This window comes from Pimephales promelas, chromosome 19, assembly GCF_988280905.1.
Source record: "Pimephales promelas chromosome 19, fPimPro1.hap1.1, whole genome shotgun sequence".
NCBI classification, from domain to species: Eukaryota; Metazoa; Chordata; class Actinopteri; order Cypriniformes; family Leuciscidae; genus Pimephales; species Pimephales promelas.
Window position 1 is genome coordinate 25,146,347 of NC_142787.1, and position 133,104 is coordinate 25,279,450.

Here is a 133,104-nt window from a genome sequence, read left to right on the forward strand (position 1 = left end):
CTATCTTTTCGATTTTTTTTCACTTATTATATAAAAATTTTGAGAGGATATGCAACCTGTACAAATTCATTATTTTAATAGCTTTGGCTTTTTATGTATTTTCTATTGCTGTCAAATCAATTAATCGCATCTAACATAAAAGTTTTGTTTGTATAATATATATATATATATATATATATATATATATATATATATATATATATATGCTGTAAAAAGTTCCTGCCTTAAGTTTTTAAGTACAATCAACATGGATGTATTGATTTGATAGCACTAATATATATATATATATATATATATATATATATATATGTATGTGTAAATAAGCACACATATATATTATTCGTTTATAAACTTTATGTTAGATGCGATTAACTGATTTGACAGCACTAGTATTTTCATTTTTAGCAAACATGATAAACCTAAAAGATCTCAATGACCCACTCATTGTTTTTCTAGTTGGTGTAAATGTCTAGTCAATCCAAACCCAGCATGGCCTTACACTTCCATAACCTTCCCACTATATATTTAAAACAAAAACTGATGATGAACAGACACATGGAAAGACATTTTGTGAGTGATGAGTGCTCTGCTCTCAAGACATAGATCAGTTCTCTGGTACTTGAAGCTTTCATTGTGTGCTTCAACAGCTCTAATTTTACAATAAATAAATCAAAATAAATGGGTAGTATGTAATTTACATGTTAAGTATACGCCTCTTGTTAAAAAACATGTAATTTTTGTTATATAATAGCAAAGGTGCCCGTGTGTGTATGTATGTGCCAAGTGGAGTTATATCCCTTGAAATATTAGTAGGTTGTGATGCGGTCTGAAATATTTACTTAAATGTGAAAATAAATATGATCTAAATCTCAATTAAAACTTAAAAGTAACATTAAAAAAATGTGAAGTATAGCATTATTTGGAAGCTAAAGTGTCTTTGCAAATGTATCTACATTGAATGCAGCACTGAGAAATTGTGCAAAAAGAAATAATAATAAGTCAAGTAAAACATTGGATGTGTATCTAGACAAGCATTATGAAAAAAACAAGCATATGAGGAAAAAAATGAGCTCTGCATGCATTAAGCAAAAGAAAAAGATATGAAATACTATTGAAAGGTGCTTAGAAATGCTTGAATAAAGTTTTCCAGGTTGAGTGGAGACACTGGATTATGTATTAACTTTTGCATATATCATTTTGTAAATTGTTTGGTTTTGTTTGTTTTAAGATTATTTGAGACTGTGACTTTTTTCGTTTGATCTATATGAAATAATCCAAATCAACTCAAACGCTGTTCCGGATGTGGTAAACATTTATCAATAACTAGCATGCCAGATTGCTAATATTGTCTTAAACATGCAGTGAGCCTGATGTGCTAAATGCTGTAATCCTGTAAAACACTGCTTTGGAAGCCAATAAGGTTTATAATTATTGACAAAGTTATATATTTTTAAATTTGGTTACTATACTGTATGGTTGTTCTTGTGCAATTTTTTTTTTTTTTTGTAACAATAAACAAATGTACAACAGGTGAACATTTGTCATATGGGATTTATTTTTAAAGCTGCAGTCCATAGCTTATTTGGGGGTTAAAAGCAAGTAAAAATGATCCAAAAAGAAACATATTTGAGAAAATACATAACGAGCCAGTGTTCAAAACAATCTGCTTGCCTTATTTCAATTCAAAGCCTTAGGCTTGTAAAAATGTTTTAATAGAGTGCCGAAGTGATGACGTCACTTTGTAGGACAACTCGGAAGCTGGAGGCGCATGGGTTCCCTCGATCGAAAAGCTATGCATTTTCCCCATAGACTTTTGGAAAATCGCAAAAAATAAGATCTGTGTTTAACAAAGAGCTGTAACCCTTACATGTTTTGTCTATCAAGATAATCTTTACAAGTTAATCCACAATTTATACATTTTGAAGCCTATATAAAGTTTAAAAAACCACAAGCAGATTATAACTGTGTTCTATGTCATAGATCAAAACGTGAACATATTTAGAGGCTTTGTTCACCACAGACCTTATTTCAGGCAATTTAGCAAAAACCCGTTCAAAAATCCCATAGACTTTAGAGCGAGGGAACTGGTGGTGCTAACTCACTTCCGCGTTTTGGCCTACAGAGTGACGTCGTAACTTCGGCATTCAACGATTTTGTTAGATTTAATCTGCATGATTTACTGTGCAATGTCAGAACCAGAACAAAAGGGTATGTTTCTTACTAGTTCAGATTACATTTTCCGGTGAAAATTCGTAAATTGGTCATACTTCCAAAAACTAAAAGTGTGTGACTGACAGCCTCATACAGGTAGAACTTTGTGTTCATCCGCTGTGTTCATCCGCTGTGTCGTGTCAAGGAGTTGTAGTACACTCACGTAAAGTTGACAATTCCTCGAATGACTGCAATTGTAGATTTTGAACAAAGATAACTGCTGCTTTAAATTAAAAACTGCGGGCTGCAGCTTTAAATTAAAAACATTTCAGGAGCAAGACTAGACAGCTACGTCATCGTGCTACAGGCTGCAGCGAGGGGTGTCTCAGACTGGACATCCCAAAAAAAACAAAACTTTACAGTTCGCATCCTTTACGGCAGGGGGAGACAGACACCACTAATACGGTTTAAAATAAATAATAATACTAATAATACAGCACAGGGTATGGGTAAACTTATGTTTTCATAACGACATGGATGAGTGAAAATATTTGCGCTGTTGAATTTCCATTCTCTTTTAATGTCGTCTAAACTCGCAATGAACAAACCAATGGCTGTTTCGCGAAAGTGCCAATGTTTCTAGTAACCATAGAAACTAAGTGTGCTGCAGTGATTTACTTTTACCGCCGAAAATAAATGTAACTATATTCATTTGAATGCGGATCAACAAACTTGCTGATGATATCGTCAAGAAAACGTGAGAATCCTAAGGTAACGTTCGGTCGCTCAAACTTTAGGAATTGCTTTCTGATTGATTGTTATTGATGCTAACGTTAAGTAACGTTACATTCAAAGTTGAGTGGCTGCTGAGAACTTGTTTAACCAACCCGCTTCTCTTTACAACATTTTAGTTTGATTATTTATTCTCTTTTTGTGATGTGATTCAGTCGGAGTCAGATCCTAAATAGGTCTGTTTTGAAGTGTAAAGGCTCAAAAGGGAAGTCAATCATCAACTGGTTGGTTTCATGTGAACAAATCAAAACCGATGAGATGTGTATCGACTTTGTAGATCAGCAAGATTCTGCATTTACCATTTGTGGGAAAAAAAAAAACCTGTAAGTTAAGCATGATGATGATGATCACAAAAAAAAAAAAGTCAGGATGTAAACCTTAGCCACAGTCACTAGAGTTCATTTATTTAAGCTGTCTTCAAAATATTTTAGATGATCTGCTTTTATCACTATCAATAAAATAATTTCAAATTATGTAATTAATACTTTTTTAAAATAAATAAATAAATATGATGATAAAGATATACTGTGTATAACATGTATTTTGGATTGATAATATAAATAAATACATTAACGCAGGAATTAAAATGAACAGAATAATGCTTTGAAAAAATATGAATGATTATTAATTCTTAAGTAAATAAGTATAAGAAAATTATAAATATTAATGATAAATACAGTAAATATGAATTAAAATAGGCTATACATTTCTGCATTATACCACAGTTTGCATAAATAAGAGGAATTCTATGGAGCTAATTATCTGAGAGAAAAAGTTATCACACTGATAGCAACAAAAAAGCATTTCATGAGAGAAAATTTTTTGAGAAAAAGTGTTTTTTTCATAGAACAAAAAATAAATTTGAATTTTTTTCAAAGTATTTTGAGAGAGATTTTTTTTTTCTCTGAAATAATTTTAAAAATTTCAAATTTATATTTTTTATGCTCTATGAGAAAAACACTTTCTCAAAACTTTTTTAGTCTCAAATATTATTTTTTTTTGCTATTGGTATGATAACTTTTTCTCTCAAATATTTTTTTTCTCTCATGAAATGCTTTTTTTTTGCTATCAGTGTGATAACTTTTTCTCTCAAACATTTTTTTTTCTCTCTCCGATCATTTATTTTCGCACATCTAATAAAGACACAATCCTAGCTCCATAAATTCCATTTTTAATAAAGTCACAGACTCAATAGAGCTTATTTATTTAATTGTGTACAAAATATTTATTGTTAAGATGAAATGTTTGGGCTTACCACTATTAACAAATTGATGGAGATTATCATTATTTATTGACAATTTCGAGTCATGTTTCAGTTTGACCCTCTCAGTTCTTACAGCAGTGGGAGACGTCAGGGGAGACATTTAATTAAAAACAATATGATGATGATGATGCGCTTGCTGTGATATCATAGACTGTGATATGCCTGCCCCATGCTTCCTAGTTCTGGCTCTATTCTTTTTTCTTTTTTTAAAATTAAAAATCAAAATTAATTTAAAAAATATCTAATTGTTGTGGGTTTTAAACGAAAGAGAGAAACGTATAGAGGCAGAAGCAGGAAGCATGAGGCAGGCAGGAAGGATGTGGTCTAATGGGCCTGTACACAATGAAGCTGAAGTAAAACTGCTTAACTTTACAATGTTCAGATTTCACATCATGATTTTTACATATGTGCTGTGATGTTGGTTTAAAAAAGGAGGGACTACAGACTTTGATATCCATACTAGAGCTGTGTTTTATTTTCAACAAGTTTTAAGTGGACTTAAAATGAGTAATTTTATTTATAAAAGCTACAATATTGTATAGTCCACTGTCCCAGACCAGACTTTACAGCACATAAGCTGAAGACAGTGCAGCCAACGTAAACTCAAGCGTCGCCATAACGACAGTGGAGCAGCTGCTGCGGACGCATGCGCAGTACTTCTCCTCCCCATCCGCGTCCACCTCGTATCCTGTTTCAGGTCTAGCGAACTAAACGGGGTGGCACATATGGCCATTGCCTTGGTTGAGTTTTTTTCTATAGTTCCTTTGTTTACCTCAGTACCTCCGATATGCGGTCTAAACGTTTTCTCTGAGTAAGGACGTTACCATTTCCCCCTCGCTCTCACCTTGATGAGAAGTCAGAAGAATGATCGCATCCTTGTCTAAAGGAAATCTGCTTGACGTGCTGCAGGAGGGTCCTAATGAGGTACTGATACTACCGAACTCATTAACCCTCATGCCCGTTTACACGTGCATTGTTTTCAATTGCTGATTTGAGTTCTGATAAGTCGAAGCTCAATGAAAAGTTAAAACACAGTAACGTTAGCTATTGCAACTTAAAAGGCATTTTACATGTGAAACTCCGAAGAGTGGGACGGCATTGTTTGCGCCTTCTATGAGATATTACTGTGGAACAACAGATAGCTGCTTTTTGCATGTAGTATTTGATGCTTATGAGACTTTATCGTATAAATTAGTTTTACTGTCAGTGTTTATTGGTTAACAGCTGTTATAATAGCCTTGTGTCATGTGTACACTGCGCATAAGTTGTATATGTAGCCTACAATGGATTTATAGACCGTTTAAATCACCCAAAACATACATAATATGTATAGATATTTATGTATTATTTATAAATGCATTTTCATGGGAATTGGAGTCAAAAAAAATAATGATTTGTAATGTTTTACATATGAAATTATGAATATTGAAACTTGAAATGATCAATAAAAACAACAAATGGCATGTTGGCATGCATACAACAGTTTTACACAACAAAGTGATAGTTTCATTAGTGTTTTAGCAGTAAAATGCTAGTAACAGTCCATAAGATGTTTAAATGGACAGAAGGATAGTCTTGACAGCTGTTAAATAATGTGAGACACAATCCCATTAATCTTTCATTTATAGGGACCGTTCAGTGTCTCACAATTTTAAATATATGTATCAATTATGTGATATACAAAGACACTACAATTGCAGAAATAATGCTTTGAAAGTAATGCTTTAAATAGGAAATCTTGTATATTGAAAAATAAAATGAAATTATAAGTAAAAATCATTAACAGTCCATAAGACTTCCAGACTGAGTGAAGGATAATCTTGACATCTGTTAAACAATGGGAGACACAATCCTATTAATATTGCATTTATAAAGACTGTTTAATGCCACAGTGGTACAGTATATATAAAATGCATTTATACTTGAATTACAATTGTATTAATAATGCTTTGAAAGTCATTTTTTTTAAATTATGAACATTGAACAGGAAAGGGTGAATAACAATAAATTAAAACAGTAAATTATGTATTATGACTTAAACACATTTTGCACAATAAAAGATTACTATATCATCATTCTCTTATAAATGATGTTACGTGTGCGAGGAGGTGTTAAGCTTATTATTCAATTTCCAACTACTATCATCAGACTTTCCCTACTGATGTTACCTAAGACTGAGTGCTTCTACATCTGTCTGCCCTGCGGCTGTAACCATTAAACCATCAAGCACTGTTCTCAAACCATCATTGATTTTTTTGTAATGAATCCCAGCTGTCAGTTCCACCTAGAATATAAGGTGAGAATACAGCGCAGCAGCAGGTTCCAGTGATGGAGATATATCCATCTGTGGTGTCGCTGTGGGAACAGACAGCTCATTTGTACAGCTGGCTGCACAAGACTATACCTTCCAGTTTTACAGCACAGTCAGCATCTTACACTCACTGGATCTGTGCTAAATGCTCTCTGTGTTAGTTCCTGAGAAGCCTGTCACTCTGGGCCTCTGTTAGATTGAAGTTGGACAGATATGCTTCAGACAGAGCTTGCATTGTGTTAGTCAGCCCACCATGTGGCAAATCAATAAACACTAACTGTGCATGAAGGGTGCCTGTGAAAAACATGCAAAGCTCATTTTGTTGTGCATGTGTTTTCTTGACTGTGCACGTGTCACGAGTCATCAACTACTAGATGTTGGTTGGGAGGTTGAGGCCCTAGGAAAAGTTTCCCCACAGTTTTAGAATAATAGCAGACGTGTATTTTGTTAGGCAGTGACATTTGGCATCATGGATGTCCGATTTCGGTCATACACAAAAGTTTGGGGTCATAAGGTTTTTGTTTAATTTTAAAGAACACCTTAGGAACCACCCAGAATACCCTAGCAACCGCATAGCAACACCATAGCAACCACCCAGAATACCCTAAAGAACTACCTAGCAACCACCCAGAATACCGTAGCAACCACCCAGAACACCCTAGCAACCGTGTGGTGAGATTTGCCACTGCAAGCACCACTTCACATTTTCTTCTGGAAATGTACATTCTAGTTTTAAATAGAAGTCTCTTATTCTCACCAAGACTGCATTTATTTGATTGATAAGACAGTAAAAACAGTAGTAATAAATAGTATTACAATTTAAAGTAGTAGTATTTTTTTTTTCATATTCGTCATTCGTTGGCTCTGAATTAAAAAACAGAAAATCGAACCCGAGCCAAAAAATTTTCTGATTCGAGAATTTTTTTTGTTATTATGATTATCAATGAATAATAAAAACAGCTGTGCTTTTTTTGTGTGGATTCTTTGATGAATAGAAAGTTCAAAAACAGGATTGATTTGAAATATGTTTTTGTAGCATTATAATCTCTTTACTGTCACATTTGATCAATTTAATGCATCCTTGCTGAATAACAAAAAAAAATAGCCTAATCTAAAAAAAAACCAACACAATCTTATCTTTTCCATTTTCTTCTTCATTTACTCTGCAAATTGTTTTCTTTTTTCGTTTTAACACAGAAAGAGACATTATGAAGACATTTCAATAGACCTCTTTCAATAGAAGCTCTCAAGTGAGGAAAACAGCTCAATTGTGGGGGATATTATCAGTGAATAGCATGCAAATTTTGCTGTTTCTCCTACAAAGCCATTGTATGGCTTTATAAAACTTAAAATATAAGTCATATGGATGACTTTTATGATATCTTTATGGTTTGTTTGTGTCATTAAGTTATTGTTTGGCTTATTTTAGCTCGCATAAGAAACTGCTTTTTCCACCTGCTGTATTTTCCTGCAGCCAGCCACCCCACATTATTCTGCACTGTACAAAAAAAATCATATTCTGTTCAGTACGCAGCACATTTTCCAGAGGGTAGACCTGCGGCAAACCTCACTGCAGTCTTTACGCGTTCCTACATGTATTTGCTGAAGAGGAAGCGTGAGCGTGGGGAGTTAAGCTCTCCTTTTGTGACCAGGCAGAGAAAGTGCAAGTCAGACTAATCCATGCCGTTGAACCCGGGTGATGCTGACCGGTCCGGGGTGAATAGGGAGGGACTTGGCCTGTCACAGTTGGCGCTTCTTGAGCACTGAGGCGTACATTTCTTTTGACAACGGGTATCCTAGTGGGTATCAACATCCTGTGCAACCTCTCCACCAGAATCGTCGGCACTATGAATAAATGTCTTTCTGGGATGCAGTTTAACAGCATATCATTAATAGTCATTAATAGAACAATATTACATCAAAGTGGTGGCTTTTATTGGGGGGTGGCATAAGACTATAGACTATAAAGTTTGCATTCACATGTATGACATGTTTGTCTTTTTAGCAGCAACTGGCTGCCTATGTGTCTTGGGTTAATGCACAGCTGAGGAAGAAGCCCGGACTGAAACCTGTGAGTGATTTACGACAGGATCTCAGAGATGGTGTGGTCCTAGCACACCTCATTGAGATAGTGGGTAAGTGGGTAATAATTCCACAGTTATTGCAACAACACTCTAATTTAATGCACAACTTGGTATTGAGATGTGTTTTATTTATTTGGCAAGCCGGTGAGCTGCTGGATGGCATTCATTATGTGCCACTGGACGATCAGGAGAAGAAGCAGAATGTGGAGAAGGTTCTGCAGTTTGTGTCATCCAAACGGATCAGGATGCCACAGACATCTGCCAGGGGTGAGTTACAGAGCAGGCTCTTAATCACACTTAAGCCGATAGACCTACTTATTTCTTTCTCTCTGTCCTCAAAGACATTGTGGAGGGGAACCTGAAATCCGCCATGAGGCTCATCCTCGCTCTGGCTGCACATTTTAAACCCTCCGCATCAGCCAGTCACAGAGCTGGAGCTAGTGTAGGCAGGAGTTCCACTGGCTCCTCGGCCAATCACAGACCTCATTCCACCATGGCCATGGCCCAGAATGCAGCAGCAGCACTGGCAGCAGCCAGGCAGGATGCCGCACGCCCTGGCCGCTCCGTCTTCCATCTGAGACAAGAATGGAGGTACATATTATCCCTTTTCTCTCCTTATCCTTCTTCAAAAGAGCTTTGTAAACTTGTATTCATTCAAGTAGAATTGCTGTCGTAGAGCAACTGTTCTTTATAGTATTAAGCGGAAGTTTGGACATGCTCTCCTTTTCATTTTAAGAAGATTAATTTGCTTTACTTAAAACAATAGTTCACCCAAAATAACATTCTGTCATCATTTACTCACCCTCGTATTGTCAACTTTATGATATTGACGTCATTTTGCACAGAAAACCTTGATGTACACGAGAGTCGGTGAAATGTTATCAGCGAAAATTTCTTACATTTTGGATTTTTGCAGCATTTTTGAAGCTTGAAAGCTTCAGTCCTCATTGTAAATGCATGGAAAAGACCAATTGGGACTGTTTAAAATGTCTACTTTTGCGTTTCTAAGAAGAAATGAAGTCATATCAATGGTAAATGATGATAAAAAGAACTTCATTTTAGAGTGAACTGTTTCTTTAACAAATGAACAGATGCCCTCTTGCTGATGTCTGAGGGTATTGCCGCTCAGTTCAGAGGCAGCATATGGAAAATAAGATTTGCAGTTTCATCCTCAACTTATGCTTTGCTGTCAACTCTAGCAACGGTCTCTAATATGCTTTGTTGAAGCTTTGAAACTGGTTTACATTCTGGCCTGACACATGCCAGAATTATGAAAAATATTTGAGAGAGTGTTGTCAATCCGTTTAGCTTACAAATAAAAAAAATCATCCATCATTGAAACAGCATTTTACAGTTTTTAATCTCTCTTTTTTGTTGTTGTTGTTGCTCTTAGTCGTGGCTGCTGTAGTGAAGAGGACAGTGAGAACCCTTGCTGGAGCGTCCGAGCATTGGTCCAGCAATATGAGTCACAGAAGGGGTCATTTGAAGAGGAGACAGAAGCTAGATCCACTGGGTAAATTCTGAATATTGATGGTTAATTAAAGGGCACCTATTATGCCCCTTTTTACAAGATGTAATATTGGTCTCAGGTGTCCCCAGAATGTATTTGTGAAGTTTCAGCTCAAAATACCCCACAGTTAATTTATTATAACCATTTGAAAATGTCATTTTGGGGCCTGCTTAAAAATGAGCTGTTTCAGGGGGTATTCCACCTTAAATGCAAATGAGCTGCATATCCCCGCCCTGCCTTTGGATGAGGGCGTAACTTGATACCTATGGCAGGCAGTCGGTACTGAGAGAGTGAAGAGACGCGCCGTTTTGAATGTCATTCAGCCGTACGTTTGAATCGGAATATATAAATAGCATGAAGAGACTCCGGCAGAATAAACATATGAGAATGGACCAGTACGTCTCGGTATGGTTATTTGCTACTTTTATGTACTTTAGAGTTGTAATAGCGTCCCATTTGAAATGATGGATGTCCAACACACACACACACACAGACACTAGCGCAAGTTTTTGAAACTACATACACATTCTGTGATAAAGTTTGCTACGTACGAGCGAAATTACATTTATGCAGGGACCTGTGGCATCATGTTTAGCTTGTCATACGGGTGCTTCTGTGGCAAATGTGAGAAGATGGCTAACTTACAGAACACCAACATATGCAGTTTTTAATACAATATCTTTAAAAATATATATATTTATAAACGTGTGGTTACACACTATACAAACAAGGTTTTAAATTATATACACAGACATCCTACGACGGCAATAACTTTAGACGCATTTGTTGTTGAATTGGCTGACATTGACTGAAAAGACTATTTGCTCAAAAATCATAAAATACACTTACTGTTACTGGAGGTGACGGTGGATCGCAAACAGTAGACAAGAATCCACACTTGAGGATTAACTTTTAAGCCACAACAACAGGATTAACCCACGAGTCCACGACAGAACATTAATTTACGTTTCCAAGAGACATTACCGGCTGTCGTCGTTGAAACAATGAAGGATGGTGTGTACAGATCACCGAGGGCGGGGTCTAGGCCACAGCCACACTGTCAATCAACCCCCTGTCTCCCGTTCTACGTCACAAAGACCTGGATCTCAGAACAGCTCGTTCTGAGGCAGTGCAGATGATTTATTGAGATTGTAAAAAAACTACTGGATGGATTTTTATCATTCTAGGGTGGTTTTGCTCACACACTGCCAACACACATTTATGTTCAAACACCATGTAAAAGTGAATTTTCCATAATAGGTGCCCTTTAAAATGCACCCAGTCTGTATATTACTTTTCACTTCCGGTGCCTTCAGATCACTTGGACGTGACTGTGATTACAAGAGGTACAAACTAGGGATGGGACGATAACCGGTTTCACGATAAACCGTGATAAAATGTACTGACGGTTAGTATTATCGTTTAAAATTTAATTATCATTAAAACCGTGTTTGATTATCGCGATTTTAATAACTCACTGAATCCTGTCGGCCAGTCTGACGCAGGCGCGCAGCACGCAATATTTTTTTAAATTACCATTCGAGAAGGAATGGTGGAAGGCAGTGACCGTGCTCAGGAGATTTTTCAGCCTTTTAAGAGGACCAAATCTGAGGTGTGGTCATATTTTGGGTTTTACAAAAAACTATTAAAAATAACTTTTGGAAATAACAATCACAGTCCTGGACAGTGAGTGAGCTTACACATTAAGATAATATCAGATTTTCTCCAGTCATTGTTAAAAAACAAGCTAACAATCCTTGCTAACTAGCGTTAGTGAAGCGGCTAGACGGATCTTTCTGCCTCCACCTAAGCTCCGCCCACAAAAAAACGTCACCATGTTTACCAACTGTAAAAGGGTCTGTAGAATCTTGCTTAAAAAGTAATAGAGAGGCTTGTTTTATTTGTTGTTTTTTGATTTTCAATTATAAAACTTGTTTTCAGTGTGAGCATCAGTTCTTTTTGAGCACTTTCATAAATTTTTAAGAAAACCGTGATAATATTGATAATCACGATTATTTTGGACATGAAATTTTCATACCGTCCCATCCCTAGTACAAACGATATAAATACTGTTCGTTTTCTCACACAAACCGCTCGTTTCGTGTCTTAGGCCATCAATGTGTACTTACATTTACGAGTCATTAAATCATGGTTAACTTGGACTTCTCTGTGCATGCTCTTTGAGGTGGTGACCATAGACCTCCAATATATGACTGACAGACAAGAACAGTTTGACCTAAAAATATCAAAATTGAAAATATTGTGGAAACAAAGACACCTAAATCTTGGATGCCCTTGAGGTAAGCTTAAACATATCAAAAATTAATTTCAAAGTGAACTATCGCTTTAACTAATAGTTTGAACATATAGAATGGATAAAAAAAAATATAAAAGTTAAAAAAGTAAATAAGTCTAATGCTGGAAATGGGTATTGGAGCATTTACATATTAGATTTATATATTTAAGTTCCATTCAAAGCATTTAATCAAAATCTATATTTGAACCAAAAATATGCGGATAAATAGAAAATAAGATGCTGATGTAGGTAGAGTATACGCTTGTAAATTGAGAATACATTCAGCTGAGAATCATTTGCTTCAGTGTTATCAGTTTTCAACATATCTCTTAGTTACCAAATGCACAAAAACATGTTATCACAACCCCTTCTCTTTATTCTCTCTTCTTTTATGAGAGGAGAACACATAGACTGGCTGGAGGAGGCTGTCACAAGGATTTTCTCACTGCTTGTTTTGTAAAGCCTGAGATGTTGCTGCCCGCTGGCTTTCTCTAAGGCATCATCGTGATTTGCCCCTGAAAACCATAAAATGTGTGACTGTTCTTTTATGTGGGTCTTTTAGCTGAAGGAGCTGATTCAGAACCTGATTATCCAAAAGAACATCATTTGTACGCTTAGTCGTTATGCATTTTGGGGCATCTTTAAAGGGGTCATGAATCGAGAAATCAAATTTTCCTTGAACTTTTGACATATAAGAGGTCATTGTATTATAAAATATATTCTCTTGTTTACATCGTGTTTGCAATGTTAGTTTTGATTAAGGCATTCGTGGAAGTGGAGAAATCGAGTTGCAATGATTAGATCACTGCATTCATCTGTGATCGGCTACATGCTCATCACTGCAACCTGTCATGTGACGGGAGTAAATCTAAATATAATGCTATGATCAACACTTTTCACAAATTAGTTAATCTCAGCAGCTGTAATAGTAAAAACGTAGCAAAAGTCTGAGAGAGTTCAACACGTAATAAGTGTTCTATAATATGCAAAGATGTTAGCCAATCACATCTGTGGGCACTTACACAGACAAGCCACTTTAAACAGAGCGTTCAAATCAGATGGCTAAAATCAAGGTCGAAAATTGGCCTTTTATTTCTAAATTAAGTGATTTTTTTTTATGTAAAATTTATACTAAGTGAACCTTAGAAAACATTATAAAATAATAATAAAAATGCAGTTCATGACCCCTTAAATGAATTCACATAACATGGGTGTTATGTAAGACACTATTCTAGGATGTTGTCTAGGTCAGTGACTTGTGCTGAAGTTAAACCTTGACAGATCTGAATTGCTCACTGCCCTGTAGGCTAGTTGATGGTTAGTTATTATAAGGGCCATTCATGCATAAACTTAAATGCTTTTATAAACTTAATTGCCCCATATATATGGGCGTTTACTGTAGCTATTCAATCAGCTTATTCCCTCTTTATTATGGCATTGGTATTTTTGATACTTATGAAATCCATTTGTACAGAACAGTATTTTCAACTTTGAGTCATGTGAGTGACAGGTTGGGATTTTACCATGTCCCAATCCCATTCTGTTCAGTATACTCTGTACTAAATAGTACTGTGAAAATGTTTTGAGTGTGACAGACGGATACATCAGCAAGGCTGATAAATTAGCCAAGATTTGGCCAACTGTGTCTGCTCTCTTTTGAATCAGTTACTATACCAGCAGCCCAGTCAATGGATAATACACTATTTGCTTTCAAATTCTGTGTGAAGTTTAAGTAAAACATTGCATAAAAATGTTTATGTGCAAATGGTATTAGCTGATATGGGCAAAGACGTAATGCAGGCCTGTACTGTAACTCAGTTTCAGGGTGTTACCAATTGTCTTATAACCTAGGCCATCTTTGTGGAGAGAGACATTCTAATTCTCAAATTCTTAGAGAGTTCTTTGCCATGAGGATTGCACTCAAAGCACAAATTTTAACTGCTCTTATACAAAAATTTGTATAGTCCTGTCAAGCAGACAAAAACATGAACATGATGAATAGGACATGTGGCTTTGCATGGTTAAACTACATACAGCTATTATCACTTAGGGTGTACTCACTTTGGTATGTTGAGTTTTTTTCAGAGGACTATACAAGTAGCATTGACTACTCTAAATCTATTCAAGTTTCATCTCTATAGTATTGTCCCTTGATATACTGTATATAAAGCCTGATATATATATATATATATATATATATATATATATATATATATATAATATATATATAAAGAGTTCAGATGCAAAAGCCTCTAAGTGCCATTTGAAATTTTCTCCGAGAATGATCATTTTTATCGAGCTTGTATATTTAAGTTCAGTGATTTTACTTAAATTGCAATGATAATTACCTATTAATTGTTATTTAAGTGAAATTACTGAACTTAAATATACAAGTTTGATAAAAAGCATCATTAAAGAAGAAAATTTCAAATGGCATTTAGAGGCTTTTGCATCTGAACTCTTCATATGTATGTATACATATATGTATGTGTGTGTATATATATATATATATATATATATATACATACAGTACATATATATACATACAGTACATACAGTACATATATATACATACAGTACATACAGTATATATATATATATATATATACAGTATATATGTATATACACACCTGCTGAATGTCATGTTAAATTAGAAAAACTGTCCAGAGCAGATCTGTGCCCATCTACATTACCCAGACAGTCCATGTACCAGCTGCCCTCCATCAAAATACTGATTTTAACAGACGGGGAGAGAGGCAGGGCAGAGAAAAAGAAGACAAAATAGAGGGAGGGCTGGAGGGGGAGGGTAAACAGAGGAAGGCCGGACCGAGTCTGACATCTTCGCACAGAAAAAGAGGAGCTAGTGAGGAAGGCAGCACAAGAACTAGACAGGGACGTGCAGATCTCAGCGATGGAGAGCTTTACTTAGTGAAAAGGTTGAACTGAGAAGAGGAATAATTAGCCCGACTCACAGCCGGAGAGAGAAGGAGAGGAGGGGGCAGGATGCAGCTGCCTTGGTGACAGAGCAGTGTCGCTCTCTCCTGTCACTGCAGACGGATTGAAAACAAGATTTCCATATGGACAACAAGTGCATCTGAAGAGGCTTTGAACTTGCGGATTGGATCTGCTGTCAGTTCCAAGCGTGGTGATAAAGAGGAGCTAGTTAGCAAACGAGTGGTAACGCTGTAGACAGGACATCCAAAAGAAGTTGTCTGTAAGAATGATGGTGATTCCTAAACTTTTTGATGCTCTATTGATAATTAAACGTAGTGCAGAAGGCTAGAAACTCTAGTGCCAAAATGGGAGCCAAGCAATTCAAATGGTAAGACTCTGGACGTTTTAAATGGAAAGTTTTACCTAAAAATATCAATTCTGTCATTTACTCAACACTGATGTTGTTTCAAAACAGTATGACTTTTTCAACTGTGGAACATGATGACATTTTGAGAATTGGCAGTGGTGTCAGTGTCAAACTTTCTTTTCCACAGCAGAATACAGTCATAAAGGTTTGGAACAACATATTGTGAGTACATGATGATCATTTTTATTTTTGTGTCAGCTATTCCTCACTTGCAAGTGTTTTTAGCACTAGTATAGTTTAGTTTGATTCACATAGATTTTACTCACCAATTCACTTTTTCTGATGCGGTCATAAAACCTTTTAATGCTTCTCACATTGACGGCTATCATAAGCAAAAAAAAGTCATTTATTTGAAGGAGAGTTGGCAGACTGAGGTGACATACTGTACGCTACATAAAACATTGTCGATGTAATAACATTGAGAAGGGTTTTATGCAAATTCTTGACAAACACAATGATTCGCAGATACATACAGTGGCTTGCCAACCTTCAGCGGTTTAGTGGTCGTCAGTGAATGGACTTTAGGGTTGGGTATCGTTTGAATTTGAACGATTCTGATTCCGATTCCGATTCCTTGTTTCAATTCCAGTTCCTAACGATTCTCGATTCCGATTCTTTTAAGAGGCAGGGTCAAAAAAGTTTAGCTAACCTTGCTAACCAACGGCCTTTTGCTAACCAACGGCCTTTCTGAAGGAAATACTCCTTCTGTAAAAATTTGCCAAGATTTCGTTATTTTTAGAAAAGTGAAGCCACACTTTGGATCGCAGACGTAAGGTACTCATGTTCGACTCGCATGCCAACACTTCCGGTAGACGCTTCTTCGTTGGTGTTGTTCAGCGGTTTCTTCTTCCGCTCAGCGGACTGTGAATATCGAAACTAGGAATCGAAATTTTTACTTTTGAACGATTCCGGGAAAAACGAAAAGTTAGTCTCGGTTCCAATCGATACACGATTCTCGATACCCAACCCTAATGGACTTGCATTTTATTATCATGTGTGGTTGTGAATGACACTGAATGTCACTGCTTTAGAGTGTCTGACCCAGTTTACCTTTCTACTAAAGATCACACACAAGATTTTGGATCAATTCTCTATGTCAGTGCCACCTGTGCTGTGCTTTAAGATCCAGTTTTGTGCCTGTGTCATCTGTCATATGCATACAACACAATATGAACCAAATCCGACAATTTGTATTTGACAGGAAATATTGGAAGAAAATCTCTATCTTGTTTTGTTCTAAAGCAGTTTGTTTTCCTGACAACATTGCAAAAAATGCCGGATATGTCTGCTCAGATTTCTATTTCAGAAGTGAAATAATTCCCGAACTCTCACCCTGGCAGCAGAGAATTTCCGTTATGTTGACGTTGGCCTTTTTTCTTGTTCCCTGGAACGTAAGCATACTTTAATGAACTTCCTGCAATTCTTCCAAATGACTTCTAATGAGCTCTCATGAGAATCGTCTCATGACCGACTAATCTCGTGTGAGAAGCAGGACATGTTTATTGGCATTGTTGGTCATTTTTGCGCTTTGATATGCGAGATGAGATCTAGTAGTATTTATCAGAGTAGAAGATGTTTGGGGAGGATCACAGCGAGCTCTGTTAGAAAGATTACTGTGAAGCAAGGGGCAGGCTTCACCATGAAGCAACAGTTCTGTATGTTCTCATTGCATTCAATCTGCGGTTATATAAAACCCAGTCAGTGAATGCGGCAGTAGCTTATGAAAAATGGAGCACATTTTGTTTGTTTCTTTTTGTTTTCCATTTCAAATAGGATGGTGAGAACACTTTGCATAGAAAGAATCTCAGCGCAGGCTTGTGTTTCATCCAGAGAAAACAGCTATAGCGGATCTTTATTTATAACTAGAAGATCGCTTTGCCTTTGTGGGTTCGCTTTGATTCCTCTCCAGTGGAATCAGTCAGTCATTCCCTAGCTGTCGTTTTCCATCCATCTTTGCTATGAATAAAGGATGTTTCAGCTACAGCAATTGCTGATGTTGTACACTTCAAGGCCATTAGAAATGCTTGGTTGTGCAATGCTGAATGTGTTATATTTCATGTCCTCTGTGCTGCCTGTTAAACCATACGCTGAATCTAAGTTTTTTGACATCATTGTCTTGTTAGTGGTGCTTGCTAAGCATCATTTTTACTATTACTCATACATTTGAACCAGGATTTAGCCTGAATATTAAATGTGTAAACTGATCTGCTCTGTTAGGGAGTAATACTTGTGATAAATTTGAAGTAAGTGACAATAGATTTGCGAGATATAGATAATTAGTACCGTATTTTTAAAGTTATCTGCGTTGCCCTGTGCTAAATGTGTAATTCTCGTGCTCATTTCAGCTGTTTTTACATCTAGATTACTAACTAAAGATTAATCTTTAAAAACACTAATGACTTTAGTCGATAAGACTTTAGTGTAAGTAAGATTTGTTCATGTTAATGTTACTAACCAAGGCTTTATTTATTTGATACTGTAAAAGCAGTAATATTGCGAAATATCGTAATTATCGGAGATTTCTGTTTTTATATATTTAAAAATGTAGTTTATTCCTGTGATGGCAAAGCATTTTTAGCATCCACATAGCATTGACTAGATTCATTGTCACATGATCCTTCATAAATAATTCTAATATGCTGATTTAGTTCTTAAGGAATATTTCTTGTTACACTTTTGCCGCGTCATATTTTTGTGGAAACCGTGATGCATTTTTTGTGGGATTCTTTGAGTAGAAAGTTGGAAAGAACTGGTTTGAAAGAAGAAAAATACTTAAAATAATTGCATATATATATATATATATATATATATATATATATATTATTTAATTATATAATTGTGTGATATAAAAATGTATTTTAAATTTTTAATTTAGTAACCAAACTCCATCGCACACCTGCAGGTGATAGGTGCGTCAGATAATAAGACCAGCTAGTCATTCAAGCAGATAAGGAACTCCCGCACACTATCATTACTTGCACTTTTTAATCAAGTTTATTCACACACAACGTTTCGGTCACACGACCTTCGTCAGGAGTATATACTCCTGACGAAGGTCGTGTGACCGAAACGTTGTGTGTGAATAAACTTGATTAAAAAGTGCAAGTAATGATAGTGTGCGGGAGTTCCTTATCTGCTTAAATTTTTAATTTAAAAAGTTTTACTGTCGCTTTTGATAATTTGATTAATAAAATCGCAGTTTTGATCCTTGCTTAATAAAAATATTTTTTTTCAGTGAAAAAAAAAATACTGGAAAAAAATATATACTGACCACAAACTTTTAAACAATAGTATACAATGGAAGGACTCGAGTCAAATCTTAGGATCGAATGTTGTAATAACTTGGGGATTATTTTTACACAGGTTGATTTCCAACCCTGTAAGTTAGATTTCGGTAGAACACCCCCACAACATCCACAAATGTACAAATTCAGTGGAGAATTCTTTACTACTTTTGATTGTGATAAACTTTCTTTCACAGACCTGGCAACCCTGTACTTAGAAAACCCTAGCAACCACACAGCAATGCACTAAAAAGCACACAATACATCTTAACATCTACCTAACAACGCCCTGGCAACCACCCTAGAATTGCTCTCGCTTTTTTTTTTTCAGAAAATGTATTAAAATATACATTTTCCTCTTTAATAAGCCCTCTACTCCATTATTTAACTTTGTTTTATGTTGGAATAACTGTTTCATATCAATGCGCACATTGTTTTTTGAGTCTTGAGTTTAGAGAACAGAGATTCAAAGATCAGGAAAAACCCCTTAAAAAATACTTAGGGATTTTTCCAGTCTAGTTTGGATCACATGAGTTTCAGTTAACTCTGTGTCCATCTATTAGTTTTATTAGTTTTTTTCTTGTGGCAAACACAGCACAAAAGGAGAATAAAATTGTGGAGAAACTGAACTGAATAAGTTAGTGTCTTTAGTGTCTGTGTGGGTCACAATCAGAAGGGGGGTCTGGATTTGGTTTTGAAAGAAAACGGTCCCCTCCTTCCCCCTCCCCACAACGTGAGAAAAATAAAACAAAGAGAGTAATGTGGAGTGCGACGGGCTGTCTCTTTCAGGGTCTCTGCGGTCTGTAGCCTGGATCAGGACAATGAGAGCCAGCACAACATACACACTAAACAAAAAAAAACAAAACAACAAGCGCTCTGTTTCTTTCGAGAAGAAGCATTGTTGCTTTGTTAAGACAACAAAACGGATCACCCTTGGTCCTTTGTCTTTATCCATCACACATAAGTAAAATAATATGCAGAGCTTAAAAATGTTTGGAGATTTCCATGCATGATATGGCTGTTTTTTATCCACACATTGAATTTTGTCTTGGGGATCCCCAGGCTTTATTCTGTCTGAAAATAAACATGAATTCTCCAAAGGTCACCCAAGCGGGATCCATTTGCTCTGTGTGTTGGTCTGTGTGAAATGTCAGTTACGTTTCACTGCAAATGAAATGAACCAATGACTTGGATGGGATTTATTCCCTGACGTAAGTCTAGTATTGACTATGACGGCATAGTCTTCACACTCTGTCTAATGTGAAGGTCATTTGTGTCAATGGGTGTTGGACTCTTCTTTTATTTTTGTGACTGCTTAGAGGGGAATTGATGTAGAGAGAATTCAACTTGGCATGCATGAAGACAGCAGACAGAGAAAGAGTGAGGTTGTTGGCTTGGCACTAAACATAAATTGGTATAAATTGGAGGTATAAATTGGTGTTCTTTAGCCCGTTGATTTTTGTTCATGGTATTAAGCCACAATCAAATGTTTTGCAATAGAATAAATGTGAATGAAATCTAAGTTGTTGTTTTTACCTTATTGGAATCGAAATTAGGAATCAATAAGCGGAATCGGAATTGTTCAAATTTAAACGATACCCAACCCTAATTATATAGCATCATAGTTCTGTCGTGACAACTCTCAGAGTGTTTTGCATGGTAATGGATATTATGGATATTAAATTACCCATTGCAGATCTATGCAGGTGGAGCTGGGGAAAGTGGTGGGTTTCTAAAAGTGCTTGCGAAGTATTGTGTTTATTAAGGTTAAACCACTCAATTCATATGGATTTTTTTTATAACAATGTCTTTGAGCTGATAAAGAAGCGCTCTATAGCATAATTCAAACTGAAGGTGTTATAATTTTAAAGCATGCCAGACATTGGCTCATAAGCCTGTGGCTTTGAAATGTATTAACGGTGCATTATTGATAGGGCATCAGATCAAACAGAAGTTCAGATGCTGACAGACTTGGCTGTTCATATATGCAAGGGGTCTCCATGGCAACTGACTTTAAAAAGGCACTTTCTTCCTTTGCTTCAGGACTGTTTATTTGTATCTGCCTTTCTGAGACACCAGATGCAGCACCTGATAAACATAAATTACAAGTCTTTGCGATATTGTAACTCACTCTTGGAACAACTCAATGGTGATTCTGCAATTAGTGGAATTGTATTTAGAAACGAATGTCTTAGACAAAATCTGACTTTGACTGTAAAGTTATTAGCCCCACGTGAGAAACTGCATTTTTTTTGTTTATTTCCACAGCCTCAGTTCACAGAGCCCCACCCACAGTCCCAAAGAATCCATCAGCCTATCAGATGTGAAGGCAGGGCTGTTAGACACCTTGTCCAGGGAGAAAACTATTAAATCAGGTATTGATATATTTCAATCAATCATATGGACATTTATGGTCTCGTGCATGTATAACAGTCTATCCCTGTTTACCATTAGAGGACACGGTGAAATTGGCCCTGTGTGACCAGGCCATTGTCTCGGGGCATGATGGTCAAGCTGGTGACTGCACCTGGGAGGACAAACTGTGTGAGCAACAGGAACAGCTGGAGAAGGAGATGAAGGAGGCACGGAAAATGGTCTCCAGCCTACAGGTGACAATAACATATATTATCACCTAATTTAGTTAATTTTGTAATGCTTTTATAGAGCTTGCAGTTTATAACAGGTGTTTTTTTTAGGCTCTCCTTCTGCACGGTTCATTACCTGAGGATGAGCAGGAGGTGACGCTTAGTCTGGGTGAGGGAGTTGAAAATGCAGAGCAGCAACTGGTACGTATCTTTTATTTCTGTCACAATTGTGTTTTACCCCAAATTGGCCTCTTTCTCTTCCATATCGCGCATATCCCTCCCTCTTGATAATATGTGACTTCCTATGCCTCTCCCTCCCCCCATCTCTCTCATTCTCTCCTGCTCTTTCTCTAAGCTCTGTCAGGGCAGATCATATTACTCTCACGGTGAACTTTGCTTTGTTTGTGGGAGAGACGCAGGTATCCGTTTCTCTCCTACGATGTCTGTTTCTCTCTTCCAGTTCTTGAACTGTTTTCTATAAGGTTGTCGTGTGAACCAGTTCCTTCTGTGTTTAGTGTAATATGTAGTAATATATGTGGTTTTGTTCTGAAGCTGCAAAATCCCTCTGTTGTTGTGCTACAGGTTGTAATACGAAGTCGTCTAGACCAGAGCATGGAGGAGAGTCAAGATCTAAAGGTGGGCATTATTCATATTATTATATCATACACACACACACAATCTCACTCACTTTCTTTAATAACTGAATTAGTCTGCTATCAATGGCTCTAGTCTCCGTCACTAGCTCTAAAATGACGATTTGTAATTGGCAACGGATGTTTGAGATAAGAGGCATAAGAAACTAGTCCTACATACAAGAGCATTTTAAGGACAAAAACTTGACAAACGTCTTGACATACAACATCTGTATTTATATATAAATACAGACTTTAAGACTTTTGTCAGGTTTTTGTCCTTACATTACAAAATGTCATTTTAGAGATAGTAACGGAGACTTGAGCCATTGATAGCAGACTAATGCAATTATTAACATTATATATATATAGTTTGTTTGTTAATTTATTTGTTTATTTATTTATTTAGTAATTATAATAATCATAATAGCTTTTATTAATATTATGAAATAATTATTTCTTTTTAGTTGATTTATTTAGTTGATATTTTTCCCCCCTGAATCGTTATGCTGGAAACTGTTTTAGCATATTTTGAATATGATTTCAATTTCTTTGATTACTGTACTGTATGTAGTACAGATCATTTCATAATCACTGTGCTATTTTTTGTTTTGGTCTTCAGTTAGTTATTGATGGGCTGATCTTGTCCATTCCTGATATTTTTAAAACTAGTCTATGATGTGAGTTTTTTTTTTTATACATGCAGAGGGAGCTATTGAGGTTCAAACAGGAGGCTCGCAACCTGCAAGGAGTGAAAGTGAGTCTTACTCATCTCCAAACCTATTAATATAAATAATACCCTCAAGGTCATGATACCGGGGGCAACTTTTTGAGCAATATTGCTGACAACCAGTTGAGACACAGGGCTCACGACTGATCTTAAGTATCCAGATTGAAATTTGTTGCCCATTCTCAATGGGAAAGTGCACAAGCAACATCGCTCTGCAACATTGGCCAAAAAGTTGCCACCGGTATCAACGCCTTCACACTTAAAAGCATAAAGCAGAGCAAGTTAGATATGTTGAGATTGATTAACCCTGTCCCGCGTCATCATTCAGGATGCTCTTCAGCAGCGTATGGCTGGGCAGGAGTCCTTAGTCCTGCAGCTCAAACAGGAACTCCTGCGCACCAGTATGGCCAAAGATGAGCTGGCAGGACAAAATGTGAGTGCATCTGTCTTTATGCTATGGATATTAGATTATTTTCAGTTATACATAATCTGAGACCGGTTGTCATGCGTCTATCTTGTCAGGCTGAGCTACAGAGGAAGCTAGAGGAGAGGAGCAGACTTCTCAGCGAATATAAGGCATTTACTTTTTAATTTGTTTGTGATATGAAACATATAATCATGTTTATTACAAAAATGCACCATAATGTATGGTCTATATATTCAAATTCTACTAATTCCACTGTTTGATTTTATATAAATTATACTGTTTTCTATTTTTATTTGTGATATATAGTGTAAATTCATCTGTTTCATTTTGGCATCTTAATTTAGATCTTCTGTTTTTATCTGGTAATTAAAGATATTATCAAAAACTGTAACTTTTGCTTTTTTTCACCCCTCAATCTTGTTGCTCCTTTTGATTAGTAACTTTTAGTGTAAGCTAACTACTTTTTCAAAAGAGTAGACTGACTGTACATTATGAGTAGCTTGTAGTTTTCTTCATATCGAAAGATGCTACTTCTATAAAAGATGCTGAATTAAACCACATATGTAATGTATTTAAACGCATTGTCTTTGTGCTGCACAGAAAGAACTGGGCCAAAAAGATCGACTTCTGCAGCAGCAACAGCAGAAGCTGGACGAGGCACTGCGCAAGCTGACAGACAGCAGCAGCCAGCAGGTATGACATCAGACACAGAGTCTGCAGACTGTGAAGGAGAACTGCATGATGGGATAGTGTTATAATTTAACATCATAAATCTTTGTCTCTCACAGCAAATCAGGGCTTGACAAAAAGGACAGTGCATTACCAGTGTGAGAAAGGTTCGGGCTAGTCAATTCAGTTTGCACATGCATAGAGCTTCTGTTAAGCAAACAAACACAAAAAGAGTGAGGGGGTGTAATGGAGAACATGTTCTTACAGTAGTTCTAAAAACACCTTGAGACAAGTTTTTTTTTTTTAAAACATGTGACTTTAAAGGTGCGAGACACAATGCAACAGCGCAAAGTTGTTGTTCCTGTGTGAATAAAGTCCTCCTTACAGATGGTATGAGGACCAGGTAATTTGTTTATGACTTTATGCATGTATGTCAAGTAAAATGTACAGCTATTATTGCAAATTAATGTTTAATTAAAAAAAAAAAATCAATATACAAGTTTTGCTTCAAACTAGCTGTTTTTTCTACATTTGTCTCAATCATAAAGTAATATTAATGTCAAATATATTATAATTCAAAACATATAATGTAATGAACATAAGTCTAGTGTGATTTTATTTGTTAGTGTTGGTTAAATGTACAGTAAATTATTTACTTAACTTAATTGTTTGTTACTAAAAAAGTACTATGAATGTTACATGCACAAGATAATGATTTTGAAACTTAAAAATATGCAGCTGAAAAAATGTAAAGTTTTCTTTCTTGCAAAGTGAAAATGTCACCAGGGCAAGTAACAGCCTAAACAGGCCAGCATTTAAAAAAAAAATCCTTATTGTTGAGCCATACTGATTAATTATGATTAATAACCCTTGTTATGTAGCTGAAGACTCCTGCACTTGTTTTTGTGGATTATGTGTGTCTCTGTTTCTCAGGCTTGCCTGCAGAGGGAGCTGGAGCACAAGGAGAGTATTCTCAAAGAGTTAATGAGCCACGAGACAGAGGTAACACACACTTATACAGACTGTTTTCCCCACAGCTGTTTGTTTTCACACATTGCAGAGTATGTTTAGTGCTTCCATTTAATCATTAAAGTTTCAAGTAAAGGCTTGTCTTATGTTTCAGCTTCCTGGCTCGCAAAACAACGGCTACTCACACCCACCACCGGTCACAACATCAAAACCACACCATGGGGTAAATAAGACTAAAGCCTTTTCTCAGTGATATTATATTATATCTATAGAGATCCATGTAACTGTGTCTCTTGTAGGCCGAGGAGCTGCAGTTAGTAAGAGATGCTCTGCGGAGTCTGAGGAACAGCTTTGGAGGTCACGACCCTCAGCATCACACTCTGGACACGCTTGAGCAAGGTGTGGCCAGCCTGATGGATCGCCTCTGTGACCTGGAAACACGGCACAAACAGGAGAGGAGGGTACGAGGAATGTTCACTCAATCTCACACAACGGGTTTTTCACCCGATCCTACATTGCCTCAGAATTCTTTCTTCTCAAATCAATCTGTTCCTTTGTAGAACCGAGGCAAATCTCCAGGACATAAAGCATCTCACTCAGATGGAGACTCCTGGACTCCTACTTCAAGTAAGAATAGATCCAAATCCCAAAACAGGGAATAACAGGACTAAGAGGAACCATGTGAATTTGACCGTTTAGTCACTGGCTTATAAACAGCCAATAAGCCATTTTTCATGAGTCCTTATATATCAAAAGTCAGTGATTACAGATTAGACATTCGAATTAATACTGTTACTTACATGTTGTGGCATTACTGTCGGGTCCATATCTTTCTGTAAAAGCCTGTGTTGAAGTGTGACGGGTTTAGCATAAGAATCCACCATGAAATGTACAGAACAAATATTCAAAAATAAACTGCCACATTAATATTAGGATCCCTTGAAAGGTCATTTTATTTTTAGTCCAATGATCCTGTTGTAGCAATTATTATATAACGTGAGTGAGCGGGACTAAAGAAGCAATGATGCAGAAGAAAATGCTGATTTGACAGTGGAGGCGGCCTTGATCAACTGATCTCTATTATGTAATTAAAAAATGGGAAGTACAAAACGAGTTGCTTTTCCAGCTTGGCAATTAAACTTTGTTTTTATACCAACATGGACATTTGGAGTAATGAAACTTACAGTATGTTTTTATAGCACAATGACCTCATATATGACAAAAAATCTGAGATGGTACGCACTGCAGAACACAAAATCCAGGGGGAGGAGTTAGATCCAGATCCAACTCCTCCCAAACCCCACCCCTAATCCTACTCCTCTCCACCCCATGATCCCTATCCCCACCCCTAATTCCGACCCATCTCCACCCCTGATCCCTAATCCGACCCATCTCCACCCCTGATCCCTAACCCCACCCCTAATCATACCCATCTCCACCCCCTGATCTCTAACCCCACCCCTAATCATACCCATCTCCACCCCCTGATCTCTAACCCCACCCTTAACCATACCCATTTCCACCCCATGATCCCTAACCCCACCCTTAATCATACCCATCTCCACCCCCTGATCCCTAACCCCACCCCTAATCCTACTCCTCTCCACCCCATGATCCCTATCCCCACCCCTAATTCCGACCCATCTCCACCCCTGATCCCTAATCCGACCCATCTCCACCCCTGATCCCTAACCCCACCCCTAATCATACCCATCTCCACCCCCTGATCTCTAACCCCACCCCTAATCATACCCATCTCCACCCCCTGATCTCTAACCCCACCCTTAACCATACCCATTTCCACCCCATGATCCCTAACCCCACCCTTAATCATACCCATTTCCACCCCCTGATCCCTAACCCCACCCCTAATCCTACTCATCTCCACCTCCTGATCCCTAACCCCACCCCTAATCATACCCATCTCCACCCCCGATCCCTAACCCCACCCCTATTCATACCCATTTCCACCCCATGATCCCTAACCCCACCCCTAATCCTACTCATCTCCACCCCCTGATCTCTAACCCCACCCCTAATCATCCCCATCCCCACCCCCTGATCTCTAACCCCACCCTTAATCATACCCATCTCCACCCCCTGATCTCTAACCCCACCCTTAACCATACCCATTTCCACCCCATGATCCCTAACCCCACCCTTAATCATACCCATTTCCACCCCCTGATCCCTAACCCCACCCCTAATCCTACTCATCTCCACCTCCTGATCCCTAACCCCACCCCTAATCATACCCATCTCCACCCCCGATCCCTAACCCCACCCCTATTCATACCCATTTCCACCCCATGATCCCTAACCCCACCCCTAATCCTACTCATCTCCACCCCCTGATCTCTAACCCCACCCCTAATCATACCCATCCCCACCCCCTGATCTCTAACCCCACCCTTAATCATACCCATTTCCACCCCCTGATCCCTAACCCCACCCCTAATCATACCCATTTTCACCCCTTGATCCCTAACCCCACCCCTAATCCTACTCATCTCCACCCCCTGATCCCTAACCCCACCCCTAATCCTACCCATCTCCAACCCCCTGATCTGGATCCAACTCCACACCCTGGATCTCATGTACAGCAATGAGGTGCTACTGAAAAATCTGGGGAAATTATTATTAGTATTTTTTTTTTCGATTCATGACCTCTTATTTGTACTTTGTACTACATTGCTGCATATTTAAAACACTACTAAACTGAAGAATCTCCTCTGTTCACTTCCAGAAATTGCTCATTCTCACAGCAGCCCTGCACTAAACTCATCAGCGTGCACCAAAGTCCTGTACTTTACTGACCGCTCACTCACGCCATTCATGATCAACATCGCCAAGAGGTCAGTCAGACTCTTTGTTACACATATATTTGGCTTGAGTGGATCTTTAGTCTTAAATCCCTATAATGCTATTTAGGTATGTGCTATGAAACTTTCCTTTGTCTTATGTCGGCAGGCTGGGGGAGGTCACCTTGCGAGACTTCAAGGATGCCGTAGATCGAGAAGGCAATTATCGGTACCATTTTAAAGCACTGGATCCAGAGTTTGGCACTGTGAAGGAAGAGGTAATGCCACATAATCAATCAACAGAATATATCAATCAACAAATATTCACAAAATAGTTTGTTTAGGTGTTTTTAACGCTGTTGAAAGCGTTTCTGCATTTCTCAGAAATCGCTTACTGCGCCTTTAAATGATCTATATCTATAGTTCCCGTTTCACTTAAAAATATATTAATATGTTTTGACTGCACAGTCAAAAAGGCTGAGAACCGCTGATTTAAATGAAATTAAAAAAATGTAACTAAAATGTTATATTGTGTAAAGAGGAAGTAATGGAGATTATTGGCTTCTCTCAGGTTTTCCAGGATGATGCAGTGGTGCCTGGCTGGGAAGGGAAGATCGTGGCCTGGGTAGAAGAGGATCATGGGCAAATAGGGTACTGTGTGCACCTACACAGCTGCCATGCGCATCTGTTTCTCACCATTTTAAGCTCATTCTTTCTTTCTTTCCTCCACAGGACTTAACATGAGTCTGCAAGAATCTGTCAAAGGAAATAGACATCAGTGCCAAAAATGAAATAACATTGATTTGTAACTTAAGTGTACAGAGAATGGAGTTCTCTTCAGTGCCCTAAGAAAGTCCCATGCACCCACTTTTTACTCAATCCTGCATGAGCTGAACAGCAGAATGAATCTGAAAGGACATGGAGGAACATCTGAAGGATCACCAGATGGAGAAAGTCCCATTATACCGGTAGTAACACATGCATATAACTTTACAGAGGATGGGAGAAAAGCATTTTTGATCTGTTTTAAAGGTCTTGCCATAGAACAGACACCCATTCCAGCATGAGCCTTTTGTTTGTTACTGTAATGACACACTGGATTTCTCAATTGACCTATTTTAAAGAAGGTTCTGCCAGAGTACTTTTTTGTTAATTTCGTTTAACCAAAATTGAAATAATTTTGCTGTGGAAAGAGACAAGTAGGGAATCTTTACTGTCAAGAGCACTTGAATGAAAGTGTTGTGAAAGAATAGCAGTAAAATGATGTGTGAGTATAGAGTGGAAAAGAGTTTAAAGCCTGTAGTTGCCTCACTATGAGATTGTTTTTGTTTTGTTATCTTAGAGAAAGAGTTTCCCTAAAACATACGTTGGACACATTCCAAGGACCAAAGCATTTTGCTTGTTTAATATATGATCTTACGATATCATTTAGTATGTCGTTTCAAAAAGCCGTCTGTTAGTAACATTCACACAGGCGATGAAGGCTTTTTTGTATGAATGTCTTTTGAGAGTATGAATTGAAGATTTGACTGTATGGTTGACTATTTTGACACCATATATAAATGTAGTACATATAATTTGCAAGAAAGTGCTTTCTGATTATTGCAGGCCTTCAAATGTAATTTTAGAAACTACGAGATGTGCTGTTCAACTGCACTGATTTGAGTTTACAGGAAAGTGCCTGAAATCTGCTACGAGAGAGAGGTGACAGGGTTTGCCTTTTGTATTTTTGTTCTGTTTTATATTTATGTAAATATGTTTATATCTGAGAGACAGAGCTAGGCATAGTGCCTTTACACTGTATAAATGATGTCCGATAAATACTGAATAATATTTTAAAGATATGAAAATGTCTCCTTTGTTTCCAAAAAAGGATATAAATCAGAGAAGCCTGTTGCTAATAAGAACCGTGTTGTTCACTCACAATGGATGGTAATACAAAATACAAGCAGCGGTATGGTTTACTGAAATTCTGCTTTCACCCTCTCGATTACTGCTGTTTGCATTTCTGGTTGATTAAGATTGTTATTTGGTTTGCAAATAAACCGTTTGAAGCAGTATACACGATGTATGTGTTTTTTTTTTTATTAAATTAACATTATTGTTAAAGGAGTAGTTCAAAAAAACTTTTGCTGTTAATTTACTCACCCCCATGTCATCCACAATGTCCTTGTCTTAATTTCTTCTGTCGAAAAGAAATTCAGGTTTTTGATGAAAACATTCTAGAATTTTCTCCATATAATGGACTTCAATGGGAACCAAACGGTTCAAGGTCCAAATGAGAGTAGTTTCAGTGCAGCTTCAAAGGGCTTTAAATGACACCAGATGATGATTAAGGGTCTTATCTAGCGAAACGATCGCTCATTTAAAAAATAAATAAAAAAGTTTTTACTTGCTCTGTTCTGTGATGCGCGTTCGTGACTCTCCTGTTCAAACTCGTTCATCAAAATTAACAAATCTTTTTTCGAGTCATGACTCGAAGAGTCCTATATAAGACCCTTATTCATCGTCTGGAATCGTTTAACGCCCTTTTTCAAGCTGTACTGAAACTCTCATTTGGACCTTGAACCGTTTGGTTACCAGTAAAGTGCATTATATGGAGAAAATCCTGGAATGTTTTCATCAAAAACCTTAATTTATTTTCGACTGAAGAAAGAAAGGCATGGACATCTTGGATGACATGGGGGTGAGTAAATTATCATTTTACTGAATATAAAATAACCACAAAGCAACTGTTTCTGAGGTAGGCCTACAGTAGACCAATATACCCATGACGTACGGTAAACAAAAACTTATATTCTTCCATCCCATTATCTCTTCGCGTAGATTATAAGTAGATTTATCAAATGTATAACAGATTAAAATAGAATGGAATGTGTAAAATATTAATTATTTGAAATGCTAGCGCGAGCTGTTTGATCAATAAGTGTCCCACCGCCCCGGGTCGTTAGATGGCGTTGATTCACTTAATCAGCAACACTCACTGCAAGCCAAACATCTCACGAAGTAAACATTCACGTGTTGTTACGTTGGTCACACACGACCTAATCTACGAAATAGAGTGAATATGAGGGAGAAAAATAAAAAAGAGAAGATAAAGGTAACCGATGACCCTGTAAAGAATTTTGAGAAATGGAAAAAGAAGTACGATAAGACGAAAACCAGAGTCAAACGAGCTCAACAGACCAATAGGAAGAAACGCGACTGGGAGGTGGAGAGAGAAAACATACAGAGACTGGTGAAGAAATACTCGGAGGTAAGATATATGAATCTGCTGATATTATGAAGCATTTCTGGCGTCTATTGCTTGTTTCTAGGGGTTGTCACGTGTTTATTTACACGTTGTGACATCTGGCTTGACATATAGGTCAGGCACCGTGTAAACAGTTGACACTTAAGAGGAATGTTAACAAGCTCAAATCTTACTAGTCATGCTTAAGTGTTGCTGATAGTTGTATCTAGTCAGGCAGCCTTTCAGCTCAGGTCTTCACATAAACATCACATCAAATTCACATTTTCAGTGGTCACTGGTTCTTGAGTTCTGGGACAGAACAGGCCACGTACATAACTGATAGAAATGTTTATATATCAAGAATTTGGATTGATTGGATTAAGCATGTTAACTTAAGTGTTCAGATGTGTTTTAGTGGTCTGCATCTTACATCAGTTTGATATTTTCTGAGGTCCTAATACACCCAATCCATTTTGACCATTCCACCAATGCCACTTGATTTTCTTGTGAAGGTTTTGACATGAGTAACTGTTTTCCTAGATCAACTCCAAAGAGGCTGTTAAGTTCTCTGATTTTCCACTCTCAAAAAAGACTCTGAAAGGTGAGCAATCTTGTTTATTTGCATGATTATATGTTCACTTATGTCGTCTTGACCTTAATAATAATAATGATCTTGATCATGTCATTAGGTCTTCTTGTGGCTCAGTACAGGCAGCCCACTGAGATTCAGAGGCAGACCATTGGCTTTGCTTTGCGAGGTAAAGATGTTCTTGGTGCTGCAAAGACCGGCTCTGGAAAGACTTTGGCCTTCCTCATCCCGGTAAGCAATAATACACCTCTGAGGTTTGTTGTAGTTTTAACTTGGTAACATTATTCGGTAGCTCTTTACTTTAGAGTCATGTTCCCCATGTACATGCTATGTACTTATTATAGTAATTACAAAAATCGATTATTAACTTGGTACTAACCCTGAACCTGTGCATAAACCTAACCTTAACCCATAAAGTACCTTATGTTACCCAGTATTTTCTTAGGTAAGTAGTAGTACACGTACTGTTGAATAGCGCAACCCAGTATTCTTTCTAAGAAATTAGATAGGTGTGTTAATATGGACACGATTGTAAATGTTAAAAATATATATAAAAAAGGTATTTAAAAAAGTATAAAATATAAAAAAAGGTAGGTTTCTTAAGCAGCAAATCTGCATTTAAGAATGATTTTTGAAGGATCATGTGAAACTAAAGACTGGAGTAGTGATGCTGAAAATTCAACTTTGTACCACAGGAATAAATTACATTTTAAAATATATTGCGGTTGTAATCATTTTTTGGCAGTATTAGTGTATTTGTACTGAATTTTTCATCCAATAATGTGGACTTGGTTGGGTATAAGAGAGTTCTTTCATAAACATAAAAAAAAAACATAATTATTCCAAACCTTTGACTGGTAGTGTAATATTTATTATCTAATATTAAACATATATTTATAATCAACATTTTAGAGAACCATGAGGATGAGTAAAAGACTTTTAATTCTGCAGTGTTACTCAGAATTCAAACCTAATTCGAAAGCCTCTATAACACTGTCTCCACAGGTTTTGGAGTGCTTGTATCGTGAACAGTGGACAGCGGATGACGGCCTCGGCGCTCTCATCATCTCTCCCACCCGAGAGCTGGCCTATCAGACCTTTGAGGTGTTGAGGAAGATCGGCAAGAACCATGAATTTTCTGCCGGCCTTATAATTGGTGGAAAGGTGTGCCTCGCTAGTTTTTTAGTGTTTTGCGTGCCTCTTGCATGTCTTTTTTTTTTATTGTGTAATAATTGATTATTATTTGTCAATGACTGCAGGACCTGAAAGGTGAATCAGAGAAGATCCATCGCACAAATATAATTATCTGCACCCCAGGACGTCTGCTGCAGCACATGGACGAGACGTCCACCTTTCATGCTTCAAATCTACTCATGCTTGGTAAGATGATGTTTAGAAAGTGCTGTGAATACACTTCTGTTCAAATATTCGGTGTTGATAATATTTGAAAGGCTTATACTCAGCAACTGCATTTATTTAAAAAATGCTCACGTGATTGTGCTTCAGAAATCATTCTAATAGGCTGATTTTGTGCTCTAGAAACATTTCATGTTAATGTTGAAAACAGTTTGGAACTATTTTTGTGGAAACTGCATTTTTCCATGATCTTTGACTAAAACATAGTTCACAAGAACAGCGTTATTTGAAATAGAAATTTTATATATCAATGTAAAAGTCTTTGCTGTCACTTCCAATCAATTCCTTGCATCCTGACCCCAAACGTTTCAACTGTGGTGTATATGTGTGCAGGTGTCATTTTCATCCCATTATTTTCAATAACATGACATGCTTCCTCTTCCACGGCAGTGCTCGATGAAGCCGACAGGATTCTAGACATGGGTTTCGCTGACACACTCAATGCCATTGTTGAAAACCTCCCGAAAACACGACAGACCCTTCTCTTCTCTGCCACTCAGACCAGGTCTGTCAAAGATCTGGCCAGACTGAGCCTGAAGGACCCAGAGTATGTGTCGGTCCATGAGCAGGCCAAGTTCAGGTAAGATCGTGATTTTTATGGTATTTTGTGTTGTCAGTTGGGTCAGTCAGCTTGCTCTTAAAGGAGTAGTTCACTTTTAAAAAACCTTTGCTGATAATTTACTCACCCCCATGTCATCCAAGATATCCATGTCATCCATGTCAGGTTTTTGATGAAAACATTCCAGGATTTTTCTCCATACAATGCACTTTAATGGGAACCAAACGGTTCAAGGTCCAAAAGACAGTTTCAGTGCAAACTGCAAACTGTTCAAAGTGAACGAATCTTTTTTCGAGTCATTTGGTTCATTCAACGAACGGAATGAACGAATTGACTCAGAAAAAGATTTGTTCATTTTGATGAATGAGTTCGAACAGGAGAGTCACGAACGTGCATCACAGAAAAGAGCAAGGCGAGCGTTTGAGCTTATAAAACTTAAACTTTGTTGTTGTTTTCTTTTTAAAATGAGCTATTGTTTTCGCTTGATAAGACCCTTAGACCCCGTTTACACCTGGTATTAAAATGCGATCTGTATCCAGATAAGTTATCCGGATAATAAAAAAACGCATGTTAATGCAAGGTGTAAACGCGTTGTGATCGGATCGTGATCGGATCTGCCTGACCACATCTGGAGGTAGTCTGGCTCGCATTGTGTCCGGATCTTTACTAGGTGTAAACGCAATCTGGTTGTTGAAACCACATATGTATATTTTACTCCTCCCAAAAATGCTAAAAAATAAACGAGTGAGAGCGTGTTATATAGGCTATGTCATGTTATAGCCTAGTCAGATGCGACACGCATCACCGCAGCTGAGCGTCTATTCAACGTGCAAACATCGCAAATAAAAGTGAAAGTAAGTCACAGACGCAGTTAACACATCTTCAAGTAAAGAAACGAAATTATCTTACCAGGCCTGTTGCCACTCTCTCTTATTGATGTCTCGGATTTGGAAATTAGCTGATGATCAATAAAATGCCGCTCAGATCTGTTGCTTTTGGTGGCGTGCAATCCAATAAATCTGCATATAACGCAGGAGGTGAAGATCGGATTTATATCCGTTTTGCAAAAACACATTTATGTGGCCAGGTGTAAATGGAATCAGTACTTATTATCCGGATAACTTATCTGGATACAGATCGCATTTTAATACCAGGTGTAAACGGGGTTTTATTCATCGTCTGAAATCGTTTAAAGCCCTTTGAACAGTTTGCATTGAAACTGTGTTTTGGACCTTGAACCATTTGGTTCCCATTAAAGTGCATTATATGGAGAAAAATCCTGGAATGTTTTCATCAAAAACTTTAATTTCTTTTCGACTGAAGAAAGAAAGACATGGACATCTTGGATGACATGGGTGTGAGTAAATTATCAGTAAAAGTTTTTTTAAAAGTGAACTACTCCTTTAATGTCGGTGGCTTTTTGACATCATGGGCATGCAGATCTTTTACACTAATCTTCTCTGCAGTACTCCTGCAACTCTGGAACAGAACTATGTGGTGTGTGAGCTGCACCAGAAAATCAACATGCTCTTCTCATTTTTGAGGAGTCACCTTCAGAAGAAGATCATAGTCTTCTTTGCCTGTTGCAAAGAGGTAAGTGCTCAAACTATTTCTGCTCTTTAGTACATCATTGTGTATGTTCTCAGAAAATACATAGTACATTTGTTTTAATATTGTATTTTGTATTTTTGTGTAAATTTAATACAATTTAATTCAATGAACATGAAACATCTCCCATGGCCTGCTCAGTCACCAGATCTAAATAGTCACTTTGGGGTATTTTAGAGGAGTTTTCCCCATCTATAGTGAACTAACTGCTGTCCTGGAAGAGGAATGGTTCAAAATCCCTCTGACCACTGTGAAGGACTTTTATCTGTTTTTCCCAAGACGAATTGATACTGTATTGGCCGCAAAAAGAGTCCCTACACTATACTAATAAAATATTGTGGTGTAAATCCAGGTGTTCTAGTTTCCTTGTCCAGCCCCTGTTTAATTATTGTGTGTGCTTTTATAACTTATATTCCTTTTGTTAATAACAAATCTATTTCCAGGATGGTCATTATGAATACTAGTAGTGTAATTCGTTTATGTAATGTAATTATTTATCTTTGTTAGTATTTCCTTTGAGATGTATTGTTTTTTTTCTCCTCATGTTCAGGTTCAGTATCTGTACCGGGTCTTCTGCCGGTTACGTCCTGGTATCTCCGTACTTGCTTTGCATGGGAAACAGCAGCAGATGAAGAGGGTGGAGGTTTACAATGACTTTGTCCGCAAGACCTCTGCTGTCCTTTTTGCCACAGACATCGCTGCCAGAGGACTTGGTAATGGACATTTGTTCTGTGGACATCTGTGCATATTGGTTTAAATGACTGAAACTAGTGCTCTGTTTAAAATTGTATGAATTAATCATATTAATCCGCACGCCCTACAAAGAATTCTGTTTGATTGACAGTCATATTTGAACATTTTTGTTTTTTGGTCTTAGACTTCCCTGCTGTGAACTGGGTGCTGCAGTTTGACTGTCCTGAAGATGCGAACACATACATTCACAGAGTTGGCAGAGCTGCCAGGTAACCCTGATACACTGTATTATAAACTTTTTTTATTCTGTACTTGCTTACATTTTGAAACCTTATTGTAAAAATCTTAACAGGAATCTTTATTTGCACTAGAGTGTTTTTTAGCTGTAACACTAGATGGCAGATTTGATCCGTTCCTCATCTCTTCCATATTCTCGATCCATACGGAAACAGTGTTGAAATTTGAATTCTGCTCTTCAGTTGTTTTAAATGACATTTTTTATGACAGCAATGACTTCTATGTGCTCTTATGTGCACACTTCTATGTGCTGTTATTCCTTGATGCTCTTAAACACACACTGACACACTAGAATATATAACTAGTTTTCTGACACTTGCACTGATATCTTGTTACATAAATTAATATTCAAGCACTGTACAGATTCGTCATTTGACACTACCCATTAGAGATTTTATAATGAGAGATTTTTTTTTTTTTTAATATATTCGAGCGGCTGGCGGGCGGTCAATAAAGGTTCATCTGTATCGCAGAATTGGTGTTGTTTCTGATTTCCATTTCGACAATTACAAATGTGAACATGCACTGTTGTGCGGTGGAATTTCATCGTATTTCGGAATGAATAGAGTCTTCATTTCTTTAATATTGAGGCTCAATAGTTTATTATTTGATTGTTAGGCCTGTTTATGGTTTAAAATGAACAGCACTGTGCCTGAAAAATCTATTTAGATTTCGAAATCGAATGGATTCAACATTTAGATTCAACATATAGATTTAGATTTAACATTTAGATTTAGCATTTAACATTTAAAATTTAGATTTAACTATTTAATATCACAAAGTATTATTTAGATTTAACTATTTAATATCACATAAGTTGACAAATATTGTTGTAAATGTGCTAAAAAGTGACACTTTTTTTTTTAAACATTGTTTGAAGCGTGACAATGTTGCTGTTATTTTTAGCGTGAGCCGCTTTACAAACGGCGCCCCATACAATGGCAGCATGTTAAAATTATGTGACAAAATGCGTTTTCTATCAGGCTACAATGAAAATATTGTACAGTAGCCTATCAAATAAGGTCAGGTTTGCCGAAATGCGTTTAATTTAGGATATTTATTTATTTTTGTCCTTGTGTGCCGATCAGAGACGGAGTTCACTGCTGATATTCTGAGTGCTTTCTAGTCTAGCGGCTGTCATAAGCAGTGCCTTGTATCGCCCAATCAGTGGATAGCTGGTGGGTGCGGTTTTAAAAATAGATAAAAAAATGTTGGTGTGGACGGATGATGAGTTTTTGTGATGCGATTGCGGATGAAATAATCCATCCGTTATTCTCTACTTCCCATGATGGATTAATGCCATCTCAACTATTGAGTTTCATTTTTGGACTCTGGCTTGACTTGTTAGTTTCACCTTGAGGGCTCTACAGTCTAACTACAGAAACATGTGAAGTTTCTGAACGCTGAGAGCGAGACAGCACACATCTGCCGTCGTCTAAAGCTGTCTATTTTCTTTGTGCTATACTTGTCTTTTCTGTGTGGAATCGATATCCTCAGTAACTCCCCTTCATAGATCACCACCCTCAGCAGAAAGCTTTAACACGAGCTCTCATAGAGCTGAGTGTTTAAAAAAAGACACCTTTGTGTGAGAGGCCCGTGTTGAAGCAGACCACCCAGTGGGACCTTAAAGGGATAGTGCACCTAAAAATAAAAAATCGTACATCATTTACTCAAACCTGAATGCTAATATTTGTTTTCTGTGTCAAAGAAAAGAGGACATGTTTTGAGTGCAGTTATTCCTTTTAACTCTCTATTTCTCTGTAGGTATAAGGAGGAAGGTGAGGCGCTTCTGGTCCTGTTGCCCTCGGAGGAAAAAGGCATGATTGCACAGCTTCAAGAGAAGAAAGTTCCCATTAACAAAATCCAGTGAGTGCAGCTCTTCGTTTCCTGTGTGATTGCACTGTGAAAATAAGATGGATGCTAGGTGGGATAGGATGCTGTAGATGTAATAGGATGCTGGTTCATCAGCATTATGCAGAGATTGAATGTGTGTGTGTGTTATTTTTAAATACATTGTATATGTGTGTTATATACAATATATGTGATCTATGTATATGATGTTTTTTTACAAACCATTTTATTTTTAATAAACTGTTATTGATTAATAAGCCTTTTATGTATATATATATATATATATATATATATATACTGTATATATATATATATACACTTGCCTTGACCACAGATTGTAATACCAGTTGTAATACCATTGACATGATCATTTTGTTTTAATTTGTTCTCAGAGTGAACCCAGAGAAGTTGGTGTCAGTTCAGCAGAAGTTGGAAGCCTTCCTGGCGCAGGAGATGGACCAGAAGGAGCGGGCGCAGAGGGTAAGGTCAAAGAGGAGACCTGACTTCCTGTGCAGTCTGTCACACCTTGTCCTGAACACTGAAGGTTGATGTTATACTGTAGAGCAGAGCCGTGCTTTTAGGATAATCTGATTGTCTGCCTCACGCTCGGGACTGAGCTTTGTGAGGCTTATTATAGAGAGAGATGAGCAGCGTGAAATGTAATCGGGCACATTGCTGCCATGAAACGCCTGCTTGTGCACTCTCACTAATGTGTTTATCAGGGATAAGTTTTCCGATTTTATCCTCTGTAATACCTCTTGTATTTTTTCCCCTCCTCTCAAATACAGTGTTTTGTGTCCTACCTCCGCTCAGTCTATCTGATGAAGAACAAAGATGTCTTTGATGTTTTCCAGCTCAAACTCCCAGAATATGCCATGTGAGTTGATGCTGTGAAGTAATGCCCTGTACCAGCTGTCTTCTGTGTAAATGTGTTTGCATGTGTGTCCACTTTGAACAAACGCATGAGTACTTCAAAATGATGTGTCATTGTTATGTAATTAAATCCTCCTAAAAGAAGTGGCTATACACTTAGTGTCTATATTCTCGGCTATCTTTCCTCATGTTTTCCTGCCCACAAAGACAGTGAAGGTTAACTTAATAATATTGCAAAATAATTTTTCACAATATAAGTGGTATTATTGTATTTTTGATCAAATAAATGTAGCCTTGGTGGGTATAAATCTTTCAAAAACTAACTAAAAACTCTCTATTTATTAAAAGTGGTAATATATATATATATATATATATATATATTCAGTAGTCATGTTTATAATCATATTTGAATAGTTACTTTCTTTTAAAGCAGCATGTAACTTTTTTATTTATTATTTTTTTAATATTCAGCTTTTATTTATATATATATATATTATATATATATATATAAATTAATTAATTTTATTTGCCAAAATTGTCTTGGTTTAAAAAAAAGTGTAAAAAAAAATGTTTGCTTCTCATAAAAGAACTAAAAGAAAAGAGGCATTTGTTTGTTCAATTTCATATTTGTGTGATCTCATCACTGTCAGGTCATTGGGTTTGGCGGTGGCACCACGGGTCCGGTTCCTCAGTAAGACCCAGCAGCAAAAGAGCGGAGCTGCGCAGGATGACAGCGGTGCTGCAGGACACGAATCTGAAGATGAGCTGCAGGGCTTCAAAGCCAAACTCGAAGGACAACAAGCTGAGTCCCAGTCCTCAGAGTCTGAGGAGGAGGAGGAGGAGGAGGAAGAAGAAGAAAAGGAGGAGACATTAAAGCCTGCTCTGCTATGTGGGTTTAACGAAGAGGACGACGACGATCTGGACCTGCTGACTGTCAAACGTAAAGACGTGTTCAATATCAATGAAGAAAGCCAAGCCGATGAGGTAAACAACACACATCTGGTGTCATTACAGTTATTTTACTTTGTGCTCACCGGCAGCAGTAAAAGGTCCCATTTCAAAATGAATGTCATGACTGTATGCTTTATTTTATACACCTGTTAGTAATTGTGATGGGAATAGCTAAAACGATTACTCAGAAGGAAACGTCCACATACTTTTGGCCATGTAATAGAGTAATAGTCACATAATTCCATGCTGAAAAATCGAAATATACATTATTATATCTTAACAGGATGTTCCTGTATGCATCATACCAAATCACAAACCTGCATATTCCTTGATACTAAAAGAGGAAAATAATTGAGATGCAGCTTATCCATTGCACTGTGATTCAGAAGGGCTTCTATTCAAGTTCTGTGCACTTTGCTTTCAAAGCTTGTTGTTTCAGTAGGCCTGCAGATATCAGGACATGCTAAATTATGTAACACTTCTCTCAATATGCCTTTGAGACACAGCATGACTCCTGTGCAGACCTGGCAAGTTTATGAGAGACGCGAACCTGTGAGTCATGTCGTAATTACCTGATATGTCTTTAGGCTTCACAATCAAATACTGCAGTACAGTATATTTCACAGAACTGTTTTTACTTTATTTTTATTTAAGGAAGTGCAGTCTAGTTGAGCATTACAGACTTAAACATCTTACATTAAAAAACGTACTAACCCCAAAAGTATGACAAAAAAATTACACACACACAATAGATTGTATCATGCCCTAAAAATATTCAAATAAACACTGCATAATATTTAATAATAAAATAAATTCAAATATTGATGTAAAACAATATTTACAGTTCTAAAGACAATTTATATCAATTCAGTTAACTTCACAATAATCAAATGTCTTTGAATGATCATCTTTTGGTAGCTTTTTTCAATTGTCAATATTATATTGATTAGTCAGAATCATGTAAATGATTTGATTATAATTTTTATAGATGTACTATTCTATAGTCGTTTTTCAAAATGATGTGATCAGGCTAAAGGCTGTTATAGTTTGTGCAGGAAGTGCAGATGAGCAAGTACCTTTTTTGAGTTTTCAGAGGAGTTAAGTGGAAAGTGGTTTTCTTCAAGATCTGAACCTTTTCACATCTCATCAGCACTCAACTTTAATGACTGCAAAGGAGAAAGCAATAGTGTGGAGTGGTGTTGGGTGTCAATGCCCTGGTTGAATGAAGGGATCGAATGAGCTGATTCCGGAGCTTGTTTGTGAATTCTCGTTTTCAGTAGGTTTAATCTTGGCTCCAGACAGCTTTTATGATTACATATGGTTATGTAAAACATGTTCTTCTTTCTTTAGGACTCAGATGCTAATTCCAGGAATGACAAACAAAAGGAGTCCAAATTCAAAGATGCAAAGAAAATACATAAAAGAAACTTAAAGGTCAACACTAAGAAGATCTTCACTGAGGACGGAAAGGTTTGTATGATCAGAACTCATATGTGAGGAATAGTCAAGAAACGCAGTATAAATGAACTGAGATATGTGTGCAGGTGGTGCAGCAGTGGCCTCCGCTGCAAAGGACCATGGTACCAGATGAAGAGGAGGACGAAGAGATATCTGGCATTAACGTGGAAGCAGCCAAAGAGCGACTCCGCAGAGAGGACCAGGAGTTTGACAAGATCGAGTACCGCCGTAAAATCCAGGAGAAACACAGGGTGAGATCAACTTTAGCATCATATTTTCCATCCTCCCGGTTCAGGCTGAGTCCATGTGGCTTCTCCTTTAATAAAATGATTCAGAGAGGCCTTTGATTCATTGTGTTCAGCTCCAGGTGTTCAGATTAAAGTAATATTGAAGGAGCTGAGGGCAACGGGCAATCGAAAAGACACTCTGGCCCTGTGGCTGGTGCTCTCGCAGGTTCAGGCAGATCGAAAATAACTGAGATATCTGTGCAGGCAGAGTGGCTTCAAGCTCCAGGCATTAGTGCTCGAGATTGGGCCTCTGACTTATTACTGTACTTCTGAGTATGGGACAAGCTTTTAAAGGATTTCTCTCTGGCAAAATTACACTATTTGCACCACTTCAGTGGAGGGTGTTTTCTTGTTAAGAGGCAAGTTTGGTGAAGCACATTCCTGGTTTATGTCTGATGCAGTTTTCAGTTTATTCTTTTTTTTTTTTTTTTTTTTTTGGGAATCGATCGCTGGGGCTGGGAAAGCACAAAAATAATGGTATCTATTTCTGTAACTGGACACAGATGAGGATTGGCCTTTCTCCATTCCAGTTAAAGCCCAAAGTTGGTTTTCTTAAAATAAAAATGAAATAAAAACAAATAATTAATTAAATCATAAACATTTAAATTGTTAAATATTTTAAAATAAAATCAATAATTATAAACTTTTAAATGTTACATATTTTGAAATCAAAATTCAATGTTTCCTAAAAGATTACATATTTATTAATTTTGTGGAAGTAAAAATATGTTTTTTTTTTTGTTTTTTTTTACTAAAAATATTTCATTTGTTTACCTGCATGTAATTTAACCATCAACCTAAATCATAGAACTGCGCATATGCAAATGTGTTGTTAAATTACCCAGATATGAATTTAAAATCTCTGGGGGTACAAGTAAATATTTTGGCTCTATTTTATGCTAAAGAGCTTTGAGTGACAGAAGTTCCTTCAATCTCTGCCAGATTGCACTAGGCTATCTGGCTCTGTTTAATCAAAATAATTATCCATTGAAAAAAAACAAAACAAATATTAAAGTCAGTGTGAAATGGGGATAAGCCTGAAGCTGAATACTGTGTTCAGAAAGGAAATAATGCATTCTACGGAGCCCCTAAAGGTACTGGTGATGGAAAGGATATAGAAGAAAAATATATTTCAGTGCTTCGCGTTTTCTCACAATTATATTATAATTACATTGTTGGCTAATTTATTTGCAGGCATCAGGGAGCCGCTATCAATATGCGGGTATTGAAATCACTTTTGAATGCATTCTTGCTATTTGCTTTCTCGCGTATTTTAGCTCTTTTTCCGCTGTCTTCTCGTTTTTGTATTTTCCCGTAAATATCCCGTATTGTGTGAGACGTAAAAGATCAGACAGATTTGGCTTGAAGTCATTCATCCTCGGATGTGTTATAAAAAAAAAAACTGTACACTGCCTTTACAACACTGTACCTGTACAAATCCCTTATTTTGGGGATGGTTTCCGGGAAATCTCCCTTATTTTCAATGTTGACAGCTATGCGCGTACTTTGTATAGGGAGCGGCAGGACTGACTAAACATTTTACAAGGTAAGATATTTGTCAATTACACCCAGGATCTGTTACATGCACCAAATCCTCCCTCCTCACTATCTTCACGTGATAAGTTAAATCTGATGTATTGTAATGTAACCGACTACAGCAACCCTAACAATGTCCCTTTAGAGGCTCCGTATAATGGTTTATTCATTTCTCATGCCTGAATTTGGATAAAGGCTTCGAGCACATCCCTAGCGTGAAATAAGATGTAATGCCTTTTTTTGCCTAGTCATTTCAATGAATAAAACATTGTTTTGCACAGTCTCTGATGCAACAATGTTCCACAGTAGCCAAACAGCTATTTAGCCAGTGTTATAATATCTGGTTAGGTTGTATTGCCAACATTTTTATGTCTTTCACTTCTCAGCTAAGCAAGAACTAAAAAATAAAAACATGTTGGTGCCAGTCTCTCCTGCCAATTTCTCCTACCAGTGCTGTCAAGTGAAGACTGGCATGCAGTAAAAAATCCTCTTTTATTATATTTTTCTCTGAAAGATACGAGGCAGAACGCAGAAGACTGTGAAAGTTTCTGTGAAAAGCTTAACCATTCTAATTTATTTAGTTAGGACTTTGAGAGGCTTTGGACTTTATTTAGACTTTGAGAGGCAGCTACCCAGTAATCCATCAGTAACATGTACATGCTCATTAATCAGACACACTGGGTTCGCTGGTGCATTTTTATATATATTTATATACAGTGTATATATATATATATATATATATATATATATATATATATATATATATATTCATGGAGTCAAGCAGAATAGCATTTGTAACTGAGACCTGTTAGATTCAGAGACTAACGCCTAGACTTTTTCCTGTTCTTTTAAAACCGCTGATGGGTTTTGCTACATATGTGACGTGCCAGTGGTCGTGTGTCCACCAACGCGTTTATCCTCGTGCCTGGCATATGTTTTCAATGGGTGCGCCTCGTTTTTTTTAAACGCCATGAGCATAACGAGGCACTGAGCGTTTTTTTTTCATGCTGTAGCGCCGATTGTCTGGTGCTTTTTACTGGTTGCCTAGATTTGAAAAATGTTCAACTTTGGGTAAAACGCAGCACTCATCACTGACACTTTTTACCCAACCGTCCAATCACAGTGGAGGAGGGGTGGGACTAATACCACAACGACCAACTGTCACAACATTCTTTCTGTACAACAACGTCAACCAGCAGAGCTAAACAAACAAAATGGATGAAAAATAAATTTTTAGTATGAAATCAGTTACAAGTAAACTGTACTGCGGATATTCTGGATCATGGCAACGAAACGTCTCAACAGAAAAAACACTGCTCCGCCAAAACGCTCTCAAGCGCCCACAGCTAGGGGTTTTCAGCAGAGCGTCTAGCGTTTTCAGCTGGCTAAAAACGCTTTGATGGACTTTAAGAGTAGGCTTAGTCCTGGACCTCCTAAGATATTTTTGTTATGAAAAAGTTCCACAATGTCCTTGTGGATCTGTGGGTGGGTGGATGGTAACCAATTTTAACGAAACTTGGTAGATTCCTTGGGTCATGCCGAGAACAATGATACCAATTATAGCGTATTTGCTCGAACAGACCATTGGCCTGATTTTCGCCAAAATTGGCTCAGATCATCTTCAAACCATGTTTATAAAAAGTTATCAAAAGCTTTTCGATTGACCACTCCGTTCTCGAGTAACACATCAACAAATTTGTGGTGGTATTTGTTCTTTGGCGGTAACAATTTGGCATATTGAGTCCAAACTTTTCATATTGGTCACCTAACACTGACCACACCATAATAATTTGATAATTGATCAAGTGTTAAGCAATTTAATCATATTACAGTGATTGTGATTTTTTTTTTTCAGCCATTTTGATTAAAATAATCTAAAAACATCTTTAGCTGCTTATTGCTTATGTCACATTGTTCCTTTTTGTGCTTGGCCCCGATAATAGCTGCTTGCAGCTATATTATTATTATTGTTATTATTATATATGTATTTGATCAGTTAAATTGTATTATTAATAAAATATACCATAGTAAAAATAAGAGAAAATACCAAAGGCTGACTGGTTGGAAAATTAACTTGAGTACATAGGTAAATCCTAGTAATTAATTATTAATTAAAACAATATTTATTCTTATTAAATTACCTCATGTTACCACAAAAACGTACCCTGGAATATGTAAAAAAAATTATAATATCTGCCTAAACCAGTAGTGAAATTATTTGACATGTTTTAATTACAGTGATCTAACTAATGATATAGGTCTTTAAAAGTATTAGTTTTAATATTTTATACAAAACATTTAGACATATTTAATGGCAAACTACCACTGTATCTGACTTTAATGCTGTGGCTTTGATATTTGTTCAATGATGTATCCAAGTGAACCTATTGATGCTTTTCCACATTTTGCATCATTTGACATTTCGAAAGCCAATGAAATGCACTTGACATTGGTTTTATCACACTCTCAATTTTCTGATTTCCATTCAACCCTCAACCTCTTAATATTTCCCGTCTCCCAGACATCTGCGAGTCATTAGTAATGTGTATAGTTGTGTCTGGCAATTCAGTCACCCTTCATATCAGAAAATGACTCCAGACAAACATCAAGTCCTCTTCAATCTCTCTCCAAAAGAAATGCAGAGCACTAAAGTTAAATTGAGTCGTATGTAATAATCTCCACCTCTGGCTGTTTGACATGTTTATGATATTGTGCCAAGACCAAATCTGAGTATAGTGCAGCTTTTTATTAAGTCTGTTTCTTTTATCTCTCATTTTGAACAGGAGAAAAGACTGAAGGAGAAAGCAGCTCGGAGGGAAGCGAACAAACAGCAAAAAGAGGTACGTCAACCGGATCCCTGAGTCATCTCGGAAAGCTGTAACATCCAGTTAGATATAAATGATGAGTGCTGGTTGTGTACGTGAATTAAGGTTTTAAAGCAATGTTGATGATTTCAAAGGCTCATAAAGTTGTTTCTGATTCGAAATGAGTAATTCCTGTCACAGGGAGTTAGAGGGGTGAGATGCCCCTCAGTCTCTGGCCTTTGCCTCCCGCATAATTCATAGGCTGGCAGCTGTCATGTGTCCCGTCTCTCTCTGCCTGTCCTCGCTAGGGGATTGAGCTCTGCGTATCCATATGGAAATGCAGCTGCTGCTCTTCTCTCGTTTGTCATCTGATCAATGCAGCGGACTGTCCAAGAACTCAAGACTATTCATCAACTCCCTAACAATGAATCTCAGCGCTCTCTTAGCATTCATTCATTCCTTCGACCTAACAGCCTGACTGGTGGTCGATCTGTCCATCGTTATGAGTAGTCCAGATTTATTTAGAGCTATTGAATCCCCCTTTAGACAGCATATGCTGTTACAGATAGCAGTGCTGCTTCATTTCCTGTCAGTTTGAGGAAATAGATGGATTTTTCAAAGTCTTGTTGTTCAATCGGTGACAGTCATCAGAGATATTCATTAATATCACACCATCTGTTTACTGAAAACTTCTCTTCAAAATGCTCAGTTTTACCTTTCCAATTTTTTTTTTTTTTTAAATCATGGAAATGTATGTATTGAATATATTATTTATTTTATAGATTCACAGTATGTTGGATATTAAAATGTTTCTGACAGCATCTATCTAACCAGCATCCCAGAAATCCCTCTTTGTATTAAATAATAAATATTAAATACATTTTAAATAATGTTTTTATAATTCAGAATTATATTTTTGTAACATTAATGTAATGCCTGAATTTTTAAATAGCCTACCATTCAAAGGTTTGGGGTCTATGAGATTTTTTTTTTTAATGTCTTTTAAAAAATTTTGCTCACCAAGGCTGCATTTATTTGATTTAAGAAATACTCTAAAAGGGGTGGTTCAGGATTTTGGACATTAGACAAGTTAGCCTGGGTGTTATTTATCAGTGGAGACAGTTTTGAAAAAATGTCATCAAGTCTTTCCAGTTGCACACAGTGCTATTAATGTTGGAGACCCAGCTTTAAAAAAAAAAAGTTATTAGCTGGCATGCAAGGAGCCTAGCTAATAAGGATTTATTGCTATAAGTTATTGTTAGTAGAATACAGCTGGTTTTTCATGTTTCATGTTTGGTTTCTTTTTTGCCGCCTCAAGTTTGTGTCAGGTCTCTCGCGTGAGAATCTCGTGTCATGTTCAATTAGCCGACAATTAATTTAATTTACATTTATTCATTTAGCTTTTTATCCAAAGTGACTTAGTGGTCAGAGGTCGCATGCCACTGGAGCAACTAGGGGTTAAGTGTCTTTTTCAGGGACACATTGGTGTCTCACAGTGGATTCGAACCTGGGTCTCTCACGCCAAAGGCATGTGTCTTATCCACTGCGCCATCACCACCCCGAATTTAATCGAGTAATTTCAGGCCGATAATTAATTAACCGGTTACATCCCTAGCTCAGAGACCTGTGTTTCTCGCAGATCTCATTCTTTAGTATTCGTATTTTATTTTTATAGTATTTTATAGTATTTTTTTTTTTTATATATAGTATATTTTATTTTTATAGTATTTTAGTTTTATAGTATTTTATTTTTTTTATTTTTTGACCCCAGACATTGAATGTTAGTATACTAAATATGGGATGTTTTAATATTCCCTTTCTTTTTGTCTGCTCTAATTTTGTTTGAAGTTCTTGCTTTATACCAACAGCCGTTTTTCGGCTGTTCTCATACTCTGGCGTTATTCAGTGCACATAGACTCGTCTGTACAAACCGCAGGTCTGTCAGCAGAATTCAAATGGGTCTTACAAAGCATGATTAGATTACAGCACAGGCAGAAACACTGCTGAATGCGGAGTATCCTGTGCCTGAACAGACCCCTTATCAGGTCCAAGCACAAATATACACAGTCCCCTGTAACCAACACTTTTAACAGCAAAAGGCTGGTCTACATTGTAGATTATTCAGTCAAAGTGCCACCCAACTTGGACAGAAAGACATTGTCTGATGTGTGAAGTGACCAACACAGTTCAATTTGTATGCTTCATTTTACAAAACAACATTGACGCAGAAAATTAATTTATCAATATAGGTATCTATCAAATACTGTTTAGATGTGCATAGTACTGTATTTATTTTAATGTACACACTGTGGGTGTAGATTTATGGGGGTTTTGTGAAAGAAAGAAGGAAGAAATTGCTGTCTGGCCACAGCTATTCATTTTTCTTACCTATACTAAAAAAGAAAAGATCAGAACACAGGGTCAGACAAACCGTACCAGGTTTAAGAAGTTTGCCTGAGGGCACAAGAAGTCAGTCTGAAGGTGGAGCAGGCATGTGGGAAAATAAACCTGGTTGTTGCTGGCACAGGGTCAGATTTGTTAGGTTCTTGAACATTTTAAAGAACAGAGACTGAGCTGGTATTGATTCCTTCACCACTACCACTTAAAAAAATGGACACTATTTGGTTCTAAATGATCAAAGAGTGGACATATTTAGGGAGAGGTGTCGCTTGTAGAGGATGAGCCAATGGCCACAAGAAGGTCTAGAATACCTGCAGAGATCTATCCATTAGCATTAGCCTTTATCTCAAAAGCAGTTGCTCAGCTGACTCGAATACACTCAGAAAATATGTGGAAAAATTCGACCTTTAGCAGTACAACAGCTTGTCACTGGGACAATACCTTTAAATTAAAGGGACAACTTTGTAACTTATCTCTATCATAGTAGTCTATTCTATTCATATGTAACTATCATAGTAGTCTATTCTCTAAGGTACTAATATGCAGCTTTTAGGGGTAGATAAATTGTCCCTTTAATGTAATGCTCCAGTGAGATACTGTTGTACCTCTAAAAGTAAAAAAAAATTCCCACTTTTTTATTTATTTATTTATTTAATTAATTTTTTTGGACTGATGTGCTGTTTTATAAGGGGTTTTATGATGATTTGGCTATCCATCAGGGCGCATCAGTATTCACGCTAAGGCCAAATTCACATATAGCGCCTAAAACCATGTAGAAAATGCTGGGCGCGCCACGTTGTCCTTTTTCCAAAGCGCTAGGGCTGTTGCGCTCCGGTTGGTTCTTGTCATGTGACCAACTGTGCGCTTATGGTGCGCTTGCAGCATTCTGAAAAGTTGAGGTTATTATCTCGATGTGACGCGTTAGCGCTTGAAAAAAAACGAGCGGGTCGCTTCCATTATGAGCACGCATATCGCACGCCTACATTTGAAATAACCAACTTGAGCGCGCAAAAGACGCGAAATGTGAACAGGCCCTAAGAATGCAATATGGCATTGGCAACATGCATTTATGACTACAAATGGGATCACAAAACATTTTTGACCCTGATCAAACCTATATTAAGCACTGACTTTTAAAATGAAATCACAAGGGTAATCAGGCTAAATCCCAAAGTGTGAATGGGAAAGAAAATATTAATTGCTGAAGATATCATATAATCTTTACTTATTGGTATATTACAAGTATAAATCTGAAAAAACAGTATTCCCTCTGTTATACAGGAGAAAAACAAAGCAGCTGCTGCTGCTGCACCTGATGACGATGACGAGGATGAGGATGATGAGGTGGTAGCGTACCTGTCAGGTGCTGATGAAGAATTTGATCCCAGCACCCTTCCTGACCCAGACAAAGTGTGTGAATCGGCGTCCTCCTCCAAGGAAGATGGGTAAGAACGAAGCTTTTGCGAACAACATGAATGACTTTCATCATTTTCAAAGGCCGTGCTGCATTTTAAAGCTCTGAAATTCATCTCAATGAAAGCCGATTGAGTTTTTTGTGAAAAGCTTGGAGCTCTAAAAAGGCACAGGACACGGCCTAACTGATATTGATCCTCTAAAATATGAAGTTTCTAATTGTGTACAGGTTCAAATTGAATCCCTATATTTGAGAGTGGAACCAAGTATCATATTTTCCCATCATCATTGCATTGCGAAGGGTACGCAGTGCTTTGTGTTAGTGGAAAAACCATTACACTGGTAAATCAAGCCAATTAGTCTGACACCACATCACGAGGCCGTAATTATTCCGAAATGAGGAATTGATTCTTCTGATACTTAATTACCGGCTCGGCTTTCTCAGCTCTCTCTGCTTGTATCGAGTTTGTAGCGTTCGATTAGGCTCAGGCATGCTGATCTGGTGTTCTTTTTGTACTGGGGTCCGCTGCAGAATTGCCTCTCAGAGGACGAATCCCTCTGCAGGGGAAAATGAATCACGATGATTCATTTTCGGCCATGGCAGCATTAAGCACTAATCCTTTAGTTGTCTCTAGATAATCTATAAAATGCATAATTACATCCAGTTTTAAGTGAGAGGTAGGACGATTCATTATGCTTTTCTTTTGGCACTCTCACCCTTTTGTTTCGAACACTCGCTTTTTGTCTCTCTTGTAAAGCCTGATCACGTCTGTTCTCCTTTGGCGTTGATCTTTCCAACTGTCGGCCTGCACCTCTGTCTCTGTTTTTCTGTCATTCATGTACGCACATTAGGACGCTCGACGACACACACAAACACTCTTGGTGTAGCGGTGCAGGTGATACGGCATAGACAGGAGCAGTGGTTCTGATTAATGACTTGGTGCGGGGTGTTTACTGCATGGCTACACTTACCGAATGCAAGTGAGGCTCCAGCGCTGTAAATCTGATAAATCTCTCTCTTCCTCTTCCTTTGGCTCACTCAACCACTTTCTCTTCAGTCAAATCGAAGGCTGTTGTTCAAGACTGGAGCCAAAGGCATCACAGACCCTGTTGCGGTTCCTGTCTTTCCTGCTTTGCTGTCTTGACAGATACCCCCTTCCATAAATCTAATGGGATCTTATTGGCCCTGCCTCACCTCTGCCCCTGCCAGTGCTTTGCATCCAGAATAGCAAGATGCTGTTCAAGTCTTTGGGAATATTTCTTAAAGGGGGAGTGCAGTGATAATGGATGCTGAGTTATAATCAAATATATGATTGGTCAGTTTATGAAGGAGCGTGTGAAAAGCATCAATGTTTGCGAATGAATCAGTTGATCTGGTCTTTCATTTACGAGGCTCTTCTCAGTTGTTCATTCTCAAGTTTAACTGACTTACTCATTGATCCTGTCACAGCAGTTAACGGATCACAGGAGAGGGGATTCAACAACTAGGGCTGCACGAATAATCAAAATTAAACTAATATACAGTGTTCCTAAACTGACAGTTCACTCAAAATAAAAAAAAATCCGTCATACTGTCATAATTTACAGGGCTCAGCATTTCACTCAACTGATTTTATATATATATATATATATATATATATATATATATATATATATATATATATATATATATTAAAAGGCAGCAGAGTTCAATTAATAAAATGTAATACATAATTCCTCAACATCCTACTATATATATATATATATATATATATATAGTAATAGGTCATGTTAAATCACCTATATATATATATATATATATATATATATATATATATAGGTGATTTAACATGATTTTTAAAATTTCTTTATATTATATTATAGTATTTTATTCCACTGTACATGTAAAAATGTTTATAACATTAACCTTTTTTTTATAAAACCAAATCACATGTCTCATCCAATCATATTTCAGAGCCGTCAGTTTTTGGTTGAAAGGTATTTGCAAATAAAAATAGGTGAGTTAAGAACTGTAAAATGTATTTAGGAATACGTGTAAATAAGAAAAGTAGTTTTTTTTTTTTTTTAGAATAATATTAAATGGCATAGCAAAAGTTTTAACTATAATTTAAGAGGTTGTAAAGGTAACATGTAGTTTCTCGACACTAGTTGCACTCCTTTCGCATGTCAACCCTCCACCAACTCAAACATCGCAGGTGCAGAACCAAACATATATTTTTATTCAAAAAAAAAAATGTGTGCATTTTTCTAGATTAATGGGGAGACACTGCTGTCACATCTTACCCCCCTCTCCCCTGTATATAGCTAGTCTTTCCCTTCTATTAACCCTTGTTTTATCTTTGTCTATGCAGCGATTCATCAGACCATGGTGGCAGGAAGAGAAGTTTCAGCAGCGACAGCAGTGAGGATGATGATGATGTTGAAGTACAGCAGACACAGGTGGGCAGAAAGAAGCCCAGGAAGGAGTCCACAGCAGCTCCTCTGGACACTGGACTGTCGCTGGCCGAAGACGAGGAGCTTGTGTTACATTTATTGGGCAGTCGCAGCTAGTTCCTATGGATAAAAGGTTCCTATACCCATCTTCCCCTTCAGAGTTTCTTATTCATTGTAATTGTATGTTGAATATTAAGAATGCCCCTTTACTAATAAAAATGTTCCTGAATGTGATGGAAACTTTAAGATTCAGTGCTGCACCTATCTTTGTGATTCATTGTGTGAGTGTGCAGGTTATAATTTCCTTTCCTGCCTCTTCTCTTCTTTACACCTTCTCCTCCTCAAGACAGGAATTGAATTCTCATGTGGCGTCTCGCCAGACAGCCTCGAATTACCTAAAAACTCCTGTTTTGCAGTGAAGCAAAAAAAAAAATCCAAAAATGCCAATCCTGATAGAGAACCACTGTATCCCAGGTGCCATCTATAACCTTACCTATTACTGTTAAACTGCTCTCATTATTTCTGGTTTGAATATTGCCTTCCTGTCACATTGAACTGTCACTTAATGTGTGATTTACTCAAATTCATGATTTATGCTGGAAATGGAGGATTTTCTTAGAAAATTTTGATTTTGTGGCTCTTGTCCCTGATTCAACACAAATCTATCTTTCTGCATTTAGCTGGCTCATGTTGAGAGGAAGATTGGATTGGGTTTATACTATACAAAAAGCCACCATTTTGCACCAGCATAACGTTGCATTGTGCCATGGTAACCTTATTCACCCTGTTTTTAGATCTGTTAATGGCTTCTCAGAATCCTCTGGAGATATAATTATTCGCCCACTCTGATTTGGCAGCCAGTTTTCCACAATCACTGTTATATAGCCGCTTTCTAACATAGTCCAGAGTCACTCCTGCTATACAGTACCACAGTGAATATACTTCAGTTGTAGTTTAAGGACATATTTCTATAAAATAGTGTTCCAAACTTTCAGAAGGCTCTGGTCAAGTTCACTTAATTTCGGATAGTTCCCCCCCAAAATGTTGTCATTGCTTTTTCACCCTCAAGTTGTTCCAAACCTGTATGAGACTGTTTGGTTACTGTAAAATTGTGTTCAACTGAAGAAAGAAACTCATAAAGGTTTTGACTTGAGTATGAGTAAATTATGACAATTTTCATTTTTTGGGTGAACAGTTCTTGTCTCACTTATTATTAGCACAATGAAAAAGATTATTTGCAGGATAGAAAATAATAGGATAGAAATAAAAATCTAAAGTTAATCATTGCTCAGTGAGGGATTGAGTTTGCTTACATGGCATTGTCGACTTTTTATAATATTTACCTTTTTTTAAACGTATTGTAAAATACTAATACTAATGTCAAAAATAATATATATATATATATATATATATATATATATAAATTTATTATGTAATAATATATTGTAGTAAACAATAATTTTAAGAAATAATGTATTCCTGCACATGCTTCTTATAAAGAATTAGAGATGCTTAAAGGAGTAGTTCACTTTTTAAAAAAAAAAAAAACTTTTGCTGATAATTTACTCACCCCCATGTCATCCAAGATGTCCATGTCTTTCTTTCTTCAATCGAAAAGAAATTAAGGTTTTTGATGAAAACATTCCAGGATTTTTCTCCATATAATTCACTTTACTGGGCACCAAATGGTTCAAGGTCCAAAAGACAGTTTCAGTGCAAACTGCAAACTGTTCAAATAGCTTTAAACGATTCCAGACGATGAATAAGGGTCTTATCAAGCGAAACAATCAGTCATTTAATAAATAAATAACAAAGTTTAAGTTTTATAAGCACAAATGGTCGCCTTGCTCTGTACTGCGATGCCCGTTCGTGACTCTCCTGTTCGAACTCGTTCATCAAAATGAACGAATCTTTTCCCGAGTCAATTCATTCATTTCGTTCGTTGAATGAACCAGATAACACAAAAAAACGTGCATCGCAGTACAGAGCAAGGCGAGCATTTGAGCTTATAAAACTTAAACTTTGTTATTTGTTTTTTAAATGAGCTATCGTTTCGCTTGACAAGACCCTTATTCATCGTCTGGAATCTTTTAAAGCCCTTTGAACAGTTTGCACTGAAACTGTCTTTTGGCCATCCTGGAATGTTTTAATCAAAAACCTTAATTTCTTTTTGACTGAAGAAAGAAAGACATGGACATCTTGGATGACATGGGGGGGGGGAGTAAATGATCAGCAACAGTTTTTTTAAAAAGTGAACTACTCCTTTAAGATTCTAGAGGGCATTTAATTGGAAAGAAAATCTGAGAAGCTGTAGTGCAGAATAATTCGAAATTAATAATCCGTGCTGGTGGTGAAGGCATATATCTTCCAAATGTGAATTTGGTCACTGTTTTGTCAAACTTGTGCTATCCAATCACATTAAAGTGTACTACATGATAGGAGTGACACTTTTTTAATGTTTTGACTCTCTCTGTGTAGTTCAGAGATGACTTGTTTGTTTCTCATTTTTTGATTCTTATCACTTATCACCTTTCCCGAACGACTGCAGACAGGCAGTACTCGTAGTGTTTGTGGTGGATGTGACAGGCGTGCAGCTTGATGTATTATATTTGTGTATGACTGGGTTGCATAGATTCTTTTTGTGTTCTGGGTTTGTGGGTGTAGTCATCCATCACAGACGTGAGTTTATTAGGCGCCTTCATCCTGCCTGGAAAGCTATTTCCCTCGGTGCTATTTCTCCCCTCTAATGACTGTTTCAGCACTGAGGAGTGTGTAGCACTTCAGACATTTCTCTGTAGCAGTCTGCACCCAGAGCTTCATGCACATGTTAATAATGATATAAATTCCAGATACTAGATTGTTCTTAAATTTAATACTAAATTGTTTCATCATTTATACTCTTTGCAAGTGGCACAAAAGCTTTGTGAGAGAACCGGGATGAAGTTTAAATTATTTTCACTGAAATCTTTCGCCATTTACTTTCATTGAATAAAAAAAGACAAGCTAGGACATTGTGCTATAAAATTTCTTTCATCGTGTTCCACGGAAGAAAGGAAGTCATGGAGGTTTGGAACATTGGATTTTGGATGAACTGTTCTTTTCAGGCTAATGGAAGCAGATTTGAGAAATATTTTGTACTTTTGTAGATTTAGACGAAGCTGCGAAGTGGTTCCAAGCTAGTTGATGTCTGTTGCTTATGTTCAAGTAAGAATGGATCGACTGCAGTGCCTTTTGGGAGAGGATGGGATGTACCTTAGTGTCATTAGTGACAGAAAAGCCCAGATTTATCACAACTGGTGCCTCTGATCTGGTGGATGATTTGAGAGCGCCCTCCGTATGCTGTAGTTTGTAACATTGTATAACATTATGATGCACAACCTTAATTAATGAGATGCCCAAGGTGCTATTTACCTCGTCTACTCCCTGGATCATAGCTTTTTATTTCCCTGTGGTGCCAACATTGTTGTGAATTATGAAGATTATGTGATTTGAATTGTAATTTTTTTGTTGCTGGGGTGAATGGGTTCACATCTTACTGTATTCTGATTGGGTCAGTGCTTGTGGTTGAATCGCTTATTTGGGATAATCCAAGGCTCGAGTATCAGAATAGAGTTTTCAGACAAAAATCATGGTTTAATAATTATTATTTTAAATATGTAATGGTATGCCGCCAATGCCAGATTTGAATGAACTCAAGGACAAGTGTCTCTTTTTTTCTATTGTCTTTATGCAGTCTGTGTTGGGGACTTAAAAAGTCAACCTTGATTAATACCCTTTTAGCCTACCATGATTTTTGGCCAAAAAAAAAATATTATTTAAGTCTTATTTAAGTCTTAAATAATATTTTTTGGCCCAAAATCATGGTACCTATACCATGATTTTGGGCCAACCCTATAGGGGCCATATTTTAACGATCTGAAACGCAAGTATTAAACGTGAAGCGCAAGTAACTTTGCGTACGGGTCTTGGGCGCTGGTGCTATTTTACCGGCGGGATAAATGACTCCTGCGCCCGACGCAAGTTCATAGTGTGGTTTGGGCGTAATGTGAAATAAACCAATCAGAGCGTCATCCAACATATACCCATTAAGAGCAGGTGCGCATGATGCATGGCGGATTGTTATTATCATGGCGGATTTACCAGGCGCGCGCAAGGAGCTTTCACTGCCGAGGAGACCGACGTTCTTGTCAGGGCAGTGAAAGGCAGAAAAGTGACGTTGTATGGGGGTGGGAGAAACCCAGAAACCCAACTTTTCAGCGTCGGTTAAACAGGTGTGGGAGGGGGAAAAAAATACATTTTTTTTACATCTTCGTTACCACAATGATTTCCCTCATGTGTTCATATTTTTCCTTGTTATAGCTAATGTAGGCTTTCAGCACCGGACAGCACCATCTCTCTAGTTTAGTTGTATCTGGGGATTTGTTATAGTTGGCTGTTGTCTCATTTAAATTCAAGTCCATGCGATCCCTCTCTGTGTTTACTGGAGCACTTCATTGATTCACTAGCCGTTGGTGCTCCAAATGTTCCTTCTCATGGGGTTTATTTGGCCGAGTGAGCAGTCCTCGTGCGTCATTAGAAATAAATGGCGAGAAATAGGGGACCACGAACTGGATGAGATACGAGACCTTGGGCTGCCAATTACGCGTCTTAATTAAACAAAAATGACAAATTTAAGTCATTTTACCACAACTGACAGACACGTAAGTAGCCTAACTATGATAGTTTTTCATCGTGAATGGAAGATGGGCTACTTTTTTCTTCTTTTTTTCTTCTTTTTTTTTTTTTTTTAGCCGTGGCACGAAACAGGTTCTCATTCAAAAGCCTGATTGGAGCAGCGCGCGCAGGCAGTCTGACGGAAGCCTTTTCTGAGGTAAGAGCTCACGACAAACGATATTAGTAGTTTTAAATATTTGATCTCTAGGCTATCTTTCTCTCACAAATGCTGGTTTATGTTATTGGTAACCACTTAACTTTGAAACGTGCCTGCAAAAAAACAAAACAAAAAAAAAACACGGCATAGCTGAACTAGGATGTTCAAAAACGTCGACACGGATGTACGACACTTTTGCAACGTTGTGATTTATTTAACTGTTTCGTTATAAAAATACATTTGTTGTAATACGTACATACCATAAAACGTAAACCTGTCCACGAAAGGTTTTTACAACGTTGAAGGCTCGCAGAATGCGTAATGAATACCGGTTACGTCAGAGAGCTGTGGGATGTCGTCTTTCCAAACCAACACCTTTTCCCTCACCAGTTCAGTGAACGCGACTGGGCTCTTATATCAGGTACGGATAAGACATTTAATTAACATTCTTTATCCTCCAATAGCAATTATTGTTGTCTAGGAAGTCAGTAAATAAAATTTAAGATCATTATTTACTGTACGTTTATCGTCTTTAGGTTTTGAAACATATTTTTCTCCTTTTAAGGATTGAGATGGAATAATTGAAATAAATCTGGATATTTAAAAGCAGTTCTCGTGGAGTTGTAAACCTGAATTCACGGATTGTGAATAATGAAGGCATCTGAGATTATGTGGGGCGCTTTTAATGGGGCATCCGAGATTAACGGGACGGGCGCGGAGAAAGTTCAGCACGTGCTCCAGCCTTTTTCGTCCACCGTTGCTCTTCTGGTGCTGGGGTTGGTCATTATAGGGATTATATTAATCTCACTGACCACCTACCACTTTCACAAAAGCAAGATGAAGAAGAGGAAGATGCTAAGGGCACAGGAGGAATTTGAGCGGGATAACTGTGGCTCCTCTGTCCCGCTCAGGGTAAAGCCCTCACTGAGCCGCTGCATGATCGCTCGCCCCGCTCCACCGCAAAATCCACTGACAAACACCGACGCGAAACAGCGCGAGATTGTCGTGTTTGAAGAAGTTGCTGGATCCTCATTACGGGCCGAATGAAAACTGTGCCGTTTGTGAATATAAGATGTGCAGAAAGCCTATCTTTGTTCACGCTGGGAAATATGATTGGGCTTTCTTACGATCTCCTTATGGACTTTACAAAGCCTGTCCTAATAATGACTATCCTTTAGTTTAATAACAGCTGAGCCTAATGTGCTATAAATGGAATTGATTTGGATGGGTCTTGAAGTGAGATTATCTGTAGATGCTGTCCAAGGTGCTGACTTTAATCCATTTAACCCCTCAATTTATTTGAATGCTTTAAAACAAAAAGGTTTAGTGTTTTACACACATCTGTCAGCTATAAATGAAAGAGCGGAATGTGTTGATTCAATGTGAACATTTCTTACATGGCTGGTGGTGTAAATTGTCACTTGACAAGCATTCATTGGCTATTGTTACTCTTTATTTGAAAGAAGAAGAGTTGATTCCTGTAACTACAGCTCAGAGGTTTAAGTAACAGTTATAGCAAAGGCTGACCATTACACTCCAGAATCTGTTACAGCACGCTGCAGAATCTTCATTTTATCCTTTAATTCCAGTTTTCCCCTCTGTGATGATGTCATAATACAGATATAATCCCAAGTTCAGTACATCATAGTTAAAGGGCCTATTATTAATGTATCATTTAGATTGCTCTGTTGAAGATTACATATGTGCCCCGGTGGGAAACCCAGTGTCCCATGTTGAATAATTAACTTTTTTGAATCACATCATAAAAGTGTAAATGACAATATTGTTACATGAATGAAACAGCATTAAGTAATATCTCATTTTTACCTTTCTCTTTTTTTAAAACTGCCTGAGAACATATAATATATGGATTTTTATTGTTTGTAGGCTAATGTTTTCTCACCGGCTACAATTGTGACCAAAGTTGGAATCAAATGGGTTAATCCTGATTAATAAGGAGGGGACTGATCTAATACTATGAAATTAATTATTATTTGACTTCTTTGTAACTGAAGATGAAACTATATTGCAGAGAGGAACTTGGCCAACTTTGTTAATCCTTTGCACTTGATTTTGCCATAATCAAGCATTTAACAGAACCATGTTCATCATGCCAATATCAAAGCACATTGATCTAAAAGATCATCATTAAGAAGTTGCTTTCAGATTTATACTTCTAATTTGTTATTAAAGGTACTCTACAGTTGTGATGATGTTCTTGTACAAATAAAATTTATTTGCCTACACATCATGCAGACAAATTGAGCATTTTTGCCACATTTATTTTTATTTAAAAAAATAACTCTTTGAATGAACATAAAACAAATATGGAAAGGTTTTCCACATGATTAACTTGCTTTATTTCAGCATTATACAATTCTGTTATTCCAATTTAATGTACTTACGTTGGGTCAACTTAATGCATTAAGGTTAATTTAACTTATTTATGGTTGGGCACAGCTTCATATTGTCAGTGAATTTTAAAAGGCTCCCTGATATGATTCAGCTATTCAAATTCATAATATTCATTCATCTATACAAAAACCTTATTTTAGTGTCACATTAAAACATTTCTAGACTATAACTAAGTATTACATATAGCTCTGGTTAGCATCTTTATAAGATTCACATGCTGCTTCATCAACCAAAGTTTTGCTGAAAAGTATTGCTGAATCTGTTTTCAGCCTAACCAAATGCTCCACTCTTCTCGACAATTTAATTTAAATCGTACTAATAATTGCTTAATTGTACATTAAACACAAATACGCACTATAAAGTCTTCCCCTTTTCTCATTTTCTCAAAAACACATAAAATAACACTTAATTTAGACATTTATTCTCTCTTAATTCAGCCATATGCAAAGCATGCTGGGAACTAACAAACACGGCCCAGGTTTAGTTAATGCAACACAAATCATTCATGTAATCCAACACAAACGGATTAAATAATCTTAAATTTGACATATTTAAGTAGGTTGAACACAATCAAATTAAGTTTGGACAAAATGTATAGCAATTGTGTTGCTTAAGCTCATTTTAATTAAGCAATTTCGACAAGCAGCAGAAATCATTTTTTTTTTTAGTGTATGTTTTCTGTATTTCTGGAGTCATGTGATCACTTAGAAGACCACATGCAACTCATGAAAGCTTTTGTTTTTCCTCTGGCAAAGTTTCAGCATAATCCATTCCAAACTACAGACCATCATTTGTGTCTTGTTATTGGAAAGCATGACAAAGCAGACCATTTCCAGACATAAATGTGTTATTTTCTTACTAGCCTGTGTATTGTCTTTAAATAAGACCAACACTGCATCTCTGAATCTGATTATGTGTTTATAAAGGTATAAATCTCTACAACTAATCCAACATTTCATCAGTAATCTCAGAATTGCATTATCCATCTTATCATGTGAAACTATTATTAAAAAATAGTTTAATTTGAGAGGCTTGATTAAAAATGGCAGATTAAAAACCTGGAATCAGCTGGATGGTGTATCAGGTTCGGGATGAGCTCTAGATGTCAGGCCTATAGATGCAGCGGACACTAGCATATTCATTTTGTTCATGTTAGAAAGAGCTGACTGCTATTGTAACTCTTTATTTGAAAGAAAAATAAATAGTTGATTCTCGTAACTAAGATAGAGCTCAGAGGTTAGTTACAGTATAGCAAGGCTGACCCATCATTACTCTCTAGAATCTGTTACAGCTTGCTGCATACCTGTCAGCAACTTTGCAGAAACTTCATTTTATCCTTTGGGGGGGAAAAAAACAGTATTTCACCTGCCTCTCACTGTCACAGCCATTTTGATTTATGACAGGCTCCTCTTGCTGACTTGTCAGCTCAGTAACATGAATTCACTGTTTTTCTCCCATGTGTGGATGAATAAGACTACACCATTTTAAAATGCAGTAACGATGCTCTCTATGAATGTACACAAACAAGGACATTAAATTGATTAAAAGTGACAGTAAAGACATTTGCAAAGGAAATGCTGTTCTTTCAAGTGTTCAATTCATCAAAGAATCCTCAAAACTGTAAAAAATATTTTCAAGATTTGTTATCACAACATATTTTCTTTTGTCAAATCAACTTTATAATAATTTATTTAGTTGATTTAACTAAAATTAAATTTAAACTAAATCATTCTCCTTCACTGTATTAACTCACTTTTTCCAGTTCAATCAACTTAAAATTTTAAGGCAACCCAGGTTACTTACTTTAAACCATCAATATTTTTTTACAATGCAGGTTCCACAAAAAATATTAAGCTGCACAACTGTTTTTAACATTGACGGTAATAAAAAAAAGACTATGCGCTAGGCAAGTCTGAACCGAAAGAATGATGCAAATTTAAAATTTTGCTGAAAAGCAGCTCTAAAAACGACAATAGTGTCGTTATTCAGCTGAAGTTAGTTCAGTGTTGATTCAGTTCAGTTCAATAACTGAAAAGTTAATCAATTACGAAACTAATTTAGCTACAAGGCAACGATGTCATGATTCAGCGCAGTCCGATTCAGTTTAATAACTGCCGATGTCGCAAAATTCCTCAATATTCAGTTTAAGTTTGTTCTCATCCAATAGTGTCAGTGTAGTCAAATCAATAAAATAAAGTGCCTTCCTCAAATATAAAATGACGTTCCAGATGTCAATCATGTGCACAGATGCAGGGTTTTTGTTTCTCTCAACCTCACATACCAAGGCTGCTAATTTACTCAAACATGTTGGAGAGAATTCAGTGCCTGCAGGGGGGACGCTTGGCTGTCTGTCTGCCGGGACATGTGACTTTCACTTTCTGGGCGGCCCTTCAAAGAGCTGGGTATTTAAAGCACAAAGTTGGAACTAGGCGTCCTGACTGAGCACCTCGGCAAAGGCCTGGACCCCAGCTCTGAGTGCAGATATGACAGATTCAAGCTTTCGTATCAGTGGGGGAGCCGTCAGATTTGGAGCCACCTATGGAGGCAACCGTCTGTTCTCTGGAGCTAGGAGTGGTGGTGGTGGAGGTGTTAGCATGGCTTTGTCCCGTTCGCTCGGCTTGTCGAGGGGGGGTGGAGCAGGAGCTGGAGCTGGAGCCGGTTTTGGCCTGGGAGGAGGTCTGGGTGTAGGTTTTGGGGCTGGTGCAGGAGCAGGACTGGGCGCTCTCGCTTTCGGCGGCGGATTCGGCTTGGGTGCCGGAGGAGCGAGAGCAGCGGGGATGAGGGCAGGTGTGGCTCCTCTGAGAGCCCGTCTGGGAGGCAGAGTCTTCAAAATCGGAGGCTATGGTTTCAACCCGTCCTTCATCAGCTCTACCACTACGGTGGACGCAGGTGCCGGTCCGGTGCTCAGCATCGATCCCTCGCTCCCGTCGTTGGACACAGTGCAGATCACACGCATGAAAGAGAAGGGCGAGCTGCAGGCCCTCAATGACAAATTTGCATCTTTCATTGATAAGGTGAGTGAAAGTTTCAGGTGGGTTTATTTACAAGCATTTTTACAAATTGGATTCATTTCAGATGAGTAAAAAGAAAAGATTGATTGAACACGTCACTGCTTTTACAGGTTTTAATGACTATGACTTTGTCGTTTCACAGGCCCGGTCTCTGGAGCAGCACAACGCGGTACTAAAAGCTAAGATTTCTATGTTTACTAACCCGGAGCAGGGAGGACCCGCGAGCAGTTCCATCCTTCTGACCTCTGCCATCGGCACATATAAATCCCAGATTGACAGCCTCACTGTTACTAAGGAGGCCATCATTGCTGAGATTGAGCACTATAAAGGCATTATTGAGGATGTTCAAGCCAGGTGAATATCTCACTGCAGCAAAAGAAATGTACATTCATGTATAAAAATATACAACACGTTCTCATCCTAGGGCGTCATATAGTGACACTTTTGACATTTCGTCTAAATCCAACGCATATGGCACCCTTTAGCGTCAATCTAACATGCACAGAGCTTTGTTCGGTTATGGTAGGTTTAGGGTTAGACCACTAGGAGGCGCCTTCTGGCCTATATATATATATATCTGCTTCTCATATTGAGGTTGCCATGTGCATTGGATGTAGACGAAATGTCAAAAGCGTCAATTTATGACGCCTTGGGATGAGAACTATTGTTCAAATTTTACGATTTTTTTCTGATTTATTTTTAATATTTTTATTCAGCAACAATGCATTAAAAATGTATCGAGAGTGACAGTAAAGACATTTATAATCTTGTTAAAAAAAGTTGAAACTTTCTATCAAACAAAACTCAATCGGAAGAATATCAACCACTTTTTTCAGCATTGATAATAATAATAAATATTTCTTGAGCATAAAATTCAGCTTTATCGTCACAGGAATAAATTACATTTAAAAAATGTATTCAAATAGAAAACTATCAATTTATAGTTTATAGTTTTTTTTATCAAATAAATGCTGCCTTGGTGAGCTTGGTGACTTTCAAAAGCATCTTTTAAAAAAAATACAGACCCCAAACTTTTATATTGTGTTAAAGAAACAACTGATTTCCCCAACATTAAAACTAATTTTTTTTACACTTTTTTACATTATATTATAGTGGACATTTGTAGGCTAATTATATTCTGCTTAACTGCTATTCATGTACTTCTGCCTTCTTATTGGCACTTCGTGGTCTGATTTTAATCTAATTGTACCATAATGAGTAAGGCATTTAAAGTGTCTCAAATTAGTCTGTGTATCTTTGACCTGTGATTGTCGCAGCATTTGGAGTAAAAAAAAGGCTAATATACCTGCACTCATCCTTTACTCAGGTATGATGAGGAAACCTCTCAAACCAAAACTCTGGAACTCGATTGGACTGCGTTGAAAGAGGTATGAAACATACATCATTATACATCAGATTTACAGATGAACGAGTCTCACAAATTCTCCTCCATCAGGAAGTGGATAATCTGTACCTTTCCATCTTTGAGTTGCAAACCATCATCGGTGGTTTGGAGGATCAGATCGCTCTGTCCAAGCAGGTGTATGACGCTGTGAGTGTGCAGGATACCTTCATGTATTTCAACATACCTCAGCACTATTAAAATACAGTGAGTTATGAATTTCCCCAATGACCTAAGCTTGTTTATATGTCTGTCTGATTGTGTGTTAGAAAGTGAAAGAGGTGAGAAACATTGTGACAGGTGGAATGAAGTCAGCAGTGTCCATCTCGGTGGATAACGCAGCCCAGGCCCAGGATCTGACCTCAGCGCTGACTGAAGTCAAAGCTCACTATGAAGCCCTGGCTCAACGCAGCAAGCAGGACGCCCTCCTATCAGTGCAAGACAGTGTATGAAACCTTTGCTCTGTTATAAGCAAGCTATTGAAATATTAAAGGGTATAGTTCAGTCATTATTTACTCCCCCTTGTGGTGTTCCAAAACTGTATGAATTTCTTTCTTCTAGAAGAAGATATTTTGAACCATGTCAGTCACCAAACAGTTGATGGACCCCATTGATTTCATAGTATTTAAGTCAATGGGGTCCGTCAACCGTCTGGTTACCCATATTCTTCAAATATGTTCTATTGTGTTCAGCAGAATTAAAGAAAACTCACACAGGATTGGAGCAACATGAGGCTGACAGAACTATCATTTTTGGGTGAACTATCCCTGTAAATAACCAGATTGTATAGGCCTATAACATTAGTAAACATTAAATATTTTATAATATATACTTTTATATTGTGGTTCTAATAAGTGAATATTTAATATCTAAATCTATGTAAATATTAAAGATAATTAATCTTGACAATGTACTCATTTTTTAATTAACTAATGCATTATTAACATATTGACTCTTATAGTAATTTGATGCTTAATATTAATGTACATTATACGAACCTTTGGTGGTGATGATGTAAGACTCTGATGCATCCTTACATAGGGTGACCACCTGGTTATTGCTCTGATGCAGGACAGTAGATGCTATTTTGATGGTAAATTTTAATATTAGCCTATATTTCTTATTGCGATATTGTCATTTAATCTCCCAATTTCAGTGGTCACCCTATCCTTACATGACTGACTTCATAGCCTTACTTCATTCATGTACAACAAACTGCCTCCCCCAAGTGGCGAGTCCTTGTATTGCAGGTGAAATGCCATAACCACATGTTTTGGGCCAGACTGAGATCAACTTACAGCCTCTTTTCGTTTGTTCGTCTATATAGCTCACCATGATGTCTTCATCCTCTCAGCCAAGTTCTCAGACACTCACCACAGCCAAAGAGGAGCTGCGAGTTTACAAACTACAGATTGACTCTGTGCAGAGGGAGATCGACAGGCTCAAAACTCTGGTGTGTGTTTAAGTGCGTCACGACAAAGATGTCCGATTGTCCCTTTTTTTGGCATTCTTGTGAATAACTGCTGCCCTCTCCAATGACAGAACTTACAGTTGGAGTCTCAGGCGGACGAGGCAGAGTGTCACTCCAACTCCCACACGGAGACGTACCAGGATCAAGTTCAAATCCTCAGATCTCAGCTTGATGACCTCAGAAAGGTAAATTCAATGATAATCATTATTAATAATTAAATAAAGGTGTCACTCAGACTCTACTAAATCTAAATGGGCATTTTCTTCAGCAAATTACTCATTACGGTCAAGAATATCAGGAGCTTCTAGCCAGCAAGATGTCCCTGGATGTTGAAATCACAGCTTATAAGAAACTCCTGGACAGTGAAGAGAACAGGTGAGGAGGTTTAACATGAGTTTAATGTGAGGTTTTGTTCACTCAATGATCACATCGTATCGGTCTCGTGGACCAGGTTGAGATCTGGAGGTGGTGTCACCGTGCACATGTCTAAGACCGTGGTCGGAGGAGGAGGAGGTGCAGGACTGGGTGGAGGTGCAGGTCTGGGTGGAGGTGCCGGTCTGGGTCTCGGAGGTGGATACGGGCTGGGCGGAGGGCTAGGAGGAGGTCTTGGGGGTCTAGGACTGGGACTCGGTGCAGGACTGGGCTTTGGAGCAGGTGCAGGAAGTTCCTACGGTGCAGGGAGCAGTTACATGTCCTCCAGCCTGAGCAGCAGTGCCTGTAAGTATTCATAAATGCTTTCATACGCGCACACCATATGTTGTTTACAAATATGTGTAGTGCACTCCAGAGGTCTGAGGCCATATTGAAAATCTGTAGATAGACTTAAAGAATGTAAACATTATAAACATTATGAAGGTTCATCTTTTCACTTCAATGAATTATATTAAAATAGAAAAGCAATTTTTAGTTGTGGTCTCAGACTTTAGAACCCCACTAGCTTAATTTAAATGGTAAAAAAAAATGGCATTTGCAAATTCTTTGCTGTGAAATGTCAAGTTCGCTTGTAGTCACACTTTCCATTGTTTTCACCCAGTATCATCCACTGTTTACTGAAGATTCATAACCTCCACTCCTCAAGCCACAGCTGAATGCTGACCTCATATGGGGCATAGAAAGGAAGCCTGCCATCACACTTCATGAAGAATGCCTCCCACAAGTTCACACATTTAGAGTGCCTTCACGTATTTAACATATCTTTATGTTCATTTTGTATGGTCATTTTTGACGAGGGTCCAAATTCTGTAATCGTTTAAACAGCAAATCAAAATGTCAATATTGGTTTTACATGAATTTGTTTATTTTCATGCATCACTTCCTGCTACAAAAATAAAATGTGAAAAATCCATCCTGGTCATTACTGAGGAAACAACATAGTGGTCTGTAATCTTTCCATATAATAATTTCAATCTAATCTCTATTCTAATAATGATTAATTAAAAAAATTGAATAATGATTAATTTAATAGTAAGTATATATATATATATACACTGAAAAAAAATTTGGCAGCCTTAAATTTTTAAGTCAAAATATTTAAGTCGTATCAAATCAAAAAGTATTATTTTATACTTGTAAACATATATTGTCATAACTTATTGACCAAATTATATATATATATATATATATATATATAAGAATGTATACACATTCATTAAATAATATGAAAAACAATGGACTTTTAATGAATTGAATTAGACGTATCATTAATCATTTAACCCTCTTTTCATAAGAAATCATCTTGAAATGCAGATTCTTGTTAAATGTGTCGTTGTTGTGAGAAAGCAATGTCACAAGATGTTTAAAGTGGAAAAACATACCCACACACCACCTACAAATGTCTGACTTTTTTTTCAAATGTCATAAAGCTTAAATAATGAAACATCCCCCTAGCATTAAAAAAGCGATGTCTTGCAAACATTTAAAAGCCTTTATAAGCTCAAGACCCTCAAAAAATGTGAGTTCGTTATAAACTCAACCTTTGAAATCACAATCTGCCCTAATTCTATGATTCTCTTTCTGGTTGCAATAGATTTTTCTTTTCTTTTTTCTCACTCTCTCTCTCTTTTTCACAGAATGATAATGAAGAGGGCTGCATTTCAAAGGGATTGACATTTTAAATGACAGTAAAACTCACACGTACTCGTGTTTTCAACTCCTGTCTTGTGTTGCTGTGGGTTTGTGGTGGTCTCTTCACTGGTGTCCGGCATGGTTCTGCACGGATGTGGTTGCATTCAGTTTGAAACAGGAAACACTCAGGTTCATTTTTCTCTCTCATTAGTCCTTCATTCGTCTTTAAGCTATCAGAATGAAGACCGGTACCTCAAAAAAGGTAACAGCTCACCAACTAATACACTACATAATTCAGGAGGGAAGGGGATGGGGAGGGGGGTGGAACTTTGTTTTGAAAGTTGTCAGGTACTTTTACCACTTCATCGTCGCATTAAATGACCTGTTTTAAATTAAAGAAAGAAATGATTGATGATGGTTTCATAATTTGCATTCTGTGGTTCAGTTAGCTGCTGATAACAAACTCATGTTAACTGCATCGCGCTATCAAGTTCAATCATCTCATGAACGATTCACTTATCGTTGATTTGTGCCATTGTGTCGGAGGGGTGAGAGCTGTGTTTGTGGTAATGAATAGATAACACGCTGTAATTTGTTCTCATTCCTCACTCTATGCATGTAGAAGACCATCTTTAAACCTCTAAAAGGATTCAGTTAGATGGAAGAGAATTACATTTTGTAAGAAAATCTTTTTTTTTATTATTATTTTTATTATTTAGGCTAAGGCATGATTGAAGTCCAAAACCAACAAGGAGTTGTCCTTGGCCTCGTTTCTTTGGCTTGTCTTGGTTGTGTTTATGCTCTCTGTCTGTGCTGCAGAAAGAAATCAAGTAAGTGGTCTGACATCACAACAGCTTTAGAAAAATGCATTATACTTTTTCTCAGCTGCTAATTACCTTTGTCTTACATTACATGCCCTATGCATTTTGTCTTTGTCGTCGTATTTTTATTTTGAGATATGCAACAAGAAGACAATGACCTGTATGACCAAGATCCTTGGTAAGTTAAATGTTTGATCTATCTATAAATGTTCACTAAATATTAATTAAACTATGTAATATAATGAATATATTACATATTACACTTAAATTTGTTTAAAATCAAATCATATTAAAAGTACTATTTAAAAAATGAGATGAATCTTGTATAATTGTTCTTGTATAAAACTGCTTATTCTGATGAGTTAAAGCAATGTAAAACACACACACACACACACACACACACACACACACACACACACACACACACACATATATATATATATATATATATATATATATGCAAATGCGTGCCTACAAAAAATGATAAAATAAATAATAATACTATTTATAATTTTTGGATTTCAGCATTCTAGATGGTAAAGTTGACAACAGACAATCTAACAGAGGTAAACTATGTCCTCTTTCATCACATCTGAAGAGAAAAACATCTTATTTAGGACTTGAACATTAGTGTTTTTCACATATTTTCTGTCATAGGAAAGCTGACATTCAGATTGCGCTCTTCGTTATCCATGAATGAAATTTTATTCCATATCTTGTCATTTTTTTAGTGATTAGACAACACCACAGAGAGATGCCTTCAACTTCAAGGTGAGGTCTTTTTTACAATAACCAATTCAGCTACTTGCTGTTGAGAGTCATTTTTTTTTTTTTAACAGTTATATTCACATCCACTTTACTCTTTATCTAAAATACCATATTATTTTGAGTGGGGAAGGGGGTGTTTTTGTACATAACTGAAAGCCATTAGAGGCTGTAATGATTAAATTAACAAACTTAACTCTCTTTTCTGATTAGTCGTAATAAAAAGATCAAAATGAAGAAAACATTACAGATGTGCTAAATGTATTTTCACAGGCAATCAACGGCAAACATGCCTGCGAATAGTAAGAATTTCCTATTTAAATTTGCAGTGTTTGAACTCCAATTCTTTCAATATGTTGATTTGTAATCATTTGGGTTATTTCAACTGTTTTCCAGGAGGTAACATCCACTGGAGTTATCAGAACCTCACAGATGGTAAGAGTGTGTTAATACAATCTTAAGATTTCACTTTTGATTGAATAGCATTTTTAAATATGAACATGTAGCCTAAAGTAATGCGTGTTTTTGCTTCTGCAGTAGAACATGGCATCTTGGAACCAACATATGTGTGGGTGTTGTTTTTCATAATGGTTATGTGAGGAAAACAAGTCAGATTCTAATCAAAGATTTTGGTTTTCAAAAGTAAAGCTTACTCAAAATTATGCCACAGTCTGTATTTGATATGCTTACATGCCTTTTTATTTTAATAGGGACCCAATTCCAAATCCCCTTTATGCAAACAACGATGATGCAGGTAAGTTTGTGCTGATAAATGTTGGTCTAACTCAACCGTTGAGCACAGTTCACTTTCTTCAGAAAAATGAGGTCAAGTGACGCATTTTAAACTGGATACCTCTGAACCAGGGATGTCAAAAAGCAGTTGATGATAAATGATGTCTATTTCAAAAGAGGCCACAAGTCACACGCTGAAAAAAATAGATCATAGGTGCATGATACATTGCACAAATGAATGACAAGATGCTTTAAGAAGTTATTTAATGAAACCTCACGTTATGTTCCATACAGAAACATACGAGAATGTTTTTCCAACAAAAGACGTGCAACATGACTCAGGTTGGTGTTTTCAGGTTACAATGTGTTATCCAGCGATCAACTCTAATATAATAACAATATATTTTTAGAATTTATTTTATTTGTTTATTATCCACTATCTTGACTGTGCTTTGTTATTGCCCTTTCAATTTTAAATATATATATATATATATATATATATATATATATATATATATATATGTGTGTGTGTGTGTGTGTACACGTGTTACCCAAACTTTTTGTGCGCCATTACATATTCCTGTACCATTACTTGAAAAAAAAAAAACATGTTTCTTTGTTTATTGTTGTGTTTGGCATTGTTTCACCAGACAGCTGTAGTTATGAAAACTTGAAAAATGAAAGTGAGGAAGGTAATATGTTAATTTTTGGTTTGGTTGATAAAATATTTCTATTAATTCACGAGACAGCACCACTCACTTTGTTCTTTCCCTTTTATACAGAATCAGAATACGTGAACGCGCCAACGAGAAAAACATTTGTACCCAAATGAAATGAGGTGAGAATTTGTTTTAATTGATTTTAACATTAGATCTTATGTTGATGTGCATTTACTGTAGCTTTAAAAAGAAGTGTTCTATGATCAAACTTTTAATGTCAAATAATGTTCAGCTCTGCTGATCGATAAACAATGGTTCAGCTTTAGCGAACAAATTTGAATGGACTAGTGCTGTACAACTATTATAAGACCGTTCAATACTTCATGCAACAGAGGAACTTAATGTGTAAATATACATAGAGCTTTTTTTAAGCCTGTTTCATAAAGGTGAGGCAGATGAGTCAGAAAAGTAACCTGTCCTTTCCATCACAAGTTATACAAAAAACTACTAGGGGCGAAAGGTACCGGTATGTTTTAGTGGGGGAACATTATATTATATACAAACTGAAACAAGTCTCAAATCTAATTTGGTGTCTCATTTCCTCTCATTGCTTTAAAATGGTCATTGGCCATGTTGAAAATGAAACGTCTAAAACGATCACTTCAATTTCTAACATGGTACAACAAGAAAATGTTTCGTTGGAATGAACTTGATTTATACATTGCCTTAAATTCGTATTAGGTAAATGGAATTAGTTCTAATAAGTACACAAAAAACAGGTCCTTGAATCATTCACAAGCATCACAAGAATTTTTTATTTTTTTTACATTTTTATTACTGCAACTTGTCATATTTATACAATTACTCAAAATATAAAAGTTCTGGAGATTAAGAACAATGAGGAGAAGTGTGATTATTTGGTGACATTTCTTGTCTTTAGCTTGCATCAGGTGCAGCCGTCTTACTGCACAGTCGACCCAACAGACCAGCCATCTGTAACAGAGAGTTCACCCCTTCTGCCACTTTCATATGCGTGTAGCCAATTTCCTGAGGAACCAAATGTATGATTGCAGTGTGAATAAAATAAAGATTGTTCTATCTCAGAACCATCATTGTTATCAGATACTTTCACTCATGGAAAAAACAACAACAATAGCACTAAGCCTAAACAAAATTTAAAGCTTCTTATGGAGACTCTACAAGGGCAATAAATACCTTGATATATTCCAGCTTCAAATATTCTGCCATCTGAAAGGTCTTGCACACTCTAAAGATATTTCCGATTATGTCCTCCGGTGAGTAACCTAGTGACCAAAGCTGCTCAATAATCTGTAGAAAGAAGCATTATTTTTGTCAAGTGTCTTTTTTTTTTAAGTATACAGAATATTTTTAAAGGCAAATGTTTAGTGATACCTTGTAGGCTTCATCAATATTGGCATTAACGCAGTGTTCTAGCATGCTTTTAACCAGCAGAGGATGAGGCTCGTCACACACCTAAACAAGCAACACTGTACTTCAATACATTTTTATCCTGAAAGGATTCCCATTGATTAGAAAGCAAACAAAAATAAAAAATACCTTGAACACATTTTCACTGTTGATGTAACCAAATCCAGAATTTGTGGACTGCAAGTTATTCAGAGCCTAGATAAAAATAAAAAAAAAAAGAAATACAGTAAAAACTGAAAAAGTGGCGGGTTAAAACAATGCTAAATCATAATCAGTAGTTGAGGAATTGTGTGATATGGATACAAAAGTACTTTATAATTCCAAAAACAGCATTAATGAATAGATGAGACGTAAACAAAAAAATTATATATTATTTGTATCATTAAAAATGTATTTTTTTGTACTTTTACTCAATCAATTGTTGGGGTCGTATAGACCCCGAAGCCCCAGAAGTGTAAACAGGAAACGAAGACCATTTGAAGGTTAATATTTATTATTGTCATTATTAATGTTAATCTAAAATGCAAATCATTTGTCATTATGCACATTAATATATACATAAAAAGATAATTGACCTGACCTGTCTCATGTCCCCTTGAGCGGTGAATATAATGGCCTCAAGGCCGTCGTTGGTGACATGCAAGTTCTCATTTCCTACCACCTCCGTGAGACGCATCATGATCTGGTCATCTCTGAGTTTACTGTAACGCAGAACAGCGCAGCGGGACTGGATGGGCTCTGCAACACAATGATACGATCATCTGAAAACCTCTGTATTATGCGTGTGCTGGCATGTACTTTTTTGAGCATGTTTAAATGACAGTTATTTATGTGGCACTTTGCTCACCTATGATCTTATCTGATGCATTACATGCCAGAGCAAAGCGTGTGGTTTTAGAGTAAATCTCCATGGTTCTTCTGAGAGCCTGCTGTGCTCCATCTGTCATGCTAGTTTAGAAATAGAAAAACATGCATTTAATCATTTAAAAAAATATTTCAAATAATAACTTTTGATAGTGATGCACCAACATTTTGGTCATTGAAAATTAATGGCCGAAAATGTCCTTTAACATATGCCCTGAAGCACAAAAACCTGAAATATGTCAAACATAAAAAAACCCTCAAAATAATCTTTTTGAGAAAAACAAAAAAAACAGGTGAAACTTGTAAAATAATAATAATAATATCGTTTCTGTGAGGTAGTACAACACAGAAAAAACCTGAAATACATCAGGATTCATAAAATCAAGCACCTGTATGTCACTCATTCCAATTGTAAAACAATTGGAATAAAAGAAAGTTCATCTATTTTTGTTTTACTACATAAGAAGGTGTGGGAGCCATAGACAAGAAACAATGCAGAAGATGAAACAGATTTTTAGATTCATTCAAACTACTGAGTTAAATTAAAAACAAAAATAATATTAATATAATCATACAAAGGAAAAACTAATTTAAAATAAGAAATTAATAACTATATAATTTTTAAAAAAGGTAATTTTCAGGTTTCGGCCAAGTACATAAATAATTTTTAGATTTGGCACAGGATTTTCATGCTGGTGCATCACTATTTTTACCTTTAAAAATCAACATTTTTAATAAAAATACTTCTATTACCTGTCAGCCTCATCCAAGATTATGATCTTGTGGCGACCTTTAGGGAGTGTGACCTTTTGCTGGGCAAACATTTTAATCTTGTTTCTCACAACATCAATACCTCTGGAATAAGTAATATACAAACAAATATAAAGAAACAGATATTAAAAAGAGAATATGATCACCCAAAATATCTATAGAAATAGAAAACCAGTTTGAAAACTGTCCTTACTTTTCACTTACAATCCCTTCACCTTAAGTGTTTCTTACCTGTCATTTGAAGCATTCAGCTCGAGAACAGCATCTTTCATGGCCGGGCCAAGAAGAGCTCTAGCTAAACACAAAATGCTGGTAGTTTTTCCAGTACCAGGAGGACCCTAAATACAAAACCGGTTATTGATTTAATGCATAATGACATATCAAATGTAAATTCAGATGGCACCTTGATGTGAAAGCGTGACTTAACTTACAGCAATGATGATGTTGGGCACATTTCCTTCTCTTGCAAACACCTGCGACAATAATGGAGCAAAAGAGAGAACATGTTAACATTTCCATAAGTCTATTCACCACATATGGCAAAGTATTATAGCACGTCGCACTAACCTCTAGTCTGCTGACAGTTTCCTCATTTCCAACTATTTCATTCAACTTCAGGGGTCTGTATTTTTCAACCCTGTACATAATAACACATTTAAATCATAATTATTTATCACAATGAACGTGAAAGTGCGAAAAAAAGTGAGTTTGGCAGTTGCTCCAGGTTCGCTATCTTTTACGACATGCAATTGATACAAATGCCACGACAGCGCGCTTACAAACAGCCACAAACTGTACCATGGTAATTCGTAAGCAGTCGTTGATGTTTTCGGTGGAGTATCGTCCTTTTTAGGTTGTTCGTCGACTTGACTTTGTTCACCGTCTGTCTCTTTCATCTCAACATCCATGTTGACCGTCAGTAGCGCGTATTCCCGCCACGACAGGAACAAAACAGATCTGTCATGCCGTCACTTCCGGTAAAGGGAGCCGTGACTTTTTATTTATAAATTATAATATTATAAAATATAGCTGGTACTTAACAAACTAGCAAAGAAACTGAATACTGAAATCGGATACAATTAATTAAACAAAATTGAAAATAAGTGAAAACAAGTAGATTAACACTAGCAAGAAGCACTAAAACAATGAAATATGCACCTATTATTATTTAAAATGAATAATTTTCTGTATTTTACACCAAAATGTTACAGAACGAACTCATGACAAAAGAGATATACTTAATTGTTTATGATTTTACGTATAACAGCTTCTGTGATGTATATTTAGTGAATATATATTTAAACAAAATAAAATAGCCAACATTAAATTAGTATTTTTTCCTTTTTTATTTTTGTTGTTGTTGTTGTTTGAGGTCTTTTGAAGTGTCTTGTATAAGTGTATTGTATTGTTTTTTGCAATAATGCCACACAGTGTGCCACTAAAAGACAAGACTTGATTACAATCACATATTTTCAATAATCCAAATGTATAAAAAAAATAAATAACTTAAGAATAAAAAAAGGAAATGAATAGGAGTGAAGGCCTTATTGTGAAAATTCAATTATAATGTGTGTGTGTGTGTGTGTGTGTGTGTGTCCACATTACATTTGTGCTCAAGTACAGTATAGTGAGAATAACTATGAAGAGTTCAGATGCAAAAGCCTCTAAATGCCATTTGAAATTTTCTTCTAAAATGACCATTTTTATCAAGCTTGTATTTAAGTTCAGTAATTTCACTTAAATGACAATTAATAGGTAATCTTCATTGCCATTTAAGTGAAATTACTGAACTTAAATATACAAGCTTGATAAAAATGATCCCCAAACACCAAGAGAGTGACATTTTCAGAACTCTCCAATAGCGTCTGTGTGTGTATAGACAATGTAATATATATATATATATATATATATATATATATATTCTAACTAAAGAAAGTTAAAATGCAGTCACACTGACCTCAAACATACAATATTGACTGTGAAGGTTTGTTGAAACTCTTTACCATAAGAGCATCTGTTTGCAACCTAAAGTTTCTCACACTGACAAATGGATCAGGTTATCTCTTTGCATTCAAATCTAGGACAATGACACCTAAAGAGACTGAAAATATGAAGACGATAATACACAATGCCCGACCCAAAAACAAGTAGATACCGATCGCAACAAGATCTGTGTCTGCATGATCTGTATGCCAGTGCATGCCAAATAAGACACCGTTCTTGCCGTGGTGTGCAAGTGATGTTTTTCACCATACAACAATAACATTAAGAAACCAGAAAAGAAAATGTACAATTCTGATAAGAATTTTTAAATTAAATTGTTTTCACAAAGTACACACTTCTCTATAATAATAAAAAAAATGTCAAGAACACTAACAATAGTTTGAAATGAATACTTTTCTGTACCTGCACCATGTTAAATTCCACACAGTTCTAGCATACAGCAGCAGATAACAAGCCTAAAAAGTATTGGAGGAAAAAGTAAGTAAATAAATAATTTATGATGACATTGATGGCCCAGATTGTTAGATGCTTAATCCAAGATAGTTTTGCATCTCTGAATATCAAATTATGTGGTGTCAGTTGTTAAACACGTATAACAAATTACTGACTGGTAAAAATGTACTATTGAAACTCAGCAATAATTACAGCCTAGACCTGTTCTCATCTCAAACTGCTTAACTTTAAAGTTTAGAGATTCATTTAACTAAAAGCTGTTTCAATTCTCAACCTTCAGAGCATCTGTCGGTAAACCAAAGGTTTCTCATTTAAACCAAACTTTCTGCTTGCTGATCAAGGCTGTGAGGGAAGGATCGAAAAAGTTTTCCCCTGGCATTAGTCAGGAGACTAGAATTTAGAAAAAAATACATGTTGAGACGAGAACAGTTTTCAGAATTTCTGTAGACACATATAGTTTGATCATTTTCTCTTTAATGATTATATTAAATGTGACAATCTACACTTCTGGGCAAAATATTTAGTGGTCTAAAAATGGTCTCAGGAAATTATAAAGATTTGCACAAATACTTTTCTGATGTTTTTCAGAGACTGCAATGGCTTTAGTAGTGCATATGCTTACATTTTGCTGATTTCTTGACAAATAATTTGTGTTTAAGACAATCAAAAGCCTAATGTTTAGACATTTTGGGCTTCGTTTTTTTTTTTCCTTTTTGCATATGAGTATAATAGTGATACACAATGCTTTGAATTTGGGTAGTGCATTGGGACCGGGATCTTTTAAAATCATGCTAACACAATATAGCACCAACAATATCCAAATTGCTTTTCAGTCAGTTATGAAAGAGTGTTTTCATGTGTAATCTTATTATCAAGCTCAGATATAATGATAGTTTATGCAAAAGTTAAAGGGTTAGTTCGGTATTTTACAATTAAAGCCCTGTTTTAAGATTGTTTCTGATGAAATAGAATGGTTAAAATCCATTGACTTGAATTGGTACAAAAACTATGATAAAACCTGTTGAGAACACCCCAGACCACTCAGTAAGTTTCACGTCGACTAAAGTTTAATACGTTTTATGAATGATGGGTTCCAGTGCACATAGACAACCAATGTGTAGGGCGGATGAATGAAATGCTTAACTTTTATTGTTGAAGATTTATCAGTAAATTTGACAAATAATTACATTTTCCCCCCACTTCTATTCTAAATTTTGATTAAGCTGTTGACAAAAAGACACTAGATATTGCTGGTTGGTTGTGAATATTGTTAAAATTCCATGCATTTTCAGTTCACGAAAATTATCTAAAATAAACATTTCAAAGAAAGAACATATTTCACAGAATTGCAAAGAACTTTGTGTAAATGCTGCAGCTGCAACCTTCACGGAGTCTGTTGGAAACCCTGACGTTTCTCACGCACGTCATTCGTATGGAGAAGCTCCATGTATAAAGGTCAGGGCAAAAGATCTCTTTTTACTCGACACGCCGAAAACATGAAGGTGGTCATCGCTCTTCTCCTGGCTGCTCTGTGCTTCGAGGGGCTCAATGCAGAGTGTCCCGACCCAACCACCCTGAAAGATGATTATGGAAGCAAACTCTGCGCCCAGATGTTCGAAGACAGCAGCTACTACTATGATGAAAGCTGTGGTGGCAGTTTCTTTCATGTTTATCCTGATGAAGACACCCCCATAATGCCATGGGTTTGGGACAACCGTATTTCCTCTATTGTGGTGGGCCGAGGCTGCTCCCTGACAGTGTGGTCTAAAACCAAGAAGCAAGGATACAAGAAGAAGTTTTCTGCTGGCATCGTGTATCACCTTAAGGAAGTGAAGAAAGGCCTGTTAGGAAACTGGAACGATTCCATCTCCGGATACTACTGCACATGTTAGACGTGAAGCAAGGCCGAAGACAGAGTCCTAAAAGACTTTAACATATAATGTCAATGATACAAAAGAACGGCTGTAACACTCTGTTTTCAGACACAGTTATACATTCTGCTCATTGTAAATCTGCTCAATGCCTGCAAGTGAAATAAACACCATGTTACTGCAGGGAATCTCTGCAAGAACGTGATGCAGAAATATTCAAGACTTGGTGCATGATTATTTTTATTGTTTTAAATGTAACAAAGCAAGGGTTTCCAATATTGCCAAGATACAGTCAAGTATTGAAACTTGATAAGTCAACCTTTATAACCTTTATAAGTCAAATAAGTATAGTGGGAAATTTCACTAAATGTAGGGGTAGGTATCTATTCTGAATATCTTGGACGCCTAGAGAAATGACAGAATTTAAGTCCCCACTCCTAGGACAATTAACTCCTAGACTTATTATAAATAAGTATGTTTTAATCTGTCTTGATCAAGACTGTGTTAGCTTAAAACAACGACTGGCGAGGAGGCAGCTCCAGGACTTTCCAGGACTCCAGCTTTCCCAGAGTGTAATAAAATGAATTTTAGTTCATTTTTTTACACCCTTTTCTACTACTTGTCTGTTTTTGTGACTAACGTTTCTTTAGTATAGCCATAGAGTATAAAATGCGATTTAAATTCTCGGTATAGCATTGGACTCTACGATCGGCGGAAGTAATGCAGCGTACCTTCACCGGAAATACCGCCGTGCATAGAGCTCTGATAGAGCCCATGAGTGCCCTTTCGTGTTTGAATGGACAAATACACACAACATTGTGTCTAAATGTCCGTTTTAGAGAATATTCCTGTAAACTCTGTCGGTTATGTCTTAAACAGTAGTGTGTGTATTGGATGTGCATCAGTGCAATGGGCTTTATGCCCAGCTGCACTACTTCCTGAACTTCAGCCAGCTTCTTGTTTCCTGTCTGCCATTATTGGCCAAATTGATTAATTCAGGTGTGTCTGATTATTGTTGCCATGACTACTGAGGTCAAGCACACCTGAATTAATCAATTTGGCCAATAATTGCAGACAGGAAACAAGGAGCTGGCTGAAGTTCAGGAAGTAGAGCAGCTGGGCATAAAGCCCATTGGATCCGAATGTCATTGGACATGATCTGATGTCTTAAAGTGACAGTGGGTAATAAACCTAATGTGGTCTGTGTCCTTAATATTCAAGCCACAAAAAAAAAAAAAAAAAAAAAAGAGAAAAGCATTCACTGTTTGTTAAAAGCTAACATAAGGATTAATTGTATTTAATTCATACAAATAAATATGTCGGCTTGAAAGAATAAAGAATGATGTATGAACAAAGAATGCATATATCATTCATTGAAAAGAAGACTGCGATTTACTTTAGGAAAAGTGGTTTTATATAATTGTAAGATATTTTTTTAAGTCACAGTAGTTAAATCTGTATCTTTATCTTTATAAATAGGTTAATAGATGTTTTCTCTGGGGGTATATGGGTTTGGATATTTTAGAGAAAATCTAAAGGATTCTAAAATCTAAAAAAACAACTGAAAATCTGAGTAAATACGTCATGCATGCAGATAAAAACGTTATCACAACCTTTTCACGACGTGCAAAAAAAAAAAAAACGTTTTTTAAATGTTTTCGTGTTTGCTGGGATTATACTGCACAATATACTATAATGAATGGTGCCCCCCCCCACACACACACACACCCACCCCCCATATTTCAGTACATAAGTCAAGGTTGGATTTAACTACATTTTTCACATCTGCATTATACTTGTAGATCAATAAATCATGTCTGAAAACAGCTGCTAATGAGCCAGTTGACATTAAAGCCCTAGAGAGGAGCTTTGAGCCACCTGCAGTGAGCTCAACAACCAATCCTTTCTCAGGTATTAATGATGAGAACTGAAACACTTAACCACCACTTCAGCTTCTCTGCTGGAGTCACTGTCCTTACCTCACCTTGTACAAACCTCAAACTTCCGCTTCAAATTTTAACGTTTTAGTTAAAAAAATATTCTCTTTTGTTCAACTTTGGCCTGAGATTATACACAAAACCCAACAAATACAAAAACTACTCCACTGCCTATAGAGCACTAGTGAGATCAGTTCAGAACACTGTTACAAAAACCTCTTTTTGGCAATCAGGAATCATTAGAATGTTTATACACTTCTATACACATAGGCCTACATATTCTATAAAGAGCTCTGTAAAAGAAAAGTTGAAAAACCAAAGAATTGAATATAAACTTGGTATCCAATACAAGTATACTGTCAGTACAGTACAAATAAATAAATAAATAATTCAGCATCCTTGGCCAAATTGTACTGAAGTATTGGTGATCATATTTGCCATAGTATAACATTTTTTTAATCTTCTGGCATGACTTTCTGTCAATCGTCTCTCTCTTCTGCAAAAAATACCAAATGTATAAAGTACATGCCTACAAATCAATTGGCAATTATGAGTTTGAGGGTGTACAACATGTGCTACAGTACAATAGTAAAAGTCTCCCATCTAAAGTGTGCACTGTAATTATACTGTATAAAAACCCTATCGATGAGCCTGTGGGCCAACTTCCCTCCATGCACAAGAGGTTCCCTAATTATATATAGCTTTGTATTTTATCAGGAACAAATGTCCCCTTAATTTTCCTTTCCTCTTTGTCTTCCACCATTAGGATTCGTTTTCAAAAGCACATAGCCTAATCTGTTTTCTGAATGACATCAGGATTAAACCTGTGCAAAACGAGGACATTTATGTAGAGTTTTGCAGAAAACATTGAAAAAACTGGATCGTGTACAATGCAGGTGAAATGTGTTATTTCGAGAACTGAATAAATGGTTTGGGAAATTGGACCAACTGAATCAGTTATAGTGTGTTAGCAATCAATAAAAACTGTAATAGTGTTTGGTCTTCACAGATTGTAAAGGTTTGTTATGAGGGCATGGAAAACATCACTGTACCCCTGGACAAAAAAAGTAATTTCAACTTAAGGTAAGTGTTTGTGCTGCCTCAAAATTTTAAGTGTAGTCAACTTGAAATGGTAAGTTGTACTTAGTGACAAAATTTAATCAGCACGAACACTTACTTTTTTAAGTTGAAACAACAATGTATTTTAACGGTGTACTTTAGTACAATTAATAAACATTTTTATGTTTCCATTCATTATTTTCTTCTGACCAAAAATGTATTGATGATTTATCTGTCTGTTGAAATGCCACTTTTTCACAAAGCATCAGTGCAGCTCATTGTGTTGGCAGGCAGGTATCACTCGCACTATTATGCATGACTGAGATATTCAGCTGAAGGTCACACCCCATGATGCCTGTGACTTGCCTCTTTAGCCCAATATGGGGGAGGAATAAAAGCTAATTATGAGAGGAGGCAGCCTTTCCCATCCCTCCACTCCTTACTATCTCTTCATTTAGTCCTGCAGGTCGTAATGTGTACAACAAACAATCAACGATAACAAGACTTTTCTTCTACCAGCATCACGGATACATCTGGCTAAACTGTGGTAAGCCAATTGGACATATAAGCAGCATGCTGTATTAAATATATGTGTTTTTTTTTTTTATTAAAAAGGGGGGATTTATTTACTTTAATTATCTGCAAAGTAGTTAGAATCTTTAATAAGGAAGATTTGTATTAGCAATATGCACTGAAACTGTAATATATTGATGAATTGTTATACCACCATCATATTGCATTGCAAGATTTATATGAAAATCTATAGATTTTCCAATTATATGATTTCCATTGTGTTAAAAAATAATTTTAAAGATTTTGCAAAACTCGTTCAAAAGAACATCCGAAAACAACTGTTTTTTAAGCTATAACAGTAAATTAAGAAGATTGATAGTGTGAACGTATCAAGTAACTGTATATTAATGAGTGAGCAGATTATTTGTGCTCTCCGGAGGATATCTGCACTCCTCTCTCCCACTGAGCCTCATCCAAAACATGACCAGCTGAGACCCAGCAAAACAATTACTGCAACTCTACAACAGAGGTGTCTTTAATAGCCTTAAGGAGCCAATAGCACTGTCTGTTTAGGGAACTAAAGCATCAGACATCTGTAGAACTGGAGTTATGCTGTTATCCACCTGATGCATCACCTGGGGTTTGTTTTGCCATGTTCCTGCAGGGTTAATTTGGTGTCTACAGGAGAGCAGAATGTCTAACAACATGGCCAAGATTGCAGAAGCACGAAAAACAGTGGAACAATTGAAACTGGAGGTTAACATTGACAGGATGATGGTAAGACAAAAGAGTTTGGTTAGATTTTAATACTAATAATTGCAAAAGCTATTTAATATGAATGAGAAATAATTTGTTCATAAATCGTTTATTCAGGGGTAAAGAAAATCAGATTTATGGGATGTTATTCCTGGATGTGTAGTGTTGGCTTGTCTCTCTTGGTACAGGTATCTAAAGCAGCAGCTGAGCTGATGGCTTACTGTGAGACCCATGCAAAAGAAGACCCCCTGGTGGCCCCTGTACCATCCTCAGAAAACCCCTTCAGAGAGAAAAAGATTTTTTGTGAAATTTTGTAGTGTTCATTTTTAATCCACTAGGTTGTATTATTTTCTAGGATATTTCCAAGATATTTTTCGCTGATTCCCTAAATGTCACTTAAATGTTAACAAGTGTGAGTAATCTCTCTATCTCCCTGTATGTGGTAGGCTTCAAGAACTGTGTTATTTCAGGATTCTGTGTTTTGGAATTTTCCTTTATCCAGGTCACTGTTTAAATTATAAGTTAGACTTTATTGATATATCAAATTTCCTCATGGTGGCGCTACAGTTTTCAAATATCTGTCAATCGCCATTCCCCCATTCAGCTGCTGTGAGTGTTTGGTGAGGTTGCTTAGTAGGTTGCTCAGAACAGCAATAAAAGAAGAGAGAGCAAAGTTCATTCTGCTTAAGCTTTGTTTGTTCTGTGTCTTTGACTCAGCTTCCGTGAACGGTTTATACATTAACTTACATACCATCCCTTGACAAATTCATCAATACCTGCATAGCTAAATAGGCTAGATTTCTTTCTCGCGTATTTTTTTATTTTTTTTTTTGTGTGAACTATCCTTTGGGACTTATGTAGTCTATTTTTAAAAATTTTATAATTATGTTAATTAAAAAGTACTGCCTATTATTCTATTTGACAGTATATAAAAGCCAATAATTAAATACAATTAAGTTGTAGGCTAATTAATAAATCTGAAAGCACTGCCTAATAAAGTCGTTGGCAGTGGCACTGCAGGAGGGAGCAGATGGGCGGGGTCATCTTTACTAGAGTTGTACGTTGCTGCCAGTCATGCGCAGGAGGGGAGTGGTCATATTTAATAAAGTAAAGCAGGTGAGCAGGTGCGCTTTTTTCAGAGAGGTAACTAGGATATTCCCATCACAAGATCCGCACAGGAGCACTGGGCACCCCGCCGTGACAACACAGGCCAGCGTTCAGGTAGAGTACACAAACAAGCTAATACCTTCAACTCTATTTTCAATTTTCGGTAGAATATAGGCTACACAATTAAAAAATAAATAAAAATACAATAAAATTCGTACCAGAGAATAATGATGGATTTTTAATGGACTATGTGAATAGGCTACTAAAGGCTTACACTTTTTGTAACATTTTACAATAAGGTTTCATTAGTTAAATATTTTTGAACTAAGAATGAACAATAGTCTTTACATTGTTAGTTCATGTTAGTTAATACATCAACTAATGTTAACAAATGAGACCTTTTATTGTAAAGTGTGTTACATAATTATACTGTAACATCATCATAAATTACAAATTTCCTTGAAACAAGCAAGAGATTTTTTAATGTCTTTAATTAGGCCTACAGGATTTTTATTTATATTTTTTTTGGAAAAAATCTATTTCTAAGTAGCACATTTTAAACAGTAACAATAACTAACCATTGTAGGTATTTTATCCAATAATATGGTTACCATGGATATATATATATATATATATATATATATATATATATATTCTTAGGCTTCTATCTGCTGAGACAAGAGTCAACTTGATTTGTAAGACAATAAACTCTCCCATATGCACACTAGTAAATAAAAGTACTTGCCTACCGAGAAAAACTTGATTTCCATCCATCTAAATGACGGTATACTCCTCAAAACAAAACAAAAGAAAAAAACAAAGGGCCGAGCTGAAGTCTTATAATCTTTTGATCATTCCTGTGGGAAGCCAGCCTTTCTGCAATATTCATCTATATTCCAAAGCATTAAATGACATTTTACAGTGAAGTTCACCAATACAAGCAAAAACCCAGCACAATGAAACTCTTCATCCATGCTTCATTGTGCTAGACATGCACTTATTATTATATTTCTCAGCAGATTTTAGAAGACAACGCTCTGAAGCATCACCGTACAACTTTACAAAAAATTCCCATATTCTGTCTTTGATTTTTTTCTGAGAAATGGCTTTTAAGTAGTATATTTGCTTTAGTAAATTTAGCTATAATTCACGACCAATAGTTTGTGGTTAAGATGATCAAAAGCTTAGTGTTTAGCCATTTTGGGCTTGGCCCATTTTTTGTGCCCAGTTGGCAAGGAAAAACTCCCTAGATCCCAACAGGTAACCAGATGATAATAGTTTCTAAGATATGAGCATCATAACCATACATTCTTATCAATAACAAAATGTCATATCTGAATATTTATTTCTTTAGTTAATGATTATCAGGGAGGACCTAACTGTCTATATAGGCTATAAAAGCTTAGCTTAGTGAACTTTGGTGTGCATGACACATTGAGCCAGCTTTACACAACAAAATATTTTTTCTGGAGTGCACACAGACACAGACACAATAGGCACACAAATTATATTACTATATTTATATACTTTATATAGTTTTACATTGTTTTGTTTTTGTTCAAAGGGCAGAATGGCCAACTTCAAGGGACATGCACTACCTGGTACATTCTTCCTGCTGTTTGGCCTGTGGTGGTCGATCAAGTACCCTTTCCGACAGATGAGGAGGAAACGAGAGAGGCAACATGGAGACAGAGAGAGACAAATGCACACTGTACTCTTAAACCGCATGGACTTAATTGAAGGAGCTCTAAAGATCTTTTTTGCATTTGTTGGTGAGTTACAATTGTAGTTCCAGGTAACATTCTCTGCACAACGTAGTTGTGATATTTGCGGTAAAAAAAAGGCAGCTGTGGTTGCTTTGCTAGACATTTACCATAAATATACAGTAGCAATATTATAGTTTTACAGATTTAACATAAATTGACAGTAAAAAAAACTGTATTTCATTAAACAATGTTGTTATACCAACCTATTAAAATACTAATATATGCTTTGTACCTCTGCAATACACTGACAACCACCAAAAACAGGTTACAACAGTCACATGATGAATCAAAGCTCATCACAATAGCTTTTCAAAAAGCTGAGAAGGTAAATATTAATATATAGAAGGTGCACAGTGTCATTCGCACAAATACTAAACCCAAATGACACTAAAGTAATTTATTAACATTAATTTAACAACAGATGTTACCTAAAACACCAATGTACATAACTAAAAACAAATGGTTATTAAATGAAAATGTGAATACAGTTTTCACTGTAAATTACGACAACACCTTTTTCACTTCCAAAGCTGTAAATTTAACAGCATTTTACTGTAAAATTGCTATAAATGCAAGGTTAAATCTATTACAGTTATTCACCATATAAGGAAATGTATTGTTATTAACATATGATGCGTATGTCTTTACTTAAAAGGAATAGTTTTGATGAAAAAATGATTTACTTTCTTTTGTGTTACATTAAAGGAGAAGTTTAGCAGACTATCCAAGCTGCTCTTCTCCATACAATATATATACATTTTTTATTTTTTATTTATTTATTTATTTTTTTTACAAAAAAATCTGGTGTTTTACACTAAAATCTCTCCCCAGGGATCATGGCAGAGCAGTTTGTGCCTGATGGTCCTCATGCACATCTGTATCAGGGTGGCTGGGTGAAGCTGATGAATTGGCAACACAGCACCATGTACTTGTTCTTCGGTATCTCTGGCATCGCAGACGTTCTCAGCGTGACCTCTCGCCATGTGCCAGTTGGTCTTGACCGTCTCTCCCTTTCCATGGCTCTCTTTGTGGAAGGTATCAAACAAAATGAGCCTTTAATTAAGTAAATATGCAGTGATATCCCACCATATACCCGCTGAATTGTCATGGCATTTCTCTTCCAGGTTTCCTTTTCTATTTCCATGTCCACAATCGTCCTCTTCTGGACCAGCACATTCACTCTCTGCTTCTGGTTGCGGTGTTTGGTGGATCCGCCACTACAATGTTGGAGGTGTTTAAGCGAGATAACACCGTGCTGGAACTTTTCAGGTGCAGTTTGGCCATCCTACAAGGGACATGGTTTTATCAGGTAAAGGCAACATCTCAAACTCATAGGTGAAGAAAATTAACCTAAAATTTTTTTTTTTTTAAATCAAAAAAACTTTTGCTGATAATTTACTCACCCCCATGTCATCCAAGATGACTCAGGTTTAAGTCCCATGGCCCTTTATCCGAATCCAGAGTTTCAAGAAGATTGGAGAAACGTATTTTTTCGCACACACAAAAAAAAAACGACAGTGGTACCCCTTTTTTTTTTTGGTTTTTTTTTTTTGTGTGTGCGAAAAAATAAGTTTCTCCAATCTTCTTGAAACTCTGGATTCTGATAGAGGGCCATGAGACTTAGACCTGAGTGCAAAGATGGAGGCTCTAGACCCTTCCAGAGCTGAGATATTGAGATATTTATAATGGCATAAATGCTACGTGGATCTCAATATCTCAGCTCTAGAAGGGTCTGGAGCCTCCATTTTTGCACTCAGGTCTAAGTCCCATGGCCCTCTATCAGAATCCAGAGTTTCAAGAAGATTGGAGAAACTAATTTTTTCGCACAAAACCCCCCCCCCAAAAAACAACAGTGGTACCCCTTTCGTTTTTTTTTTTTGTGCGAAAAAATAAGTTTCTCCAATCTTCTTGAAACTCTGGATTCTGATAAAGGGTCATGAGACTTAGATCTGAGTGCAAAAATGGAGGCTCTAGACCCTTCCAGAGCTGAGTTATGGACATCTCACGTAGCATTTATGCCATTATAAAAATAGTACTAGTACTTTCAAATATAGTGGGTTATTGGACAAATAGTGTGTTTGTGGGGAAAAGAATGAAATGGAAATCATGGATGACATGGGGGTGAGTAAATTATCAGCAAAAGTTTTTTTTAAAGTCAACTACTCCTTTAATATGATTCTGGGAAAAATCTAAATTACAATATGAAAACATCCGTTATGTTTCAGATTGGGTTTGTGCTGTATCCTCTGAGTGGATCACCTTGGGATCCGGAAAAGCACGACAACATCATGTTCATCACCATGTGCTTCTGCTGGCATTACGCTGTGGCTCTATTGATTGTAGGCATCTGCTACTGTGGAGTTTTTGGGTGAGTGGACACTCTTTGGTCATTATAGATGAACCAAAACAGTTCCTTTGTCTTTATTTTACTTACATTGAGCGCATGATCTTTTTAGGTCTTCAAAATGGTGTGATGGAAGGCAGATAGGCGACATGGAGATGGGGCTCAGAAAGTGTCCTGCCTCAGACTCTAGCTCCCAAAAAGCTTTGCTCCAGGAATCAGATGAAGAGTAGTTGGAGCTTGTGATGACTACCAAGATTGAATGCACTGAATTCTACATTTCTTTGCCTTTTTCTCTGCTTGCAAGCTGTCTTCCAATAGGATTTTATGAATTTATGTTTGCATAATTTATCTGCAAATGATTCAAAAGATTTTCATGTGCTCATGCCAAAAATATCTCATTAAAAAGGGACATGTAAAAAGTGTTGTTATCACAGGTGTCAGAAGCACTTGGCAGGATTTGACAAACCACAGAGGAAAAACAGATCATGGTATTCTTTTAGAATATCAAATGCATGTATGAATGACATTCACTTCTAAATATGTATAATAGATGTATGCGCATTAAAATGTATTATAATGAAATTCAAATGTGGAATATACAAGCATATAATTGTTTCACTTGTCGACACTGCATGGTCAGCTTGATTCATGTTTGCCACATCATGGAAATGAAGCGGTAAAAAGCAGGCAAATTATTTGTTTTACATATACACAATTCAAGTTAGAGATTCATCCCTAGACTGCAGTAGACAACGGCGTCTGGTGTGAAGGTGTGGAATGAAGGTACCATCTGTTTAGGTTTGATATTTTAGCACAATCATTTATTTATTTATTACAATACAAACAGTGGCTACTGAATATCAACAGTACTTGTTAAATTACATTTCATTCGGAGAACTTAAGATATAAAAAGCACAAATAAACAAAGTTGCCTCTGTGTACATTTCAACATCATCTAAAGAAAGGCCATTCACTTGAACCAATTTCAGACTGACACAAGAAGATCAGAGAAACTTTTTTTGCATCGCACAGGGGTACGTACCCCTTTTGTTTTTTTTTTTTTTTGTGCGAAAAAATAAGTTTCTCCAATCTTCTTGAAACTCTGGATTCTGATAAAGGGCCATGGGACTTAGACCTGAGTGCCAAAATGGAGGCTCTAGACCCTTCCAGAGCTGAGATATTGAGAAATTTATAATGGCATAAATGCTACTAGCATCTGAGTATCTCAGTATCTCATAAATATCTCAATATCTCAGCTCTGGAAGGGGCTAGAGCCTCAATTTTTGCACTCAGGTCTAAGTCTCATGGCCCTCTATCAGAATCCAGAGTTTTGGGAAGATTGGAGAAACTTAATTTTTCACCCGAAAAAAAAAAACGTAAGGGGTACCACTGTCGTTTTTTTTTTCGGGCCGAATTTTTGAGTTTCGATATCTCAGCTCTGGAAGGGGCTAGCGCCTCCATTTTTGCACTCAGGTCTAAGTCTCATGGCCCTCTATCAGAATCCAGAGTTTTGAGAGGATTGGAGAAACTTCATTTTTCGCCCGAAAAAAAAAACCGTAAGGGATACCACTGTCGTTTTTTTTTGGGGCCGAATTTTTGAGTTTCGATATCTCAGCTCTGGAAGGGGCTAGAGCCTCCATTTTTGCACTCAGGTCTAAGTCTCATGGCCCTCTATCAGAATCCAGAGTTTTGAGAAGATTGGAGAAACTTAATTTTTCGCCCGAAAAAAAAAAACGTAAGGGGTACCACTGTCGGTTTTTTTTTGGGCTGAATTTTTGAGTTTCGATATCTCAGCTCTGGAAGGGGCTAGAGCCTCCATTTTTGGACTCAGGTCTAAGTCTCATGGCCCTCTATCAGAATCCAGAGTTTTGGGAAGATTGGAGAAACTTATTTTTTCGCCCGAAAAAAAAAAACGTAAGGGATACCACTGTCGTTTTTTTTTGGGGCCGAATTTTTGAGTTTCGATATCTCAGCTCTGGAAGGGGCTAGAGCCTCCATTTTTGCACTCAGGTCTAAGTCTCATGGCACTCTATCAGAATCCAGAGTTTTGAGAAGATTGGAGAAACTTAATTTTTCGCCCGAAAAAAAAACCGTAAGGGGTACCACTGTCGTTTTTTTTTTCAGGTCGAATTTTTGAGTTTCGATATCTCAGCTCTGGAAGGGGCTAGAGCCTCCATTTTTGCACTCAGGTCTAAGTCTCATGGCCCTCTATCAGAATCCAGAGTTTTGAGAGGATTGGAGAAACTTCATTTTTCGCCCGAAAAAAAAAAACCGTAAGGGATACCACTGTCGTTTTTTTTTGGGGCCGAATTTTTGAGTTTCGATATCTCAGCTCTGGAAGGGGCTAGAGCCTCCATTTTTGCACTCAGGTCTAAGTCTCATGGCCCTCTATCAGAATCCAGAGTTTTGAGAAGATTGGAGAAACTTAATTTTTCGCCCGAAAAAAAAAAACGTAAGGGGTACCACTGTCGGTTTTTTTTTGGGCTGAATTTTTGAGTTTCGATATCTCAGCTCTGGAAGGGGCTAGAGCCTCCATTTTTGGACTCAGGTCTAAGTCTCATGGCCCTCTATCAGAATCCAGAGTTTTGGGAAGATTGGAGAAACTTATTTTTTCGCCCGAAAAAAAAAAAACGTAAGGGATACCACTGTCGTTTTTTTTTGGGGCCGAATTTTTGAGTTTCGATATCTCAGCTCTGGAAGGGGCTAGAGCCTCCATTTTTGCACTCAGGTCTAAGTCTCATGGCCCTCTATCAGAATCCAGAGTTTTGAGAAGATTGGAGAAACTTAATTTTTCGCCCGAAAAAAAAACCGTAAGGGGTACCACTGTCGTTTTTTTTTTTCAGGTCGAATTTTTGAGTTTCGATATCTCAGCTCTGGAAGGGGCTAGAGCCTCCATTTTTGCACTCAGGTCTAAGTCTCATGGCCCTCTATCAGAATCCAGAGTTTTGAGAATCCAGAGTTTTGAGAAGATTGGAGAAACTTAATTTTTCGCCCAAAAAAAAAAACGTAAGGGGTACCACTGTCGTTTTTTTTTCGGGCCGAATTTTTTAGTTTCGATATCTCAGCTCTGGAAGGGGCTAGAGCCTCCATTTTTGCACTCAGGTCTAAGTCTCATGGCCCTCTATCAGAATCCAGAGTTTTGAGAAGATTGGAGAAACTTAATTTTTCGCCCGAAAAAAAAAAACGTAAGGGGTACCACTGTCGTTTTTTTTTTGGGCCGAATTTTTGAGTTTCGATATCTCAGCTCTGGAAGGGGCTAGAGCCTCCATTTTTGCACTCAGGTCTAAGTCTCATGGCCCTCTATCAGAATCCAGAGTTTTGAGAGGATTGGAGAAACTTCATTTTTCGCCCGAAAAAAAAAAACGTAAGGGGTACCACTGTCGTTATATTTTTGGGCCGAATTTTTGAATTTCGATATCTCAGCTCTGGAAGGGGCTAGAGCCTCCATTTTTGCACTCAGGTCTAAGTCTCATGGCCCTCTATCAGAATCCAGAGTTTTGAGAAGACTGGAGAAATTTAATTTTTCGCCCGAAAAAAAAAAAATGTAAGGGGTACCACTGTCGTTTTTTTTTGGGGCCGAATTTTTGACTTTCGATATCTCAGCTCTGGAAGGGGCTAGAGCCTCCATTTTTGCACTCAGGTCTAAGTCTCATGGCCCTCTATCAGAATCCAGAGTTTTGAGAAGATTGGAGAAACTTCATTTTTCGCCCAAAAAAAAAAAACGTAAGGGGTACCACTGTCGTTTTTTTTTCGGGCCGAATTTTTGAGTTTCGATATCTCACCTCTGGAAGGGGCTAGAGCCTCCATTTTTGCACTCAGGTCTAAGTCTCATGGCCCTCTATCAGAATCCAGAGTTTTGAGAGGATTGGAGAAACTTAATTTTTCGCCCGAAAAAAAAAAACGTAAGGGGTACCACTGTCGTTTTTTTTTTGGGCCGAATGTTTGAGTTTCGATATCTCAGCTCTGGAAGGGGCTAGAGCCTCCATTTTTGCACTCAGGTCTAAGTCTCATGGCCCTCTATCAGAATCCAGAGTTGTGAGAGGATTGGAGAAACTTCATTTTTCGCCCGAAAAAAAAAAAAAAACGTAAGGGGTACCACTGTCGTTTTTTTTTTTTTGGCGAATTTTTGAATTTCGATATCTCAGCTCTGGAAGGGGCTAGAGCCTCCATTTTTGCACTCAGGTCTAAGTCTCATGGCCCTCTATCAGAATCCAGAGTTTTGAGAAGATTGGAGAAACTTAATTTTTCGCCCGAAAAAAAAAACGTAAGGGGTACCACTGTCGTTTTTTTTTTTGGGGCCGAATTTTTGAGTTTCGATATCTCAGCTCTGGAAGGGGCTAGAGCCTCCATTTTTGCACTCAGGTCTAAGTCTCATGGCCCTCTATCAGAATCCAGAGTTTTGAGAAGATTGGAGAAACTTAATTTTTCGCCCGAAAAAAAAAAACGTAAGGGGTACCACTGTCGGGTTTTTTTTGGGCTGAATTTTTGAGTTTCGATATCTCAGCTCTGGAAGGGGCTAGAGCCTCCATTTTTGGACACAGGTCTAAGTCTCATGGCCCTCTATCAGAATCCAGAGTTTTGGGAAGATTGGAGAAACTTAATTTTTCGCCCGAAAAAAAAAACGTAAGGGGTACCACTGTGGTTTTTTTTGGGGGGCCGAATTTTTGAGTTTCGATATCTCATCTCTGGAAGGGGCTAGAGCCTCCATTTTTGCACTCAGGTCTAAGTCTCATGGCCCTCTATCAGAATCCAGAGTTTTGAGAAGAGAACAGAAACTTAATTTTTCGCCCGAAAAAAAAAAAACGTAAGGGGTACCACTGTCGTTTTTTTTTTTGGGCCGAATTTTTGAATTTCGATATCTCAGCTCTGGAAGGGGCTAGAGCCTCCATTTTTGCACTCAGGTCTAAGTCTCATGGCCCTCTATCAGAATCCAGAGTTTTGAGAAGATTGGAGAAACTTAATTTTTCGCCCGAAAAAAAAAACGTAAGGGGTACCACTGTCGTTTTTTTTTTTGGGCCGAATTTTTGAGTTTCGATATCTCAGCTCTGGAAGGGGCTAGAGCCTCCATTTTTGCACTCAGGTCTAAGTCTCATGGCCCTCTATCAGAATCCAGAGTTTTGAGAAGATTGGAGAAACTTAATTTTTCGCCCGAAAAAAAAAAACGTAAGGGGTACCACTGTCGTTATATTTTTGGGCCGAATTTTTGAATTTCGATATCTCAGCTCTGGAAGGGGCTAGAGCCTCCATTTTTGCACTCAGGTCTAAGTCTCATGGCCCTCTATCATAATCCAGAGTTTTGAAAAGATTGGAGAAACTTGATTTTTCGCCCGAAAACGAAAAAAAACGTAAGGGGTAACACTGTCGTTTTTTTTTCGGGCCGAATTTTTGAGTTTCGATATCTCAGCTCTGGAAGGGGCTAGAGCCTCCATTTTTGCGCTCAGGTCAAAGTCTCATGGCTCTCTATCAGAATCCAGAGTTTTGAGAAGATTGGAGAAACTTAATTTTTTGCCCGAAAAAAAAAAAAAAAGTCAGGGGTACCACTGTTGTTTTTTTTTGGGGACGAATTTTTGAATTTCGATATCTCAGCTCTGGAAGGGGCTAGAGCCTCCATTTTTGCACTCAGGTCTAAGTCTCATGGCCCTCTATCAGAATCCAGAGTTTTGAGAAGATTGGAGAAACTTAATTTTTCGCCCGGAAAAAAAAAACGTAAGGGGTACCACTGTCGTTTTTTTTTCGGGCCGAATTTTTGAGTTTCGATATCTCAGCTCTGGAAGGGGCTAGAGCCTCCATTTTTGCGCTCAGGTCAAAGTCTCATGGCTCTCTATCAGAATCCAGAGTTTTGAGAAGATTGGAGAAACTTAATTTTTTGCCCGAAAAAAAAAAAAAAAGTCAGGGGTACCACTGTGGTTTTTTTTTTCGGGACGAATTTTTGAGTTTTGATATCTCAGCTCTGGAAGGGGCTAGAGCCTCCATTTTTGCACTCAGGTCTAAGTCTCATGGCCCTCTATCAGAATCCAGAGTTTTGAGAAGATTGGAGAAATTTAATTTTTCGCCCGAAAAAAAAAAACGTAAGGGGTACCACTGTCGTTTTTTTTGGGGGGCCGAATTTTTGAGTTTCGATATCTCAGCTCTGGAAAGGGCTAGAGCCTCCATTTTTGCACTCAGGTCTAAGTCTCATGGCCCTCTATCAGAATCCAGAGTTTTGAGAAGATTGGAGAAACTTAATTTTTCGCCCGAAAAAAAAAAAACGTAAGGGGTACCACTGTCGTTTTTTTTGGGGGGCCGAATTTTTGAGTTTCGATATCTCAGCTCTGGAAGGGGCTAGAGCCTCCATTTTTGCACTCAGGTCTAAGTCTCATGGCCCTATATCAGAATCCAGAGTTTTGAGAAGATTGGAGAAACTTAATTTTTCGCCCGAAAAAAAAAAACGTAAGGGGTACCACTGTCGTTTTTTTTTCAGGCCGAATTTTTGAGTTTCGATATCTCAGCTCTGGAAGGGGCTAGAGCCTCCATTTTTGCACTCAGGTCTAAATCTCATGGCCCTCTATCAGAATCCAGAGTTTTGAGAAGATTGGAGAAACTTAATTTTTCGCCCGAAAAAAAAAACGTAAGGGGTACCACTGTCGTTTTTTTTTCGGGCCGAATTTTTGAGTTTCGATATCTCAGCTCTGGAAGGGGCTAGAGCCTCCATTTTTGCGCTCAGGTCTAAGTCTCATGGCCCTCTATCAGAATCCAGAGTTTTGAGAAGATTGGAGAAACTTAATTTTTCGCCCGAAAAAAAAAACGTACGGGGTACCACTGTCGTTTTTTTTGGGCCGAATTTTTGAGTTTCGATATCTCAGCTCTGGAAGGGGCTAGAGCCTCCATTTTTGCACTCAGGTCTAAGTCTCATGGCCCTCTATCAGAATCCAGAGTTTTGAGAGGATTGGAGAAACTTCATTTTTCGCCCGAAAAAAACAAAAAAAAAACGTAAGGGGTACCACTGTCGTTTTTTTTTTGGGCCAAATTTTTGAATTTCGATATCTCAGCTCTGGAAGGGGCTAGAGCCTCCATTTTTGCACTCAGGTCTAAGTCTCATGGCCCTCTATCAGAATCCAGAGTTTTGAGAAGATTGGAGAAATTTAATTTTTCGCCCGAAAAAAAAAAACGTAAGGGGTACCACTGTCGTTTTTTTTTGGGCCGAATTTTTGAGTTTCGATATCTCAGCTCTGGAAGGGGCTAGAGCCTCCATTTTTGCACTCAGGTCTAAGTCTCATGGCCCTATATCAGAATCCAGAGTTTTGAGAAGATTGGAGAAACTTAATTTTTCGCCCGAAAAAAAAAACGTAAGGGGTACCACTGTCGTTTTTTTTTTCAGGCCGAATTTTTGAGTTTCGATATCTCAGCTTTGGAAGGGGCTAGAGCCTCCATTTTTGCACTCAGGTCTAAGTCTCATGGCCATCTATCAGAATCCAGAGTTTTGAGAAGATTGGAGAAACTTAATTTTTCGCCCGAAAAAAAAAACGTAAGGGGTACCACTGTCGTTTTTTTTTCGGGCCGAATTTTTGAGTTTCGATATCTCAGCTCTGGAAGGGGCTAGAGCCTCCATTTTTGCACTCAGGTCTAAGTCTCATGGCCCTCTATCAGAATCCAGAGTTTTGAGAAGATTGGAGAAACTTAATTTTTCGCCCGAAAAAAAAAAACGTAAGGGGTACCACTGTCGTTATATTTTTGGGCCGAATTTTTGAATTTCGATATCTCAGCTCTGGAAGGGGCTAGAGCCTCCATTTTTGCACTCAGGTCTAAGTCTCATGGCCCTCTATCATAATCCAGAGTTTTGAAAAGATTGGAGAAACTTGATTTTTCGCCCGAAAACGAAAAAAAACGTAAGGGGTAACACTGTCGTTTTTTTTTCGGGCCGAATTTTTGAGTTTCGATATCTCAGCTCTGGAAGGGGCTAGAGCCTCCATTTTTGCGCTCAGGTCAAAGTCTCATGGCTCTCTATCAGAATCCAGAGTTTTGAGAAGATTGGAGAAACTTAATTTTTTGCCCGAAAAAAAAAAAAAAAAGTCAGGGGTACCACTGTTGTTTTTTTTTGGGGACGAATTTTTGAATTTCGATATCTCAGCTCTGGAAGGGGCTAGAGCCTCCATTTTTGCACTCAGGTCTAAGTCTCATGGCCCTCTATCAGAATCCAGAGTTTTGAGAAGATTGGAGAAACTTAATTTTTCGCCCGGAAAAAAAAAACGTAAGGGGTACCACTGTCGTTTTTTTTTCGGGCCGAATTTTTGAGTTTCGATATCTCAGCTCTGGAAGGGGCTAGAGCCTCCATTTTTGCGCTCAGGTCAAAGTCTCATGGCTCTCTATCAGAATCCAGAGTTTTGAGAAGATTGGAGAAACTTAATTTTTTGCCCGAAAAAAAAAAAAAAAGTCAGGGGTACCACTGTGGTTTTTTTTTTCGGGCCGAATTTTTGAGTTTTGATATCTCAGCTCTGGAAGGGGCTAGAGCCTCCATTTTTGCACTCAGGTCTAAGTCTCATGGCCCTCTATCAGAATCCAGAGTTTTGAGAAGATTGGAGAAATTTAATTTTTCGCCCGAAAAAAAAAAAACGTAAGGGGTACCACTGTCGTTTTTTTTGGGGGGCCGAATTTTTGAGTTTCGATATCTCAGCTCTGGAAAGGGCTAGAGCCTCCATTTTTGCACTCAGGTCTAAGTCTCATGGCCCTCTATCAGAATCCAGAGTTTTGAGAAGATTGGAGAAACTTAATTTTTCGCCCGAAAAAAAAAAAAACGTAAGGGGTACCACTGTCGTTTTTTTTGGGGGGCCGAATTTTTGAGTTTCGATATCTCAGCTCTGGAAGGGGCTAGAGCCTCCATTTTTGCACTCAGGTCTAAGTCTCATGGCCCTATATCAGAATCCAGAGTTTTGAGAAGATTGGAGAAACTTAATTTTTCGCCCGAAAAAAAAAAACGTAAGGGGTACCACTGTCGTTTTTTTTTCAGGCCGAATTTTTGAGTTTCGATATCTCAGCTCTGGAAGGGGCTAGAGCCTCCATTTTTGCACTCAGGTCTAAGTCTCATGGCCCTCTATCAGAATCCAGAGTTTTGAGAAGATTGGAGAAACTTAATTTTTCGCCCGAAAAAAAAAACGTAAGGGGTACCACTGTCGTTTTTTTTTTCGGGCCGAATTTTTGAGTTTCGATATCTCAGCTCTGGAAGGGGCTAGAGCCTCCATTTTTGCGCTCAGGTCTAAGTCTCATGGCCCTCTATCAGAATCCAGAGTTTTGAGAAGATTGGAGAAACTTAATTTTTCGCCCGAAAAAAAAAACGTACGGGGTACCACTGTCGTTTTTTTTGGGCCGAATTTTTGAGTTTCGATATCTCAGCTCTGGAAGGGGCTAGAGCCTCCATTTTTGCACTCAGGTCTAAGTCTCATGGCCCTCTATCAGAATCCAGAGTTTTGAGAGGATTGGAGAAACTTCATTTTTCGCCCGAAAAAAACAAAAAAAAAACGTAAGGGGTACCACTGTCGTTTTTTTTTTGGGCCAAATTTTTGAATTTCGATATCTCAGCTCTGGAAGGGGCTAGAGCCTCCATTTTTGCACTCAGGTCTAAGTCTCATGGCCCTCTATCAGAATCCAGAGTTTTGAGAAGATTGGAGAAATTTAATTTTTCGCCCGAAAAAAAAAAACGTAAGGGGTACCACTGTCGTTTTTTTTTGGGCCGAATTTTTGAGTTTCGATATCTCAGCTCTGGAAGGGGCTAGAGCCTCCATTTTTGCACTCAGGTCTAAGTCTCATGGCCCTATATCAGAATCCAGAGTTTTGAGAAGATTGGAGAAACTTAATTTTTCGCCCGAAAAAAAAAACGTAAGGGGTACCACTGTCGTTTTTTTTTTCAGGCCGAATTTTTGAGTTTCGATATCTCAGCTTTGGAAGGGGCTAGAGCCTCCATTTTTGCACTCAGGTCTAAGTCTCATGGCCATCTATCAGAATCCAGAGTTTTGAGAAGATTGGAGAAACTTAATTTTTCGCCCGAAAAAAAAAACGTAAGGGGTACCACTGTCGTTTTTTTTTCGGGCCGAATTTTTGAGTTTCGATATCTCAGCTCTGGAAGGGGCTAGAGCCTCCATTTTTGCGCTCAGGTCTAAGTCTCATGGCCCTCTATCAGAATCCAGAGTTTTGAGAAGATTGGAGAAACTTAATTTTTCGCCCGAAAAAAAAAAACGTAAGGGGTACCACTGTCGTTTTTTTTTCGGGCCGAATTTTTGAGTTTCGATATCTCAGCTCTGGAAAGGGCTAGAGCCTCCATTTTTGCACTCAGGTCTAAGTCTCATGGCCCTCTATCAGAATCCAGAGTTTTGAGAGGATTGGAGAAACTTCATTTTTCGCCCGAAAAAAAAACAAAAAACGTAAGGGGTACCACTGTCGTTTTTTTTTTGGGCCAAATTTTTGAATTTCGATATCTCAGCTCTGGAAGGGGCTAGAGCCTCCATTTTTGCACTCAGGTCTAAGTCTCATGGCCCTCTATCAGAATCCAGAGTTTTGAGAAGATTGCAGAAACTTAATTTTTCGCCCGAAAAAAAAAAAACGTAAGGGGTACCACTGTCGTTTTTTTTTGGGGCCGAATTTTTGAATTTCGATATCTCAGCTCTGGAAGGGGCTAGAGCCTCCTTTTTTGCACTCAGGTCTAAGTCTCATGGCCCTCTATCAGAATCCAGAGTTTTGAGAGGATTGGAGAAACTTCATTTTTCGCCCGAAAAAAAAAAAACGTAAGGGATACCACTGTCGTTTTTTTTTGGGGCCGAATTTTTGAGTTTCGATATTTCAGCTCTGGAAGGGGCTAGAGCCTCCATTTTTGCACTCAGGTCTAAGTCTCATGGCCCTCTATCAGAATCCAGAGTTTTGAGAAGATTGGAGAAACTTAATTTTTCGCCCGAAAAAAAAAAAACGTAAGTGGTACCACTGTCGGTTTTTTTTTGGGCTGAATTTTTGAGTTTCGATATCTCAGCTCTGGAAGGGGCTAGAGCCTCCATTTTTGGACTCAGGTCTAAGTCTCATGGCCCTCTATCAGAATCCAGAGTTTTGGGAAGATTGGAGAAACTTAATTTTTCGCCCGAAAAAAAAACCGTAAGGGGTACCACTGTCGTTTTTTTTTTCAGGTCGAATTTTTGAGTTTCGATATCTCAGCTCTGGAAGGGGCTAGAGCCTCCATTTTTGCGCTCAGGTCAAAGTCTCATGGCCCTCTATCAGAATCCAGAGTTTTGAGAATCCAGAGTTTTGAGAAGATTGGAGAAACTTAATTTTTCGCCCAAAAAAAAAAACGTAAGGGGTACCACTGTCGTTTTTTTTTCGGGCCGAATTTTTTAGTTTCGATATCTCAGCTCTGGAAGGGGCTAGAGCCTCCATTTTTGCATTCAGGTCTAAGTCTCATGGCCCTCTATCAGAATCCAGAGTTTTGAGAAGATTGGAGAAACTTAATTTTTCGCCCGAAAAAAAAAAACGTAAGGGGTACCACTGTCGTTTTTTTTTGGGCCGAATTTTTGAGTTTCGATATCTCAGCTCTGGAAGGGGCTAGAGCCTCCATTTTTGCACTCAGGTCTAAGTCTCATGGCCCTCTATCAGAATCCAGAGTTTTGAGAGGATTGGAGAAACTTCATTTTTCGCCCGAAAAAAAAAAAACGTAAGGGGTACCACTGTCGTTATATTTTTGGGCCGAATTTTTGAATTTCGATATCTCAGCTCTGGAAGGGGCTAGAGCCTCCATTTTTGCACTCAGGTCTAAGTCTCATGGCCCTCTATCAGAATCCAGAGTTTTGAGAAGATTGGAGAAATTTAATTTTTCGCCCGAAAAAAAAAAACGTAAGGGGTACCACTGTCGTTTTTTTTTTGGGGCCGAATTTTTGAGTTTCGATATCTCAGCTCTGGAAGGGGCTAGAGCCTCCATTTTTGCACTCAGGTCTAAGTCTCATGGCCCTCTATCAGAATCCAGAGTTTTGAGAAGATTGGAGAAACTTCATTTTTCGCCCAAAAAAAAAAAACGTAAGGGGTACCACTGTCGGGTTTTTTTTGGGCCGAATTTTTGAGTTTCGATATCTCACCTCTGGAAGGGGCTAGAGCCTCCATTTTTGCACTCAGGTCTAAGTCTCATGGCCCTCTATCAGAATCCAGAGTTTTGAGAGGATTGGAGAAACTTCATTTTTCGCCCGAAAAAAAAAAAAAAAAACGTAAGGGGTACCACTGTCGTTTTTTTTTTTTTGGCCGAATTTTTGAATTTCGATATCTCAGCTCTGGAAGGGGCTAGAGCCTCCATTTTTGCACTCAGGTCTAAGTCTCATGGCCCTCTATCAGAATCCAGAGTTTTGAGAAGATTGGAGAAACTTAATTTTTCGCCCGAAAAAAAAAACGTAAGGGGTACCACTGTCGTTTTTTTTTGGGGCCGAATTTTTGAGTTTCGATATCTCAGCTCTGGAAGGGGCTAGAGCCTCCATTTTTGCACTCAGGTCTAAGTCTCATGGCCCTCTATCAGAATCCAGAGTTTTGAGAAGATTGGAGAAACTTAATTTTTCGCCCGAAAAAAAAAAACGTAAGGGGTACCACTGTCGGGTTTTTTTTGGGCTGAATTTTTGAGTTTCGATATCTCAGCTCTGGAAGGGGCTAGAGCCTCCATTTTTGGACACAGGTCTAAGTCTCATGGCCCTCTATCAGAATCCAGAGTTTTGAGAGGATTGGAGAAACTTCATTTTTCGCCCGAAAAAAAAAAAAAAACGTAAGGGGTACCACTGTCGTTTTTTTTTTTTTGGCCGAATTTTTGAATTTCGATATCTCAGCTCTGGAAGGGGCTAGAGCCTCCATTTTTGCACTCAGGTCTAAGTCTCAAGGCCCTCTATCAGAATCCAGAGTTTTGAGAAGATTGCAGAAACTTAATTTTTCGCCCGAAAAAAAAAAAACGTAAGGGGTACCACTGTCGTTTTTTTTTTTGGCCGAATTTTTGAATTTCGATATCTCAGCTCTGGAAGGGGCTAGAGCCTCCATTTTTGCACTCAGGTCTAAGTCTCATGGCCCTCTATCAGAATCCAGAGTTTTGAGAAGATTGGAGAAACTTAATTTTTCGCCCGAAAAAAAAAACGTAAGGGGTACCACTGTCGTTTTTTTTTGGGGCCGAATTTTTGAGTTTCGATATCTCAGCTCTGGAAGGGGCTAGAGCCTCCATTTTTGCACTCAGGTCTAAGTCTCATGGCCCTCTATCAGAATCCAGAGTTTTGAGAAGATTGGAGAAACTTAATTTTTCGCCCGAAAAAAAAAAACGTAAGGGGTACCACTGTCGGGTTTTTTTTGGGCTGAATTTTTGAGTTTCGATATCTCAGCTCTGGAAGGGGCTAGAGCCTCCATTTTTGGACACAGGTCTAAGTCTCATGGCCCTCTATCAGAATCCAGAGTTTTGAGAGGATTGGAGAAACTTCATTTTTCGCCCGAAAAAAAAAAAAACGTAAGGGGTACCACTGTCGTTTTTTTTTTTTGGCCGAATTTTTGAATTTCGATATCTCAGCTCTGGAAGGGGCTAGAGCCTCCATTTTTGCACTCAGGTCTAAGTCTCATGGCCCTCTATCAGAATCCAGAGTTTTGAGAAGATTGCAGAAACTTAATTTTTCGCCCGAAAAAAAAAAACGTAAGGGGTACCACTGTCGTTTTTTTTTTGGGCCGAATTTTTGAATTTCGATATCTCAGCTCTGGAAGGGGCTAGAGCCTCCATTTTTGCACTCAGGTCTAAGTCTCATGGCCCTCTATCAGAATCCAGAGTTTTGAGAAGATTGGAGAAACTTAATTTTTCGCCCGAAAAAAAAAAACGTAAGGGGTACCACTGTCGTTTTTTTTGTGGGCCGAATTTTTGAGTTTCGATATCTCAGCTCTGGAAGGGGCTAGAGCCTCCATTTTTGCACTCAGGTCTAAGTCTCATGGCCCTCTATCAGAATCCAGAGTTTTGAGAAGATTGGAGAAACTTAATTTTTCGCCCGAAAAAAAAAAAAACGTAAGGGGTACCACTGTCGTTATATTTTTGGGCCGAATTTTTGAATTTCGATATCTCAACTCTGGAAGGGGCTAGAGCCTCCATTTTTGCACTCAGGTCTAAGTCTCATGGCCCTCTATCAGAATCCAGAGTTTTGAGAAGATTGGAGAAATTTAATTTTTCGCCCGAAAAAAAAAAACGTAAGGGGTACCACTGTTGTTTTTTTTTGGGGACGAATTTTTGAATTTCGATATCTCAGCTCTGGAAGGGGCTAGAGCCTCCATTTTTGCACTCAGGTCTAAGTCTCATGGCCCTCTATCAGAATCCAGAGTTTTGAGAAGATTGGAGAAACTTCATTTTTCGCCCAAAAAAAAAAAACGTAAGGGGTACCACTGTCGTTTTTTTTTCGGGCCGAATTTTTGAGTTTCGATATCTCAGCTCTGGAAGGGGCTAGAGCCTCCATTTTTGCACTCAGGTCTAAGTCTCATGGCCCTCTATCAGAATCCAGAGTTTTGAGAGGATTGGAGAAACGTAATTTTTCGCCCGAAAAAAAAAAACGTAAGGGGTACCACTGTCGTTTTTTTTTTGGGCCGAATTTTTGAGTTTCGATATCTCAGCTCTGGAAGGGGCTAGAGCCTCCATTTTTGCACTCAGGTCTAAGTCTCATGGCCCTCTATCAGAATCCAGAGTTTTGAGAGGATTGGAGAAACTTCATTTTTCGCCCGAAAAAAAAAAAAACGTAAGGGGTACCACTGTCGTTTTTTTTTTTGGCCGAATTTTTGAATTTCGATATCTCAGCTCTGGAAGGGGCTAGAGCCTCCATTTTTGCACTCAGGTCTAAGTCTCATGGCCCTCTATCAGAATCCAGAGTTTTGAGAAGATTGGAGAAACTTAATTTTTCGCCCGAAAAAAAAAAACGTAAGGGGTACCACTGTCGTTTTTTTTTGGGGCCGAATTTTTGAGTTTCGATATCTCAGCTCTGGAAGGGGCTAGAGCCTCCATTTTTGCACTCAGGTCTAAGTCTCATGGCCCTCTATCAGAATCCAGAGTTTTGAGAAGATTGGAGAAACTTAATTTTTCGCCCGAAAAAAAAAACGTAAGGGGTACCACTGTCGTTTTTTTTTGGGGCCGAATTTTTGAGTTTCGATATCTCAGCTCTGGAAGGGGCTAGAGCCTCCATTTTTGCACTCAGGTCTAAGTCTCATGGCCCTCTATCAGAATCCAGAGTTTTGAGAAGATTGGAGAAACTTAATTTTTCGCCCGAAAAAAAAAAACGTAAGGGGTACCACTGTCGGTTTTTTTTTGGGCTGAATTTTTGAGTTTCGATATCTCAGCTCTGGAAGGGGCTAGAGCCTCCATTTTTGGACACAGGTCTAAGTCTCATGGCCCTCTATCAGAATCCAGAGTTTTGGGAAGATTGGAGAAACTTAATTTTTCGCCCGAAAAAAAAAACGTAAGGGGTACCACTGTGGTTTTTTTTGGGGGGCCGAATTTTTGAGTTTCGATATCTCATCTCTGGAAGGGGCTAGAGCCTCCATTTTTGCACTCAGGTCTAAGTCTCATTGCCCTCTATCAGAATCCAGAGTTTTGAGAAGATTGCAGAAACTTAATTTTTCGCCCGAAAAAAAAAACTTAAGGGGTACCACTGTCGTTTTTTTTTTGGGCCGAATTTTTGAATTTCGATATCTCAGCTCTGGAAGGGGCTAGAGCCTCCATTTTTGCACTCAGGTCTAAGTCTCATGGCCCTCTATCAGAATCCAGAGTTTTGAGAAGATTGGAGAAACTTAATTTTTCGCCCGAAAAAAAAAACGTAAGGGGTACCACTGTCGTTTTTTTTTGGGCCGAATTTTTGAGTTTCGATATCTCAGCTCTGGAAGGGGCTAGAGCCTCCATTTTTGCACTCAGGTCTAAGTCTCATGGCCCTCTATCAGAATCCAGAGTTTTGAGAAGATTGGAGAAACTTAATTTTTCGCCCGGAAAAAAAAAACGTAAGGGGTACCACTGTCGTTTTTTTTTCGGGCCGAATTTTTGAGTTTCGATATCTCAGCTCTGGAAGGGGCTAGAGCCTCCATTTTTGCGCTCAGGTCAAAGTCTCATGGCCCTCTATCAGAATCCAGAGTTTTGAGAAGATTGGAGAAACTTAATTTTTTGCCCGAAAAAAAAAAAAAAAAAGTCAGGGGTACCACTGTGGTTTTTTTTTTTCGGGCTGAATTTTTGAGTTTTGATATCTCAGCTCTGGAAGGGGCTAGAGCCTCCATTTTTGCACTCAGGTCTAAGTCTCATGGCCCTCTATCAGAATCCAGAGTTTTGAGAAGATTGGAGAAATTTAATTTTTCGCCCGAAAAAAAAAAACGTAAGGGGTACCACTGTCGTTTTTTTTGGGGGGCCGAATTTTTGAGTTTCGATATCTCAGCTCTGGAAAGGGCTAGAGCCTCCATTTTTGCACTCAGGTCTAAGTCTCATGGCCCTCTATCAGAATCCAGAGTTTTGAGAAGATTGGAGAAACTTAATTTTTCGCCCGAAAAAAAAAAACGTAAGGGGTACCACTGTCGTTTTTTTTGGGGGGCCGAATTTTTGAGTTTCGATATCTCAGCTCTGGAAGGGGCTAGAGCCTCCATTTTTGCACTCAGGTCTAAGTCTCATGGCCCTATATCAGAATCCAGAGTTTTGAGAAGATTGGAGAAACTTAATTTTTCGCCCGAAAAAAAAAAACGTAAGGGGTACCACTGTCGTTTTTTTTTTTTCAGGCCGAATTTTTGAGTTTCGATATCTCAGCTCTGGAAGGGGCTAGAGCCTCCATTTTTGCACTCAGGTCTAAGTCTCATGGCCCTCTATCAGAATCCAGAGTTTTGAGAAGATTGGAGAAACTTAATTTTTCGCCCGAAAAAAAAAACGTAAGGGGTACCACTGTCGTTTTTTTTGGGCCGAATTTTTGAGTTTCGATATCTCAGCTCTGGAAGGGGCTAGAGCCTCCATTTTTGCACTCAGGTCTAAGTCTCATGGCCCTCTATCAGAATCCAGAGTTTTGAGAGGATTGGAGAAACTTCATTTTTCGCCCGAAAAAAAAAAAAAAACGTAAGGGGTACCACTGTCGTTTTTTTTTGGGCCAAATTTTTGAATTTCGATATCTCAGCTCTGGAAGGGGCTAGAGCCTCCATTTTTGCACTCAGGTCTAAGTCTCATGGCCCTCTATCAGAATCCAGAGTTTTGAGAAGATTGGAGAAATTTAATTTTTCGCCCGAAAAAAAAAAAACGTAAGGGGTACCACTGTCGTTTTTTTTTGGGCCGAATTTTTGAGTTTCGATATCTCAGCTCTGGAAGGGGCTAGAGCCTCCATTTTTGCACTCAGGTCTAAGTCTCATGGCCCTATATCAGAATCCAGAGTTTTGAGAAGATTGGAGAAACTTAATTTTTCGCCCGAAAAAAAAAACGTAAGGGGTACCACTGTCGTTTTTTTTTTCAGGCCGAATTTTTGAGTTTCGATATCTCAGCTTTGGAAGGGGCTAGAGCCTCCATTTTTGCACTCAGGTCTAAGTCTCATGGCCATCTATCAGAATCCAGAGTTTTGAGAAGATTGGAGAAACTTAATTTTTCGCCCGAAAAAAAAAAACGTAAGGGGTACCACTGTCGTTTTTTTTTCGGGCCGAATTTTTGAGTTTCGATATCTCAGCTCTGGAAGGGGCTAGAGCCTCCATTTTTGCGCTGAGGTCTAAGTCTCATGGCCCTCTATCAGAATCCAGAGTTTTGAGAAGATTGGAGAAACTTAATTTTTCGCCCGAAAAAAAAAACGTAAGGGGTACCACTGTCGTTTTTTTTTCGGGCCGAATTTTTGAGTTTCGATATCTCAGCTCTGGAAAGGGCTAGAGCCTCCATTTTTGCACTCAGGTCTAAGTCTCATGGCCCTCTATCAGAATCCAGAGTTTTGAGAAGATTGGAGAAATTTAATTTTTCGCCCGAAAAAAAAAAACGTAAGGGGGTACCACTGTCGTTTTTTTTTTGGGCCGAATTTTTGAATTTCGATATCTCAGCTCTGGAAGGGGCTAGAGCCTCCATTTTTGCACTCAGGTCTAAGTCTCATGGCCCTCTATCAGAATCCAGAGTTTTGAGAAGATTGGAGAAACTTCATTTTTCGCCCAAAAAAAAAAACGTAAGGGGTACCACTGTCGTTTTTTTTTTCGGGCCGAATTTTTGAGTTTCGATATCTCAGCTCTGGAAGGGGCTAGAGCCTCCATTTTTGCACTCAGGTCTAAGTCTCATGGCCCTCTATCAGAATCCAGAGTTTTGAGAAGATTGGAGAAATTTAATTTTTCGCCCGAAAAAAAAAAAACGTAAGGGGTACCACTGTCGCTTTTTTTTTTGGGCCGAATTTTTGAATTTCGATATCTCAGCTCTGGAAGGGGCTAGAGCCTCCATTTTTGCACTCAGGTCTAAGTCTCATGGCCCTCTATCAGAATCCAGAGTTTTGAGAAGATTGGAGAAACTTCATTTTTCGCCCAAAAAAAAAAAACGTAAGGGGTACCACTGTCGTTTTTTTTTTTCGGGCCGAATTTTTTAGTTTCGATATCTCAGCTCTGGAAGGGGCTAGAGCCTCCATTTTTGCACTCAGGTCTAAGTCTCATGGCCCTCTATCAGAATCCAGAGTTTTGAGAAGATTGGAGAAACTTAATTTTTCGCCGGAAAAAAAAAACGTAAGGGGTACCACTGTCGTTTTTTTTGGGCCGAATTTTTGAGTTTCGATATCTCAGCTCTGGAAGGGGCTAGAGCCTCCATTTTTGCACTCAGGTCTAAGTCTCATGGCCCTCTATCAGAATCCAGAGTTTTGAGAGGATTGGAGAAACTTCATTTTTCGCCCGAAAAAAAAACAAAAAAACGTAAGGGGTACCACTGTCGTTTTTTTTTTGGGCCAAATTTTTGAATTTCGATATCTCAGCTCTGGAAGGGGCTAGAGCCTCCATTTTTGCCCTCAGGTCTAAGTCTCATGGCCCTCTATCAGAATCCAGAGTTTTGAGAAGATTGGAGAAATTTAATTTTTCACCCGAAAAAAAAAAAACGTAAGGGGTACCACTGTCGTTTTTTTTTTTTGGGCCGAATTTTTGAGTTTCGATATCTCAGCTCTGGAAGGGGCTAGAGCCTCCATTTTTGCACTCAGGTCTAAGTCTCATGGCCCTCTATCAGAATCCAGAGTTTTGAGAAGATTGGAGAAACTTAATTTTTCGCCCGAAAAAAAAAACGTAAGGGGTACCACTGTCGTTTTTTTTTTTCAGGCCGAATTTTTGAGTTTCGATATCTCAGCTTTGGAAGGGGCTAGAGCCTCCATTTTTGCACTCAGGTCTAAGTCTCATGGCCCTCTATCAGAATCCAGAGTTTTGAGAAGATTGGAGAAACTTAATTTTTCGCCCCAAAAAAAAAAACGTAAGGGGTACCACTGTCGTTTTTTTTTTCGGGCCGAATTTTTGAGTTTCGATATCTTAGCTCTGGAAGGGGCTAGAGCCTCCATTTTTGCACTCAGGTCTAAGTCTCATGGCCCTCTATCAGAATCCAGAGTTTTGAGAAGATTGGAGAAACTTAATTTTTCGCCTGAAAAAAAAAAACGTAAGGGGTACCACTGTCGTTTTTTTTTGGGCCGAATTTTTGAGTTTCGATATCTCAGCTCTGGAAGGGGCTAGAGCCTCCATTTTTGCACTCAGGTCTAAGTCTCATGCCCTCTATCAGAATCCAGAGTTTTGAGAGGATTGGAGAAACTTCATTTTTCGCCCGAAAAAAAAAAAACGTAAGGGGTACCACTGTCGTTTTTTTTTTGGGCCGAATTTTTGAATTTCGATATCTCAGCTCTGGAAGGGGCTAGAGCCTCCATTTTTGCACTCAGGTCTAAGTCTCATGGCCCTCTATCAGAATCCAGAGTTTTGAGAAGATTGGAGAAACTTAATTTTTCGCCCGAAAAAAAAAAACGTAAGGGGTACCACTGTCGTTTTTTTTTTTGGGCCGAATTTTTGAATTTCGATATCTCAGCTCTGGAAGGAGCTAGAGCCTCCATTTTTGCACTCAGGTCTAAGTCTCATGGCCCTCTATCAGAATCCAGAGTTTTGAGAAGATTGGAGAAACTTAATTTTTCGCCCGGAAAAAAAAAACGTAAGGGGTACCACTGTCGTTTTTTTTTCGGGCCGAATTTTTGAGTTTCGATATCTCAGCTCTGGAAGGGGCTAGAGCCTCCATTTTTGCACTCAGGTCTAAGTCTCATGGCCCTCTATCAGAATCCAGAGTATTGAGAAGATTGGAGAAACTTAATTTTTTGCCCGAAAAAAAAAAAAAAAAGTAAGGGGTACCACTGTCGTTTTTTTTTTCGGGCCGAATTTTTGAGTTTCGATATCTCAGCTCTGGAAGGGGCTAGAGCCTCCATTTTTGCACTCAGGTCTAAGTCTCATGGCCCTCTATCAGAATCCAGAGTTTTGAGAAGATTGGAGAAACGTAATTTTTCGCCCGAAAAAAAAACCGTAAGGGGTACCACTGTCGTTTTTTTTTTTGGGGCCGAATTTTTGAGTTTCGATATCTCAGCTCTGGAAAGGGATAGAGCCTCCATTTTTGCACTCAGGTCTAAGTCTAATGGCCCTCTATCAGAATCCAGAGTTTTGAGAAGATTGGAGAAATTTAATTTTTCGCCCGAAAAAAAAAAACGTAAGGGGTACCACTGTCGTTTTTTTTGGGGGGCCGAATTTTTGAGTTTCGATATCTCAGCTCTGGAAGGGGCTAGAGCCTCCATTTTTGCACTCAGGTCTAAGTCTCATGGCCCTATATCAGAATCCAGAGTTTTGAGAAGATTGGAGAAACTTAATTTTTCGCCTGAAAAAAAAAACGTAAGGGGTACCACTGTCGTTTTTTTTTTTCAGGCCGAATTTTTGAGTTTCGATATCTCAGCTCTGGAAGGGGCTAGAGCCTCCATTTTTGCACTCAGGTCTAAGTATCATGGCCCTCTATCAGAATCCAGAGTTTTGAGAAGATTGGAAAAACTTCATTTTTCGCCCAAAAAAAAAAAACGTAAGGGGTACCACTGTCGTTTTTTTTTCGGGCCGAATTTTTGAGTTTCGATATCTCAGCTCTGGAAGGGGCTAGAGCCTCCATTTTTGCACTCAGGTCTAAGTCTCATGGCCCTCTATCAGAATCCAGAGTTTTGAGAAGATTGGAGAAACTTAATTTTTCGCCCGAAAAAAAAAAACGTAAGGGGTACCACTGTCGTTTTTTTTTGGGCCGAATTTTTGAGTTTCGATATCTCAGCTCTGGAAGGGGCTAGAGCCTCCATTTTTGCACTCAGGTCTAAGTCTCATGGCCCTCTATCAGAATCCAGAGTTTTGAGAAGATTGGAGAAACTTAATTTTTCGCCCGAAAAAAAAAAACGTAAGGGGTACCACTGTCGTTTTTTTTTGGGGCCGAATTTTTGAGTTTCGATATCTCAGCTCTGGAAGGGGCTAGAGCCTCCATTTTTGCACTCAGGTCTAAGTCTCATGGCCCTCTATCAGAATCCAGAGTTTTGAGAAGATTGGAGAAACTTAATTTTTCGCCCGAAAAAAAAAAACGTAAGGGGTACCACTGTCGGTTTTTTTTTGGGCTGAATTTTTGAGTTTCGATATCTCAGCTCTGGAAGGGGCTAGAGCCTCCATTTTTGGACTCAGGTCTAAGTCTCATGGCCCTCTATCAGAATCCAGAGTTTTGGGAAGATTGGAGAAACTTAATTTTTCGCCCGAAAAAAAAAAACGTAAGGGGTACCACTGTCGTTTTTTTTGGGGGGCCGAATTTTTGAGTTTCGATATCTCAGCTCTGGAAGGGGCTAGAGCCTCCATTTTTGCACTCAGGTCTAAGTCTCATGGCCCTCTATCAGAATCCAGAGTTTTGAGAAGATTGGAGAAACTTAATTTTTCGCCCGAAAAAAAAAACGTAAGGGGTACCACTGTCGTTTTTTTTTTTGGGCCGAATTTTTTGAATTTCGATATCTCAGCTCTGGAAGGGGCTAGAGCCTCCATTTTTGCACTCAGGTGTAAGTCTCATGGCCCTCTATCAGAATCCAGAGTTTTGAGAAGATTGGAGAAACTTAATTTTTCGCCCGAAAAAAAAAACGTAAGGGGTACCACTGTCGTTTTTTTTTTCGGGCCGAATTTTTGAGTTTCGATATCTCAGCTCTGGAAGGGGCTAGAGCCTCCATTTTTGCGCTCAGGTCAAAGTCTCATGGCCCTCTATCAGAATCCAGAGTTTTGAGAAGATTGGAGAAACTTAATTTTTTGCCCGAAAAAAAAACAAAAAAAAAACGTAAGGGGTACCACTGTCGTTTTTTTTTTCGGGCCGAATTTTTGAGTTTCGATATCTCAGCTCTGGAAGGGGCTAGAGCCTCCATTTTTGCACTCAGGTCTAAGTCTCATGGCCCTCTATCAGAATCCAGAGTTTTGAGAAGATTGGAGAAACTTAATTTTTCGCCCGAAAAAAAAAACGTAAGGGGTACCACTGTCGTTTTTTTTGGGGGCCGAATTTTTGAGTTTCGATATCTCAGCTCTGGAAAGGGCTAGAGCCTCCATTTTTGCACTCAGGTCTAAGTCTCATGGCCCTCTATCAGAATCCAGAGTTTTGAGAAGATTGGAGAAATTTAATTTTTCGCCCGAAAAAAAAAAACGTAAGGGGTACCACTGTCGTTTTTTTTTTGGGCCGAATTTTTGAATTTCGATATCTCAGCTCTGGAAGGGGCTAGAGCCTCCATTTTTGCACTCAGGTCTAAGTCTCATGGCCCTCTATCAGAATCCAGAGTTTTGAGAAGATTGGAGAAACTTCATTTTTCGCACAAAAAAAAAAACGTAAGGGGTACCACTGTTGTTGTTTTTTTTTCGGGCCGAATTTTTGAGTTTCGATATCTCAGCTCTGGAAGGGGCTAGAGCCTCCATTTTTGCACTCAGGTCTAAGTCTCATGGCCCTCTATCAGAATCTAGAGTTTTGAGAAGATTGGAGAAACTTAATTTTTCGCCCGAAAAAAAAAAAACCTAAGGGGTACCACTGTCGTTTTTTTTGGGCCGAATTTTTGAGTTTCGATATCTCAGCTCTGGAAGGGGCTAGAGCCTCCATTTTTGCACTCAGGTCTAAGTCTCATGGCCCTCTATCAGAATCCAGAGTTTTGAGAGGATTGGAGAAACTTCATTTTTCGCCCGAAAAAAAAACAAAAAAACGTAAGGGGTACCACTGTCGTTTTTTTTTTGGGCCAAATTTTTGAATTTCGATATCTCAGCTCTAGAAGGGGCTAGAGCCTCAATTTTTGCACTCAGGTCTAAGTCTCATGGCCCTCTATCAGAATCCAGAGTTTTGAGAAGATTGGAGAAATTTAATTTTTCGCCCGAAAAAAAAAAACGTAAGGGGTACCACTGTCGTTTTTTTTTGGGCCGAATTTTTGAGTTTCGATATCTCAGCTCTGGAAGGGGCTAGAGCCTCTATTTTTGCACTCAGGTCTAAGTCTCATGGCCCTCTATCAGAATCCAGAGTTTTGAGAGGATTGGAGAAACTTCATTTTTCGCCCGAAAAAAAAAAAAAAACGTAAGGGGTACCAAGAAATGAAGTTTCTCCAATCCTCTCAAAACTCTGGATTCTGATAGAGGGCCATGAGACTTAGACCTGAGTGCAAAAATGGAGGCTCTAGCCCCTTCCAGAGCTGAGATATCGAAACTCAAAAATTCGGCCCCAAAAAAAAAACGACAGTGGTACCCCTTACGTTTTTTTTTTTCGGGCAAAAAATTAAGTTTCTCCAATCTTCTCAAAACTCTGGATTATGATAGAGGGCCATGAGACTTAGACCTGAGTGCAAAAATGGAGGCTCTAGCCCCTTCCAGAGCTGAGATATCGAAACTCAAAAATTCTGCCCGAAAAAAAAACGACAGTGGTACCCCTTAGTTTTTTTTTTTCGGGCGAAAAATGATGTTTCTCCAATCCTCTCAAAACTCTGGATTCTGATAGAGGGCCATGAGACTTAGACCTGAGTGCAAAAATGGAGGCTCTAGCCCCTTCCAGAGCTGAGATATCGAAACTCAAAAATTCGGCCCGAAAAAAAAAAAACGACAGTGTTACCCCTTTCGTTTTTTTTCGTTTTCGGGCGAAAAATCAAGTTTCTCCAATCTTCTCAAAACTCTGGATTATGATAGAGGGCCGCGAGACTTTGACCTGAGCACAAAAATGGAGGCTCTAGACCCTTCCAGAGCTGAGATATCGAAACTCAAAATTTCGACCCGAAAAAAAAACGACAGTGTTACCCCTTTCGTTTTTTTTCGTTTTCGGGCGAAAAATCAAGTTTCTCCAATCTTTTCAAAACTCTGGATTATGATAGGGGGCCATGAGACTTAGACCTGAGTGCAAAAATGGAGGCTCTAGCCCCTTCCAGAGCTGAGATATCGAAACTCAAAAATTCGGCCCGAAAAAAAAAACGACAGTGGTACCCCTCAGTTTTTTTTTTTGGGCGAAAAATTAAGTTTCTCCAATCCTCTCAAAACTCTGGATTCTGATAGAGGGCCATGAGACTTAGACCTGAGTGCAAAAATGGAGGCTCTAGCCCCTTCCAGAGCTGAGATATCGAAACTCAAAAATTCGGCCCGAAAAAAAAAACGACAGTGGTACCCCTTACGTTTTTTTTTTTCGGGCGAAAAATTATGTTTCTCCAATCCTCTCAAAACTCTGGATTCTGATAGAGGGCCATGAGACTTAGACCTGAGTGCAAAAATGGAGGCTCTAGCCCCTTCCAGAGCTGAGATATCGAAACTCAAAAATTCGGCCTGAAAAAAAAACGACAGTGGTACCCCTTACGTTTGTTTTTTTTTTGGGCGAAAAATTAAGTTTCTCCAATCTTCTCAAAAGTCTGGATTCTGATAGATGGCCATGAGACTTAGACCTGAGTGCAAAAATGGAGGCTCTAGCCCCTTCCAGAGCTGAGATATCGAAACTCAAAAATTCGCCCCGAAAAAAAAAACGACAGTGGTACCCCTTATGTTTTTTTTCGTTTTCGGGCGAAAAATCAAGTTTCTCCAATCTTCTCAAAACTCTGGATTATGATAGAGGGCCGCGAGACTTTGACCTGAGCACAAAAATGGAGGCTCTAGACCCTTCCAGAGCTGAGATATCGAAACTCAAAATTTCGACCCGAAAAAAAAACGACAGTGTTACCCCTTTCGTTTTTTTTCGTTTTCGGGCGAAAAATCAAGTTTCTCCAATCTTCTCAAAACTCTGGATTATGATAGAGGGCCGCGAGACTTTGACCTGAGCGCAAAAATGGAGGCTCTAGACCCTTCCAGAGCTGAGATATCGAAACTCAAAATTTTGACCCGAAAAAAAAAACGACAGTGTTACCCCTTACGTTTTTTTTCGTTTTCGGGCGAAAAATCAAGTTTCTCCAATCTTTTCAAAACTCTGGATTATGATAGAGGGCCATGAGACTTAGACCTGAGTGCAAAAATGGAGGTTCTAGCCCCTTCCAGAGCTGAGATATCGAAACTCAAAAATTCGGCTCGAAAAAAAAACGACAGTGGTACCCCTTACGTTTTTTTTCGTTTTCGGGCGAAAAATCAAGTTTCTCCAATCTTTTCAAAACTCTGGATTATGATAGAGGGCCATGAGACTTAGACCTGAGTGCAAAAATGGAGGCTCTAGCCCCTTCCAGAGCTGAGATATCGAAACTCAAAAATTCGGCACGAAAAAAAAAACGACAGTGGTACCCCTCACGTTTTTTTTTTCGGGCGAAAAATGAAGTTTCTCAAATCCTCTCAAAACTCTGGATTCTGATAGAGGGCCATGAGACTTAGACCTGAGTGCAAAAATGGAGGCTCTAGCCCCTTCCAGAGCTGAGATATCGAAACTCAAAAATTCGGCCCGAAAAAAAAACGACAGTGGTACCCCTTACGTTTTTTTTTTCAGGCGAAAAATGTTGTTTCTCCAATCCTCTCAAAACTCTGGATTCTGATAGAGGGCCATGAGACTTAGACCTGAGTGCAAAAATGGAGGCTCTAGCCCCTTCCAGAGCTGAGATATCGAAACTCAAAAATTGGGCCCGAAAAAAAACGACAGTGGTACCCCTTACGTTTTTTTTTTTCGGGCAAAAAATTAAGTTTCTCCAATCTTCTCAAAACTCTGGATTATGATAGAGGGCCGCGAGACTTAGACCTGAGTGCAAAAATGGAGGCTCTAGCCCCTTCCAGAGCTGAGATATCGAAACTCAAAAATTCGGCCCGAAAAAAAAAACGACAGTGGTACCCCTTAGTTTTTTTTTTTTTCGGGCGAAAAATGATGTTTCTCCAATCCTCTCAAAACTCTGGATTCTGATAGAGGGCCATGAGACTTAGACCTGAGTGCAAAAATGGAGGCTCTAGCCCCTTCCAGAGCTGAAATATCGAAACTCAAAAATTGAGCCCGAAAAAAAAAACGACAGTGGTACCCCTTACGTTTTTTTTTTTTTTGGGCGAAAAATTAAGTTTCTCCAATCTTCTCAAAACTCTGGATTCTGATAGAGGGCCATGAGACTTAGACCTGAGTGCAAAAATGGAGGCTCTAGCCCCTTCCAGAGCTGAGATATCGAAACTCAAAAATTCGGCCCGAAAAAAAAAAACGACAGTGTTACCCCTTTCGTTTTTTTTCGTTTTCGGGCGAAAAATCAAGTTTCTCCAATCTTCTCAAAACTCTGGATTATGATAGAGGGCCGCGAGACTTTGACCTGAGCGCAAAAATGGAGGCTCTAGACCCTACCAGAGCTGAGATATCGAAACTCAAAATTTCGACCCGAAAAAAAAACGACAGTGTTACCCCTTACTTTTTTTTTCGTTTTCGGGCGAAAAATCAAGTTTCTCCAATCTTTTCAAAACTCTGGATTATGATAGGGGGCCATGAGACTTAGACCTGAGTGCAAAAATGGAGGCTCTAGACCCTACCAGAGCTGAGATATCGAAACTCAAAAATTCGGCCCGAAAAAAAAAACGACAGTGGTACCCCTTAGTTTTTTTTTTTCGGGCGAAAAATTAAGTTTCTCCAATTTTCTCAAAACTCTGGATTCTGATAGAGGGCCATGAGACTTAGACCTGAGTGCAAAAATGGAGGCTCTAGCCCCTTCCAGAGCTGAGATATCGAAATTCAAAAATTCGGCCCGAAAAAAAAAACGACAGTGGTACCCCTTACGTTTTTTTTTTTCGGGCGAAAAATTATGTTTCTCCAATCCTCTCAAAACTCTGGATTCTGATAGAGGGCCATGAGACTTAGACCTGAGTGCAAAAATGGAGGCTCTAGCCCCTTTTAGAGCTGAGATATCGAAACTCAAAAATTCGGCCCGAAAAAAAAAACGACAGTGGTACCCCTTACGTTTTTTTTTTTCGGGCGAAAAATGATGTTTCTCCAATTCTCTCAAAACTCTGGATTCTGATAGAGGGCCACGAGACTTAGACCTGAGTGCAAAAATGGAGGCTCTAGCCCCTTCCAGAGCTGAGATATCGAAACTCAAAAATTCGGCCCGAAAAAAAAAAACGACAGTGGTACCCCTTACGTTTTTTTTTTTTGGGCGAAAAATTAAGTTTCTCCAATCTTCTCAAAACTCTGGATTCTGATAGAGGGCCATGAGACTTAGACCTGAGTGCAAAAATGGAGGCTCTAGCCCCTTCCAGAGCTGAGATATCGAAACTCAAAAATTGGGCCTGAAAAAAAAAACGACAGTGGTACCCCTTACGTTTTTTTTTTCGGGCGAAAAATTAAGTTTCTCCAATCTTCTCAAAAGTCTGGATTCTGATAGATGGCCATGAGACTTAGAACTGAGTGCAAAAATGGAGGCTCTAGCCCCTTCCAGAGCTGAGATATCGAAACTCAAAAATTCGGCCCGAAAAAAAACCGACAGTGGTACCCCTTACGTTTTTTTTTTCGGGCGAAAAATTAAGTTTCTCCAATCTTCTCAAAAGTCTGGATTCTGATAGATGGCCATGAGACTTTGACCTGAGCACAAAAATGGAGGCTCTAGACCCTTCCAGAGCTGAGATATCGAAACTCAAAATTTCGACCCGAAAAAAAAACGACAGTGTTACCCCTTTCGTTTTTTTTCGTTTTCGGGCGAAAAATCAAGTTTCTCCAATCTTCTCAAAACTCTGGATTATGATAGAGGGCCGCGAGACTTTGACCTGAGCGCAAAAATGGAGGCTCTAGACCCTTCCAGAGCTGAGATATCGAAACTCAAAATTTCGACCCGAAAAAAAAACGACAGTGTTACCCCTTACGTTTTTTTTTGTTTTCGGGCGAAAAATCAAGTTTCTCCAATCTTTTCAAAACTCTGGATTATGATAGAGGACCGTGAGACTTAGACCTGAGTGCAAAAATGGAGGCTCTAGCCCCTTCCAGAGCTGAGATATCGAAACTCAAAAATTCGGCACGAAAAAAAAAACGACAGTGGTACCCCTTACGTTTTTTTTTTCGGGCGAAAAATGATGTTTCTCCAATCTTCTCAAAACTCTGGATTCTGATAGAGGGCCATGAGACTTAGACCTGAGTGCAAAAATGGAGGCTCTAGCCCCTTCCAGAGCTGAGATATCGAAACTCAAAAATTCGGCCCGAAAAAAAAAACGACAGTGGTACCCCTTACGTTTTTTTTTTTTTTGGGCGAAAAATTAAGTTTCTCCAATCTTCTCAAAACTCTGGATTCTGATAGAGGGCCATGAGACATAGACCTGAGTGCAAAAATGGAGGCTCTAGCCCCTTCCAGAGCTGAGATATCGAAACTCAAAAATTGGGCCTGAAAAAAAAACGACAGTGGTACCCCTTACGGTTTTTTTTTTCGGGCGAAAAATTAAGTTTCTCCAATCTTCTCAAAAGTCTGGATTCTGATAGATGGCCATGAGACTTAGACCTGAGAGCAAAAATGGAGGCTCTAGCCCCTTCCAGAGCTGAGATATCGAAACTCAAAAATTCGGCCCGAAAAAAACCCGACAGTGGTACCCCTTACGTTTTTTTTTTCGGGCGAAAAATTAAGTTTCTCCAATCTTCTCAAAAGTCTGGATTCTGATAGATGGCCATGAGACTTTGACCTGAGCACAAAAATGGAGGCTCTAGACCCTTCCAGAGCTGAGATATCGAAACTCAAAATTTCGACCCAAAAAAAAAACGACAGTGTTACCCCTTTCGTTTTTTTTTCGTTTTCGGGCGAAAAATCAAGTTTCTCCAATCTTCTCAAAACTCTGGATTATGATAGAGGGTCGCGAGACTTTGACCTGAGCGAAAAAATGGAGGCTCTAGACCCTTCCAGAGCTGAGATATCGAAACTCAAAATTTCGACCCGAAAAAAAACGACAGTGTTACCCCTTACGTTTTTTTTCGTTTTCGGGCGAAAAATCAAGTTTCTCCAATCTTTTCAAAACTCTGGATTATGATAGAGGGCCATGAGACTTAGACCTGAGTGCAAAAATGGAGGCTCTAGCCCCTTCCAGAGCTGAGATATCGAAACTCAAAAATTCGGCACGAAAAAAAAAACGACAGTGGTACCCCTTACGTTTTTTTTTTCGGGCGAAAAATGATGTTTCTCCAATCCTCTCAAAACTCTGGATTCTGATAGAGGCCCATGAGACTTAGACCTGAGTGCAAAAATGGAGGCTCTAGCCCCTTCCAGAGCTGAGATATCGAAACTCAAAAATTCGGCCTGAAAAAAAAAAACGACAGTGGTACCCCTTACGTTTTTTTTTTTCGGGCGAAAAATTAAGTTTCTCCAATCTTCTCAAAACTCTGGATTCTGATATAGGGCCATGAGACTTAGACCTGAGTGCAAAAATGGAGGCTCTAGCCCCTTCCAGAGCTGAGATATCGAAACTCAAAAATTCGGCCCGAAAAAAAAAACGACAGTGGTACCCCTTACGTTTTTTTTTTTTTTGGGCGAAAAATTAAGTTTCTCCAATCTTCTCAAAACTCTGGATTCTGATAGAGGGCCATGAGACTTTGACCTGAGTGCAAAAATGGAGGCTCTAGCCCCTTCCAGAGCTGAGATATCGAAACTCAAAAATTCGGCCCGAAAAAAAACGACAGTGGTACCCCTTACGTTTTTTTTTTCGGGCGAAAAATTAAGTTTCTCCAATCTTCTCAAAACTCTGGATTCTGATAGAGGGCCATGAGACTTAGACCTGAGTGCAAAAATGGAGGCTTTAGCCCCTTCCAGAGCTGAGATATCGAAACTCAAAAATTCGGCCCAAAAAAAAAACAACAGTGGTACCGCTTACGTTTTTTTTTCCGGGCGAAAAATTAAGTTTCTCCAATCTTCTCAAAACTCTGGATTCTGATAGAGGGCCATGAGACTTAGACCTGAGTGCAAAAATGGAGGCTCTAGCCCCTTCCAGAGCTGAGATATCGAAACTCAAAAATTCGGCCCCCAAAAAAAACGACAGTGGTACCCCTTACGTTTTTTTTTTCGGGTGAAAAATTAAGTTTCTCCAATCTTCCCAAAACTCTGGATTCTGATAGAGGGCCATGAGACTTAGACCTGAGTGCAAAAATGGAGGCTCTAGCCCCTTCCAGAGCTGAGATATCGAAACTCAAAAATTCGGCCCGAATAAAAAAAACGACAGTGGTACCCCTTACGTTTTTTTTTTTTTGGGCGAAAAATTAAGTTTCTCCAATCTTCCCAAAACTCTGGATTCTGATAGAGGGCCATGAGACATAGACCTGAGTGCAAAAATGGAGGCTCTAGCCCCTTCCAGAGCTGAGATATCGAAACTCAAAAATTGGGCCTGAAAAAAAAAACGACAGTGGTACCCCTTACGTTTTTTTTTTTTCGGGCGAAAAATTAAGTTTCTCCAATCTTCTCAAAAGTCTGGATTCTGATAGATGGCCATGAGACTTAGACCTGAGAGCAAAAATGGAGGCTCTAGCCCCTTCCAGAGCTGAGATATCGAAACTCAAAAATTCGGCCCGAAAAAAAACCGACAGTGGTACCCCTTACGTTTTTTTTTTTCGGGCGAAAAATTAAGTTTCTCCAATCTTCTCAAAAGTCTGGATTCTGATAGATGGCCATGAGACTTTGACCTGAGCACAAAAATGGAGGCTCTAGACCCTTCCAGAGCTGAGATATCGAAACTCAAAATTTCGACCCAAAAAAAAAACGACAGTGTTACCCCTTTCGTTTTTTTTTCGTTTTCGGGCGAAAAATCAAGTTTCTCCAATCTTCTCAAAACTCTGGATTATGATAGAGGGTCGCGAGACTTTGACCTGAGCGCAAAAATGGAGGCTCTAGACCCTTCCAGAGCTGAGATATCGAAACTCAAAATTTCGACCCGAAAAAAAAACGACAGTGTTACCCCTTACGTTTTTTTTCGTTTTCGGGCGAAAAATCAAGTTTCTCCAATCTTTTCAAAACTCTGGATTATGATAGAGGGCCATGAGACTTAGACCTGAGTGCAAAAATGGAGGCTCTAGCCCCTTCCAGAGCTGAGATATCGAAACTCAAAAATTCGGCACGAAAAAAAAAACGACAGTGGTACCCCTTACGGTTTTTTTTTTCGGGCGAAAAATGATGTTTCTCCAATCCTCTCAAAACTCTGGATTCTGATAGAGGCCCATGAGACTTAGACCTGAGTGCAAAAATGGAGGCTCTAGCCCCTTCCAGAGCTGAGATATCAAAACTCAAAAATTCGGCCTGAAAAAAAAAAACAACAGTGGTACCCCTTACGTTTTTTTTTTCGGGCGAAAAATTAAGTTCCTCCAATCTTCTCAAAACTCTGGATTCTGATATAGGGCCATGAGACTTAGACCTGAGTGCAAAAATGGAGGCTCTAGCCCCTTCCAGAGCTGAGATATCGAAACTCAAAAATTCGGCCCGAAAAAAAAAAACGACAGTGGTACCCCTTACGTTTTTTTTTTTTGGGCGAAAAATTAAGTTTCTCCAATCTTCTCAAAACTCTGGATTCTGATAGAGGGCCATGAGACTTTGACCTGAGCGCAAATATGGAGGCTCTAGCCCCTTCCAGAGCTGAGATATCGAAACTCAAAAATTCGGCCCGAAAAAAAACGACAGTGGTACCCCTTACGTTTTTTTTTTCGGGCGAAAAATTACGTTTCTCCAATCTTCTCAAAACTCTGGATTCTGATAGAGGGCCATGAGACTTAGACCTGAGTGCAAAAATGGAGGCTCTAGCCCCTTCCAGAGCTGAGATATCGAAACTCAAAAATTGGGCCTGAAAAAAAAAACGACAGTGGTACCCCTTACGTTTTTTTTTTTCGGGCGAAAAATTAAGTTTCTCCAATCTTCTCAAAAGTCTGGATTCTGATAGATGGCCATGAGACTTAGACCTGAGTGCAAAAATGGAGGCTCTAGCCCCTTCCAGAGCTGAGATATCGAAACTCAAAAATTCGGCCCGAAAAAAAAACCGACAGTGGTACCCCTTACGTTTTTTTTTTCGGGCGAAAAATTAAGTTTCTCCAATCTTCTCAAAAGTCTGGATTCTGATAGATGGCCATGAGACTTTGACCTGAGCACAAAAATGGAGGCTCTAGACCCTTCCAGAGCTGAGATATCGAAACTCAAAATTTCGACCCGAAAAAAAAAAACGACAGTGTTACCCCTTTCGTTTTTTTTCGTTTTCGGGCGAAAAATCAAGTTTCTCCAATCTTCTCAAAACTCTGGATTATGATAGAGGGCCACGAGACTTTGACCTGAGCGCAAAAATGGAGGCTCTAGACCCTTCCAGAGCTGAGATATCGAAACTCAAAATTTCGACCCGAAAAAAAAACGACAGTGTTACCCCTTACGTTTTTTTTCGTTTTCGGGCAAAAAATCAAGTTTCTCCAATCTTTTCAAAACTCTGGATTATGATAGAGGGCCATGAGACTTAGACCTGAGTGCAAAAATGGAGGCTCTAGCCCCTTCCAGAGCTGAGATATCGAAACTCAAAATTTCGGCACGAAAAAAAAAAACGACAGTGGTACCCCTTACGTTTTTTTTTTCGGGCGAAAAATGATGTTTCTCCAATCCTCTCAAAACTCTGGATTCTGATAGAGGGCCATGAGACTTAGACCTGAGTGCAAAAATGGAGGCTCTAGCCCCTTCCAGAGCTGAGATATCGAAACTCAAAAATTCGGCCCGAAAAAAAAAAACGACAGTGGTACCCCTTACGTTTTGTTTTTTTTTGGGCGAAAAATTAAGTTTCTCCAATCTTCTCAAAACTCTGGATTCTGATAGAGGGCCATGAGACATAGACCTGAGTGCAAAAATGGAGGCTCTAGCCCCTTCCAGAGCTGAGATATCGAAACTCAAAAATTGGGCCTGAAAAAAAAACGACAGTGGTACCCCTTACGTTTTTTTTTTTTCGGGCGAAAAATTAAGTTTCTCCAATCTTCTCAAAAGTCTGGATTCTGATAGATGGCCATAAGACTTAGACCTGAGTGCAAAAATGGAGGCTCTAGCCCCTTCCAGAGCTGAGATATCGAAACTCAAAAATTCGGCCCGAAAAAAAACCGACAGTGGTACCCCTTACGTTTTTTTTTTCGGGCGAAAAATTAAGTTTCTCCAATCTTCTCAAAAGTCTGGATTCTGATAGATGGCCATGAGACTTTGACCTGAGCACAAAAATGGAGGCTCTAGACCCTTCCAGAGCTGAGATATTGAAACTCAAAATTTCGACCCGAAAAAAAAACGACAGTGTTACCCCTTTCGTTTTTTTTCGTTTTCGGGCGAAAAATCAAGTTTCTCCAATCTTCTCAAAACTCTGGATTATGATAGAGGGCCACGAGACTGTGACCTGAGCGCAAAAATGGAGGCTCTAGACCCTTCCAGAGCTGAGATATCGAAACTCAAAATTTCGACCCGAAAAAAAAACGACAGTGTTACCCCTTACGTTTTTTTTCGTTTTCGGGCGAAAAATCAAGTTTCTCCAATCTTTTCAAAACTCTGGATTATGATAGAGGGCCATGAGACTTAGACCTGAGTGCAAAAATGGAGGCTCTAGCCCCTTCCAGAGCTGAGATATCGAAACTCAAAAATTCGGCCCGAAAAAAAAACGACAGTGGTACCCCTTATGTTTTTTTTTTCGGGCGAAAAATGAAGTTTCTCCAATCCTCTCAAAACTCTGGATTCTGATAGATGGCCATGAGACTTAGACCTGAGTGCAAAAATGGAGGCTCTAGCCCCTTCCAGAGCTGAGATATCGAAACTCAAAAATTCGGCCCGAAAAAAAAAACGACAGTGTTACCCCTTACGTTTTTTTTTTTTTTGGGCGAAAAATTAAGTTTCTCCTATCTTCTCAAAAGTCTGGATTCTGATAGATGGCCATGAGACTTAGACCTGAGTGCAAAAATGGAGGCTCTAGCCCCTTCCAGAGTTGAGATATCGAAACTCAAAAATTCGGCCCGAAAAAAAAACGACAGTGGTACCCCTTACGTTTTGTTTTTTTCGGGCGAAAAATTAAGTTTCTCCAATCTTCTCAAAATCTGGATTCTGATAGAGGGCCATAAGACATAGACCTGAGTGCAAAAATGGAGGCTCTAGCCCCTTCCAGAGCTGAGATATCGAAACTCAAAAATTCGGCCCGAAAAAAAAAACGACAGTGGTACCCCTTACGTTTTTTTTTTTTGGGCGAAAAATTAAGTTTCTCCAATCTTCTCAAAACTCTGGATTCTGATAGAGGGCCATAAGACATAGACCTGAGTGCAAAAATGGAGGCTCTAGCCCCTTCAAGAGCTGAGATATCGAAACTCAAAAATTGGGCCTGAAAAAAAAAACGACAGTGGTACCCCTTACGTTTTTTTTTTTCGGGCGAAAAATTAAGTTTCTCCAATCTTCTCAAAAGTCTGGATTCTGATAGATGGCCATGAGACTTAGACCTGAGTGCAAAAATGGAGGCTCTAGCCCCTTCCAGAGTTGAGATATCGAAACTCAAATATTCGGCCCGAAAAAAAAACGACAGTGGTACCCCTTACGTTTTGTTTTTTTCGGGCGAAAAATTAAGTTTCTCCAATCTTCTCAAAATCTGGATTCTGATAGAGGGCCATGAGACTTAGACCTGAGTGCAAAAATGGAGGCTCTAGCCCCTTCCAGAGCTGAGATATCGAAACTCAAAAATTCGGCCCGAAAAAAAACGACAGTGGTACCCCTTACGTTTTTTTTTTTTTCGGGCGAAAAATTAAGTTTCTCCAATCTTCTCAAAACTCTGGATTCTGATAGAGGGCCATGAGACTTAGACCTGAGTGCAAAAATGGAGGCTCTAGCCCCTTCCAGAGCTGAGATATCGAAACTCAAAAATTCGGCCCGAAAAAAAAACGACAGTGGTACCCCTTACGTTTTTTTTTCCCGGGTGAAAAATTAAGTTTCTCCAATCTTCTCAAAACTCTGGATTCTGATAGAGGGCCATGAGACTTAGACCTGAGTGCAAAAATGGAGGCTCTAGCCCCTTCCAGAGCTGAGATATCGAAACTCAAAAATTCGGCCCCCCAAAAAAACGACAGTGGTACCCCTTAAGTTTTTTTTTTTCGGGTGAAAAATTAAGTTTCTCCAATCTTCCCAAAACTCTGGATTCTGATAGAGGGCCATGAGACTTAGACCTGAGTGCAAAAATGGAGGCTCTAGCCCCTTCCAGAGCTGAGATATCAAAACTCAAAAATTCAGCCCGAAAAAAAACAACAACAGTGGTACCCCTTACGTTTTTTGTTTTTTTCGGGCGAAAAATTAAGTTTCTCCAATCTTCTCAAAACTCTGGATTCTGATAGAGGGCCATGAGACTTAGACCTGAGTGCAAAATGGAGGCTCTAGCCCCTTCCAGAGCTGAGATATCAAAACTCAAAAATTCGGCCCGAAAAAAAAACGACAGTGGTACCCCTTACGTTTTTTTTTTTCGGGCGAAAAATGAAGTTTCTCCAATCCTCTCAAAACTCTGGATTCTGATAGAGGGTCATGAGACTTAGACCTGAGTGCAAAAATGGAGGCTCTAGCCCCTTCCAGAGCTGAGATATCGAAACTCAAAAATTCGGCCCGAAAAAAAAAACGACAGTGGTACCCCTTACGTTTTTTTTTTTCGGGCGAAAAATTAAGTTTCTCCAATCTTCCCAAAACTCTGGATTCTGATAGAGGGCCGTGAGACTTAGACCTGAGTGCAAAAATGGAGGCTTTAGCCCCTTCCAGAGCTGAGATATCGAAACTCAAAAATTCGGCCCAAAAAAAAAACAACAGTGGTACCGCTTACGTTTTTTTTTTCCGGGCGAAAAATTAAGTTTCTCCAATCTTCTCAAAACTCTGGATTCTGATAGAGGGCCATGAGACTTAGACCTGAGTGCAAAAATGGAGGCTCTAGCCCCTTCCAGAGCTGAGATATCGAAACTCAAAAATTCGGCCCCCAAAAAAAAACGACAGTGGTACCCCTTACGTTTTTTTTTTTCGGGCGAAAAATGAAGTTTCTCCAATCCTCTCAAAACTCTGGATTCTGATAGAGGGTCATGAGACTTAGACCTGAGTGCAAAAATGGAGGCTCTAGCCCCTTCCAGAGCTGAGATATCGAAACTCAAAAATTCGGCCCGAAAAAAAAAACGACAGTGGTACCCCTTACGTTTTGTTTTTTTTCGGGCGAAAAATTAAGTTTCTCCAATCTTCCCAAAACTCTGGATTCTGATAGAGGGCCGTGAGACTTAGACCTGAGTGCAAAAATGGAGGCTTTAGCCCCTTCCAGAGCTGAGATATCGAAACTCAAAAATTCGGCCCAAAAAAAAAACAACAGTGGTACCGCTTACGTTTTTTTTTTCCGGGCGAAAAATTAAGTTTCTCCAATCTTCTCAAAACTCTGGATTCTGATAGAGGGCCATGAGACTTAGACCTGAGTGCAAAAATGGAGGCTCTAGCCCCTTCCAGAGCTGAGATATCGAAACTCAAAAATTCGGCCCCCAAAAAAAAACGACAGTGGTACCCCTTACGTTTTTTTTTTCGGGTGAAAAATTAAGTTTCTCCAATCTTCCCAAAACTCTGGATTCTGATAGAGGGCCATGAGACTTAGACCTGAGTGCAAAAATGGAGGCTCTAGCCCCTTCCAGAGCTGAGATATCGAAACTCAAAAATTCGGCCCGAAAAAAAAACCGACAGTGGTACCCCTTACGTTTTTTTTTTTTTCGGGTGAAAAATTAAGTTTCTCCAATCTTCTCAAAACTCTGGATTCTGATAGAGGGCCATGAGACTTAGACCTGAGTGCAAAAATGGAGGCTCTAGCCCCTTCCAGAGCTGAGATATCGAAACTCAAAAATTCGGCCCGAAAAAAAAAAACGACAGTGGTACCCCTTACGTTTTTTTTTTCCGGGCGAAAAATTAAGTTTCTCCAATCTTCCCAAAACTCTGGATTCTGATAGAGGGCCATGAGACTTAGACCTGAGTGCAAAAATGGAGGCTCTAGCCCCTTCCAGAGCTGAGATATCAAAACTCAAAAATTCGGCCCGAAAAAAAAAACGACAGTGGTACCCCTTACGTTTTTTTTTTTCGGGTGAAAAATTAAGTTTCTCCAATCTTCTCAAAACTCTGGATTCTGATAGAGGGCCATGAGACTTAGACCTGAGTGCAAAAATGGAGGCTCTAGCCCCTTCCAGAGCTGAGATATCGAAACTCAAAAATTCGGCCCGAAAAAAAAAACGACAGTGGTACCCCTTACGTTTTTTTTTTTCGGGCGAAAAATGAAGTTTCTCCAATCCTCTCAAAACTCTGGATTCTGATAGAGGGTCATGAGACTTAGACCTGAGTGCAAAAATTGAGGCTCTAGCCCCTTCCAGAGCTGAGATATCGAAACTCAAAAATTTGGCCCGAAAAAAAACACGACAGTGGTACCCCTTACGTTTTTTTTTTTCGGGCGAAAAATTAAGTTTCTCCAATCTTCCCAAAACTCTGGATTCTGATAGAGGGCCGTGAGACTTAGACCTGAGTGCAAAAATGGAGGCTCTAGCCCCTTCCAGAGCTGAGATATCGAAACTCAAAAATTCGGCCCAAAAAAAAAACGACAGTGGTACCGCTTACGTTTTTTTTTCCGGGCGAAAAATTAAGTTTCTCCAATCTTCTCAAAACTCTGGATTCTGATAGAGGGCCATGAGACTTAGACCTGAGTGCAAAAATGGAGGCTCTAGCCCCTTCCAGAGCTGAGATATCGAAACTCAAAAATTCGGCCCGAAAAAAAAAAACGACAGTGGTACCCCTTACGTTGTTTTTTTTTCGGGCGAAAAATTAAGTTTCTCCAATCTTCCCAAAACTCTGAGACTTAGACCATGAGACTTAGACCTGAGTGCAAAAATGGAGGCTCTAGCCCCTTCCAGAGCTGAGATATCAAAATTCAAAAATTCGGCCCAAAAAAAAAAAAAAACGACAGTGGTACCCCTTACGTTTTTTTTTTTCGGGAGAAAAATGAAGTTTCTCCAATCTTCTCAAAAGTCTGGATTCTGATAGAAGGCCATGAGACTTAGACCTGAGTGCAAAAATGGAGGCTCTAGCCCCTACCAGAGCTGAGATATCAAAACTCAAAAATTCCGCCCGAAAAAAAAACGACAGTGGTACCCCTTACGTTTTTTTTTTTTGGGCGAAAAATTAAGTTTCTCCAATCTTCCCAAAACTCTGGATTCTGATAGAGGGCCATGAGACTTAGACCTGAGTGCAAAAATGGAGGCTCTAGCCCCTTCCAGAGCTGAGATTTCGAAACTCAAAAATTCGGCCCAAAAAAAAAACGACAGTGGTACCGCTTACGTTTTTTTTTTCCGGGCGAAAAATTAAGTTTCTCCAATCTTCTCAAAACTCTGGATTCTGATAGAGGGCCATGAGACTTAGACCTGAGTGCAAAAATGGAGGCTCTAGCCCCTTCCAGAGCTGAGATATCAAAACTCAAAAATTCGGCCCGAAAAAAAAACGACAGTGGTACCCCTTACGTTTTTTTTTTCGGGCGAAAAATTAAGTTTCTCCAATCTTCTCAAAACTCTGGATTCTGATAGAGGGCCATGAGACTTAGACCTGAGTGCAAAAACGGAGGCTCTAGCCCCTTCCAGAGCTGAGATATCAAAACTCAAAAATTCGGCCCGAAAAAAAAACGACAGTGGTACCCCTTACGTTTTTTTTTTTCGGGCGAAAAATGAAGTTTCTCCAATCCTCTCAAAACTCTGGATTCTGATAGAGGGTCATGAGACTTAGACCTGAGTGCAAAAATGGAGGCTCTAGCCCCTTCCAGAGCTGAGATATCGAAACTCAAAAATTCGGCCCAAAAAAAAAACGACAGTGGTACCGCTTACGTTTTTTTTTCCGGGCGAAAAATTAAGTTTCTCCAATCTTCCCAAAACTTTGGATTCTGATAGAGGGCCATGAGACTTAGACCTGAGTGCAAAAATGGAGGCTCTAGCCCCTTCCAGAGCTGAGATATCGAAAGTCAAAAATTCTGCCCAAAAGAAAAAAAACGACAGTGGTACCCCTTACGTTTTTTTTTTTTCGGGCGAAAAATTAAGTTTCTCCAATCCTCTCAAAACTCTGGATTCTGATAGAGGGTCATGAGACTTAGACCTGAGTGCAAAAATGGAGGCTCTAGCCCCTTCCAGAGCTGAGATATCGAAACTCAAAAATTCGGCCCGAAAAAAAAACGACAGTGGTACCCCTTACGTTTTTTTTCCCGGGTGAAAAATTAAGTTTCTCCAATCTTCTCAAAACTCTGGATTCTGATAGAGGGCCATGAGACTTAGACCTGAGTGCAAAAATGGAGGCTCTAGCCCCTTCCAGAGCTGAGATATCGAAACTCAAAAATTCGGCCCCCAAAAAAAACGACAGTGGTACCCCTTAAGTTTTTTTTTTTCGGGTGAAAAATTAAGTTTCTCCAATCTTCCCAAAACTCTGGATTCTGATAGAGGGCCATGAGACTTAGACCTGAGTGCAAAAATGGAGGCTCTAGCCCCTTCCAGAGCTGAGATATCAAAACTCAAAAATTCAGCCCGAAAAAAAACAACAACAGTGGTACCCCTTACGTTTTTTTTTTTCGGGCGAAAAATTAAGTTTCTCCAATCTTCTCAAAACTCTGGATTCTGATAGAGGGCCATGAGACTTAGACCTGAGTGCAAAAACGGAGGCTCTAGCCCCTTCCAGAGCTGAGATATCAAAACTCAAAAATTCGGCCCGAAAAAAAAACGACAGTGGTACCCCTTACGTTTTTTTTTTTCGGGCGAAAAATGAAGTTTCTCCAATCCTCTCAAAACTCTGGATTCTGATAGAGGGTCATGAGACTTAGACCTGAGTGCAAAAATGGAGGCTCTAGCCCCTTCCAGAGCTGAGATATCGAAACTCAAAAATTCGGCCCAAAAAAAAAACGACAGTGGTACCGCTTACGTTTTTTTTTCCGGGCGAAAAATTAAGTTTCTCCAATCTTCCCAAAACTTTGGATTCTGATAGAGGGCCATGAGACTTAGACCTGAGTGCAAAAATGGAGGCTCTAGCCCCTTCCAGAGCTGAGATATCGAAAGTCAAAAATTCTGCCCAAAAGAAAAAAAACGACAGTGGTACCCCTTACGTTTTTTTTTTTCGGGCGAAAAATTAAGTTTCTCCAATCTTCTCAAAATCTGGATTCTGATAGAGGGCCATGAGACTTAGACCTGAGTGCAAAAATGGAGGCTCTAGCCCCTTCCAGAGCTGAGATATCGAAACTCAAAAATTCGGCCCGAAAAAAAACGACAGTGGTACCCCTTACGTTTTTTTTTTTCGGGCGAAAAATGATGTTTCTCCAATCCTCTCAAAACTCTGGATTCTGATAGAGGGCCATGAGACTTAGACCTGAGTGCAAAAATGGAGGCTCTAGCCCCTTCCAGAGCTGAGATATCGAAACTCAAAAAATCAGCCCCCAAAAAAAACGACAGTGGTACCCCTTACGTTTTTTTTTTTCGGGCGAAAAATTAAGTTTCTCCAATCTTCCCAAAACTCTGGATTCTGATAGAGGGCCATGAGACTTAGACCTGAGTGCAAAAATGGAGGCTCTAGCCCCTTCCAGAGCTGAGATATCGAAACTCAAAAATTCGGCCCGAAAAAAAAAAACGACAGTGGTACCCCTTACGTTTTTTTTTTCCGGGCGAAAAATTAAGTTTCTCCAATCTTCCCAAAACTCTGGATTCTGATAGAGGGCCATGAGACTTAGACCTGAGTGCAAAAATGGAGGCTCTAGCCCCTTCCAGAGCTGAGATATCAAAACTCAAAAATTCGGCCCGAAAAAAAAAACGACAGTGGTACCCCTTACGTTTTTTTTTTTCGGGTGAAAAATTAAGTTTCTCCAATCTTCTCAAAACTCTGGATTCTGATAGAGGGCCATGAGACTTAGACCTGAGTGCAAAAATGGAGGCTCTAGCCCCTTCCAGAGCTGAGATATCGAAACTCAAAAATTCGGCCCGAAAAAAAAAACGACAGTGGTACCCCTTACGTTTTTTTTTTTCGGGCGAAAAATGAAGTTTCTCCAATCCTCTCAAAACTCTGGATTCTGATAGAGGGTCATGAGACTTAGACCTGAGTGCAAAAATTGAGGCTCTAGCCCCTTCCAGAGCTGAGATATCGAAACTCAAAAATTTGGCCCGAAAAAAAAAACGACAGTGGTACCCCTTACGTTTTGTTTTTTTCGGGCGAAAAATTAAGTTTCTCCAATCTTCCCAAAACTCTGGATTCTGATAGAGGGCCGTGAGACTTAGACCTGAGTGCAAAAATGGAGGCTCTAGCCCCTTCCAGAGCTGAGATATCGAAACTCAAAAATTCGGCCCAAAAAAAAAACGACAGTGGTACCGCTTACGTTTTTTTTTCCGGGCGAAAAATTAAGTTTCTCCAATCTTCTCAAAACTCTGGATTCTGATAGAGGGCCATGAGACTTAGACCTGAGTGCAAAAATGGAGGCTCTAGCCCCTTCCAGAGCTGAGATATCGAAACTCAAAAATTCGGCCCGAAAAAAAAAAACGACAGTGGTACCCCTTACGTTGTTTTTTTTTCGGGCGAAAAATTAAGTTTCTCCAATCTTCCCAAAACTCTGAGACTTAGACCATGAGACTTAGACCTGAGTGCAAAAATGGAGGCTCTAGCCCCTTCCAGAGCTGAGATATCAAAATTCAAAAATTCGGCCCAAAAAAAAAAAAAACGACAGTGGTACCCCTTACGTTTTTTTTTTTCGGGAGAAAAATGAAGTTTCTCCAATCTTCTCAAAAGTCTGGATTCTGATAGAAGGCCATGAGACTTAGACCTGAGTGCAAAAATGGAGGCTCTAGCCCCTACCAGAGCTGAGATATCAAAACTCAAAAATTCCGCCCGAAAAAAAAACGACAGTGGTACCCCTTACGTTTTTTTTTTTTGGGCGAAAAATTAAGTTTCTCCAATCTTCCCAAAACTCTGGATTCTGATAGAGGGCCATGAGACTTAGACCTGAGTGCAAAAATGGAGGCTCTAGCCCCTTCCAGAGCTGAGATTTCGAAACTCAAAAATTCGGCCCAAAAAAAAAACGACAGTGGTACCGCTTACGTTTTTTTTTTCCGGGCGAAAAATTAAGTTTCTCCAATCTTCTCAAAACTCTGGATTCTGATAGAGGGCCATGAGACTTAGACCTGAGTGCAAAAATGGAGGCTCTAGCCCCTTCCAGAGCTGAGATATCAAAACTCAAAAATTCGGCCCGAAAAAAAAACGACAGTGGTACCCCTTACGTTTTTTTTTTCGGGCGAAAAATTAAGTTTCTCCAATCTTCTCAAAACTCTGGATTCTGATAGAGGGCCATGAGACTTAGACCTGAGTGCAAAAACGGAGGCTCTAGCCCCTTCCAGAGCTGAGATATCAAAACTCAAAAATTCGGCCCGAAAAAAAAACGACAGTGGTACCCCTTACGTTTTTTTTTTTTCGGGCGAAAAAGGAAGTTTCTCCAATCCTCTCAAAACTCTGGATTCTGATAGAGGGTCATGAGACTTAGACCTGAGTGCAAAAATGGAGGCTCTAGCCCCTTCCAGAGCTGAGATATCGAAACTCAAAAATTCGGCCCAAAAAAAAAACGACAGTGGTACCGCTTACGTTTTTTTTTCCGGGCGAAAAATTAAGTTTCTCCAATCTTCCCAAAACTTTGGATTCTGATAGAGGGCCATGAGACTTAGACCTGAGTGCAAAAATGGAGGCTCTAGCCCCTTCCAGAGCTGAGATATCGAAAGTCAAAAATTCTGCCCAAAAGAAAAAAAACGACAGTGGTACCCCTTACGTTTTTTTTTTTCGGGCGAAAAATTAAGTTTCTCCAATCTTCTCAAAATCTGGATTCTGATAGAGGGCCATGAGACTTAGACCTGAGTGCAAAAATGGAGGCTCTAGCCCCTTCCAGAGCTGAGATATCGAAACTCAAAAATTCGGCCCGAAAAAAAACGACAGTGGTACCCCTTACGTTTTTTTTTTTTCGGGCGAAAAATGATGTTTCTCCAATCCTCTCAAAACTCTGGATTCTGATAGAGGGCCATGAGACTTAGACCTGAGTGCAAAAATGGAGGCTCTAGCCCCTTCCAGAGCTGAGATATCGAAACTCAAAAATTCGGCCCGAAAAAAAAACGACAGTGGTACCCCTTACGTTTTTTTTTTTCGGGCGAAAAATTAAGTTTCTCCAATCTTCTCAAAACTCTGGATTCTGATAGAGGGCCATGAGACTTAGACCTGAGTGCAAAAATGGAGGCTCTAGCCCCTTCCAGAGCTGAGATATCGAAACTCAAAAATTCGGCCCGAAAAAAAAACGACAGTGGTACCCCTTACGTTTTTTTTCCCGGGTGAAAAATTAAGTTTCTCCAATCTTCTCAAAACTCTGGATTCTGATAGAGGGCCATGAGACTTAGACCTGAGTGCAAAAATGGAGGCTCTAGCCCCTTCCAGAGCTGAGATATCGAAACTCAAAAATTCGGCCCCCAAAAAAAACGACAGTGGTACCCCTTAAGTTTTTTTTTTCGGGTGAAAAATTAAGTTTCTCCAATCTTCCCAAAACTCTGGATTCTGATAGAGGGCCATGAGACTTAGACCTGAGTGCAAAAATGGAGGCTCTAGCCCCTTCCAGAGCTGAGATATCAAAACTCAAAAATTCAGCCCGAAAAAAAACAACAACAGTGGTACCCCTTACGTTTTTTTTTTTCGGGCGAAAAATTAAGTTTCTCCAATCTTCTCAAAACTCTGGATTCTGATAGAGGGCCATGAGACTTAGACCTGAGTGCAAAAACGGAGGCTCTAGCCCCTTCCAGAGCTGAGATATCAAAACTCAAAAATTCGGCCCGAAAAAAAAACGACAGTGGTACCCCTTACGTTTTTTTTTTTCGGGCGAAAAATGAAGTTTCTCCAATCCTCTCAAAACTCTGGATTCTGATAGAGGGTCATGAGACTTAGACCTGAGTGCAAAAATGGAGGCTCTAGCCCCTTCCAGATCTGAGATATCGAAACTCAAAAATTCGGCCCGAAAAAAAAAAACGACAGTGGTACCCCTTACGTTTTTTTTTTCGGGCGAAAAATTAAGTTTCTCCAATCTTCCCAAAACTCTGGATTCTGATAGAGGGCCGTGAGACTTAGACCTGAGTGCAAAAATGGAGGCTTTAGCCCCTTCCAGAGCTGAGATATCGAAACTCAAAAATTCGGCCCAAAAAAAAAACAACAGTGGTACCGCTTACGTTTTTTTTTCCGGGCGAAAAATTAAGTTTCTCCAATCTTCTCAAAACTCTGGATTCTGATAGAGGGCCATGAGACTTAGACCTGAGTGCAAAAATGGAGGCTCTAGCCCCTTCCAGAGCTGAGATATCGAAACTCAAAAATTCGGCCCGAAAAAAAAAAACGACAGTGGTACCCCTTACGTTTTTTTTTTTCGGGCGAAAAATTAAGTTTCTCCAATCTTCTCAAAACTCTGGATTCTGATAGAGGGCCATGAGACTTAGACCTGAGTGCAAAAACGGAGGCTCTAGCCCCTTCCAGAGCTGAGATATCAAAACTCAAAAATTCGGCCCGAAAAAAAAACGACAGTGGTACCCCTTACGTTTTTTTTTTTCGGGCGAAAAATGAAGTTTCTCCAATCCTCTCAAAACTCTGGATTCTGATAGAGGGTCATGAGACTTAGACCTGAGTGCAAAAATGGAGGCTCTAGCCCCTTCCAGAGCTGAGATATCGAAACTCAAAAATTCGGCCCGAAAAAAAAAACGACAGTGGTACCCCTTACGTTTTTTTTTTCGGGCGAAAAATTAAGTTTCTCCAATCTTCCCAAAACTCTGGATTCTGATAGAGGGCCGTGAGACTTAGACCTGAGTGCAAAAATGGAGGCTCTAGCCCCTTCCAGAGCTGAGATATCGAAACTCAAAAATTCGGCCCAAAAAAAAAACGACAGTGGTACCGCTTACGTTTTTTTTTCCGGGCGAAAAATTAAGTTTCTCCAATCTTCCCAAAACTTTGGATTCTGATAGAGGGCCATGAGACTTAGACCTGAGTGCAAAAATGGAGGCTCTAGCCCCTTCCAGAGCTGAGATATCGAAAGTCAAAAATTCTGCCCGAAAGAAAAAAAACGACAGTGGTACCCCTTACGTTTTTTTTTTTCCGGGCGAAAAATTAAGTTTCTCCAATCTTCTCAAAACTCTGGATTCTGATAGAGGGCCATGAGACTTAGACCTGAGTGCAAAAATGGAGGCTCTAGCCCCTTCCAGAGCTGAGATATCGAAACTCAAAAAATCAGCCCCCAAAAAAAACGACAGTGGTACCCCTTACGTTTTTTTTTTCGGGTCAAAAATTAAGTTTCTCCAATCTTCCCAAAACTCT

The 133,104-nt window shown here is 38.4% G+C and overlaps 8 protein-coding genes across 11 annotated transcripts; 7 read left to right on the forward strand and 1 right to left on the reverse strand.

Annotated features, from left to right (window-relative positions):
- Positions 1-4,860: 4,860 nt before the first annotated feature.
- On the forward strand, positions 4,861-29,926 carry dixdc1b (DIX domain containing 1b). Of its 2 annotated transcripts, XM_039686823.2 has the most exons (21): positions 4,861-5,131; positions 8,524-8,653; positions 8,744-8,869; positions 8,944-9,193; positions 9,996-10,115; positions 21,322-21,428; positions 21,508-21,662; positions 21,750-21,839; positions 22,221-22,274; positions 22,977-23,027; positions 23,329-23,433; positions 23,523-23,576; positions 24,028-24,120; positions 25,030-25,098; positions 25,220-25,288; positions 25,365-25,526; positions 25,626-25,692; positions 27,812-27,920; positions 28,036-28,144; positions 28,438-28,517; positions 28,599-29,926. In XM_039686823.2, exons 1-21 carry the CDS (start codon positions 5,072-5,074, stop codon positions 28,603-28,605), a joined length of 2,067 nt encoding a protein of 688 aa, XP_039542757.2. In that variant the 5' UTR covers positions 4,861-5,071; the 3' UTR covers positions 28,606-29,926. The 2 variants fall into 2 exon arrangements, with proteins under 2 accessions (XP_039542757.2, XP_088979664.1); XM_089123538.1 differs by having other exon boundaries at positions 28,438-29,926.
- Positions 29,927-30,835: 909 nt separating this feature from the next.
- ddx10 (DEAD-box helicase 10) lies at positions 30,836-52,518 on the forward strand. The gene is made up of 18 exons (XM_039687152.2): positions 30,836-31,122; positions 31,639-31,699; positions 31,788-31,918; positions 32,693-32,851; positions 32,947-33,067; positions 33,494-33,683; positions 35,129-35,255; positions 35,821-35,983; positions 36,148-36,232; positions 38,025-38,126; positions 38,504-38,591; positions 38,900-38,988; positions 39,635-39,968; positions 41,286-41,405; positions 41,480-41,644; positions 46,000-46,056; positions 49,702-49,865; positions 52,185-52,518. Exons 1-18 carry the CDS (start codon positions 30,934-30,936, stop codon positions 52,381-52,383), a joined length of 2,544 nt encoding a protein of 847 aa, XP_039543086.2. The 5' UTR covers positions 30,836-30,933; the 3' UTR covers positions 52,384-52,518.
- A 3,783-nt stretch (positions 52,519-56,301) lies between these two features.
- LOC120490105 (uncharacterized) lies at positions 56,302-71,582 on the forward strand. Of its 2 annotated transcripts, XM_089123925.1 has the most exons (15): positions 56,302-56,966; positions 57,057-57,136; positions 67,505-67,761; positions 68,219-68,329; positions 68,456-68,498; positions 68,846-68,886; positions 69,052-69,091; positions 69,359-69,387; positions 69,482-69,520; positions 69,623-69,653; positions 69,796-69,839; positions 70,112-70,159; positions 70,468-70,509; positions 70,600-70,655; positions 71,417-71,582. In XM_089123925.1, exons 4-14 carry the CDS (start codon positions 68,227-68,229, stop codon positions 70,647-70,649), a joined length of 510 nt encoding a protein of 169 aa, XP_088980051.1. In that variant the 5' UTR covers positions 56,302-56,966; positions 57,057-57,136; positions 67,505-67,761; positions 68,219-68,226; the 3' UTR covers positions 70,650-70,655; positions 71,417-71,582. The 2 variants fall into 2 exon arrangements, with proteins under 2 accessions (XP_088980051.1, XP_039543428.2); XM_039687494.2 differs by lacking the exons at positions 56,302-56,966; positions 57,057-57,136; positions 68,456-68,498 and having other exon boundaries at positions 66,864-67,761; positions 68,854-68,886.
- LOC120489030 (thread biopolymer filament subunit alpha) lies at positions 62,016-66,773 on the forward strand. Its single transcript, XM_039685659.2, has 10 exons — positions 62,016-62,565; positions 62,705-62,916; positions 63,890-63,950; positions 64,019-64,114; positions 64,234-64,410; positions 65,292-65,417; positions 65,507-65,620; positions 65,704-65,810; positions 65,887-66,152; positions 66,469-66,773. The coding sequence occupies exons 1-10, from the start codon at positions 62,035-62,037 to the stop codon at positions 66,486-66,488; spliced, it is 1,710 nt and encodes a 569-aa protein (XP_039541593.2). The 5' UTR covers positions 62,016-62,034; the 3' UTR covers positions 66,489-66,773.
- On the reverse strand, positions 71,265-74,531 carry rfc2 (replication factor C (activator 1) 2). The gene is made up of 11 exons (XM_039687491.2): positions 74,359-74,531; positions 74,128-74,197; positions 73,992-74,033; positions 73,792-73,898; positions 73,543-73,644; positions 72,773-72,873; positions 72,506-72,663; positions 72,055-72,120; positions 71,890-71,970; positions 71,692-71,805; positions 71,265-71,523 (listed from the first exon to the last, which is right to left on the reverse strand). The coding sequence occupies exons 1-11, from the start codon at positions 74,466-74,468 to the stop codon at positions 71,413-71,415; spliced, it is 1,062 nt and encodes a 353-aa protein (XP_039543425.2). The 5' UTR covers positions 74,469-74,531; the 3' UTR covers positions 71,265-71,412.
- Positions 74,532-77,484: 2,953 nt separating this feature from the next.
- On the forward strand, positions 77,485-78,103 carry sycn.1 (syncollin, tandem duplicate 1). The gene has a single exon (XM_039685888.2). The coding sequence runs from the start codon at positions 77,514-77,516 to the stop codon at positions 77,907-77,909; it is 396 nt and encodes a 131-aa protein (XP_039541822.2). The 5' UTR covers positions 77,485-77,513; the 3' UTR covers positions 77,910-78,103.
- Positions 78,104-81,094: 2,991 nt separating this feature from the next.
- Positions 81,095-82,847, forward strand: gng8 (guanine nucleotide binding protein (G protein), gamma 8). The gene is made up of 3 exons (XM_039687265.2): positions 81,095-81,431; positions 82,062-82,174; positions 82,342-82,847. The coding sequence occupies exons 2-3, from the start codon at positions 82,091-82,093 to the stop codon at positions 82,468-82,470; spliced, it is 213 nt and encodes a 70-aa protein (XP_039543199.1). The 5' UTR covers positions 81,095-81,431; positions 82,062-82,090; the 3' UTR covers positions 82,471-82,847.
- A 379-nt stretch (positions 82,848-83,226) lies between these two features.
- tmem45b (transmembrane protein 45B) lies at positions 83,227-88,307 on the forward strand. Of its 2 annotated transcripts, none has more exons than XM_039687823.2 (6): positions 83,227-83,374; positions 84,825-85,032; positions 85,858-86,061; positions 86,151-86,335; positions 87,252-87,394; positions 87,483-88,307. In XM_039687823.2, the coding sequence occupies exons 1-6, from the start codon at positions 83,228-83,230 to the stop codon at positions 87,598-87,600; spliced, it is 1,005 nt and encodes a 334-aa protein (XP_039543757.2). In that variant the 5' UTR covers position 83,227; the 3' UTR covers positions 87,601-88,307. The 2 variants fall into 2 exon arrangements, with proteins under 2 accessions (XP_039543757.2, XP_039543758.2); XM_039687824.2 differs by having other exon boundaries at positions 83,246-83,374; positions 84,830-85,032.
- Positions 88,308-133,104: the final 44,797 nt, after the last annotated feature.

Excerpts from the sequence above, each read along its gene's own strand:
- dixdc1b (XM_089123538.1), top strand. The coding sequence starts at position 5,072 with ATGATCGCATCCTTGTCTAAAGGAAATCTGCTTGACGTGCTGCAGGAG. Across the intron at positions 9,194-9,995 it reads CATCTGAGACAAGAATGGAG|TCGTGGCTGCTGTAGTGAAG; the intron begins GTACATATTATC and ends TGTTGCTCTTAG. Across the intron at positions 25,527-25,625 it reads GGCACAAACAGGAGAGGAGG|AACCGAGGCAAATCTCCAGG; the intron begins GTACGAGGAATG and ends GTTCCTTTGTAG.
- ddx10 (XM_039687152.2), top strand. The coding sequence starts at position 30,934 with ATGAGGGAGAAAAATAAAAAAGAGAAGATAAAGGTAACCGATGACCCT. Across the intron at positions 31,700-31,787 it reads CTCAAAAAAGACTCTGAAAG|GTCTTCTTGTGGCTCAGTAC; the intron begins GTGAGCAATCTT and ends TCATGTCATTAG. Across the intron at positions 39,969-41,285 it reads AAGAAAGCCAAGCCGATGAG|GACTCAGATGCTAATTCCAG; the intron begins GTAAACAACACA and ends TTCTTTCTTTAG.
- LOC120489030 (XM_039685659.2), top strand. The coding sequence starts at position 62,035 with ATGACAGATTCAAGCTTTCGTATCAGTGGGGGAGCCGTCAGATTTGGA. Across the intron at positions 62,566-62,704 it reads TTGCATCTTTCATTGATAAG|GCCCGGTCTCTGGAGCAGCA; the intron begins GTGAGTGAAAGT and ends GTCGTTTCACAG. Across the intron at positions 66,153-66,468 it reads CAGCCTGAGCAGCAGTGCCT|TATCATCCACTGTTTACTGA; the intron begins GTAAGTATTCAT and ends GTTTTCACCCAG.
- LOC120490105 (XM_089123925.1), top strand. The coding sequence starts at position 68,227 with ATGATTGAAGTCCAAAACCAACAAGGAGTTGTCCTTGGCCTCGTTTCT. Across the intron at positions 69,654-69,795 it reads ATCTTGGAACCAACATATGT|GGACCCAATTCCAAATCCCC; the intron begins GTGGGTGTTGTT and ends TTATTTTAATAG. Across the intron at positions 69,840-70,111 it reads TGCAAACAACGATGATGCAG|AAACATACGAGAATGTTTTT; the intron begins GTAAGTTTGTGC and ends TGTTCCATACAG.
- rfc2 (XM_039687491.2), bottom strand. The coding sequence starts at position 74,468 with ATGGATGTTGAGATGAAAGAGACAGACGGTGAACAAAGTCAAGTCGAC. Across the intron at positions 72,664-72,772 it reads TGCATCAGATAAGATCATAG|AGCCCATCCAGTCCCGCTGC; the intron begins GTGAGCAAAGTG and ends ATTGTGTTGCAG. Across the intron at positions 72,121-72,505 it reads CTCAAGGGGACATGAGACAG|GCTCTGAATAACTTGCAGTC; the intron begins GTCAGGTCAATT and ends ATTTTTATCTAG.
- sycn.1 (XM_039685888.2), top strand. The coding sequence starts at position 77,514 with ATGAAGGTGGTCATCGCTCTTCTCCTGGCTGCTCTGTGCTTCGAGGGG.
- gng8 (XM_039687265.2), top strand. The coding sequence starts at position 82,091 with ATGTCTAACAACATGGCCAAGATTGCAGAAGCACGAAAAACAGTGGAA. Across the intron at positions 82,175-82,341 it reads TTAACATTGACAGGATGATG|GTATCTAAAGCAGCAGCTGA; the intron begins GTAAGACAAAAG and ends CTCTTGGTACAG.
- tmem45b (XM_039687823.2), top strand. The coding sequence starts at position 83,228 with ATGCGCAGGAGGGGAGTGGTCATATTTAATAAAGTAAAGCAGGTGAGC. Across the intron at positions 86,062-86,150 it reads CATGGCTCTCTTTGTGGAAG|GTTTCCTTTTCTATTTCCAT; the intron begins GTATCAAACAAA and ends TTTCTCTTCCAG. Across the intron at positions 86,336-87,251 it reads AAGGGACATGGTTTTATCAG|ATTGGGTTTGTGCTGTATCC; the intron begins GTAAAGGCAACA and ends GTTATGTTTCAG.